Source organism: Globicephala melas, chromosome 11, assembly GCF_963455315.2.
Source record: "Globicephala melas chromosome 11, mGloMel1.2, whole genome shotgun sequence".
In the NCBI taxonomy this organism is placed as follows: domain Eukaryota; kingdom Metazoa; phylum Chordata; class Mammalia; order Artiodactyla; family Delphinidae; genus Globicephala; species Globicephala melas.
The window spans coordinates 88,728,227-88,869,489 of NC_083324.2; the positions used below are offsets into that span (position 1 = coordinate 88,728,227).

Sequence of the window (141,263 nt, forward strand, 5' to 3'; positions counted from 1 at the left end):
AGCTGACCAATATATTGAAAGAATTATTCAAAGACTTTTTAAAACAAAAGCACATAAATTACCCATATTTCTAACCTGTAAACTGAAGTTTCCTGGCAAGATGGGCATCCTGAAGACCCTGAAATCAATGTTTATTTTTTCTTGTCATGAGTGAAAGAAGGAAAAAGTAAATATTTACCATGTACTCAGGCTTTTAAGATATGGCTTATAAAATGTGTAATATTTACCAGGATATTACACATTTTTCTGCAGTTTTCCAGTGGACCTGCCTATGGAATACTGAAAACGTAATTCTATAAAAAATATTCCTAGAGATGTAATCAGTTATTTTAAAAAGAGGCAGTGGGGAGAGGCTTAATTATTCTGACAAGATCCTTCTGCGAGTGGTTGCCAAAATTGAAGCTATTTAAAGTGTGCCATCCACCCAAACATGACTAAGAAAAATAGCCATATTCTATGTCTAAAGTATGAAGACCACACTAGCTCTTCCCAGTTCTCAGTGATACAATAACATGTACTGTTGAAGGAACTGAAAATTTTGCTGTTTTGCCAATGAGTGCACAAATCTAAAATTTTTTTATAAAGGATACCTGAATTTAAATTTCTTCTGAACACCCAATGGGAAGAAGTATGTACAATATAAAATAGGAGTTTCATTTACCTTTGACTGAAGAGTTTGTGCTGTATTCAAAACGGAAAGATTATCTAAATTTTAAGTAAAAGCTCAATATTGGAGCTACATAAAACTCTTAAGGCTCATTGGCAAAGATACTGATAAATTGTCATAGAGGAAAAGTACATGGCTTTTTTTTTTTTAATCCTGCTTGATTGACTTGGTTTCTCAATGTGTGAAAATTGGTCAGCCAAAAAAATGTCAGATTTAAAGGGAATCTCCAACCATGGAAGGATCATATCCAAGGTCTTAATTTAAGGTTATATTCTGCCTTATTCTGAGATCCGGAAGATTTAGTGCTAGTCAGACCTATGGAAAATGCCATTAAATATAAGTGCTTACAGAAGGATTCTTGGGGCTAGTGCTTTCAGAGTGGTAAAATGGGTTTACATTACCATGCCACCTTAGAACATTTCAGTTTTGCTACCCAGAGAGGATTTTTTGTTTGACTTTATCAAAGTGAGGTTTAACATGTTTTTCAGACTCTCCCATTTGGGAGAAGAAAGCTGGGTCCAGATAAATTCTGTTTAAAATGCCGCAATCTTACTTGCTTCTCGAACACCACTCAAATATGCCCCTGTAACAGTTTGTGGAAAATGCCTGTTTGTTGCCTGTAAAAAAAAAAATAATTGTATAATTTGAGATCATGTATAAAGAATTTAGATGAAAATCAAAAGGTAAATACAAACTTACACTTTCTCTGATCCTCCTAAAATAAAGACTGTTGTCGCTCCTGTGTGCTCACATGAACACTCTACTCACCCATCCATAGCACCGTGTTTCACCAAATTTATTCTACGATATAGTCAGTGCTCCCGTGAAATACTGTGTGACATTCATTAAGATATTGTCTATGTGTGCCAGGTGCTGCAGTTAAGGATAATAAGACACAGTCCCCTCCCATCAGACAATCTTAGTTGTTAAAATCAGTGATAAGTAAAACAAGCACAAAAAGTGAATCACAGTTCATCCACGGCTGGAGTTTTGCTAGATGGGTATAACAGAAAGAGTTGGGTTACTCCAAGGTTAGATCAGTTCAACAGGAAGGGAAAAGACAAAAGGTGAGGACTGTCAACAGGAGAACCTCACTTTCAAGGAGGTTACAGTGGGAACAGAATAAGCAAACCAGGAGGACAGGAAACTTGAATTCATGACCGTTAGATATTAAAGACAAGGTCTGGGATGTGGTCATGGGGAAGAGTAGCTGAAATGGGAGTCGAGTAGGTCACAGAAAAGGGAGGATAAGAAACAGATGAAGTTCCACGTGAACTAATTTAGGTTCCATGTCACCTAAACTGATGAATGGAAAACATCCAGGTGCCAAAGACTTTAGTAAATGGGGGAATGACCAGGAGGTCAGTAGGAATACAGCTACGGGGGGAGGGGGGGGAGAGTCACAGTGACAGAAACTTCAAAGAAATGGCTTTTATAAGAAGATGAGGTAACAACTGTATCAAAGCAGCAAAGGAAAGTCAAAAACTTCCAAACCCTGTTCATGACCCTTCGGCACATTAGTCTAATAGGGCCATCTCTTGGAAGCAGTTCACAGCTGTTGCCTGGAATGTAACCATTATGCTCTGTTCCTACAAAGTTGGCTCTTCACAGGCCAAGGAGGAATCAAAGACAGCTGTTTTTAAAATTACATTCTTCTGTAAAAATTCAAAAACCCTGAAGCGAAAAAATTAAAAACACTATTTTAGATGAACCAGGAAGACCTGTATAATCCCAAACTATAATATACGAAGTATGAAGGCAGATCAAAGAGTGCTGAGAATTCATTTATTCTGCTAAACTGGGTGGATGTGTGTGTGGGGGGGTGGGAGATAGCAAAGGGAAACCAATTCACCCTGAAAAATCCTTCATAAATCTCAGCCATTGGTGCCATCATGGAGGCAGAGGCTTGGCAAGGGTGAAAAACTGAGGACTGGTTTAAAAGACTATGAAGAGCGGGACTTCCCTGGTGGCAACACAGGTGCCATCCCCGGTCCGGGAAGATCCCACGTGCTGCTGAGCAACTAAGAAACAACTACTGAGCCACAACTACTGAGCCTGTGCTCTCAAGCCTGTACTCCACAACAAGAGAAGCCACGGCAATGAGAAGCCCACGCACTGCAATGAAGAGTAGCCCCCCGCTAGATGCAACTAGAGAAAGCCCATGCGCAACAATGAAGATGCAACATGGCCAAAACGAATAAAAAATAAAAAGAATTTGAAGAGCAATTTGGTCCCTCATCAGGTTCCCCACTCCCCCTACTGCAACCCCCAGGAGTTCTGAGGTACAGGGCAGGGGTGAGGTGCCAAACAAAATGCAATTAAATATAACTAAGAGTGAGGCTTCGAGTTCCCAGAATGCCAGGAGGTGAGCCTCTATCATGCAAACGAGAAACTAAGAGAAAAGAGCTATAGATAGATCCTGATGTTTGGGCCCCCAACCTCCAGCTGACAAGCTTGCTGGAACCTTCAGTTGGCTTTTTAAAAAGTGCCTCACTCAAATCTGAACAGTCAAGGACTGGACATTCGGACATATGGGAGGCAAAGGCTAAAGTAAACAAAATAGGAACTCAGGAGCCATGTAAGGAACAAGTTACGAAGCAAGAAGAAAATGCTACCAAAAAGGAATAATCTTAGAACAAGAAAGTGCTCATAAAGTAAAGGAGCCAAAGTTTAAAAAATCGACTCAAGGGTTAGAATATAAAAAACAGCAAAGAGTAACAGCAAAGAAGATTAGAATCAATTCAACAGTTCCAATATATGAAATAGAAGATCTAGAAATAAGAGAAAAATTGTAGGAATGAAATGAGCAGAGTAAAAAAAATCTAGAGGATGAAGGACATGAGCTCCAAGATTATAAGGAATGCAAAAAAATGGCACAGAAAGGATTAGGAATTAGAACCGCAAAACATTTCTCAACAGAAGTAAATCAAGAAAGAAGAAAGGCTGACCTCACACGCATTAGGACAGCCATCATAAAAAAATAGAAAATAGTAAGTGTTGCCGAGGATGTGGAGAAACTGGAACCCTTGTGTGCTGTTGGTGGGAAGGTAAAGTGGTGCAGCTGCTGTGGAAAAGAGTGGTGGTTCCTCAAAAAACTAAAAAACAGAACTAATATATGATGCAGCAATTCCACTTCTGGGTATACACCCAAAATAACTGAAAGCAGGTTCTCGAAGAAATATTTGTACACCCAGGTTCACAGCAGCATTATTCACAATAGCCAAAAAAGACAGAAGCAACTCAGGTGTCCATGACAGATGAACAAACTAAATGTGATAGGTGCATATAATGGAATATTACTCAGTCTTAAAAAAGAAGGATATTCTGACACATGCCACAACATGGATGAAACTTGAGGGCATTATGCTAAGCGAAATTAGCCAGTCACGAAAGGACAAATACTCTATTATGATTCCACTTATATGATGAGGGACCTAGAACAAATTCAGAGAGACAGACAGTAAGTTGAATGGTGTTTTCTGGGAGCTGGGGGAGGGGGAGTTGTACACAGTTTTGGTTCTGCAGTATAAAAATGTCCCGGAGATGGATGGTAGCAAGGGTTGTACAACAGTGTGGATGTATTTAACGCCACTTAACTGGACACTTGAAGATAGTTAAGGTGGTAAATTTTGTTATGTGTTGTTTGCCACAATTTTAAAAATAAATATTAAAAAAAAGAAAAAAGAGAGGGATCTAGGAAATAAGAACCCCAAGCCTGGAAAGTGGTAAGGAGGAGTGCTGGGAGGACAGCTCTGCAGGGGTCCCTGGGATCAATCAGTGCAGCCTGGAGTAGAGGGAAGATGCCAGGAAAGGGGGCTTTGAGAAACAGAACCTACAGGCCAGCCAGAGGGATTCAACTGTGAATTAGAGATGACTCAAGAAGGGGGAGGCTTTGGAATTTCCTGGCGGTCCAGTGGTTAAGACTCTGTGCTTCCACTGCAGGGGACACAGGTTCCATCCCTGGTCTGGGAACTAAGAGTCGTGCATACAACGCGGCCAAAAAAAAAAAAAAAAAAAGGAGTGGGGAGGCTTAAGGAGTGGTATAAAAAGAATTAAGCTAGTGAAAGAAGAGGCCATTATGACCGAAGAGAAAACAGCTGTGTAAGAAAGGAATCAGTGAACGCCTTCCTTCCTGGCTCAGCAGTAAGCAGCCACACCATATAAGCACTGACACCAATTTAGTGAAAAGTGTTAAAAACCAGGGTGGGCTAAACCTTTAACCTGATAAGAAGTCGGGAGATATGTCTAACTTCTTAAATCAGAAGACAACAGTATAAAAATCTTAAAGCAGGGCTTCCCTGGTGGCGCAGTGGTTGAGAGTCCGCCTGACGATGCAGGGGACGCGGGTTCGTGCCCCGGTCCGGGAGGATCCCACATGCCGCGGAGCGGCTGGGCCCGTGAGCCATGGCTGCTGAGCCTGCGCGTCCAGAGCCTGTGCTCCTCAGCGGGAGAGGCCACAACAGTGAGAGGCCCGCGTACCGCAAAAATAAAAACCCCAAAAAACAAAAAAACTTAAAGCATGAAGTAAATTCCAGAAGAAACAGGAGAAAGAGTTAAAAATGGCTGCTCGGGGAGTTTGAGGAGGGTGCTGTCAGGGTACCTGGGGCTTGTTGCCGTAAGACTTTTGACGGCATTTGATGTTACTTTTAAACTCTGGACATAGATCACTTTAATTAAAAGCAAGTGATCAAAATGAAAGCAATCGGGGTCGGAGTCCCCGTACACACCTCGCCAGCAAAAAAGATGGTTCCTTGTATTTCCTCAGCAAGGATGTCGTAGGCCTCACCACTGCCCCCTGTCTTCACGAAGCTGTATGCCATCTGGATCCAGGGGTCTGTGCTCCACCGGGTGACGAAATACTTCGTGGGATCTGGGACTTCCTGTGTCAAGTAGAAGGAATTGGAAAACGGGATCAAGAAGGGACTTAGACTTGATGCAACCCAATGTATAAAATTACAGTTCTTCCTCCATCTAGAAAGTAAGTTAATCCCTGTAGCATTCTGAGTCAGCAGTTCTCAGCATGACCCTCCAGCCCGCTTGCTGCTCTGCCCAGGCGCCGTCTCTGTGCATTTTCCTCTTTTGCTGCCCCATCTCTCTGACCTTCCCCAGCACACACACATCTCCTCGCTTTAACACTTTATCCTTCTGCCAGAGATGCTTTCTCCCACCTACCAGGGGCCATCACCAACGGCTAAGAGTCCAGGCATTCCCCTTCCCATCGCCTGAAATGCGCTGGACCAGGGGAGGAAAGGGACGGGCAGGGTCTTAGGACCTCTAACTGGAATTCTCAACAGGCTTCTCCACAAAGCAGCTACACAGGTTAGGTTTCACTCTACGTTTCAAATAATTTTCTAGGCTGACCTCTGCCAAGAGCCACCATGAAATAGATTTCTACGGAGCCTGTGTTAAGTTCCAAATAACTGATTTGAAAACAAATTTTTGAACAAAAGCCCCAAGCTAAGAAGAACTACTGTGAGATAGAATCACATCATGTAAAATACGCAATACCCCGAGGGCCCCCCTCTCTTGAATGTATGTAACATTTGAGGCATTTTCATTTCTTTGTACTTCTCCTCCTTTATTTGAAAAAGTTACATGTCACGCCATTTATACTCTCCAGAGATTGTGAGATTTAGTAAACTGGCAACTAGAAAGTACCTTAAGCTTCTTGGAGAAAAGGGAGAGAAGAGACTCGCTGCAGGGTACAGAAAATTCTGGACAATGTCCCTTTGATTGGAAAACTGTCGTCAAAGCTTGCTAGGGTTTGGGTCAATACAGAATCTGTGGAAAATGCTGAGCCTTTTACCTCCTTAGGAAAGAATGGGGGTGTGCATGATGTGAGACAAAAGGGAGGAAGGCAATCATGTAAAAGGAGGAATGGGGTACTATTATGGGCTGCACTGTGTCCCCCCAAAATTCAGATGATGAAACCCTAACCCCCAGTACCTCAGAACGTGACTGTACTTGAGATGCGGCCTTTGACGAGGTAATTGAGTCAAAATGGGATCATTAGGGTGGACCTTAATCCAGTGTGACAGGTGTCCTTCTAAGAAGAGAGGATTAGAACACAGACGAGACAGAGCCGCGCCCATGTGAGGACACGGGGAAGGCAGCCATCTGGGAGCCAAGGAGCGAGGCCTCAGGAGAAACCAACCCCTTGATCTGGCGACACCTTGATCTTGGACTTCTAGCCTCCAGAATTGTGAGAAAATAAATTCCTGTTGCTTGAACTACCCAGTTTGTGGCATTTCGTTATGGCGGCCTGAGCAAACTAATCCAGGTACTTAAGTGGCAAGTTGGATACTGAAAGAAGTAAGAAGAATGTGGTCCACTGCCTCAAGCCCCTTCATGTCTGGTATTGACGGATTAGCTTTGGGTTCAAACCACTCCAAAGAGTGAAGTTAGCAGCAACGGTGTCTTTCTCTCTCTTTTTTTTTTAACATCTGTATTGGAGTATAATTGCTCTACAATGTTGCATTAGTTTCTGCTGTATAACAAAGTGAATCAGCTGTACGCCTACGTATATCCCCATATTCCCTCCCTCTTGCGTCTCCCTCCCTCCACCTCCCCATCCCACCCCTCTAGGTGGTCACAAAGCACCGAGCTGATCTCCCTGTGCTATGCGGCTAGTCTTTCTCTTTTCAAAGAGGGGTGTCTGACCTGCTCCTTGAAGAGCTCGCGCAGGGTGGCCATGCACTGCTGCAGCACCTGCTTGTCCTCCAGGCTCTTGACGGCCGCCACTGCCTCCCCCGCGATCACCGACATCAACACGCTGTGCTGCTTCTGGACACGTGACGGGAAAAGCACTTTACACTTTGGACTTCGGGCACCAAAGTCTCTAGACGCACAGTTCCAAACAGAGAAGGACCTCATTCTCACATCAAATGTCATCATTTCCTACTGTCCTGTAGCCTCCTTTCCATCACCCAGGCCACACATACTCATTATTCATTTACGCATTTTATTGTTCCCTGCTGGAAAAACTCCGGAAGTCATGTAAATATCAAATTCCGGGTTCTCTTGGCTTTTCCCTTCTAAGAACTTGTTTTAGAATAAGTAGAAAGACATTGAGAAAGGAAGTCTGCCAGTCAAATAATGGGAAAAAACCTTCTCAAACAGTAAGGACATTTTGCCCTTGGCTCCCACGTGGAACCTTTGAAGATAAAGTGTCTTGGAACAAAGAGGCAGGAGGAAAAACAACTGTGATTCTTTGGCAGGACATCACCACAACTGTCACTTGCAAAGCCCCAGGTATGTCCTCTCCTCGTCTTCCTTGCCCCACCAATCACATCTACCGACTCCCAGACCTGCCCTCACCTGCGCCAGGCATATCCCACCCCTAACCAGGGCTCCCTGGCGACTCTTGGGGAGTACATTTCAAGTACCACTCGTTACTGTGCTGACACCAATTCTCCCTAAAAGGAATCCTTCCATCAGCCTGAAATAACACATTTCCACGGCAACAAATTCATTTCCCAGGAGGCAATATTAGTACTTTAAGAAAATATGGCAGATACTGGGGCTCTTTTCCTACAGGAAAATGTCCCATCCAAGTGTCCCCCCAGAATATAAACAGACATCTGGAGTGTCCACAATGTCCATTACCTCCTGGGCTGGACACACGAGTAGTTACCAAACCAAATTCTAAACTGTAATCAGGGAATTCACACCACATTCCACCAACAATTTTACCTGGGGATCCATGTCATAGAACACGGCAAAAAGCCCTCGCTTGCTGGCACTAGGAGGAACGTGACCAAAAAAGTCAGCCCCTTGAACTTTACTGTCCCAAAATCTATAGGGAAATTGCAAGGCAATCTGGAAAGCGAGCAAGAGAAAGGTGGTTAACAGCTTCTTGAAATCAGAAGTACAGCAATCTCTAAGAAGCCACCTATAGCTCTTACATACTTCAATTAAAAAAAAAAAAAGATGTTCAAAAAACTCAAACATTTCTAAATATTCCCTTTCCATTCTCCTAACCTCCTTTGTTCTCTTTGTGACCATCTGGCTTTTTATGCCACTCAGTCCTGTACTCCCACAGATAATGGTGGGAACCACTGACAGCCTCTAGGCTAATCTGAAGATGCAGAGCATCCCTGAGACCTGGTCTCGAACCTTACGTCCATGAGATAAATTCTTACTAATCATAGGTCTGCTGGTATCTACTGTAGCGCTGAGAGATTCTGCTAAAGGAGCTTTTCAAGGCAAAGGAAGTATAAAACACTCTCGTCACTGGGGCTACTTAGTGCAGGGTAGACATGGAAAGCAGAAAAAAAGAAAGAACTGCTTATTTATATACCCAGTTCAAATTCTGAATAACAAGAGTCATTCTCCTACAATCAAAACTTGCAGACCTTAGCCAGCTCTCCTCTTTTTGTTTTGTTAATATCCTTTTATATTCTTCATGAACAATTACTCAAAGGAAAAGGAAATCTTCGAATTTGATTTGGATTCAAAAATTACCTGCTGCTTCCCAATATCAGAAGTTAAGGAACCCCTGTCATCTGATACTCATCTCTCTAGTTCTGAGGCTTAAGTAATTCAGTTACCTTTTCAATGATGCCTGCACCTAAGCTGTTGATAGCCTTCATCTTCTTGTCTGACAACGGTGGATTAAACTGAAGGGAACCTTTCTGCAGTAAGGCCAGGGGCACAGTGACTAACACCTGTGGGAAATAATGAACAGTTAACATACAAACAGCAACAGTGGGTTCATTTCCAGGAAATCTGCCCCCCTGCCTTTTATTGCCAGTCATGAGATTATCAACATCCTATGTTGTTACACTGGTAAGAAGAATAACGGCCATGTACAGTTGTGCAGGCTGTTCACTGCACAAGAGTGGACTGGCTGAGCAGAAGCAACATTCATATGGAGGAATCGGCATTAAGGTTTTGATGCATTAATAACCCTGGGTAAGAAGAGTCAGCAGATCTCAATCCTGAAAAGCAATGCTGTAAGAGGAAATAGCCCTAAATACAGAGTCAGGAGAACCAGATTTTGTGTATCATTCCTGACACTTTCTAATGCGTGGCCAAGGTAATACCTGCCCTACTAACCTTAAAGGATTGGGGATATGCTTAAAACTAAAACTCTTACAATATACATCAGTATGCTTCATAAATGGTAAAGCACATCACAAACATTAGGGATTATTATAATCATGTAAAGCCACATACCTTTTTTTTTTTAAAAGAGGAAACAATTTATTGCAGGTTTTCAACTAGTTTACAGAATCATTTAGAGCCTCCAAGAACAACTCACAAAACCAGACCATCAAAGAGAGCTGCTGTCTCTCCATACAATCAAGAAATTTCTGGTGAACCATCTGCTGAACAATCATCGACAGGAAGACGCTAGAACTCACCAAAAAAGATACCCCACATCCAAAGACAGAGGAGAAGCTGCAGTGAGATGGTAGGAGGGGTGCAATCACAATGAAATCAAATCCCATAGCTGCTGGGTGGGTGACTCACAAACTGGAGAGCACTTATACCACAGAAGTCCACCCACTGGAGTGAAGGTTCTGAGCCCCACGTCAGGTTCCCAACCTGGGGGTCCAGCAACAGGAGGAGGAATTTCTAGAGAATCAGACTTTGAGGGCTAGCAGGATTTGACTGCAGGACTCCAACAGGACTGGGGGAAACAGAGACTCCACTCTTGGAGGGCACACAAAGTAGTGTGCGCATCGGGACCCAGGGAAAGGAGCAGTGACCCCATAGGAGACTGAACCAGACCTACCTGCTAGTGTTGGAGGGTCTCCTGCAGAGGCGGGGGGTGGCTGTGGCTCACCGTGAGGACAAGGACACTGGCAGTGGAAGTTCTGGGAAGTACTCCTTGGCGTTTCAGTCCTCCCAGAGTCCACCATTAGCCCCACCAAAGAGCCGGGTAGGCTCCAGTGCTGGGTTGCCTCAAGCCAAACAACCAACAGGGAGGGAACCCAGCCCCACCCATCAGCAGACAAGAGGATTAAAGTTTTACTGAGCTCTGCTCACCAGAGCAACACCCAGCTCTACCCACCACCAGTCCCTCCCATCAGGAAGCTTGCACAAGCCTCTTAGATAGCCTCATACACCATAGGGCGGACAGCAGAAGCAAGAACTATAATTCTACAGACTGTGGAACAAAAAACACATTCACAGACAGATAGACAAGATGAAAAGGCAGAGGGCTATGTACCAGATGAAGGAAAAAGATAAAACCCCAGAAAAACAACTAAGTGAAGTGGAGATAGGCAACCTTCCAGAAAAAGAATTCAGAATAATGATAGTGAAGATGATCCAGGACCTCAGAAAAAGAATGGAGGCAAAGATCGAGAAGATGAAAGAAATGTTTAACAAAGACCTAGAAGAATTAAAGAACAAACAGAGATGAACAATACAATAATTGAAATGAAAAATACACTAGAAGGAATCAACAGCAGAATAACTGAGGCAGAAGAACGGAGAAGTGACCTGGAAGACAGAATGGTGGAATAAACAGCCGTGGAACAGAATAAAGGAAAAGAATGAAAAGAATTGAGGACAGTATCAGAGACCTCTGGGACAACATTAAATGCACCAACATTTGAATTATAGGGGTCCCAGATGAAGAAGGGAAAAAGGAGGGGACTGAGAAAATATTTGAAGAGATTCTAGTTGAAAATTTCCCTAACATGGGAAAGGAAATAGCCACCCAAGTCCAGGAAGCACAGAGAGTCCCAGGCAGGATAAACTCAAGGAGAAACACGCCGAGACACATAGTAATCAAAGTGACAAAAATTAAAGACACAGAAAAATTACTGAAAGCAACAAGGGAAAAATGACAACATACAAGGGAACTCCCATAAGGTTAACAGCTGATTTCTCAGCAGAAACTACAAGCCAGAAGGGAGTGGCATGATATATTTAAAGTGATGAAAAGGAAGAACCTACAACCAAGATTACTCCACCTGGCAAGGATCTCATTCAGATTTTTTTTTTTTTTTTTTTTTTGCGGTACGCGGACCTCTCACTGTTGTGGCCTCTCCCGTTGCGGAGCACAGGCTCCGGACGCGCAGGCTCAGTGGCCATGGCTCATGGGCCCAGCCTCTCCGCGGCATGTGGGATCTTCCTGGACCGGGGCACGAACCCGTGTCCCCTGCATCGGCAGACGGACTCTCGACCACTGCGCCACCAGGGAAGCCCCTCATTCAGATTTGATGGAGAAATCAAAAGCTTTACAGACAAGCAGAAGCTAAGAGAATTCAGCACCACCAAACCAGCCCTACAACAAATGCTAAAGGAACTTCTCTAAGTGGGAAACACAAGAGAAGGAAAGGACCTACAAAAACAAACCCAAAACAATTAAGAAAATGGTAATAGGAACATACATATCGATAATTACCTTAAATGTGAGAGGATTAAATGCTCCAACCAAAAGACACAAGTTTGCTGAATGGATACAAAAACAAGAACCATAAATATGCTGTCTACAAGAGACCCACTTCAGACCTAGGGACACATACAGACTGAAACTAAGGGGATGGAAAAAGATATTCCATGCAAACGGAAATCAAAAGAAAGCTGGAGTAGCAATTCTCATATCAGACAAAATCGACTTTAAAATAAAGGCTATTACAGGAGACAAAGAAGGACACTACATAATGATCAAGGGAACTATCCAAGAAGAAGATATAACACCTGTAAATATTTATGCACCCACCATAGGAGCACCTCAATACATAAGGCAACTGCTAACAGCTATAAAAGAGGAAATCGACAGTAACACAATAATAGTGGGGGACTTTAACACCTCACTTACACCAATGGACAGATCATCAGGACAGAAAATTAATAAGGAAACACAAGTTTTATTTTATTTTAGTTATTTATTTTTGTGGTACGTGGGCCTCTCACTGGTGTGGCCTCTCCCACAGGCTCCGGACGTGCAGGCTCAGCGGCCATGGCTCACGGACCCAGCCGCTCCACGGCATGTGGGATCTTCCCGGACCGGGGCACGAACCCATGTCCCCTGCATCGGCAGGCGGACTCTCAACCACTGCGCCACCAGGGAAGCCAAGGAAACACAAGTTTTAAATGACACAATAGACCAGATAGATTTAATTGATATTTATAGTACATTCCACCCCAAAACAGCAGATTACACTTTCTTCTCAAGTGCACATGGAACATTCTCCAGGATAGATCATATCCTGGGTCACAAATCAAGCCTCGGTAAATTTAAGAAAATTGAAATCATATCAAGCAACTTTTCCAACCACAACGCCATGAGATTAGAAGTCAATTACAGGGAGAAAAATGTAAAAAACACAACACATGGAGGTTAAACAATATGTTACTAAATAACCAAGAGATCACTGAAGAAATCAAAGAGGAAATCAAAAAATACCTAGAGACAAATGACAACGAAAACACGATGATCCAAAACCTATGGGATGCAGCAAAAGCAGTTCTAAGACGGAAGTTTATAGCAATACAATCCTACCTCAAGAAACAAGAAACATCTCAAATAAACAACCTAACCTTACACCTAAAGGAACTAAAGAACAAAACCCAAAGTTAGTAGAAGGAAAGAAATCATAAAGATCAGATAGAGATAAATGAACTAGAAACGAAGAAAACAATAGCAAAGATCAATAAAACTAAAAGCTAGTTCTTTGAGAAGATAAGCAAAATTGATAAACCTTTAGCCAGACTCATCAAGAAAAAGAGGGAGAGGACTCAAATCAATAAAATTAGAAATGAAAAAGGAGACATTACAACAGACACCACAGAAATACAAAGCATCATAAGAGACTACTACAAGCAACTCTATGCCAATAAAATGGACAACCTGGAAGAAATGGACAAATTCTTAGGAAGGTATAACCTTCCAAGACTGCACCAGAAAGAAACAGAAAATATGAACAGACCAATCACAAGCACTGAAACTGAAACTATGATTAAAAACCTTCAAACAAACAAAAGTCCGGGGCCAGATGGCTTCAAAGGTGAATTCTATCAAACATCTTGAGAAGAGCTAACACCCATCCTTCTCAAACTCTTTCCAAAAGATTGCAGAGGAAGGAACACTTCCAAACTCATTCTATGAGGCCACCATCACCCTGATACCAAAACCAGACAAAGATACTACCAAAAAAGAAAATTACAGACCAATATCACCGATGAATATAGACTGAAAAATCCTCAACAAAATACTAGCAAACAGAATCCAACAACACATTAAAATGATCATACACCATGATCAAGTGGGATTTATCTCAAGGATGCAAGGATTCTTCATTATACGCAAATCAATGAATGTGATATACGATATTAACAAACTGAAGAATAAAAATCATATGATCATCTCCATAGATGCAGAAAAAGCTTCTGACAAAATTCAACACCCATTTATGATAAAAACTCTCCAGAAAGTGGGCATAGAGGGAACATACCTCAACATAATAAAGGCCATATATGACAAACCCACAGCAAACATCATTCTCAATGGTGAAAAACTGAAAGCATTTCCTCTAAGATCAGGAAAAAGACAAGGATGTCCACTCTCATCACTATTATTCAACATAGTTTTGGAAGTCCTAGCCATGGCAATCAGAGAAGAAAAAGAAGTAAAAGGAATACAAATTCGACAAGAAGAAGTAAAACTGTCACTGTCTGCAGATGACATAATCCTATACATAGAGAATCCTAAAGATGCTCCCAGAAAACTACTAGAGCTAATCAATGAATTTGGTAGAGTAGCAGGATACAAAATTAATGCACAGAAATCTCTTGCATTCCTATACACTAATGATGAAAAATCTGAAAGAGAAATTAAGGAAATACTCCCATTTACCATTGCAACAACAAGAATAAAATACCTAGGAATAAACCTACATAAGGTGGTAAAAGACCTATACTCAGAAAACTATACCACTGATGAAAGAAATCAAAGATGACACAAACAGATGGAGAGATATACCATGTTCTTGGATTGGAAGAATCAATATTGTGAAAGTGACTATACTACCCAAAGCGATCTACAGCTTCAACGCAATCCCTATCAAATTACCAGTGGCATTTATTACAGAGCTAGAACAAAAAATCTTAAAATTTGTAGGAGACACAAAAGACTCCGAATAGCCAAAGCAGTCTTGAGGGAAAAAAACACAGCTGGAGGAATCAGACTCCTTGACTTCACACTATACTATAAAGCTACAGTAATCAAGACAATATGGTACTGGCACAAAAACAGAAATATAAATCAATGGAACAGGATAGAAAGCCCAGAGATAAACCCACACACCTATGGTCAACTAATCTATGACAAAGGAGGCAAGGATATACAGTGGAGAAAAGACAGTCTCTTCAATAAGTGGTGCTGGGAAAACTGGACAGCTACATATAAAAGAATGAAATTAGAACACTCCCTAACACCATACACAAAAATAAACTCAAAATGGATTAAAGACCTAAATGTAAGACTGGACACTATAAAACTCTCAGAGGAAAACATAGGAAGAACACTCTTTGACATAAATCACAGCAAGATCTTTTTTGATCCACCTCCTGGAGTAATGGAAATAAAACCAAAAATAAACATATGGGACCTAATGAAACTTAAAAGCTTTTGCACAGCAAAGGAAACTATAAACAAGAAGAAAAGACAACCCTCAAAATGGGAGAAAATATTTGCAAATGAATTAACGGACAAAGGATTAATCTCCAAAATATATAAACAGCTCATACAGCTCAATGTTAAAAAAACAGACAGCCCAATCAGAAAATGGGCAGAAGACCTAAATAGACATTTCTCCAAAGAAGACATACAGATGGCCAAGAAGCACATGAAAAGCTGCTCATCATCATTAATTATTAGAGAAATGCAAATCAAAACTACAGTGAGGTATCACCTCATACCAGTTAGTATGGGCATCATCAGAAAATCTACAAACAACAAATGCTGGAGAGGGTGTGGAGCAAAGGGAACCTTCTTGCACCGTTGGTGGGAATGTAAATTGATACAGCCACTATGGAGAACAGTATGGAGGTTCCTTAAAAAACTAAAAGTAGAATTACCATATGACCCAGCAATCCCACTACTGGGCATATACCCTGAGAAAACCATAATTCAAAAAGAGTCATGTACCACAATGTTCATTGCAGCACTATTTACAATAGCCAGGTCATGGAAGCAACCTAAATGCCCATCGACAGATGAATGGATAAAGAAGATGTGGCACATATATACAATGGAATATTACTCAGCCATAAAAAGGAATGAAATTGGATCATTTGTAGAGACGTGGATGGACCCAGAGACTGTCCTACAGAGTGAAGTAATTCAGAAAGAGAAAAACAAATATTGTATATTAACGCATATATATGGAATCTAGAAAAATGGTACAGATGAACCGGTTTGTAGGGGAGAAATAGAGACAAAGATGTAGAGAGCAAATGTATGGACACCAAGGGGGGAAAGCGGCGGGGGGTGGGGTGGTGGTGGTGGGATGAATTGGGAGATTGGGATTGACATGTATACACTGATGTGTATAAAACAGATAATAAGAAAAAAAAAAAGAAAAAGAAATTTCTGGCTCTAGAACCATGTTACCACTGTCACAGTCAGGAGCCATTACTACGGCTACCAGCTCCAGAAACATGCCACTTATCGAACAAGCTGCACCAGCAAAAAGGATACCTCATGCCCTGGCTCTTGACTTCCAGGTAGTAAATGAGTGGATCCTGGGACCTCTAATGTTCCGGCTGTGGAAGAACCCAACATCTAGACCATTTTGCTTGGCAACATCTAGACCATTTTGCTTGGCAGCAAAGGCAGCAGAAGTGAAGCAAAAGCCATACCACACCTCCCAAGTCTCATGCGAGTACATCTGACTGGCTGGACCCAATTCATATTTAGACCCTCGGCTGCAAGGGAGACTGGGAAATGTGTGTGTGTGTACGTGTGTACTTTCCATCATCTGCAGTACAGGATAACACAGTTGGATGGGAAAGGAGCTGAACACCAAGGACCATATCGACTGCTACCCTCGTCAGAGATGTAGTCTATTGAAACCCCAACTCCAGGATCACTGGAAGTTCAGAGCTCTTCCTGTGATTTTGTCACTATTTTCTGCCACGTGAAAATTTTATAAAATATAAAACATGTTCTCTCTCCTCAATGTGGTTATAGATAATAGCCACCATGCAACAAAAAGAAAAAAAGAAAAAAAGGAACAATTACACTCTTGGGTATATAAGACTATAAGTAAATAAGATCTAGATGTTTTCTTAATGACAAAAAAAAAAAAAAAAAGCTTTCAGAAACACACAAACTCAGGTAAACAAATAGGCAAAAGATATAAACATACCCCGGTAAGGAACTAACGCTAGGTCTCAGTGGAAGCAGCCTAGACTGAATTACAGTTTGTTAAGTGTTTATCGGTGTATGCTGTTGGGTTGGAGATCTTTCACTTATAAGCTGGGGAAGCTTTCAATTGAAACTCTGTGATTTGTGCTGACTACTAAAAATAAACACATTTGCTTTTCGCATTTCAGAGCAGGCTTTGAATCACAGCCTGAAACTATGTTCTAATTATTCTAAAGAGCCAGAATACAAAGAAAGAAAGCAAATATGCCTGGTCAGGGTCAGGCAGAGGGTGACCCAGCAGGGTAAGCACACCTAGCATGTTGTCCTGGATGCAAAGAAGCAAAGTCACAAAATACCAGACGTTGAGCCATCAGCCGACTTCCAATTTTATAAGGTGATATTAAAAAAATTTTTTTACCACCAGGAAGAATGTTAGATATTAGCCTGATTCTCACCTGGGGACTCACAGATAAGAACACTGTTGCCCAGTGGTTCTTAACTCTGGTCGCATGTTGGAATCACTTGGGAAGCTTTAAAAATACGACCAGATCAATTCAGCAAGAATCTCTGCAGGGTGGGGCTTGGCAAGCTTTCTTTTTAAGCACCTCCCAGGTGATTCTAAGGTGCAGCCAGGATTGAGAACTACTGCTGCTCCAAAGCCTATATGACCAATACTCACTATCCAGCTAGTAAATGGCAGGAATAATGTGAGGAAACATCCCCCTGGGCTCATACACTCTACCCCGTCTTTCCCATTTGACAGGCAGTCCTTCATTTCTGTATGAATATCAAGGACTGTGAAATGTTTTTTTAGCTAGCTGAAAAGCATAAAACACAGCTAGTTTAGGAACTTATGATGGTTCATCAATTACACTTTTTGGTAATCACTTCAGACATAACTAAATTTAAATAAATCTATGGGGTTTATTAATCCCCCTCCACCCCCAACACTTTATTTTCCAACACTACAGAAATCTCAGTGTGATTTCATAGATCACATTACAGCACCTTTCACTGTCCGCCTACTAAAGCTGTTTACAAAAAATTCAAATGATATAAAAGTACTTCTGCCACTTTCCAGATAAAAATGCAGAGTGTTCTTGAGCTGATTTAAAAAAAGTTTCCATGGTACAAACACAAAAAACACCACCAACTTGGAAACCACTGAATTACACAAAGTAAAACAGGTTTTTAAAATGCAGGACTTCTCAGAGCCTTTAATGTGCTCTTATTTAACCCTAAACTTAGACTGTAGTATATAATACTTTACAAACTAATTTGGCCAAGTTTTCTTCTCTTGTCAACTCTCAGAACTAATGTACCGTAGAACCCACTCTGAGAAACACTATTCAGAATTCCATCTGCCATGAATCTATATAGTGTTTGAATAATTAAATCTGATTTGCATATCCATACACAACAAGTAGAGATACAGAGCTCTCCAGAAATCGAACAAGGCTCTGGGCAGATTGCCAAAGGCAAACTGCTTGGTGGAAAACACTGGTCTCCCTTACTCCCAAGCCCCTGGCAGCACCTAGTGGAATCACAGCACTTACCTTTTGTGCTGTACACTCTGTCCCATCTGTAGTGGTAACTTGCACTTCATCTCCAGAATAATCAATACTCTTTACCTGCTCAAGAAAAGCAGTTATGAAAAACATAATAAGGGATGGAACCATATGATCCAGGATCCTTTCCAATTCTCTTATTATGGGAGTTTACATTTCCAAGGCCATGGCGAATCACTTCCTGGCATTCAGAGAACTAAACAACAGGTATTGCTACTTCAGGGAACTCTCACTCAGCCCCTTGATTATTAATGAAAATGCATCTCAGCCACTATTGTTTCCAAACAGCAGCAGCTACCTCATCGACAAGGATAATGTGACTGATCATAGTATCAAAAGTATTTGCAGACACTGGCTGAACATCAGAGCAGGCACCTGTCTCCTGTGTAATCCACGTGCCCCAAACTTCACATTCTCCAAACACCACCAAACCAGAGCCTCTCACCACTGTGGACACTCACTGGAGATCTGAGCCGAATGTCCAGTCCCTCTGCCAGTTTTTCCAAGATGACGGAGTATCCGGGAGTGAGGAGGGTGTGGTCACCGGCAAACTGGGCAAAGAATTCATTGTGGTCCCAGGAGCGAGCAGACACCTGGGAAACATCAGGATAGGTTGGGAAACAAGAGGTGGTGTAAACCCTGGAGCCTGCACCTGAGGGACAAAAACAGGAGCCCCAAGGTGGGAAAGACCACCTCAGGCCAGAGGGCAGAGGGCAAAACAGAAAGGTGGGGGGGGTGGGGCATGAATAGATAAACCCAGGTGGATACCGCTGCCAGGGAAAGGAGATCTCTCAATAAGGCACAGGAAAGCTTATTTTGGAACAAAAGGTAGACGTGATTTGGGCATGGGTACCACTCCCTGATAAAAATGAAAGGTGTATTATACATCAACAACCCTGGATAAGGAGAATTCCATGAGAGGAGAATTGCATTCAATCAACTCCATATATAAATATGCCACCTAGATGTCTTCAACATGGAAATTCCACAGACACTGAAATGCAGCATGATTTTGGAAAAGTGTGATTCCAATTGCAAAGAATCACCAAATGGAAACATGAATTGTTGTCCCTGCCCGCCCCACCAAAGAGGATTATTAAGTGAGGGGTCATCCACAGAACCGCTGTTCAATGTACAGCATATCCAAGTATCGAGATCACAGTTGGTGACATGAATTAGGCAAGTTTAAATTTATTTTAGCAAGATGAACAGATCCTAATTGCAAAGATGCTCTATTCTGGTTTCTTAGGAGCAGTGTTTTCAGCCCACAGTTGCACAGAAATGGCTCGAGGGCCCCCAAGGAGGGCAAGGGGAAGGCAAGGACACTGGCTCTTGCCGCCTCCCTGACTCAGCCCAGCAGCCCTCCTGTATTCAGGTTTACGGACTGGGTGTCTTCACAGGTATGATTTGAAGACAGGTTTCTCTTGCTTTAAAAATTTTTTTTTTCAAAACCACTGTGGGTTTCATATACTCTAAAGTCCTGGTGTTTGATCTTTTAAGCAGCAGACCCATTGTTCCCCGTTTATCCAGACCATCCCAGGCTAAATATCTCAATATATAAAACACACACATACACAGAAACAAGCGTCTTCAAAGCCCACCTGATGGAGGCTGCTGCCACAGGCATATTCCAGGTTACTGAGATGGAACTGAAGGACCTCCTCCTCCAGCTCACTGAACTGGATTCCAGACTCGTTAATAAAAGCTTTGTAGATCTCCTCTATCTTTTCTGCAATGGGAATGGAGCAAAGCAGAAAAAAAACTTTAACATTATTCTCGAATTCCTTATCTTTTGCGTTCCACCTCCTTCAACCTGCAAGGCCCCAAACTTTTGAAGACCTTTCCCAGGTAAACTCAGGGGGAAAGAGCATCTGTCTTGATAAGGTTGGTTTCTCTCAGAAAGTAAAAGCTTATCTTAATGGGGAACAAAACTATGCAGGTTCTATGTCTTCAACCATGTTTCATTTCTGCTTAGTGGAGAAACTATTTCTTCTTTTGCTCAAGATAAAGGAAAAGTAACCCTTGCACATATAAAGACAGAGAGAGGATTCCCACTCCCTTTCTGGTCCTATTGCCATCACCTTAAAGTCAAGTTCTTATAACAGCTCACCTCAACTAAGAGACCTATCATAGACTGACTACTGGCTATCTTCTCTCCCAAACATTCCAAATAGTCCATCATGGACTTTCATCATGCCAACCCTCTGGCTCAACACCTTTAATTACTGGTTCTCCATTGCCTATGTAATAAATTCCAAAAACCACAGCCAGACAGTGTTAGCACATTTTTAGCCTTTCCAAAGACAGCAAACACCACCTGTCCACTCACAGGCTCTGCTGCACTGCTGCTCAATCTTTTCCTGGAAATGCCAACCCTGCAAAGTCTGCTACTACCACGCCCCTCCCTGGAATGCCCTCCCCACCCCAGTCCCATCCATCCTTTACAGACCAGCGTCACCTGGTCACTACCAGCCTCAGGAATCGCTCCTTGGTTATCAACCCCCAGCACTTATCTATCCCATTCACCTGGAACTTTCAACTACATATACACCGCCCCGTGACATCGTTCCAATGATTGGCTTAGATTCCTTTTTTGGGGGGGTGGGGGAAGGCTTGCGCCTGACAAAGTATAAGAATCTTAGCACAGGTTACTTCTTTATAACCTTCCTAGTGGTGACAACCACCCAACAGATACATTGCAGTCTCAAAGCTTCTATAAAGTATTGTGCACATGCTTGACTAGAAACAGAACGGAGCATCAGTTAACTTTTCTTTTTTTGACAACTCAAGGTTCTCATTAAAATGTTCCATTCTTATGTTAGACTGTAGTATGGGGATGTCTGTGGCACCTCTGTGCTAGGCTTTTGCCCCTAGACCACTGGGCTTTTTTCCACTTTTAATACATTTTTGTAGCAATCCCATTCCTGCCTCCTGCTATGTGGTTTCTATTTTCCTTTAGGTTTCGTAGAGGTGTGGGAAGAACCAAGACTGCTAGAACAGTATAAACAGACTGACAGAAGCCTCAGTGTGATCTCTACGTAAATAACATTTAAAAGCTTTTAGTATATTTGCTTTGTGAAATTCACTCTAGCTTCTTAGTATTTATATTTTTGTCTTTTCAGCTAAATGCTACTAAGGTGAGAGCTCAGACAGCTTGAGATAGGGCTAGGCAGGTTCTAATTGTAACCTCATGGAGAGATGTGCATACTATTATTAAAGCTTTTCCAAAAATATACTAATGAGATGAAACAACTACTTACACAGTAAGTGTTGCTGATCCTCCCTTAATAACTTGTTTTAAGTAAAGCCAAGACAAAGCAATATTGTTAACTTTTGTATTTGGTGGCCCTGAAAGAATTGTAAAGAAAAACGCCACCCAGCGACTATCACACATGTGCAAAAACACTAACCAGATTCTGACAACATAATGCAAGTACGCCTAGTCGCTGTCTTCATTTCCAGAAAATTCAACAACTCACCACTTGGTCTGGACACCACATTTGGTTAAATGTTCCCTGTCAACCCCAGTTAAGTTTCTAAAAATGTTCTGTTACGGTTTGTCAGTCAACACTTACTAAGGGCGATTAGAATGTGGGTTGGTCTCAGAGGCGAAGAATTGAGGTCGCGGTGGGGAGGGCGGGGGGCGAGGGGGGTTGGCGGCGTGGGGCAGGCGGGGAGAGAGGATAAAAAGAGGAGACAGACAGTCCCTGCTCTTGAGAAATGTACCCCAAACAGAGACAGAGTGTATTCCAGGATGGAGACTTGAGACCCCTTGCACAGAAACACATAGCTGAAGCAAATTAATACCCTGCCAATTGGATTCAAATGCTCGTACTGTAAGAAACCGACATGCTTCCAAGAATTACAAGTGAATACATTCAGGTCATGAAATTGTAGGTTAAACAAATATCAATTTAAGAAGCAATATAGTAAGATCTCAGCGGGCGCCCGCAGGGAAATGAGCTGTTACAGGTTTTCTAAGGGGTGAATATTGTCCATTTAGTACCAAAGCCTAAAAACTTTGAATTAAAGTTCTTAAATCATAATACAGAGTCTTGCATTCTTAAACAAAATATACTGGAAAAAAATCTTAACCTACTGTCCAAAAAAGAAAAGGAATCCTTTCACACAGGAACTCTTATCTAGAAGAGTCATTATGTGGTGGCTTGTTATTCACATAGAGCTTACCACATGCTTCCTTAAAAGTAAGCTCTTCTGGGAAATTGAAAATTAAACATTTAAATAATTTTCTTAAACACTGGCTATTGTGTAAAGAATTATGTGTGCATATGTGCATGCGCGCGCGCACACACACACACACACGCATCTAAAGGTCCCTGAGGCAGTTCTGCTCCCCTCTGTGGAATGGTCAGTTCAAAAGGAACGCTCCTGAGGACTATTCTTGTTGCATCCATCCAGGCTCGTGGATGAATGATGCTACCGCTAATCAAGCTCAGGTTAGAATGAGACTCAGATGGAACAATCAGAACACCATTCTCCCCATACCTCCTAAAGGGACATCTTGGAGCTGAGTCTTATCCTTCCTCCACTCAGAGACCACATCCAAGAGAGCATTAAAATGAAAATCCATGCGCTTGTCAATAGTGGGGTCAGTTATTCTTCCACCTTCCTGAATTAAGTCACATCTTTCTCCAAATTTATGCATGCTGATGCCAAGCTTCAAAATAATAAGAATAAGAAGGTGAAAAGTTTTCCCTGGAAAAAACAGGTACAGGTTCTAAGCTGAAATCAGACAGAGCTCTCATGGAGAAAAGGGTCTAGGACCTCTCAAAAACAAATGCTGATTGGGGAATGGCAGCAAAGTAAGGCAGTGAAAAACCAGCATGGAATCTGCGAATGTAAGCGTGCCAGCAACAGCTCCTATGCCACGCCCTCCACAGCTTTCCAGCCAGTATTTATCAATGTTTCAGACGCTATAGCTGTGCACCGCCTCTCTCTGCTCTGACATCCTATTTCCTCTGTGGAATCTCATGTGAAAGAGCACACAAACACACGAACGCTCACAGAAGTTGAAATTGAATTGACTGTCAATAAATAGCTCAGAAAAATCCTTGGGCCTACCATAGGTCTTCAAAGACACTAGGAGGTTTGCCTGATGAAAGATTTGATTCTCAGATAAACAATGAATACCTTTTTTTTTTTAAGATAAGTATGTCCCACATATTGCATGCAAAATATCCCATGTAATATGTGGGACATACTTATACTAAAAAAATTATTGTTATTTATCTGAAAGTCAAATTTAAGTGGGCATTCTGTAATTTTGTTTGCTTAACCTGGCAACCCTAATCAAGTGGCCTGCGAATAACGCACAAATACAATTAAAGACCTTGGGGCGGGGGGGGGGAATATTTTAAGTCCTCTAGTTCCACCTTCGCAGAAAGGAAGAACTATACTTGTTCTTATTTACTTTTCAGAGGGCGTGAGGGGGCAAGAAATCATTTGGGGGTTGTTACATATTATTTAGAAGCATATTAATACTGCACACAAGCAAACTGAGACCATTTTTTCTTTTCTTTATCTACAATACAAATCTTAAAGAAACCCACTTGTTCACACATTAGTGCTACTGGGTTGTTAATACAGCCGTTGACAATCTGGGCTCCTCGTCCCACTGTGACGCCTGTGAAAGACTTATCATCCCACACTCGGCCTCCAATTCTGTCTTTGGCCTCCAGGACAGTCACCTAAAAAGACAATCGGGGAAGCTGAATAGGATGCAGTATAAATGTACAGTGACATTGTTAAATGAGTTTCATATCCGGTTAATGTATTATTATATTATTAGAGAAACAACTTTACAAAAAGGGCAGTGTGCATATGATCCAGGAATCCCACTCCTGGGCATACATCCAGACAAAACTATAATTCAAAAAGATACATGCGCCTCTATATTCATAGCAGCACTATTCACAATAGGCAAGCTATGAAAACAACCTAAATGTCCAACGACGAATGGATAAAGAAGATGTGGTACATATATACAATGGAATACTACTTAGCCATAAAAAAGAATGAAATAATGCCATTTGCAGCAACATGGATGGACCTAGAGATGATCATACTAACTGAAGTAAGTCAGAAAGAAAGACAACTACCATATGATATCACTTATATGTGGAATCTAAAATATGACACAAATGAACTTATTTACAAAACAGAAACAGACTCACAGACACAGAGAACAGACTTGTGGTTGCCAAGGGGGAGGGATGAATTGGGAGTTTGGGATTAGCAGATGCAAACTATTATATATAGAATGGATAAACAACAAGGTCCTACTGTAGAGCACAGGGAACTATATTCAATATCCTGTGATAAACCATAATGGAAAAGAATATGGAAAAGAATGTATACATACCTATATGTATAACTGAATCACTTTGCTGTACAGCAGAAATTAACACACTGTAAATCAACACTACTTCAATAAAATAAATTTAAAAAAAAAGAGGACAGTGTGAATAGGAGCCCAAGTAGATGTTAAAAACAAACAATGCAGGCTCTAGCAAGGAGTAAGTGAGTGGTCTGCTGGAGAAGCCCCTCAAACTGTTTCCTCTCAAATCCCAAAATGGTAAGACTGGATGAACTAGCATGTGAAATGCATATTGAAAACTTTTATTAAATAGTATTCCATAAATTAAAAGGCACTCTTAAAAACTAACTTAGGGGCTTCCCTGGTGGCACAGTGGTTGGGGATCCGCCTGCCGATGCAGGGGACGCAGGTTCGTGCCCCGGTCCGGGAGGATCCCACATGCCGCAGAGCGGCTAGGCCCATGAGCCATGGCCACTGGGCCTGTGCATCCGGAGCCTGTGCTCCACAACGGGAGAGGCCACAGCAGTGAGAGGCCCGTGTACCGCAAAAAAAAAAACTAAGTTAAAGAGGTGGTTTTGTCCTATGAAATATCTGTGTCTGTAGCAAAATTCCTTTAGCATTGTAAACAGGCCTTAACTTCCCTATGACTATTATTAAAAAAAAAATCATATGTCATTATATCTAAGTATGGCCTCACAGGCTTGGCCAAAGCAGGTTGGTCCCACCACACCCAGACCGTTTTATCTCCTCCAAATTTCTGATGCTGGTGGTGGTGGGAGCTGCTCTCAGGTGGACAGCCCCGTGGCTCAAAGAGCTTCACTGCCCTTGGTTGTGGTAACTGAAAATGTGAATCCTCTTCAGGGCAAAACCAGTCCTTTCATTTCTGGATCCCTAAAAGCACTTCTTCAAATTGCTCCAGGAGGTTCCCCGAGCTAACCATCTCTTAGGTTAGGAGGAGTCTACTTCCTAACCACGAAGGAGCGGGGTGACCTCCCCAGGGTCTCCTTAGAGAAAGGGGAGAATAACAGAGGTCCCCTAAATATGCTTCTTCCTTGGACCTATATTTCTCATTTTCTCCAACTAGAAAGGCTACAGCTTGTGATTCTCCCCTCCCCACCTTCTTTCTCTGACTTCAGATGAACTCAGAACCATCCGTTTCTAGTTTATTTTAGTCTATAAGAGGAAGGCTGAACATTAAAGACAGCACCCCTCCTAGACTTTGGCTAGGACTAACCTTCCTTGTAACATAATCTGTGGGTTTCCCAAGTGAAAAACGAACAAGAAATCTTGGCCCTAATATCTAATGCTGAAATACATAAATGACCAATTAAAACACCTCATAGCTTAATACCACTTAGACAATATTTTGAAATGCAAACAGACTTCTTATACATTCAACTCAGATTCTTCTGTTTTGTCAGCAATATATATAAGAATCCAAGACGTAGGTCTTGCATTCCACCAAAAGGAAAACCTCTTAGGCAGAGCCACTGAAAACTTTCTCATCGCCGAAACTCCTCCAGCAGAGAAAAACGTTGTGAAAAAGAAGTTGTTTCTTTCAGCCAGAGAGAATACAGCGAAAGACTAATTCAATTCTACCAAACTGATTTTCACATTTGGTTTAATGGAAGACCAAAGTCCTTGCAAAACAAGTTTTTAAAAAAGGAGAAATGAGTCAGACATAGCAAGTCCCAGAAATTTGGAAGATTTGAATGAATCTAATGGAAATTAGATACTGAATTGCACAATTTTTGTTTTTTTGTAATCGTCTCTATTTTGGCTAATTTTGAACAATTAGAATAAGGCAACATACTAGATAAAAAGAAATAATATCCTTCTCCTTGGGGAAGAAGGATACCTCAAAAATATACAGTACTTTAAAAGTCACATAATTCTGTCTTAACCCTGGATTAACTAATTCAATCCTGCTTCCAAAAGCAAAGATTGTTTGTTTTCAAAGTGTGATTTGCATAAGAAAATGTAACTGGATAGTTCATTAACTTTTATGCAGGAAATGGTGAATTTCCAAGCTGCTATTTGTTGTCTCAAACTATTGCAGAAACAAGGGCTTTTTCTTCACTGCTGTGTCAATAACGACATGTCAAGAATTTCTGCTTTTTAAATTTTACTTTTTATTTTATTTTTTGGCCACACCACATGGCATGCAGGATCTTAGTTCCCTGACCAGGGATCGAACCTGTGCCCAGTCTTAACCACTGGACCACCAGGGAAGTCCCAAGAATTTCTGCTTTAATATCACCTTAGAGTCTCTTGAGTCTTGCCCATCAGTCTAAAATCCTCTCCAAAGCTGCTGGAGTTTCTATTTCCTCTACCTTTCTTCAATTAAACCAATTGCAAATTTTGTATCTTTTCTAGGATCTATTGTAAAGTTATACAGATATAATGTATTTAGCATTCTTTGCTAAAATCAGGAACTAGTTTCCAAGTCTTAGAACATTCGGACCAAAGGAGCAGTTAACCATCTGTTTCCGCCTCCATGTCCCCCAAATCTTACCTTAATTCCAAAGTTATGCAGTTGCCTAGCAGCTGCTAATCCTGCTGGACCAGCTCCAATAATGATGACTGATTTCTTTACCAAAAAAAAAAAAAAAGAGAAAGAAAAGAAAAAGAAACAAAAATCCAATTAGAGCAATGAAAACAATGTAATAGAAGGTACTAGCTGCTGAGCAACGTTCGTTCATCTGTATTTCCTTGATGTCCTGTCTGTACAAGTTATTTCCCTGAAGAATACATTAGTACTTGTCCTGAGTCAGCCCTTCCTCCTTTCTACCGCCTAGAGGAATAGTGATTGATATTCTCTTCCCTTGGAGAAATGCATATTCTACAAAAGTCTTGCCTTCTAACTTTTATAGTGCTTACGGGAGTTTTACTTATATTATGAACATTAATGTACTAGCATTTATCATGACTGAGGGTGGTGGTATTGCTAAGAGCTACAGTCACCTACGTTGTGGTAATCTTTAGGAAGAAGATGCTGGTCGGTGCCCACGGTGAGAACTCCTGTGTTGATGAGACCTTTCCTCGTCATAAAATAAAGTATCCTCTCCACTTCCTGAACACATCGGATGCGCACGAGACCCCGGACGATGATGTGAGGAATACATTTCTGAGGAGTAAGAGCTTCCTGTGTTTGGAAATAAAACCAAACTGTTAAAACCAACCAACCAACCAAAAACAACTCTTGGTTCCTCAGAAAGTGAAACGTAGCATTACCGTATGACCCGGCAATTCCACTCCTATGTATTTACTGCAAAGAACTAAAAACATAGGTTCAAAAAAAATTCACAGCAGCACTATTCAAATTGCCAGGACAACCAAGTGTCCATCAGTGGATGAAAGGATAAAGGAAAGGTGGTCTATCCATACATGGAATATCATTTGGTCATAAAAAGAAATGAAGTGCTGATGCATGCTACAACAGGAATGAACCTTGAAAACATTATGCTGAGCAAAGAAGCTGGTTACAGAAGGCCACGTATTGTATGATTCCGTTTATATGAAATACCCAGAACAGGCAAATCTTATAGAGACAGAAAGTAGTTGTCAGAAGCTGGAGGAAGGGAGGAATGGGGAGTCTCTGTTTAATGGGTGTGGAGTTTCCTCTTGGGGTAATGAAAAAGTTCTAGAACTACATAGAAGTGATGGTTACACAATACTGTATACGTATTTAATGCCACTGAATTATCCATTTTACAATGGTTAAAAGGGTAAAAATGGTAAATTTTATGTTGTGTGTTTTACTACAATTAAAAAAAAAAAACAAACCTCTCCAGGTAATTGGAATCCATCATTTATCACTAAGATATAGTAAGACCAAAGGAAGGTCTGCCTGGCGAAGGAAAAAAAGGAGAAAGGGACAAAAGAAGCACATAGCAATCTGCATTTTATCACCTAAGTTTCCCCTCGCAGAGAATGACTGACCCGAATGACTGACCCAGGAGTGTGGAGGCAGACCATACCACAAATATATTCCTGATTCAGTAAGTCACACAACAAAGGCCATTACAGAAACCCAGGATGCTGCTTGCACTGGCAGCAGAAAAAGCTGGACACTCATCACTGATAAGACATGGGGGGAATGGACTTAGGAACTTGTTAAAAAAAAAAAAAAAAAGACACTGCCTTTCTCTTTTCACCCCAGCAGCTTTGGCAAGGCCTTGGTCTGTTTCAAAGATTCAAGAGTAATGTGGCCTCTGCCCAGTGTCACGAAGTTAGAACAGGCTTGGGCCATGCTGGCGGTGGCGGAGTGGGGAGAGGGCCCACCCTGGCCTTTCCTCTACTTGTCCCCAAGCCCCAGCTCCAACAGAACCTGAACACAGGAAGATGACTATATACTCAAAATGTGAAAGAAATAACATGTACAACATTGGCTTGGATTGCTGCAGAAGATTAAAACACGTGTTGGTATTCATGACGTTAAAAAAAAAATCACGATGAAAGATCCCGCGCTCCGCAAAGAAAGATCCCGCATGCCACAACTAAGACCTGACGCAGCCATAAAAATAAAATAAATAAAGATTTAAAAAATCATTTCAAAGTCTGACCCCTTTAAAGCAACCATATTTGAGTTTTCCCACTAGAGTATTAAATAGATACAATACTTGCTATCTTATTACAAATTAAAATAGATCCACACTGATAAGTGGAGGATTTGTTTTTTTTATAAGATTCTTCTCCTGTATAAGTCAAATTTCAAAGTCAACTAAAAAGAAATGGGAAGAAAAATGAACCCAAGGCTGTTTCTGAAAAGTGCATCTTCACAACTTATTTACAGGAAATTCTGACCAGTTTTGTTTAGTTCAGCAAATGTTTATTGAATACCTCCCTCAAGCCTGCTGGAGAGGAAATGAATAATTCTACCTTGTCCAATCCACTCACCTGGGTGTAATTCATATAAACTGCATTTATAGCCAAAACTTAATCAAGTCATCTCAGACTGGAGTCTAATCCAGTGAAATACCGGGTTGGAACCGGAATATCTTTCTTCAACCAAGATTTCTTTGCAGTCTTGTAAAATGTTCTGCATTCAGCAGTCACTCAGATAATTGCAGAAGAAATTAATAAATTGGAAAAAGACTAGCATCAGGAAAGCCTCTGCTTTAAAAAGAAAACAAAACTCGTGGTCCCGCCCTGCCCACCCTCTAATTTATCTTCATCCCTTTCAAGGTGGGCACTGTGTGAGGGCCCTAACATTTATTCAGTCCCAGCAAAAAGCGAATCGCTGGTCTCAGATGCTTGAGGATAACCAGGTGAGTCAGAATCCCTGCCCTCGAGGGGTTTATAATCCAATCTTTAATATTTTATTCTTTTTTCTCCTGGTATTGTCACTGGAACTCGTTGAACCAAATTTTGCACCATATAACTAGAGAGTGAAGAATTCTGATGACACATGGTCTAAAGTGGTGGTTCTCAGGAAGGGGAGACTTCGCCCCCATTTGGCAATATCTGGAGACATTTTTGGTTGTCACAACTGGGGGAAGGGGGTGCTATGGCATGTGGGGAGTAGAGGTCAGGGATGCTGCTTAAACATCCTACGATGCAGAGGACAGCCCCGACACAGAGAATATCCACCCAAATGTCAGGAGTCCTGAGGTGGAGACACCCGGATCCAAAGGTTCTGTCCACAGTCAAAGCAACTTCTCTCCTTAACAGAAATCTGTGTCCATGTGCTGCTGGCTAACACACCCTTCACTCACCTTGCAGTTAGTGTACCACAGGGCGAGGATGAGGTTCCTCAGAGCCAGGTACATGGTGGGGTCTCGGGAATATTCTGGGAACTCATAGAGCTCGTCCAGCTCCATCACGTCTGGCCTCACGCACAAGGCTTTGCCGCACTCGTTGGGCTGGTAGAAAGGCTGGAAGTACCGGTTCATGCCTGGAACTGAGAGAAGACACAGAATGGGCAAACCTCACAAGCTGTAAATTCTAAATCTGGCTAAATTGAAGAGCAAAAAGAAACCAGAAAGGAAAGCCTAGACAAGCTCCCCAGTCTGTCCTACATAAATATTTCCACTTCCTCTGTCCAGTTAGACAAAATAGGCGTGAATTAAACAATTTTTTTTTTCCCATTCGTTCTTCAAAAATTCAATTTCTGTGGCATGGAAATTTTTTTTTTTTTTAATTTTTTGGCCACGCCACACAGCATGTGGGATCTAGTTCCCCGACCAGGGATCAAACCTGTGTCCCCTGCATTGGAAGGACGGAGTCTTAACCACTGGACCACAGACCAGGGAAGTCTGGAATTTTTTTTTTTAATTTTTTACTGTGGTTAAAAAAAACACGTGCCATAAAATTTACCATCTTAATCATGTTTGAGTGTTACCATTCAGTAGTGTTCAGTATACTCACATTGTTTTCCAACAGATCTCCAGAACATCTTCATCTTGCAAGACCAAAATTCCAAGCCCAACTGAATGCCAAGTCCTCATGGAAATATATCTTAAAAGCAACTTTCACTGGAATTTTTCTGATTATAAAATTAATAGGTTCATAGAAGTAAATAACAATCACTAACTACTGATAATCCTTGAGCGGTGTTAACATTTAGGAGTATAGTCTAACCTTGGTTCTGTTTCTATGAATAGAGAATATAAATATAACTGATATTTTTTCTTACAAAGTCAGAAAAAAATGCAATAAAAAGGCTGTTTTTCCTACCTGCTTTTCAAGAACAGTGTCCCATGTCATTAAATATGACTTCAATGGACATATAATATTATCCTATTTATTATTTAACCACTGCCCTATTGCTGGGCACTTAAATTTCATCCAATTACTTCACTATTATAAACAATGCCACACAAATCTTTGGACTTACTTTTGATAATCTTTGATAATTTATTTAGGATAGATTCCTACATCCAAAGAACATCTATTTTAAGGTTTTTGATTCATGCTGCCAAATTGTCCTTCATAAATGTATACACTAGTGGTATCTGAGTTGCCTGTTTTATTCCTCCTTCATTAATACTGGGATTTATCACTTCAGCTTTGATTTTGACCACACCTGCATTTTTAGAGGGCCCAGTGTTATTAGTTAAACACCTTAAGATAGGGCTACAATGTCAAAACCTACTTGCACCATCAAAGATGAAGTTTGTTAGTGTGCAGGAGATGACCTACAATTCTTGCTTGTACACCAAGAATTCTGATGGAGAATTTTAAAGATCCCTTTAAAGTAAATGGTTATCAGTCTGCCTGCCTTGACCTGAAGTTTTTCCAAGAGTGGGTTGTTTGGCTGAGATTAGCAATGGCATAATTAGAAGCAGAAAGACTCGGGGAGAAAAAAGAAGGGTGGCTCATAGGGTCAAAACCTTCTTCTGGCATGTCAGAGTGAGTAGGTATTATCATCAAATTATGCAGCTATCCAACTTTCAAAGAAATGCTCGTTGAACTCGTAGGCATGATTCCTGGACCAGTGTTACAGGCTTTCCCACTGACTGAGGGCAAAATTAACTGTCCAATATATACAAATGATACGAGTGATCCACAGTGAAACCAGATCCGTGAAATAATGAGGTGCTTTGTAGCAAGCTGCACACATTAAAAAAAAAAAATCTTTTCCGTTCTGCTCACCCACATATTTCCAGGGCAAGGGCGGAGGGAGGAGGGAAAGCGGGGAGGGCCAGGACCAGCTCTCACCCAGCACACAGGGGACTGCCTTGGAGTGCTCCAGCTTCCCAGGACTGGCATCGCTGGCCGTGCGGTGCGTGCTGGTGCAGGACGGGCTCATGCCAACGCAGTCGGGGTAGTAGGCAGAGAGCAGGGGTGCTGCCACGCTATCTTTCAGCAAAGGAGGTAGGATGAGCATGGAGTACCACCAATGGTTGGAAACTTCCGACACTCTCTGCAAGGGGGCAGAGCAAAACGAAGAGGGACAATGGCAACCAAGAAATGTACATGCAGATGGTTCTCGTCGTGTCATCCATTCTCATTCATCCTTAACCCTTCTACTCTGCCTTCTCCCACTCCATAGTCCTAGACCAGAGTTCTGCACAGGAAGATCAGAAACAAAAAATGCCTGATGAGACCTGGAGAGAATGTTTCCTAGGCCGAGTTTTTTCAGATCTTCAGCAACGGCCTCCCCCTTTCCCTCCCTCAAAAAACCCCACCAACACCAGGTAAGTCTTAAAGCTACCCCCACTGACTCTACCGCAAGCCCAGGTTTGTTTGAGTCTGACATGAGAAACTTATTTCTGTTCCGTAATCATTTATCACCCATCCCTTCCCCCTTTTAACTGAGGATCTAAAGATAACTGAAATTACAAAATTCAGCAGAAAAAACTATTCTCTGGAGTAGCAGTCCAAACAGTACTGCTTTTTGCCAGAGGCTACTAAAAAAACTTCAGAGGGAAAAGTACATGACAATCATCAAAATAAAATGCTCCATGTAGAACTGAATTGAAAAAGCTATTTTCAGTCTTAAAATATGTGATCATATTCCAGAGATGATTTAACATACGGAGCCATTCGATCAAAGCAGCCCCGTGATGACTAACTATTGTGATAAAAATAAAATTTACCTGGCTTCTAAAGCGAAACTGCCACATACCCTATGTTAGGCAGCCTTTGCTACACGTGATCTTGAATGTACGCTCCAGGAACTCTAGGAACCTGGTAGAGGAGAACTCTGGGCTCAGGGACCCTCTGATGCTAGTTATCCAGGCTCCACGCAAATGCCACTTGCCATCAAGCAGGGGTTTGTGATCTCAAGATGCATTTTATTTGCCCTTCAAAGTCCAAATCTGGGGCAAGCATTTTTCAGCTTACTACAAACCCTAACACCCCCCATAAGTTACTCCCAGCTGCTACACACATTTATTTTACTTGCCCGGCCCGTGAAGGCTTTTCAGTTTGCAGTCTTTGTCCTCAAGGCTTGTTTTAGGTTTGGCTACCCTTGAGCAGCCTGTGCTGGACCAAAAAGAAGGAAAGCTTCAGTTCCTTCTCCAACACAGCAGGGCTGCCTCTATGGACCCCCTTCCTGGCTCCGACAGAGTAAAACTGGGTGTTCAGATCCTGACACTCGAAATGGACCAAAGAGGGCAGAATGTAGATGCCTTAAAAAAACAAGAACCCCCCAAAATTAAATAAAGTAAACCAACCAAAAAAAAGGGAGGAAAAAACAAAAACAAACCACATACCCAAGTGCTTCCCATTCTAATCCACTTCCTGGGCCTTGCAGCTGTGTTGGGAAATTAAGTCAGGACCCAAGAGAGACCCTGCCATTGCTAGCTGCCCCAGGCTTTCTTCTCCTTGGAAGCCCACCTGAGGGCGCGCCAACCAGCCTCTGGCTTAGTGTAGGAGAAACTCAATGACTGGTAAACAAACACGTGGTCTTGCTATTCCGAGTGTGTTAGCACACTCACCATTCTGGGACACCTGACTATAATTTTGTCAATATGCCATCAAATGTTCCACTCTCGCTTTTAATACACATACCACTGAAGAAACTGTGCTGGATACAGTCAGTCTATTAGCATATTTAATGAAATGCCCACTACACTCGGTTAAAAAGTTGTCTCCCCAAATTCACGTCTACTCAGAACCTCAGAATGTGACCTTATTTGGAAACAAGGTCTTTGCAGATGTAATTTGTCACACTGTAGTACAGTGAACCCTAAATTCACTCTAATGTGTCCTTATAAGAAGAGAAGAGACACAGGGACCGGGAGACACACAAGAGGAAAAAGGTCATGTGAAGATGGAACAGAGATTGGAGTGATGTGGCTATAAGCCAAGGAATGCCAGGGATTGCTGGCAGTGCCAGAGCTGGAAAAGGCAAGGAAGAATCCTCCCCTAGAGACTTCAGTGGGAACACGGCCCTGCTAACACCCTAATTTCAGACTTACAGCCTCTGGAACTATGAGACAATAACCTTCTGTTGCTTTAAGCCCCCCAGGTGGTGGCAAGTTGTCCCAGCGGCCCTAGGAAACTAAAACAGGCACTCAAAATTTAGAAACTGCTTTAAAGGTAACCCCAGAATCCATATGAATAGAAAAAGGGTAGCAGGTATAGATGACATGGCTATAAACCTGCTCCGGACTCTTTCTTAACCAAAGACAAAAATAAATAACGGGCAGATGAATATCCAGGGACTCTTCCAAGCTTTTTAAAGTTCTTATATCCCAAGAATATGGCCTCTGTCCTAAAGTTCAGACTCCTTGCGCGCAAAATGGGGAAATATTCTTAAGGTATTTGTAAGTGTTATTTAAAGTTATTTTGTCCTTTCTTTCTGTAATGTCATCCTGTGTACCCTAAATCCAGAAATTATTTAGGCCACTGCTTTACTATGGAAATGTTTGACGGTACCACTGTTTTTATTTTTTTAATGGGTCTGTGTGCGCACGCACGCACACACGCGGGCATCTCACACAGCCCTTTATGTAACAGAATAGATATGCTAGGCGTCAATTCTCCCTTTGCCTAAACATCAGTCACAGTCCCTGGGTTTCAGACATCTAGAAAAACTACAAACTATCTTGGATCGCTGTAATGCAGAATAACTCAGAAACTCAGAATTTTAAAAAATCATTTTCTGAAACAGCTATTGGATCTAGCTATGTGGCAAAATTGGCCAGCTCAGGTGGCAAAGTTTCCTAAGACAGATGAAATGTGATGAGGCTCTGCCAGCTGCTTCCCCTTCCACATCTGGGCAGGGATGGGACAAAGCAGTTATGCTGAGGTCAGAATACACAAAAACACTCTCACAGCTGAGTATGGGCCAAGACCATCAAATTATGGGCCTCTTGTTCTCTTCCTGGAACGATTCAAGTGGAGAGAAGGTCACAAAGTCGCCCTTGAAAAACAAGTATAACAAGTCTAGTCCCTGTAGGAAGGCAAGGTGTCCGTTTCTTCCTTTTTGTTTCCTTTTAACATAGAGCAATAACATTTTAGTTTTTTTTTTTTTTAAGTTGGGAGAGGATCACCCACAATACCACTATTGCTAGCATTTTCATCATGTTATCCTGTTAGATAAAAACCCCTTGGATCAGCAACCAAAAAAAAGAGAGATACTCATAAAACTGTTACTGTCATTTACTTATAGCACTTATCACTGAAGGCGTGACGCACTCTAGGCTAGAACATGCAGAAATACTCACGAGATCCTCTGGAAGGGAACAATGATCTGAGGTCTCAGGCTGCAAAAACAATACAAAAAACAAGCATTAATTAGGTTTAATTATAAAATATAGTCTTAAGTGTCAATTACCTTCAAGAAGATACCCCTTTTCACCGATTAGACTGGTTTAAAAAAAAAAAAGTGTGATAAAACACCGCATGAATGAGGGTACGGGGAAGACAGCCCCTCTTGTAAAGATGTCCTGGCTGGAAATCTAAAAGAATGTAACCACTCTGGAGAACAGTTTGACAAAATACGAAACTTTTAAATGCATGATAATTTGGCATTATCTTGTATCTATGCCCAGCAATTCCAGCCTTGCTATACAGACATACCTCAGAGACACTGTGGGTTCAGCTCCAGACCAACCATTGCAATAAAGCAAATATTGCAATAAAAGTGACTCAAACGAATTTTTTGGTTTCTCAGTGCATGTAAAAGTTATGTTTATACTATGCTGTAGTTTACTAAGTGTGCAATAGCAAAAAAAAATTACCATACATACTTTAATTGGAAAATACTTTATTGCTAAAAATGCTAACCGTCAACGCAGGGTTGCCACAAACCTTCAATTTGTAAAAAAAAATGCATATCTGCGAAGCGCAAAAAAGCAAAGCACAATAAAACAGGGCACACCTGTGTTTTCTAGAGAGACCCTCATCCATGTGCACCAAGAGAAAGATTAGAAAATGTTCAAAGGAGCACTGTTTTTAAGAAACAGAAGATACACACAACCCAGAAGTCCATCGAGAGTAGAATGGAGAAACAAACTGTATTATAGTCAAGAGAATAAACTACAGCTACATGTTACAACATGGACGCCCCTCACAAACATAATGGTGAGCGAAAGAAGCCAGACCCCAGAGCATACATACTGTCTGACTCCATGTACATGAAGTTCAAAAGCAAGCAAAACAGCCATAGTGTTGTGAAGTCAGAGGGGTAAGTACAGATCCACAGCCGTACCACCCTGGATGTGCCTAGTCTCTCTGGTCTCAGAAGCTAAGCAGGGGTGGGCCTGGTTAGTACTTGCATGGGGGAGAAGAGTTAGTAGGTAGTTACTCTGGGGAGGCAAGGGATGGACTCTGTGAGTGAAAAGGGGTGCAAGGGGGCTTCTGAGGGGTTGGTAAGTGTTCAGTGTCTTTACTGGGAGCTGGCTAAATGGGGACTCTGAAAATTCACTGAGCTATGCATTTTGACTTGTGCATTTTCTGTTTGTATGTGATATTTCAATGAAAAAAAGTTACCTAAATAAACTGAAGACTGGCATACCATATGGCCTGGGAAATCTGGCCCTTGGAATATATTCCAGAGAAACTCTTGCATGTGTGCATGCACTAGGAGAGACGTGCAAGAATGCTCACAGAGCGCTGTGTGTAGCAGCCGCAAACCAGAAACAACCCTCACACCTATGAACAGGAGAATAGACATGTTGGGGTAGATTCACACAACGCAAAACTACACAGCAGGGAAAATGAATGAACCAGACCTGCAGGCATCAACATGGATGCAGCGGAAAAACCTCAACGTTAAGTAAGAGAACAAAGCTCAGAGGAATACACACCATAGAATACAATTTACAACCAACATAAAAATATGCAAAACTTTACATGTTATTTAGAGTGTCATACGTATTTATCAACTCTGTAACAAAAAGCAGAGGAAAAATGAATACAAAATGCGAAATACTGTTTGCTCTTGTAGGAGAGGCAGAGGAAGAAAACTACTGGGGGGAACCCAGGGAGTTGCAGAAGCACTGGTAACGCTCTGTTTCTAAAACCAGGTTGGGGGGAACACAGTGAGTGTTCACCTTCATCCTTTATTCCTCACACACAAGTTATAAATACTCTACTGGGTCTAAGAATTATTTCATATTAAAAACAACTGGATAGGGACTTCCCTGGTGGTCCAGTGGTAAAGAATCCACCTTTCAATGCAGGGGACACGGCGGGTTCGATCCCTAGTCGGGGAGCCAAGATCCCACATGCTGCGGGGCAGCTGAGCCTGTGCGGGGCAACTACTGAGCCCGCACACCACAACTACAGAGCCCACGTGCTCTGGAGCCCGCACACCACAACTAGAGAGAAGCCCGAGAAGCCCGTACGCCACAAAGAAGAGCCTGCGTGCTGCAATGAAAGATCCCGTTCGCCACAACTAAGACCCAATGCCAAAAATAAATAAATAATATTTTAAAAAACAAACAAACAAACAAAAAACTGGATATACTTTGACACAGCAATTTTATTTCTAGGAACTGATACTACAAATACACTGAAAAATAGCACAGATACAAAGCTATTCATTACAGCACTCTCACTAACGGTAAATGTTTAAAAGTCACCTAAATGCCCTTCAGTCACACCAAATTCATCATGACATATCCATTCAGTGGACTATTTACTACACAGTCTTTAAAGAGAAAGAGGTCTTTACATACTGAAGCATACGTCAAGATCTTTAAGAAGCATCTTTAAGAAATATTAAATGACAAAAAGCTCCAAAACAGTGTGTGTTGTTTGCTACGATTCTTTTTAATGCTGTTCTACAAATAAACCTTTCCAGACTTTGTCCTTGACAGAAGATCAAACTGAAAACCAAAAGGACTCTGGGTCAATAAACACCCTTTAAATAAATATTTCAAAAGTTCAGGCTCTGGGTGGTAATCAATCGCAATGGAGCAGGAGAGTCTCAAAGGAGGATTTCTTGGGCGGGGGTGGGGGAGGAGATTTAAAAGACGTGATACCATCCTTAGAGGCTGGGATCTAAGAAGATCATAAAGTCTTCAACATGAAGATGGATGGAAGAAGAGAAAGGCATTTAAGTTTTTCAAAAACAAGGACTCTGACACCTCAGAGCTCTCCTGGAAAAAAGTACTTGATGTTAAAATACATCCAAGCAGGTGATGAATCAAAATAATGGGATAGAAGGAACTGTAGTAACAGAAATTGTGGGCAGCAGTAATTGCATATAAGTGCAAGAGTAAACAATGAATGGGATATGGTCATAGAAAAAAAGTGATATTCCAACAGAGCAAACTAAACTAACACAAAACAGCAAAACCCTAACAAAAATGGGAGAGAGAAAAAGGGGAGGTGGGCTGAAGTAAGGTGTCATTTACTTTTCCCTCTGTCTTAGCAGGGTGTCAATTGATACAACCTAAAATTGAAACATGCAATTTTGTTAAAAAGCTAGAGCGATTCCAACTTATCCTCATCATGTATTTTCTTAACCTTTTAGGGAGTTTTTAGAAACTACTATTTCTTGAGATGAAGAAATAACTGTCCTATGTCCAGCAATTTCGTATTTCACTTTGGCTTCTTTTACTTACTTTAAATTATGTTGTACTGAACTGAATCATTTTACATAAAACAAGCATATACAGCACTCCTCCTTAATATGAAGTTATCTATCTGCCAGGCTTTCTCCTTGTGTACATGCATGAATTCTCTTGAATGAATCTCATTTAATAATGGTTATTTCATGACGATGACTGCATGAATTTTTTTAATCTTTTTTTCTATATTGCTTGAATTTTTCAATGATAAACAAATATCATTTGTCTGAAAACAAACTCATTCTAAAGAAAACAGACTTTTCAAAAACTACACAGGGGCTTCCCTGGTGGCGCAGTGGTTGAGAGTCCGCCTGCCGATGCAGGGGATGTGGGTTCGTGCCCCGGTCCAGGCCGGGAGGATCCCACATACCGCGGAGTGGCTGGGCCCGTGAGCCATGGCCGCTGAGCCTGCGCGTCTGGAGCCTGTGCTCCGCAATGGGAGAGGCCACAACAGGGAGAGGCCCGTGTACCACAAAAAAAAAAAAAAAAAAACGTAAACTGAAGAAATTGTAAATGACACACCTGAAGAAAAATCAAGTAATCAAAAAAAGCAACATGGATAATCTGAACAATTAGTAGAGATGAAGTCAAAGTTAGATTCAATTATCTGCAAGTGAAAAAGAGGAGAGATTATGGATAACTCTAAACAGTGGTTAAACCAAAGCACAGTACAAAATGATTTGAATGTGAACTTTTAATATAAAAATCACACCTAATATTTAGTAAGGTAACATTAGTATGCAAATATTCCTATATATATATATATATATATATATTTGGAACTGTTCAGAAACTTCACAGAAATAGGTTGAGTGAAAATGACCCAAAGGCTAGCATCTATTAAAACAGTCTGCTATTTTTGACTGCTCCTTGGCTGAACTCTTCTTCAAACGTTACAATAACATGCCACTGAGTCTACTTTTCCCTTGAGAAGTAATCTGGAGCACAGGTGCTGGTTAAGTTCAGTGCAACCATATTGTTCCCGCCAGCTGGACATGCTCCCCTTCACCACACAAGCTCACGGTCCCTTCATCACTCAAACCCCAGTTTCCTTTGGTGTACCCACTCAGTCTGGAAAATCAATTACCCATTCCCTCGGGGTAAGCCCCCTCCCATTTTTTTCTCTTCTATCCCTCAGAGAGGTCTTCTACTCTGGAGGCTGAGCTCAAGAATCAATTTAGGGCTAAACTGAAAGGTTTTAGAACAGGATTTGTTAATTCCGGGACCCTGACCCCTGACCCTGAAAGATCAATGCTTTCCACTCTTCACTCCCAAATCACCAATATCAACAATAAAAGGATTCCACCATAAATACCAGTGGCATTAAAAGGAGAATTAAGAGAACACTGCAAACAGCTTTAAGCTAACAAACTTGACAATGTAGATGAAACAGACAAATTTCTTGAAAAACACCATGTTCTAAAATGGATAGAATAAACCACCTAAGTAGCTATGTATCTGTTATAGAAACTGAATTTGTAATTTCAAAACTTCTCACAAAGAAATTGGTCCAAATGGCTTCACTAGTGAATTGTACCAAACACAAAATAAGAAATAATATTAACCATCCACAAACTTTTCAGTAATAGAGAAGGAAGATATACTTCTCATTTCATTTTATGAAGCCAGTGTAACTCTGACAGAAGAACCTGACAAGAACATTACAAGAAAAGAAAATGACAGAGACTAAACCTCATGAACACAGATACAAAATCCTTAACAAAATATTAGGAAACTGAATCCAACACAATGAAAGGATAATACATTGAGAACAAGTGGAATTTTTTTCCCCCAGGAATGCAAGGTTGCTTCAACATTCAAGAATCAGTGTAATTCACCACATTAACAGATTAAAGGAGAAAAACTGTATGATCATCATAAAAGATACAGAAAAAGTATTTGAAAAAATCTAACATCCTTTCATAATAAAAAGTTCTCAGCAAACTAGGAATACAAAGGAACTTCCTCAATCTGATAAAGGGCATTTGTGAAAAGCCACAGCCAACATTACACATGATGATAAAACACTGAACACATCACTCCTAAGGTCAGGAACAAGGCAAGGAAGTCTGCTCTTCCACTTCTATTCAGCTCTGTACTGGTGGTCCTGACCAATGCAATAAGGTAAGGGAAAAAAATGAGCAAAAGGATAGTTTTTTAAAAAAGCAAAACAGTCTTTATTCACAGTTGATACTGTAGAATTCCTCCCAACAAAAAAATCTACAAAAATATAAATGGAATTTAAAATGAAGTCAACAAAGTCTCTGGGTATAAAGTCAATATGCAAAATTAAACTGTATTTCTATATAACTGCAACAAACAATTTGAAAAGTTAAAAATAAATTCTACTTACAATCACAGAAAAAATAAGTATCTAGAAATAAATTTAACAGAATACATTCTCGGTGAAAACTAGAAAACACTGTTGGGAGAAATTAAAGACCCTGAAAAGATGGAGAGACAGACCACACCCATAGGTCAGAACAGGGGTCGGGAAACCTTTTATTTATTTATTTTTTTGAATTTTATTTTATTTTTTTTATACAGCAGGTTCTTATTAGTTACCTATTTTATACATATTAGTGTATATATGTCAACCCCAATCTCCCAACTCATCCTACCACCACCACTGTCCCCTTGCTCCCCACTTTGTGCCCATACATTTGGGGAAACCTTTTCTTTAAAAGGCCAGATGGGGGCTTCCCTGGTGGCACAGTGGTTGAGAATCCGCCTGCCGATGCAGGGGACACGGGTTCGTGCCCCGGTCCAGGAAGATCCCACATGCCGCGGAGCGGCTGCGCCCGTGAGCTATGGCCGCTGAGCCTGCGCGTCCGGAGCCTGTTGCCCCGCAACGGGAGAGGACACAACAGTGAGAGGCCCGAGTAACGCAAAAAATAAATAAATAAATAAAAGGCCAGATGGCAGATATTTTAGTTTCTGCGGATCACATGGTCTCTGTTGCAACTACTCTGCCATTGTAGTATGAAAGCAGTCATACACAATACATGATGAATGAGTATGGCTGTGTTCCAATAAAACTTTATTTACAAAAACAGGTGGAGGGGGCCAGATTTGACCCATGGGCCATAGTTTGCTGACCCCTGGATTAGAAGACAAAAAAATGTAAAGATGTCAATTCTCCTTCAAATAATTTATAGCTTCAATCCATTCCAATCAAAATTCTAAAAGTTTTTGTAAATACTGACAAGTTGAAAACAAAATTTTTATAGAAATGTAAGGACCTAAAATAGCCTAAACAATCTTGGGAAAAAAAAAGTTGGAGGAATTTATACTACCTGAGTTACTATAAAGATACAATAATCAAGACAGCAGGGTACTGGGTTAAGGATAAACAAAGAGATCAATGGAATAGTGTCCAGAAATTGGCTACAGGTATGGCCAGCTGACTTTTTTATAATGTTGCCAAAATAATTCAATGGGAAAAAAATTGTCTTTTGGACAACTAGATACTTATATGAAAAAAATTTGAATCTTGACCCATATCTTACATCAAAACCAAAAATTAACTTGAGATAGACTAGTGTCCTAAATATAAAGGCTAAAATAATAAACCTCCTCAAAGAAAACATAGGAGGCTGTCCGTGCAAGTTGAGAGTTGCAATGATTTTGCAGAAAAAATACAAAAAGTTCTAAGCATAAAAAAAAAAATGGATACATTAGGCTTCAAAATTTAAAAATTGCTCATCAAAGGGTCTATTAAGAAAACGAAAAGGCAAGGCAAAGACAGGGAAAAATATTCAAGATAACATATCTCATTTCCAGATTACATAAAGAACTCCTACAAGACAAGAGAAACCCAATTTTTAGGAGACTTGGACAAATATTTCTCCAAAGAGGAACTATGAATGGCCAACAAGCACATGAAAAGATGTTCCACATCACTAGTCATCAGGGAATTGCATTTTAAAACCACAATGATAAAACAATACATACCCATTAGAATGGCTGACATTAAAAAAAAAAAAAAAGTACCACCTCCGAATGTTGTAGTCTTGGTACAACAACTGTGCAAAACCATTTGGTAGTTCCTTACACATAAATTTACCATATATGACTCAGCAATTTCCTATGTATTTACCCTTCAGAAATGAAAACGTAAGTCCACAAAAACACTTGCACAGAATGTTCATACAGATTTATTCATAACAGCAAAAAATTTTAAACAACACAAATGCCTTTCAACAGGAGAATAAACAAATTGTGATACATCCATACAATGGAACACTGCTCAGCAATAAAAAGGAAAAAACTACTGATCCATGCAAGAACATGGATGAATCTCAAAAGCTGTTTTACTCGGTGAAAGAAACCAAACGCTAAAAAGTATATACTGACTGATTCCATTTTACAAAGTTCAAGAGCAGGCAAAACTCTGTTTAGGGTATGGCAGTCTAAATAGTGTTTGCCTCTGGAGGGAGGGAAGGAAATGACTGGAATTTTTTAGGGTGGTAGAAACATCGTGTATCTTGACTGGGGTACTGGCTACATAGTGTGGACATTATCCAAAACTCAATGAAATTCAATTAAGATCTGTGCATGTAATTACAATATGTAATTATACCGCAATTTTAAAAACAAGACATAATTTTACATTTATTAAAAATATCACCACTCAGTGTAGGTAAGGTTTTGATAAAATGATCACTCTGAGCTATAGTTCTTTAAACCTTTAAAAAGTTTTAGATATTTGTATCAAGTGCCTTAAAAAAATGTGCCTACCCTGGCGGTCCAGTGGTTAGGGCTCCGTGCCTCCAATGCAGGGGGCACGGGTTCGATTCCTGGTGGGGGAACTAAGATCCCACCTGCCACGTGGCGCGGCCAAAAAAAAGTGCCTACCATAAATACATAATCAAAGCACAAAAAAAGTTCTAGCAGGATAAATGAGTCGTTACGAATGGTTATCTATTAGGGTGGGAAGGAAGAGATGGTTAAGGGGCACTTTCATTTTTTATTTGTAAATTATATGTGTGTGTATATATTTACATATACATACATATATTCAATTTACTTTTTTTAAACCCGAGATTATATTCATGTAATAACTGTGTAAAATTTAAAACAATAAAACACAGAACTCCTAAATGTTCATACCCTTTTTCTCACCATTTCACTTTGCAAAATCTTCCAAATATATTTACAATAATTATGAGTCACTTTAATAATATTTGTATCTTAAATCCCAGGCTTTTAAAAACTTGATCATAAACTTTATAGAGCTTTTCATCATTTCTTTAAAAAGAAAATATTTTGCTCATGATAACCGCATATCTTTGTGAATATACAGCAAACCACTGAATTACATACTTTAAAAGGGTGAATTTTATGCTATGTGAATTAAATCAAAATTTTCAAAAAAGAAAGCCTCTTGCTTCTGAGATTACAATGATTCCTAATATTCTTTAATGTACTGATGGAACTAGAGACATTTTGTAGATGAGTGCTTTAACACATTTAAGCAATTAACACATTTTTAAACGCAAGTAATTATCAAATCCCAAAACAGGCACACTATACCAACTATGGAAGACTGCTAACAGTCCACACATATATATCTTTTTCGCCTTACTAACAAGATCCTAATTTTGATTCTGTTATAAAATATTTTCTTCCAGTTATAAAATATTTTATAAAATATAAAACACGCAACAGTTATAAAATATTTTCTTCCTTGGTCCCTACTGCTGTTCAGAGTAGCTGCATGATACTATTCTGGCCAATGAGCTATAAATAGAAATCTACTGCTGGAACTTCCAGGAAAGCTCCTGGTTTCCCAATAAAAGAGGGAGAGACTTGGCTTGGAATACCCCAGCCTTTCCCATCTTTTCTGCTTTGAAGTTGGAATGATGGCTGACAGTGCAGTAATGATCTTGTGACAGAACTGGAAACTAAAAGGAGACTTCCTTGGATACCTACACCAACTCTGGACTGCCTGTTTCTAAACTGCTTATAGTGAGAGAAAAATAAAAGCCTTATTAATTGGTTAAGCCATTGTAGTTGAGATTCTGTTATACGTAGGACAATATAATCCTGATACAATGATCAACAGAGTTATTGAAAAATATACACCATTATTATTTACTGACAACTAAACTAACACATCAATTAATTCAGAAGGAAAACCAACAGAGATCATACCTTAACAGCAGTATTTGGTTTCATACCACATCGGTACGTCCTTGCTATCTGTGGAGTCAGCTGGATTTCCTTGGTAAGTTGCCTCCATTTCCTACACTCAGGTTTTGTACATTGAACCTAGATGGAAAGTAAGAAGTCAAGATCAACGGGTTGGCACCTCGCGAGCTATAGCATTTCTATCTTCCACCTCTCACTTTGCCATCTTCTTCACATGATTTGGTCAACAACCATTCAGCACTTCCAAGTAAATACCTTTTCTTCCCCTTGCGCCATCGCCACCCATAAAATCCACTTTTACCCCATCAGTCTAATTTCTGATTCAATACTAGCTCAGGCCCCCAGAAGTGCAAAGGGGATCTTAGTACTGTTGTCAGAATGGCTTTCTAGCTCTAACCTAAGGAAACAGAGTTAAATTTAGTTGCAGGTAGTCAAAAAGTCTCACACTAAAAGCAATGTGGTATCCTGGATTGCATCCTGGAACAGTAAAAAGACACTAATGAAAACACTGAAGAAATCCAAATAAGTCTGTAACATACTTATTAGTACTGTACCAATGTTAAGTTCTTAGTTCAAAATATAATCCTGGTGTGTTAGATGATAACAGTAGGAGAAACTGGGTGAAGGATATACAGGAACTCTGTACTACCCTTGCAAATTTTCTATAAATTTAAAATTTTTCCAAAATAAAAAAGCATGCAGATATCCATCTGCAGAAGAATGAAGTTGGGCCCCTACTTAATACACATACAAAACTTAAAATGGATCAAACACCTTAATGTAAAGAGCTAAAATGATCAACTTCTTAGAAGAAAATATGAGTCAGTCTTCATGACCTCAGATTTGGCGTGGATTCTTAGATAGGACACCAGAAGCACAAGCATCAAAAGAAAAAATGGATAAACTGAACTTCATCAAAATTTAAAACTTCTGTGCACTAAAGGACACTATCAAGAAGTGAAAAGACAACCTAAAGAATAGGAGAAAATATTTGCAAATCACTTATCTGATCAGGGCCCAGTATCTAGAATAGATAAAGAACACTCACCATTCGACCACAAAAAGACAAACAACCCAATTTAAAAATGGGCAAAAGACTTGAATAGACATTTCTCCAAAGAAGATATACAAATGCCAGCAAGCACAGAAAAGATGCATTAGTCATTAGGGAAATGCAAATTAAAACCAGGAGATACCACTTCATGCCCACTAACACAGCTATAATTTTTATTATTTATTTATTTATTTATTTTTGCAGTATGCGGGCCTCTCACTGTTGTGGCCTCTCCCGTCACGGAGCACAGGCTCCGGACACGCAGGCTCAGCGGCCATGGCTCATGGGCCCAGCCGCTCCGCGGCATGTGGGATCTTCCCGGACCGGGGCACGAACCCGTGTCCCCTGCATCGGCAGGCGGACTCTCAACCACTGCGCCACCAGGGAAGCCTCAAGACAGCTATAATTTAAAAAAATGGTAAACATGAGTTGGTGAGGATGTGGAGAAATCTGAACTCTCATACATTGCTGGTGGGAATGAGAGAGGGTGCAGCAGTTAGCTATGGAAAAGGGTTATCAGTTCCTCGAAAAGTTAAACATAGATTTACTATGATCCAGCAATTTCATTCCTAGGAATGTACCCAGAAGAACTGAAAACAGATGTTCAAAAATATTTGTATACAAATATTCACAGCAGCACTGTTTGCAGTAACTAAAAGGTAGAGATGACCCAAATGTCCATCAACAGATGAAGGGATAAGTAAAATGTGGCAAATCCATAGAGTGGAATATTATTCCCCCATGAAAAGGAATGAGGTCCTAATACACGCTACCACAAGGATGATTCTCAAGTGCACTACGTTAAGTGAAAGAAGTCAAATATGAAAGGTCACACACTGCATGATTCCTTAATATAAAATATCTAAAATGGTAAATCCATAAAGACAGAAAGCAGATTAGTGGTTGCCAGGGGCTGGAGGCAGGGAGGAATGGGAGGTGACTGCTGAATGGGCACAGGTGTCCTTTGTGGATGTTGAAAATGTTTTGGAATTAGACAGAGGTGGTGGTTGCACAACATTGTGAATGTACTAAATGCCATTGAGGTGTACACTTTAAAATGGTTAATTTTATGTGAATTTTTTGTGAATTGAAAGTTATGTGGGGACTTCCCTGGTGGCTCAGTGGTTAAGAATCTGCCTGCCAAAGCGGAGGACACGGGTTCGAGCCCTGGTCCAGGAAGATCCCACATGCCACGGAGCAACTAAGCCTGTGTGCCACAACTACTGAGCCCAAGTGCCACAACTACTGAGCCTGTGCTCTAGAGCCCGTGCTCCACAACAAGAGAAGCCACCACAGCGAGAAGCACGTGCACTGCAATGAAGAGTAGCCCCCCCTCGCCGCAACTAGAGAAAGCCCACTTGCAGCAATGAAGACCCAATGCAGCCAAAAATAAATAAATAAATAAAATAAAATTTAAAGTTATGTGAATTTCACTTCAATTAAAAATTTTTTAAGTATGCAGAGAGAAGCTCAAATTACCTGTAATGTTAAATAAATTAGCAAATCATTTATTAAATGATGTTATATTTATATTATATATGCAATTGCTAAAATATGTTTTCAAAGAACAGCTAGATAGAAAAATGATATAAAGTTAAATTAATAAAAAAACTCAGTTAGCAAAAACTTACATGCAAAGTATGATTTTAAACCTAATTAGGATTTGTATATAAAGCATAAAATTGTGTTTAAACATACACAGAAAAACATGAATAGAAAAAAAGATGAGAGAGATATGGACCAAACACTGACTATCACCAGTTGGTAATGAGTCTTTAGTTTCTTCTTTACACCATAGGTTGAATTATGTGATTTCTGTACAAAAATCAAAAATGTGATTTGCTTTAACAGTTACAGAAAGAATAAATGTAATAAAAGAAAACTTTCCTAAAAATTGGTATTTTCATCCATTCCTCTTGCATTTAGCTCTACAAATCCTTTACAGAACAGTAAAGCGTTGTTATCTTCTTTACCCAGTAGGGAAGCTGCTGGTCTGCCATGAAAGCCTTGGGGCTAGGTTCAGTTTTTCCATTGCTAGTCCATATTTTTTTCCATGTAGTATATTTGTCATATCCATCCTTATGGCTGAAAAAGAATAAAAATAAATATATCAAGCTATAAGTTATTCAGGTTTTCAAAACAGGTGGCAGAAATCTTACATAAAGGACTTAACCAGCCATATTTTAAGGAGGGGGGTAGTTATCATGGCACCCATAAAACAGGTGGCATTCCTATCAGTTTTAGTACTTAAAACTATCAAGAAGGGATGGTTACCTGTCTGTCCAGCACCCTCTAGTTGTCAGCATCCTCCCCCTAATCTTTGCATTCTGCCCCCATGCATTGGCACAGAAGAAGCAGCTCCTAGATTTTTCAGAATTTGCAAACTAAGGAGAATAACTGTCTCACAGCAGATGCTTTTTGAGCGCTGAGTGTGCACACACATAAGTGTACACACATGCAAACTACAGCATCAAAGTCCTGGCCCACCGGTAGTCAGCACAGGTGTGGCTGAAACAGTGGAATAATTCAGTAAGCCTGGGGGCTCAGTCATAACCATCTGACCCCCTCCACCACCCAAGCCACCATCCCTTCCACCACGGAAACCTCAAACAATTATCAGAACAAACCTTCTATAGTAATGGTCAAAGCATTCATTACAGAAATGCTCCCCACAGGAGAGGTGATACCACCGGGATGTGTAGCCATTTTTGGCACATCTGAAAACAGCAAAAACGGGTAGCTTTGGTAATGAATAAACATTTCTTCTTGTTTTATTTTTTTTTTAACATTTATCAAATCGTTTAAAAAAAAAATTAATCAAGCACCTCCTAGGAGCCCTTTTGCCTTACCTCCAACAGACAGAATTACAACAACCAGAATTATAACAGGGGAATCCTAACAACCAGATTACAACAAGGGAAATGGAAAGGCCAACTGATACATAACAGTGCATGGTGAGGACACAGGGACTTAGATCAGTGGTACCCATCAGAAGGGCCTGGGACTTAGCAGTGTTATCAAGACTCCATGGAGTGATGATAGGGTTTTAGACATGAAAGAAGGGATGCCAGTGGCCTTGCTGCATGTGAGTGAAGGAGCAAAGTGCGGTCTTTAGTAATAACATCTGGCCTGATACTAAACAGTGAACGAATCTGGCCAGCTGGAATGGGACCATCCAGCATGCAATCTAGTAAATACAACCTACCACACAGCTAATCATGTAGTCAAAGAAGGAAATATAATGCCACTATGAACAGTAACACCACCACCTCTTTGTGATTAAAAAAACAAAACAAAAAACCAAAAACAACAACAACAAAAAAACCCAGGATATGTTTTCCAGGTTTTACTGAATGTTAACTGAAGATTTTTCTCTGGAAGTAAAAGGTTATGCTTGGGTCATCCTAATAAGAATGGCAAGAGTACAGTTAGCTACACAGCTTTAATGAGACCTGTGTATATCTGTTGGAGGAGAAGGTATGTTATATGAGGGAGAAAAGCAGCACAGGGAAATAAGCATATACTTGTCTCTCCAGGGAGGTCAAGGTTCTCTCTCCTCTGCCCCCACCTCTTACCCCCATCCCATCCTCAAACTGTCCCCCCTGCCATCCCCTACCACCAGAGGTACAGCCATTGTGGATGGGACTGGAGGACACGGATTGGCAGAGTTGGGCGTGCTGTATACAAAATGGGCAGACAATGTCTCTGTTGTTGGATAACAAGTATCTCTATGTATCTTCAGGAAGACTATCTTTGAGGATGAAGGCTCTCACCCGCAGGAAGGTGAGGCCAAGACCTGCCATCTAAACAGACCTTTCAGAAGCGCTGGCAAAGCACACGGGACATGCGGCTGTACAGCCGGCTTTTTCGCATTTCCTGTACTTCTTCTCTGACCCACCATCTTCATCCTCGTCTGCCGTCTCTGTGGCCTTTTTCTTCACCTGAAAAAGAACCAGCTGAGGTTAAGAGTACACCGGCAGGGCCAAAGGTAAAGGCGGTGGGAGGTTTACTACTGAAATCACTTCCACGTTAGAAGTTCTAAACGTGAAGATCAACAGCATCCTGGCAGTGGGGGAGGGGTTGATGATACAGCCATTTCCCTGAGACTGCACTGTGCAAATAACTCGCTAATTTGCTAGAAATTTAGAACTAGCACTTTAACAACAGCTCTCTGAGTAGAGAACTAAAATGCGTATGAGCTTCTCTCAGGAAAAAGCTGTTTCAACTATACTTCAATAAAAAAGTTAAAAAATTTTTAAAAAGCTGTGCCATCAGAAATAAAAGCCACTCTCAAATCAAGATTTTTTTCTTTACTTAGTTATATCCTCTCAGTATTATAGATTTTAAAAACTAGACAAATTCTAGAAAAAGAATTCCATCATTCAATATTTTACTTTAAAAAAAAAAAAGGTCCTACAAGAGAGATGGCAGCAAGTAACCTGCTAACAGCACCCAACCAACTACAAGCTGAGGTCCAAATTCCTATGAATGACACCAAGCGAAGCATGATCTGGCCCCAGCTCATATCCTGGAGGCAACCCTACAGCTGTGATTCTCTGAACACCCCATGCTGATTCACACTCTGCACCTTTTATCTCCGCAGTTCCCTCTGCCAGACACTTTTTTCCTACATTCTATCACTTTATCACACTGATTGTCCCAAGGTGAATTTCTTCACTAGACTGCAAGCCCCTTGAGGGCTGGAATTATATCAACTCTAATTCTTCAGTCCCAATCACAGTAGCCTGTTGTTCAAAACAGGTGCATTGAATGAATAAATGAGTGATACCTGCCTACCGGAGCTCCTCAAAGGAAGGCTATCTGGAGAATGGTCAAAAGGTGCTTTTTTCTTTGTCCTCCCCCGTGGGGTTGCCATTGTATCAGAAAATCTGAAAAAAAAAAAAACCAAACAAACATTACATATTAGCATCTGCTAATACTTTCAACACTTTGGAGTCAAGTTATTATGTAATTTAGTTGGTAAGAGTGTATGTTCCGCAGTCAGATGGCCTGAGTGTGAAGCTATTGCTTTCAAGTTACTTAAGCTCGCTAAGACTACACCTCAGTGTCCTCATATATAAAATGGGCACAGCCAGAGTGTACCCTAGCATTGGTGTGAAGATTAAGTAAAATAACTAATATAAAGCACCAGGCCTGGTATAAGTACTCAGTAAATGTTATCCATTAGTAGTATGTATATTTACATATAAAAATGTAACCACACGAATGACCAATAAACAACTGACACTGCTGTTTATAAAATTCAATGAGTAAAAATATCTCATTTTTGTTTGTAATATTCCTCTCTATCTCACTGCATCTTCTTAGTTCCTGAATTTTGTTCTCTTATTATACTTTAAAAAGAACACTCATTCATTCCTTCTCAATAAAACCCAACAAATAAATCTCAGCACACTGTCTAGTCACTACTGAATATAGGAATCTGGGTTAGATAGTCACTAATATCTTCCACTGGACAAATTTTATGAGTTCTCCAACTAGTCTAATAACAGCACAGTTAAAGAAACATTAAGAACCAAAAGTCTACAAGAAAAATAATGCATAAAACCATGAATGATTAAGTTATCATATTAGTATTTTTCAATTAAATTCGATAAGGAATGAAAAATGCTTAGCATAAGTACTCAGCAGTGTATGGATCCTACAATTATCACACATCTCCTTCCCTGCTCTATATTTACTACACACACATACACTTACACAAAACGATAGCATGAGAAATAAACAGGACATACCTATGGATAAGAAAATGGAAAGTGGAAAAGTGTTTTTATCTTAAGATACAAATCCCACATATATGATCTTAATCCTGGGGAAAAGCTTTAAAGGGCCTGTAGTCCTATTGTTTCACTATAAAGTGTAATCCTATTGTTTGCACTAACATTCATAAGCACCTTTTTCATGGATTATTAACATCACGTGTGAAGACTTTCAGTCTGCCATCTATAACAACTTTGAGAAATCTTGACACCGATGTTATGGATGGTTTTTCTTTGACTCAGTCTTCACTTTCTCAAAACCATTATGTTAGCTGTGAACAAATATACCTTACGCATATTTTGAAATGCATTACAGTTCTTTAACCATTAAAAAAAAATTGCCATTAGTGCCACAGCACTCATTATACAGTTGGATAAAGAACTAATGATTTTAAAAGTACTACTGTCTACCTATACTTATACCCAGAGGAGGCTTTCTGGATCACATTTTCAAAATTTTGTCCAATCTAACCAATCTTTTTATGTAAAACATATATCCCACATTATTAATAAAATGGACCATGAATAAAGCATGTGTAAACACGTATACAGTATATCTTAAGTATTGCAGCAAAAATATTTGAGTCTAATGTGGGGTTTAGGGACATAAATAAAATCAGGTTCATGCAACATTTGAAAGTGTTACCTGGGCAAGAAAGCACTCTCAAAAGAAAGCTCTCCCAAAAGAAAGCATAGATTCTGGAAATTTCATCAAACATTTTAACCCAACTGTATACTGAAAAACATGTATTTGATTGCAATGAAGAAATACGTAATTCAAGAAATGGTTAACAGGAAATGAAAACATTAGCTATAAAAGCCATAAAGAAATCTGTGTTGTCTGGGAAAAATATGATTGAAGATTTTTAGGGCAGTAATTTTGTCTCAGTTAATTATACAATTAACAGTTATGTACCTTCATCCTTTTTTTGACACTTACTGTAATCTCTGTATTTTCACTGTTGCTGGGTTCTTGGGGCTTAAAATAGAGGAAAAATATTTAAGTTGGAAGGACTACAGTTAATTGTGCTTTTAAATATAGTCTTAGAAATATGATCAAAAGTGTCATTAAAACAAATTAGTTTACTGGAAGTGCTTTCCCACCTGGTTCTTCAAATTAATAAACTCACCTAACGTTAAGTATGATCAATTTGTTTCAGGTTCAATATGACTTTATAGGCATATTTCTTCCTAATTTTAAATTCATAGCTTTGGTTTTCTTTCAATGTGACAAAAGAAAGAAAAAAATGGTTGGGAGGGCATAAATATATAGATGAACATATCAATGTCTAGATTTCTACTTTAATAATTCCCAGGATTTTTTCAGAAGTAGCTTACTCAAAAAGCTTTTTTAAAAGACACAGAATTCATAAAAATATGAATCTAAAGAACTCCAGGTTGGAATAAAAATTTATAGTGGTGTTAGCATAATTTCTCAAAACTGGACAAAATACTAGAAACTTCTTCAGAGACAAAAAGAGCAAAAGTTTCCCTTTGGGCCACCTGAAATTCTACCCACAATAATCAAATTTTCCGAAATATGGATCCAGTTCAATTGCCCGAATGCTTTGTTGACTACTTTCTCTGCGTGGAAGATAATTATTAATGGTCATTTTCTCCTGTACCTCCTGACGAAACCGTCCCTCCCACTCTCTTTCCTTTTACTAAAATAGGTTAAAAAAAAAAAAAAAAACAACCAAAGTGTAAAAGCCTCGAGTTGTGTGTGCACAGGTGGAGTGACGGATCTCCCCAAAGGGAGTGGTCTATGGACGCCCGTACGCTCTCCCGAGGGAGGGCTGGGCCTCCAGCTGGCTAGGTTCCAGATCACGCAACCCCAACTCATTACAGCTGGGCCTGCCCATTCCTTCCTCTTTCACCTGCCGGCTGCTAGGCTGTTGACTAACAGCTACCGTAATCGGGCCGCCCCCTAGGGGTCCCAGGTCCAGGCGGAGTTACCCCAGCAACCTGGCAATGCAGATCGCGTCTCAACGCGTGGTCGCGGCGCCGCAGTCGAACTAATAACACCTGCGAGGCCGTGCCGGCTCCTCGGCGCCACGCTCTTGGCTGGGAAGAACAGCCAGGGAGTTCCTACTCCCGGACTGTAGGTCCCCCGCCTACTCCCCGCAGCAGGTACTCCCCAGGTGACAGGGCACTGACAGCCCCCAGGAGGGAGCCCCAACGTTCCCTGTGCCAGATGCAGCAGCCACGCTTTCTGAAAAGCTTTCTCGTCTCTTCTCCGAAGTCGAAGCAACAGCCTCTCCGGGCTCACCTTTGCTCTGGAGGCGTGCAAGGAGTCGCGGCGAGAAGGCACCGCTGTACAGAAAGGAAATATTGCGGGGAGGGGGGGTTAGGAGAAACCCGCAGCACCGCGATGAACCGGGGAACCCGGTCGCTGCAACACCCCAGCCCGGGAATTCCCCCTTTCTCAGGCTGGGATCCCCACCTCTCACCCCCTACCAATCCGGGGAAGGAGGTATAGCCCCGAGGGCACCGGTCCGCCTCCCACCCGGGCAAGGAGCGCTGCACAGGGGCAGGAGAGCGTGCACCCCGGCCAAGCTGCTTTGTGCAGAGCTGTCACCCGAAATCCACCGCCGCCCTCACGCCCGCCCCCGGAGCCGCGTGCCCCCCACCTCAGAGCGCAGGCGAGACCTCGCGCGCCGCCCAGAGCTGCGGCCGCCTCTCCGAAGCCGCGCGCCGAGCGCACGAGACTGCAGGATCCGCGCAGCGAGCCGCAGCCCCCGCTCGGCCGCCGCCGCCGCTGCTTCCGCCCCTGTCACGACGTGACCCGGGGTGGGAGGAGCCGGCGGGAAGAGGGAGGAGTAGGGTCCCCGCCTTCGCCTTCGCCGCGCTACTCGCCCCGCCCTGGCCATTTCCGCCGCTGAGCAAGCCGGGGAGCGTGGGGAGGGGGGCGGGGTCTGTGCGCCACGGGAGGGGCGGGTCCGGGGGCGGGTCCAATAGCAGGGCTGAGCCTGGGGCTTAGGGACTCAGCCGGTGAGGCCCGCGGCAGCGCCAGAACCAGCAGCAGGCGACGGACAGCGCACAAGGTAGGCTCCGCCGGGTGCAGAGAGGGTGCGATGACCAATGGGACGTTTGCTAGGTGTGAGTGTGTGATCGGATTCCGGAACGGGGCGTCCCAGCCATCCGCGCCCTGAAATGGGCTCAGGGAGCCGAGTGGGAACGGGGAATAACGATCAGGTAGTGAATGATCTTTCTGAGTCCATGGTTAAAGTGACCCCAAAGCATTGTCGGGTATTGTTGATTTTAAGAAAAGAGAAGTACTTGCCGGGACAGTGAGGGGAACTGGGGTGCTGTAAATATTGTCTTGCTCCATGGTAATTGCATAGGTTGTATGCATGTATAAAAATTCACTGAGCCATACTCTTAAAATTTGTGCACTTTAGGGAAGTTATTCTTCAATTTACCAAAATTTTAAAATAAATCTAAAGCAGAAACATGCTTTTTGAAAAGGTGAGGAGGAAACCAGTCTTGGGAGTCCACCCAAGGAGAACTTGGGCGACCAAACTAGCACATCTGCTATTTCTGTGTATGGGTAAGAATGATTGTGAAATTTGCCTTTTCTGATTCTTATAATTTTGCACTTGTATCTTGCTTGTAGAAAGAAACTTTTTATTTCCCCAGAAAAGGATGTGGACAAGTTAAGTACAGGTTGAGAAGCTATGAGAACACCTAAGAAGTGATTAAGTTATATTCATGATGTTAAGTTATATTTCAAGTTTGTGTGAGAGGGGTAGAGTTGAACAATTCCAGGCTGCCCTGGCTTAGTGATAAAATTATGCTTCCCTTTTGTTTTAAGTAGAGAACTGTTTATGAAGGCTCAAGTTCAGGTTCCAAAGTTTCTGGCTGAATGTGGAAATGGGAAAACTGCAACTTTCTTTTGCTTTTCTGTACCCAATACATCAGATACTTCCCTCTGACCTCTCAGAAAACCCTGAGCATCACCTCTTGACATCATCAGGGCCTTGCAAAAGCCATTTGTTAACAAAAGTTTGCTGGGAAGTGAATTTGTGTTCCCAATTCCAAGAGAGGTGCCTTCTCCTTAAATCCTAAGCACACTGAAGCCAAGTTTTGCCATAAAGGGAACTTTTCCTTGAATAACTGCTTTTCCATGAATAATGATTCATGGATGAATCATTAAATTAACTCCACCAAGAATAGCCTGCTAGTGTAATCCAAACTAAATTAGTTTCACTAATGACTCAAAGGATATGTTACAGCTATTGTGTTGTATCGTCCTCACATGACAAATTTCACGTTGAAAGGACAGACATTTTCCTCATACCTTCAGGTAGATTTGCAGTTATGTTCACATGTCCTTTTTCCTCAGTTCCCTTTGTAAAAGGGGGAAAAAAAAGGAACAAAGAATGTTGCTCATCAACCAGTTATACTAAGGGTTAAAACACAACCCCCTGCAGAGGGTGATGTACCCCAGGCGATTTAGGACTTCAGGAGGGAAAATAAGGGTGAGGCATTCTGGGTTTTGTATAAATGGCCCCTAGATAGCATGCCTCAGGGAGAATTTCAATGGCCCCAGATTCTTGCATCTTCTTGTACATAGAAATCACTAAAATCATTCACTTGAGGTATCTGTTCTTTGTGATTAAAAGTAATCTTTTGGGCTTCCCTGGTGGCGTAGTGGTTGAGAGTCCGCCTGCCGATGCAGGGGACACGGGTTCGTGCCCCGGTCCGGAAAGATCCCACATGCCACGGAGCGGTTAGGTCCGTGAGCCATGGCCGCTGAGCCTGCGCGTCCGGAGCCTGTTGCTCCGCAACAGGAGAGGCCACAACAGTGAGAGGCCCGCGTACCGCAAAAAAAACCACAAAAAAACAACAACAAAACAAAGCAAAAAGTAATCTTTTACCAAAATGTATGCTAGACTACATGTTTTTCCTAGTCAAAAAAAAAAAATCTTATACATGTGGAACATATATATTTGGAGCAGTTCCTCAGAGGTATCTGAAAGGCTCTCTCCCAGGCTATCATCCTCAGTAAGGTCCCCGAATAAAATTGAAACTCACAACTCTTATGTTGTGTGTTTTTCTTTAGGTCAACGCCTTTGTGTGCATTTTCCCATACCAAAAAAAAAAGCTATAAGAAAATTATTTGAAAATGTAAACTTGTAGGGTAGAGATGGGATATTGAATCTGTGCATCTACTTTTGCTTCCTCCTGAAACTCCACCAAAACAACAGTAGGATTTTTAAAGACATAAAGGGAAGACAGAAGAAAAGATAAAAGCAATAAAAATTTGAAACTAGAAAGCAGATGGACGAGTGATAAAGGATTTTGCAGACTGAAGAAAGCTAAATTCTAAACCAGCAATGGGGAAAGCCAATGAGCAATCCTATTTGCATTATAGAATCCCCCAATGCTCAGGAATTAGCGGCACCAGGTACCTCAGGGAGATGGAAGGGTATGGTTGAAATTAGGAGGATTGCTTGAAATTCTGGTTCCTAAAAGGCTAAGTCCGCAGATCCCTTTCCCAATTCCCTGCAACCAAGTATCTCTTCTTCACCACACCAGCAGACTTTGGGGGGTTTATTCCCCGGAGAGGGTACAGTCTTTGGACTGGGAAGATACAGTTCACAGTTGGGGGTGGGAGTACCATACTGAAAATATGGGGATTAATTGAACACAGGCAAACTGAATGCTGGGGCCCTTTCCCACTTTTATCCTTTTCTCGTGTGAGTATAGAACCATAGTCCCAAGGACTCAAACTTTCAACGGGAATTGGGAAGTCCATCTATGGAAAGTCTGATGAGTCCAAAGAGAATAAAGATAATGACATCTAAGTTTCCAAATAATATTTATTCATATTATCCTACAGAGAAGCTTACAGACAATAAGCCCCATCCACAAACTTAAACTTATAATCAGCTTTTTGGTATTTACTCTTAAATGTGAGTAGATAATAAGAATTGCTAGGAATTTGAGGACAGTCACTAGTTTGAAAGATAGAAAACAAAACCAACAGAAAAAAATGACTCAGTAACAGACCATGCAGGTAAATAAGAGAAAATATTATATACATTCTATACATGAAGTAACAACAAAATAAAATGAAAAGAGAACATCAGAAACAAAAAGGAGCTCTTGAGAATTAAAGACTTGAGAGCAGAAAAGAAAAACTAAATAGCAAGGTAGAAAGATAAAAATAAGGTGGGCTGTCAGAAAATAGGACAAAACGATGAAGAGTTGGAAAATAGAAAAAAATATGAGAAATTTAGAGCATTGGGTCAAGAGCTTCTACAACCATAAAAAGGGGTCCGAGAAAGAGAAATAGAAAAAAAGGACCAAAATCATCATCTGAATAATTCAAGAATTTTTCCATAATTGAAGGATATGAGCTTCCAGATTAAAAGAAGTCAGCCAGATGGATGAAAGCAGACCCAGGGTAAGGCATAGAATTACGAAATTGCAAAAACTAAGGGGCAAAGAAAAGCTTTGAGAGAGAGAAAAATATTGGCCACATGGAAAATATCAAGATCCAAATGTCTTTGAATTTAAGCAGTAACGCTACAAGCTAGATGACAAGGGAATGATTTCTTCAGAATTGTGAGAGAAAATGTTTTCTAACTAAGAATTCTTACCCAGCAAAACTATACATCGAGGATGGGGAATAAATAGTGTGGAGACATTTTCTACATGCAAAATTGCCAAAAGCCTTTTCTCCCATGCACTCTTTCTCAGAAAGCTGCCAAAGGTTGTATTTTACCAATATAAGGGTGGTAACCAAAGAAAAGGAAAATAGCCAATAGAGGAAACAGGAGATTCATCAAAAGATAAGAAGGAAGGCTCCAGGATGGTGGTAGATAAAGATCGCAGAAGGCTAACTGTGTGCCAGGAGAAGACAGCATCCAGGTCAGAAGGCTATTCTCTGAGATGACATTGATAGGATATCTGATAAGCGAAGAGATTGAGAGTGTATTGACAGGAGATTGGGAGAACTTAGAGTTGAATTAGTAATAAATATATTGTAATTTTATAAATGAAAAAGCCAGATAGTTATTAACTACAGAATAAAAAGTTGTACAGGAAAGGAAAAGTAATCATAGAATTCTATATGGCTTACCTGTGAATAGTATTTACCTAGTCCTAATAATGTGAACTTGAAATGTTTAATCACGAATATGCTATATCTATATGGAAAGGATGGGAAAAATGAGAAGGTGGTGTGTGTGTGTTGGGAAGTTGAAAGAGGACTAAATGCTTATTTTTCTAGATGCTTCCTAGAAATAAAAAATTAAGAAGATATAAAATAAGCATGCTATTTGAGTTATATTTTGAGTTATATTTCAAGATTCAGCTAAAAGAGTTAAAGATGTTTGTCTCATTGGAAATGGGGACTGCTGCTTTCATAGCTCTGTTGAACTCTGAATTGTGTGCATTATAACATTGATTAAAAAAATAAGAAGTAAACATTAAAGGAAATTTTAAAAATTGAAGAGTGAGATTCTAGGAAAGATTCTAAGCTTACAAAAGTTATAATGCCTGTTTTTTTTTTTTTTGCCCTGTCTCTTTTTTTTAAACTTAAATTCTTTTACTCTAAGATGTAATTCAATTTATTTAAAGATCTTTCCTAATGTGTATTATGAGATATGCCTCTACCATCAGATTCACTGAAAAGTAATTTTTTGTATAGCTTTTCCGTGAATATTGAAATATTTTTAAATAAGCCATACTGCTGGGACTTCCCTGGTGGCACAGTGGTTAAGAATCCGCCTGCCAATGCAGGGGACACGGGTTCAAGCCCTGATCTGGAAGATCCCACATGCCGCGGAGCAACTAAGCCCATGTGCCACAACTACTGAGCCTGCGCTCTAGGACCCGCGAGCCACAACTACTGAAGCCCGCGCGCCTAGAGCCCGTGCTCCGCAACAAGAGAAGCCACTGCAGTGAGAAGCCCGTGCACCGCAACGAAGAGTAGCCCCCGCTCGCTGCAACTAGAGAAAGCCCGTGCACAGCAACGAAGAACAAACACAGCCATAAATAAATAAATAAATAAATAAATAAATAAAATAAAAGCCGTACTGCTGAGAATAATAGGTTTTTTCTTCATTCATCAATAGAATTGAAATGCACTTAAGTGACAACCTTGCAAACATTTTCCACTTAGGCATTGGAGACATTTGTTTCTGAGTCAAAGCTATCTACAAAACCATGGCTAATACAAGAGCAGTACTTGATGCTGAAGAGTACCCCAACACTGAGGTACAGAAAAACCGAGTGCTAACTCTGGAAGAATGGCAAGAGAAGTGGGTGAATCACAAAATTGCATTTCACCAAGAACGAGGACATCAGTAAGAAATGTTTACGTTTCTTTATATCAAATGTTGGTCTATAACAGAAATGCTCTATCAGAAACTGACTTTGGAAATAGAAATAATAATATAGATATCCATTATTTGATTTTAAGATGCACATTTTTAGATGTTCACATTGGAGCATCTCTGAAATCAGGATGCATCTGTGGCATGTCATAGGTGAATTGGTAGTGATATTTCTTCTCATGGAGTATAAGTAATGGTGTGACTTACAGTTGATGACATCTTAGATTTATGAAATATGTCTTTTTTTTAATCCCCTATAACATTTATTTGTTGGGCATACATGTTTATACATACGCAGATGCTCAGGTTATATTAATGCTGGCATCTCTTTATGCTGAAAAGTGGTGGTGTTCTGACTTTGCTTTCCAATAGCATGTGTTCAAATGTTAAAGTATTATCTATATGGTAGAAGAAGAGAAGTTGAGAGAAATTAATCAGTGAGCTGAATGCTAAGCAATGTAATAGTAGTAGTAGTAGTGGGCTTTGAAGCAGCAGCAATAAAGATGGGTCAGTGCTGAGTAAAGTGGTCGTGACAGATGTTCCTTCTTCCAGGCAGCCACCCTGACTGCCCAGGGGACATCATTATTATTATTACATTTGCACACTAAGTAATAGTTGGGGTATCATCCTAGAACCATTGTATGAGTTATCTCTGTCATGTAGCTGGCCTTAGAAGACACACACACACACGTATACATTTTCAAAACATATCAAACAAGGAAAAATTAATTTTTTATGTTTAATTACTAATCAAGAAAGCCCCAGGTTTGAGTCACATTAACTGCTTGCCAGTTACCTGACTGAGCAAGTTGCTTAACCTTCCTGTTTCTTCATGTATAAACTGGAGATTTTAATGAATAATGTTACCTACTTCATAAAGTTGTTGGGAAATATTAAGTGAGGTAATACATGAAATGTACTTAGCATTGTAAAATTGTAGTCCTTTCCTCTGTGTCTTGGGCTAATTAAAACAAACAATTTTTTTTTTTCTCCCCAGGCTATTAAAGAAGCATTTGGATACTTTTCTTAAAGGCGCGAAAGAACTGAGGGTATTTTTTCCTCTTTGTGGAAAAGCAGTTGAGATGAAATGGTATGAACAGATAAGCATGAACGTACTTTCTTGTCTTGATGATAAACACTTTGGGTGAATAATAGGATATAAGTTTAAAAAATTCCATTCTCAGGAAATGCACAGGGATTCTATATTTTTAGTAGACTAATACTGATGGGTTCATAGAGGTAATACTCTCAAACAGGAAGACAGTGCAGAAACAGAGGGGAGAACTAGTCTTTCTGTATTGAGTTTCTAAGCAAAAGAATTAGTCTACAACCAAAGTGGTGGGGGAGGCAAAGGATGGGACCAGCCTTCCCTCTTAAATTTCCTTCATCTTTGTGGTGGTTTAGTTTTTGTAGGTGGTTTTGGAATGTAACTAAGTTAATTTTAGGTATTTTAAATAGAGGTGGACAGAAAAGCTCAAAATGAATTACAGCTTTTTGGCAAAACCGTGTATAGTCCACAGTTCAGCTCAATTCTCCCGCCCCTCTACGAGCACATAGGAGGTTTTGTTTTCATGAATCATTGCTAATAAAATCAGTGATAAAGAAAGTATTTCTTGTGAGTAATTCTCTCTTGTGAGAATTCATTTTAATTCACAAGCCACTGTCACTATGGGTTACCCTAAAGTCACAAACCTGGCAATCGTTTCCTATACAGAATTTGTTGTAATGATAATGTACGGAGGCTATCGTACATGCCAAGACATAAGCTTGTATAAGCTTGAACGTTGAGAACTTTGATCGTCAAGCAGGAAAGAAAAATAAAATATATGAAAATGATTAGTAAATGAAAAATATAGTAACTTAAAAATGCTCTCTGCCCTACATAAATACAGGTGGGCAAACTACAGAACATGTGTGCATTGGGAGTGGATTTCTGAGCGGGGATGGTGGCATTTTTGCAGCCAGCCCCCTGCTCCCTCAACTTGTAGCTGAGAGCATTTGTGAGTGGCTGCTGTGGCTTAAGATTCTTGGGTGGCCACGAAATTGAGAACATTATATCCTAACCAACTCACTGAAGCAGAAGAAAGAATTACTTTGCAAACTACCTGCAAGAAAAACATTAACTCTATGAGCAGATTGTCATTTTGCTGTGTCATAAGTGATAACAATCTAGTTCTAGCAGAGGCTTTGATACAAGGTTAGAAAATGGTATTATGAAACAGCCAATTAAATGTGATTGTTGAAGATTTAGGGTCTAAAGTCCTTTGTAATAAAAATGCCAGAACTAAGCTACTGTAATTGTATAAAAGTTATTATATTAGAGGATTTTTCACTTAGGTAACAAATTTGTATATTAAGGTCTATACAGATATCAGATGTGAATAGAAATGTATGAGCTGAAGCCCAAAAGCATTAACATAAAATGTTGAAGACATTTCCTTAGGTTTTGGGTTTCTTTTAGGACAATATATTCCAGTAGAATCCAGCCTATGCCAGTCTATAGTAGGCTATGGTTCATTTTTCCATATATTGAGTAGAAGTAAAAATCCATGCAGCTGGTTTGGGTAACTTTTTTGTTTATATTTTATAACTTCAAAAAATGTATGGAGAATAAAAAAAAAATATTCCATGTATGTTAACTTACAAATTTCCCAGGAAATGTGAAAGACAAGTTATTAATATGTATGTTTTAGAACTATAAACAGTTCATGTTCTGACCACATTTTTGAAAGTGTGTCCTCTTGTGTAGGGAATAGGTACCATCAGTTCTGCTATTATTCAATTGTTTTGAAAATGCTAATTGCATTCTAACTCCACTAATACATTAAGGAACAATTTGAGCATGGTTTGAATTTCACATCTGCTTATATGTAATTTTGTCTGCAAGAAACATGAGGTGAAACACCCAGCTCTACTAAACCGTGTACAAATAGACAAAATGCACCCATGCACAAACCTCAACTATCTCCCCGATACCTCAGTTCACCTCGGTGTGCTGTGAGCCACTTGCTCCCATCCACAGCCAGTGTTGGAACTTTCCACGGCTGCCAATAATCCCCCTTCCGTTACTTTACAATAACTTGAAAGCTGCAGCCCTTCCAACGCCTACAAGTCTACAAGTAAACTTCAGGTCTCTCTCAAGGTAGAGTGCCATGTTGTAGTATTTATATATTTTGTAACCATTTAACATGTAAAACTGTGCCACCATGTCTATTAGGTTCTTGTCTTTTTTCTTTTTAATGTGGCACTAAGTTTTTTCTTCTTAAGTACTATTTAATCCATTTTATTTCTAAAGACTGTTTAATTACATATTACTGAGAAAATCCTGATTCACAGAGATGAGTTATGGCAAATGTGCAGCAGCTTTTTCTTAAAAAAAAAAAAAAAAACCTTTTTAAAAATTAAGGTATAATTGACATACAACGTTATGTTAGTTTTAGGTGTACGGTATGATTTCATATTTGTATATACATATATTGTGAAATGATCACCCTAATAAATCTAGTTAATCAATACATAGTTACAGAACTACATAGTGTTGTGTGTGATAAGAACTTTTAAAATCTACTCTCTTAGCAACTTTCAAATATGCAATACAATGCTACTAACTATAGTTACCGTGTTGTACATTACATCCCCATGACCTATTTATTTTATAACTGAAAATTTGTACCTTTTGACTTCCTTCACCCATTTCACCCATTGCTCACCCCCAGCCTCTGGCAACTGCCAATCTGGTCTCTGTATCTATGAGCCTGTTTCTGGTTTTTGTTTTCTTTTGATTCCACATATAAGTGAGATTAGAAGCTGTTTGTCTGTTTCTGACTCATTTCACTTAGCATAATGCCCTCAGAGTCCATCCATGTTGTCATAAATGGCAAGATTTCAATTGTTTATGGCTGAATATACTCCATTAGGACAAAGCTGTTTAATGTGTACTCCAACCCCCATTTTCCCCATAAGCCTCATGATTTTTACTGCATGATTTTGCATGGTGTGTGATTTTTAAAAATGCATATGTTGGGCTTCCCTGATGGAGCAGTGGTTGAGAGTCCACCTGCCGATGCAGGAGACATGGGTTCGTGCCCCGGTCTGGGAAGATCCCACATGCCGCAGGGCGGCTGGGCCCGTGAGCCATGGCTGCTGAGCCCGCGCGTCTGGAGCCTGTGCTCCGCAATGGGAGACGCCACGGCAGTGAGAGGCCCGCGTACCGCAAAAAAAAAAAAAAGCATATGTTGCATAACTGACTTATGTGTTTATTTAATGTAACATAAAATCAATACTGTACCTGGGTATTTGTGCCACTAGTGCTGTTTTCTTTGAAGTCTAAGATCCCAAGACTGAATTCTGTAATTATAAACCTTACCAGAAAAATACTGGTAAGCTTTTGCGTATGGTAATCAAATAAATTTTTGGATAGGGTTTAGTGTAAGTGGAAATTATAAGATTTTTATAGAAATGGATGATAATGTTCTAGAGCCGAGTGCTCCAGTACGGTATCTACCAGCCCCATGTGGCTGTTTAAACTAAGTCACACGAGCCACGTCTCAGGGCTCAATAGCCTATGTGGTTAGTGGCTGCTGGATTGGACAACACAGGTATAGATTTTTCCATCATCACTGAAAGTTTTAATGGACAGAGCTGATTTAGAGAACTTGAAAAGCATATCTAATTAATAGGATGCTTTTAAATCAGAAACTCTTCCAGTCAAATCCATTTGTAGTAAATCAACATGTTAAGGTATAATTTTCCAAACTGTTAAATTTTTCCTAAGGTCATATAAATCATTTTTTCAGAATTCCACATAGCATAAGGTTTGAGAACATATAGATCCACTTTCTGTGTATCTACATGTTCTGTGAAACGTTGTGAGTCTGAATTCAAATAAATCCCTTAAAATTAAGGAAAATGTATGCTTATTGGTACATATCCTTTTACTTAGTACTGTATTTGAAATAAAAATTTAAGTGTAATTATATGATTTTATGCAGGTTTGCAGACCGAGGACACAGTGTAGTTGGTGTGGAAATCAGTGAACTTGGGATACGGGAATTTTTTACGGAGCAGAATCTTTCTTACTCAGAAGAACAAATTATGGAAATTCCTGGAGCCAAAGTATTCAAGGTGTGTTTTGATTTTGGTAAATAGTTATTTCCATACCCCCAGAAGAAGGTTTTTCTCAGCATGAGTAAGTGAGGATACTATACAAGTGTCAGATGACCCCACTTTATCACCAGATTCACCTGGATATTATACAGTGTAAGGAGCATAAAAAGATAGACAGTAGCTAGGTGTGAACAAATATATATAAATGCCAAGGTCAAAGCTTATTTGTCGTGATTTTGGTTTGGGTTTGTTTGATTTTTAATTTATAAACAGGTGTTTCTGAGAACCTGTCTTGTGCCACACCCTGCATAAGACACTGAAGAGATGAAAACACAGTCCCTGCCCTAAAGAATCGCTTAGCTTAGGACAGAAGAGAAACAGAGGAGGCTGTTTGTCATACATGGAGCGAAATGTAATGACACGGGGTATTAAGGGAACAGAGAGGAATGTTTCCTAACCCAGCCTGGGGGAGCTTCCTGAAGTGTGGTGACAGATAGGGCTAGGACAGGCAGAGAGTCAGGTCATCCAGTCCAGATGTCCTGTAAAGCTGGTACCTGAACGTGACACAGCCAGCTTTTCTTTTGTGACCAACCACCCTTGTGGCCTCAAGGGAAGGGCAGTAGCCTCCTGGCAAAGAGACCAGATAGGAGGTTGTGAGCAGTGGTCCAGGAAAGAGATCCTGAAGGGCTGCACCAGGAGAGCGACGGGGCACTTAGAGGAACAGATAGATTAAAATGATGTTTAAGGTGTCAAACTGGGAGGATTTAGTGATTAATTGAGTGGGAATCCAGGGGGTGGTGAGTTCACATTTCCAGCTCAGATGACTGGTTGGATAGCAGAGAATAAAGGAGAAGCAAGTTGAAGAGCAGAGAAAATGAGTTTTGTTCTGGAGGTGAGTTTAAAAGACCTGTGGCGTGCTGAAGGGATAACTGGCAAACGTCTCTGAAGCATGCGCCAAGCATTTGGGCTGGAAATGATAGATCTGGGAGTTGTCCTCCTCCTGTGACCAGAATGATCCAGTGGAACTGCTTCGCTAGCTTGGGGTAGTAATGTGGAAATAAACAGAGACCACCCAAATGAGAACAAGCAGAGGCTGTCAATTCAGAGGGAGTCGCCAATTGAATTTGTCAGAGGCTCAAAGCCTGGCAGGGGGGTAGGAGAGCTTTCTAGAGAAAAATGCGAAGGCTTCTGGCGCTGTTGGCTAACTAGAAGTGGCATCCCTTGTGATTGGTTTGGGAAGCGTATTTGATTTTGAGCTAGAAGAGAGGCGTAGGGGTGGAGGGGAGGCGTAAAAATCAGGGAGGCTGGCAGTCATTGACCACGTCCTGCAAGGCTGTGGTTAGGCTTCCCTGGCTAGTTGGTGCAGAGGTTATGGGTCCGAGCTCTTACCAGATGTGGTCTGGCCACCATCCGTCTGTACATTCGGTCTCTCGCAAAGCACTCTCTTTTCTAAATATTGAAATTAATTGCTCAGGTCATTAGGAAACTTGAGAGGACTTTATTTTACAGCTTCCTCCCACTCCATTCTGAGATCATCTAAGAATTGCTGTTTGCTCAGTCCGGAGAGGCTAGTCCTCTTCCAGACTCCTTGGAGGAAGTGGTTCTCAGCCCTGGTGGCACATTTGAAATTATCTGTGGATCTTTTAAAATTCCTAGTGCCAAGGCCTTGCCTCCAGCTAATTCAGTCAGAACCTCTAGAGATGGGGCCTGGCATCAGGTCTATTTAAAGCTCCTGGGGGATTCCAGTCTGCAGCCAAGGTTAAGATTCACGGGCTGTTTCCCTGCCTCCAGACCCCTTCCTCTCAGGGCTGACCCCCACTGTGCTTCCAGACTGGTCTTCAAAGACCCGCCCACCTCTGTTGCACCTTATTTCAGAATAAAATCCAACATTTTCACATCCTGAAGTACATCTCCTACCCTGCTCCTCCCCCCACCTCCCAGACTTCTCACCTCCCACACCCGTGATGTCAGCAGATGCATCCAGCCAGTTCTTCCGCCACCTTTTGTTCCGCCTTTCCTGGTGCTCGGGCAGTGAGTTCCCTGCTCTGTCTGCTCTGTTCCCACAGTCCTGGGCACACAACCAGAACAGTACAGCCCATTCTGTACCGTGATGGTTCTTTGTTCCCGCACCTCTCTGCTCCACCAGGCTGTCCTCACGGGGGTCAGAGACTGTCAAATTCACTGCAGTATCTAGAACTTGGGCTAGTCCTGTCTACAAGGTGCTCAGGAAATAAATGCTCATCAGTCAGTGAATGAAAGAGAGGACACTGGGGAGTCAATACAACTGCACTTTTCAGGAGTAACTTTTTTTTTTTTTTTTTTTTTGCGGTACGCGGGCCTCTCACTGTTGTGGCCTCTCCCGTTGCGGAGCACAGGCTCCGGACGCGCAGGCTCAGTGGCCATGGCTCACGGGCCCAGCCGCTCTGCGGCATGTGGGATCTTCCCAGACCGGGGCACGAACCCGTGTCCCCTGCATCGGCAGGCGGACTCTCAACCACTGCGCCACCAGGGAAGCCCTTCATGAGTAACTTTTAAAATGTCTGTCCTTTCTCTCTCAGTCTGCCTGGTAATTGATTGATGTGTATACTTGTCATTAGGGGGTCAAAATATTAGGATTTTGCTAAAGTAAACATTGCTAAAATATAACAAGCCCCAAAATGAGTAACAGTTAACTGATCTTCAGGATTAACCAATCTGATTTTCCTTTTTGGGTTGATCCAAAAGAACCCTATATAGGTTTTTAATTTTAAAAAGTCCCATTAAAAATTATTTTCAGTAAAATTGTGTTTTATTTTCAGTTAAAAAGATATTTGCATAGGTTGCAAGGTGCAGGAAGTGAGGGGGGAAAGATAGAGAGGAATTCACCAAAATGATTAAAATCACTGTGTTCAAAGGGTGGCATGCAGGGTTTTTCTTTATTCTATAAATTCTCTGCAGCATGGTCCATATTTATTTCAAAATTTAAAAAAAAATTTATATTTTTTATAGATTAGTGTTTTTTAAAAATATGTTATTTATTTATTTGGCTGCGTTGGGTCTTAGTTGCGGCATGCAGGATCTTTAGTTGCAGCACATGAACTCTTAGTTGCGGCATGTGGGATCTAGTTCCCTGACCAGGGATTGAACCCAGGCCCCCTGCTCTGGGAGCGCGGAGTCTTAGCCACTGGACCACCAGGGAAGTCCCCCAAAAATAAAAATTTAAAGTAAGATGTCTAAAAAAATTGTTTGCCGTGAAATTATGTTCTTTATGTTTAATTACACATTCTTTCTCTACCACCCGTGTGCTGCTTTGCCCCTCTTTTTTTTCCCTTGACCATTCAAGTACCTCCTAATTAAGTAGAATTTTTTTTTCTTGACTTTTTCATTGCAGAGTTCTTCAGGGAACATCTCATTGTACTGTTGCAGTCTTTTTGATCTTCCCAGGTAGGACTGATGTCTACCTCTGCACTTTTAAAACCTCGAGTGTTTGCTAGGCAATGCTGGGGTGGGCTGAGGGTCTTTTTATCACTCCCATTCCCTTGCGTAGCACCCATGAAGCACTGATTTGAGTCTCTGTTCTGCAGTTATTTTTAACTGCAGCCTGTATGTCTGCACACTTGATATCTTTGCCCTTGGGTAGCTGCTAGGCTCTGGAAAAATTATTAGGACCCTAGGAAGGTAGGGAAAAGGAGGGGAGGGCAAGAAAGTGTCTTCCACTTCACACCTGTGTCTGTAACAGAAATGCATTTCAGGGTGTGGACGGAGGTGAGAGCTCATCTCCTAAAAGTCCCTGATACCTGTTCCAGGGGCTGGGAGGAGAGTTGTCTCAAACTGTCCCTTGTTCCTCCTTTGTGCCCCCAAGTCCAAGCTGCTGCCACCAGCTCCTAGATCTAGGAGGAGATGGACAGCTACATACACACACACACACACACACACACACACACACACACACACACACACACACACACACACACACACACACACACACACACACACACACCAGCATATCCCTAGAGACTCTGAGGAAAAGCAGATGTGAGATCCCAGTTCCTTAACAGCTGGTGAGGTTCTGACATGTGCCATGGGGAACACTATGTTGTTAAAGATTTTATTTTTCTTACATAAATTTTTTTATCTTTTTCTTTCTGGTAGAGCAAATATTGGCAAATTTGACAGAATTTGGGATAGAGGAGCATTAGTCGCTATTAATCCAGGTGATCGCAAACGGTTAGTGATTTGGCTCCTTTAATTATGTTGTTTTTTCCCCCTTTTTTAGCCTCCTTAATTTGCTATATTGTACTTTTTCTGGTTTCCAGAAGATTACTAGACTTCTGCTAGTTTGAAATAGCTTATTGTATTTGGAATTAGAAGACCTATATCCAATAGCATCTTGGTCTAAAAAGTATAGGATTTGGCCACGGGAACATGGGTGCAAGGCTTGTGGCTCTGTCACTTCTAAGCTGTATTGCCCTGGTCAAAGAATTCAACTTCTCTACACTTTAGTTTACTCCTCTGCAAAACTGTAATTTTCCTCCTAATACCACCCTCACCACCTCCACTGAGAGTACCAGGTAATACTTGTTCACTCCTTGCCATGTGTCAGGCTTTCTTAAAATACCTTATGTGAAACAACACAATTTATCCACCAAGCAACCCTGTGAGGTATTATGCTACCATTATTCCCATTTTACAGATGAGGAAACTAAGGTCAAAGAGGTTAAGTTACTTGTCCAAAGTGCGGCAGCAAGTACGTGACAGAATTGAGATTCAAACCCAAGGACTTTGGCTTTAAAGTCACGCCCATGACTAGGCCCCCTCACACGGTTGTTGTGGGAATGGAAAGAAATAACACGTGTAACAAGTGCCGTGTTGACCCTAAATGACTGCTTAAATATTAGCTGCTATTGTATTAGAGCTTTTGGTCTAGATATTTTGGGTGACCATTCTTTTGTACCTGGTCTTATTAGAAAATAAAATTAAAATATGCGAAAGTATACTGAGTAAAATGTGACCCCTCCGGTGTACTTTCCAACCCAAATATCATTCACAGCCTTACTTGGGTGTAACACATAAATACTGAATTACTTCGTAATTCAGTATAGAGGCAGACTCAACATATCAGCAAAAGGAAATTTCTCTTTTTAAAAATGAATTGTTGGGGACTTCCCTGGCAGTCCCAAACTGGTTAAGACTCCGAGCTTCCGTGGCAGGGGGCGCAGGGGGTTCAATACCTGGTTGGGGAACTAGGATCCCGCATGCTGCACGCGGGCCAAAAAAAAAGGATTGTGTGGTGAGTAAGGCTTGTTGCCAAACCTAATCTTATTTTAATTAGACATTGCCACATCCTCTTTTTTTTTTTTAAAAAGATTTAATTTTATTTATTTTTGGCTGCACTGGGTCTTCGTTGCTGCACAAGGGCTTTCTCTAGTTGTGGCGAGCGGGGGCTACTCTTTGTGGTGGTGCGCGGGCTTCTCCTTGCGGTGGCTTCTCTTGTTATGGTGCACGGGCTCTAGAGCTCAGGCTCAGTAGTTGTGGTGCACGGGCTTAGTTGCTCCATGGCATGTGGGATCTTCCCGGACCAGGGCTCGAACCCATGTCCCCTGCATTGGCAGGCGGATTCTTAACCACTGCATCACCAGGGAAGTTCCACATCCTCTTAATATATATTTTCCTCTGGTGATAATTCACACCCCTTTTTCCCTTTTCTTTCTGACACCTTCCTCCTTTCTCTCTTCTCTGGGACCCTCACCTTCCTCACATGCCTAGAAGTCATCATTCCCGGAGGGACCATCCTCAGCACGGCTGTGCTGTCCTCTCTCCTGTACTTGCTCCTTCAAAGATTGCTTCAGTTCTCCTATTACTTTCGTTCTGGTATTCAACAAATACACATTAAGTTCCTACTATGTCTAAATACACATGATGTTGGGGAAATAACTGAACAAGTCGCGCGTGGTATTGGCCCTTTGCTGTTTCTGTATTTCCAGCTCTGTTCTTTCTCCTAAACACCCACATCCCATATCCAGTGTCTGCTCGGCATTTCCCTGTGACATCAGTGTCCGTCATCAACTCAAAAGTACCACCTGTGACTTCTGCGTCTCCATAAAACACCACATTTATACACTAACCTCAGTTCTGCTGAGTCTCTAAGATCGTAGGTGTTCCCCGCTTCCTAAGGTTGTCTACCCTCTTCCTCGAGGTTAGTCTCTCTGCAGGCTTTGGTTGCGTCACTCAGATCCCCAAGGCAGTGGGGAGCAAACCCGAAATCACAAAGCTCACTCTATAGACCGTGCACCTCGTGTTCAGTTATTTCTCCACCATCTGGCTTAATTTTTATAGATAATGATATCATCTGGCATAATAATAAATATAAATATATGTATATAAAATTTTAGCACACAGTAGGAGCTTAATAAATATTTGTTGAGTAAATGAGTGAAAACAAACCTGACTCAAAGCAAGGAAAATATACTGTTTCCCACCAGCCACCACTGCCTCCTCTCTCCTAGAAATAAAGGCCATCTAAGTGGCCTCTGAACTGTTTAGTTCATGGTAAGAAAGAGTCATGAGGCCCCTCCAGAGCTCTTGGAGAATCTAGTTCTAGTTTGGTCACAGACTCTGTCTTCCTGGTCCCCCTCTTCTCTTTCCTCCCCTTCCAGGCATGTGTGTGTGTGTGTGTGTGTGTGTGTGTGTCTGTGTCTGTGTGTGTCTTGTCACAGCCCCAAGAATGCCTTGGCCTTTGTTTCCGGAATAACTGCTTATTTTGAGCCATTAGGAAGATAAATGACTTTATCTTAGCATTTACAGTACTTAGTACTTTTTCCCAGTCCTGCTGAGATTACATATGGGCGAGAACGGATGTGGTTTCTGCTGTGACTCTCAGGTTTCTTGCCTACCATCAATCATACCTCTCATTTTTCTGAATTTTTGAGGCTGGTGGACAGAGAAAGTCCGCATTCCAAGAGGAAGGATGCCTGTGAGTCCTCTGAAACCCTGCCAAACCTGTCTGACCGATCACTTCATGGGGACAGCAAGTCCCTCCTTTCTTAAGAAGAAGAATCTAAAGTTAAAAAGTAAAGGTTTCTGCTCAGAAGTTTGCTTAGGTCTGATTCTTTCACTTGCAAGGAAGAGTGACCAGCCCAAGCCAGCTCAAGTTTTAAGGGAGTTTATGTTGAGGATGCTAACGGAATAAGCTACCGACCCGAGCATTTACCACGTACCAGGCAGTGTTCTAAGCACTTTATGTGTGTGCACTCGTGGAATTCTCACAACCACCTGTGAGTTGGTTACTAGTTTTATCCCCATTTTACAGATGAGAAAACTGAGGCACAGAGAGGTTAAGACTTTGTCAAGCTTACATAGCCCGTAAGTGGAGGGGCTGGACTTTGAGCTCAGGGACCTTGCAGAGTCCGTACTCCTAACCCCCATGCAGGACAGCCTCCCTGATTTCTCCCAGGGCTCCGGACAGGGATGGCAGCACAACCGGGCCCCATGGAAAGAGCCAAGGCTCCTCACTCAGAGCTGTGCAGCTCGTCCACCTCTGTCTGTCTGTCTGTTTCTCATGGCCTCTTACCTCCCTGTGCATGCCTCCTCTGCCCTCCTGCCTCAGCACTCAGCTTCCTCTGCTCCAGCCTCCACCCAGCACAGAAACTCCAGCGTTTGGTCCAATGACCACAGCGAACTAGCAGCTCCTCTTTGGATCTCTTAACTCAGTTTCCCAGTGGAGTCATCTGATTGGTCCAACTTGTCATTCTGTACCAGACCCAGGTCTGGCTCCTGGTCTGTCTGCTGATGGGCCCTGTTAGGGCAGGTCCCCACTCTGAACCCATCAGACATGGCTGGGAAGTGGCATCACCTGCTCCTCAGGACACCTACTCCAAAGGATAGTTGCCGTAGCACTCAGGGTTTATGCCACCCGTGCAGAACTGTAATGTCATAGTACCTTGAATTTTGGCTTGTTTATTAGTCTTATCTCTCTCCAACTAAAGAGAGGAAAGGGACTGTGTTTTGTACCTCTTACCCGCGCCCCCGCTGATGACCCCGTCATCCAGAATATTTGTTAAGCTGCAGCATCCCAGGCCCCACAGCAAACCTACTGACTCAGTCTTGGGATGAATGAAGCTCGAGCATCTCTTCTCCCAGCAGGTGCCCAGGTAATCTTGATACCAGCCTGGTCTAGGAACCACTGCCCCAAAGCTGGCAGTGCTTCGGGAAATATACGTTCAAAGCTGATGGGCCTCCGGGGACCACATCACGTTGGAAGGAGCCTCTGTTCTGCTTAATTTGACATCTTCTGGTCTGATGGGCTCCAGAGCCAGGCCTCCTTTGGATTCCCATCCTTCGCTATTTCCCAGCTTAGGCAGGTAACGTCATTTGCTGAGCCCATTTATAGCTTTTTAGAATGAGAATCTACTTCATGTGATTTTTTAGGAGAGTTAAACTCAGTAATAGAGATGAAAGGAAAAGCTGGCTTCCCTCCCTGCCTCTCGTTCTTTGTAAAGAAATGTAACACATGCCTTTCAATGTTCTTTTCAGCTATGCAGATATAATGTTGTCCCTAACAAGAACTGGGTTTCAGTACCTCTTGTCTGTTTTTTCTTACGATCCAACTAAACATGCAGGTAAAGTTTCTTGTTCTTTTTTCCAGTTGCCTTGTTTCGTGATTTAACTCTATGACTTGGATAGCATTATTTTCTCCTGTGAGGCATACTGCTGATACACACGCAGTCTGTGTCATCCATGGTGGTGGGGATGGGATGTATTGGGCTGACGCCTACAAATACATCCTCATAGGAGGATGGGGTGAGACGTGGACGTGGGGAGGTAGGGGTGTGCAGGAAAATCTCTAAACTATTGCTGTTTTTAATTTCTGGAACTTTATAATTTATTGCATTTAAAATATAACTGTATTTGTTTTGAACGTGTAGAAGGGATGTTTTCTTCTGGATTCATTTAAATGTGTTTGAACATTAAAGCCTGACCTTTTTTCTTTTAACATCTTTATTGGAGTATAATTGCTTTACAATGGCGTGTTAGTTTCTGCTTTATAACAAAGTGAATCAGCTATACCTATACATATATCCCCATATCTCCTCCCTCTTGCGTCTCCCTCCCACCCTCCCTATCTCACCCCTCTAGGTGGTCACAGAGCACTGACCTGATCTCCCTGTGCTATGCGGCTGCTTCCCACTAGCTGTCTATTTTACGTTTGGTACTGTATATGTGTCCATGCCACTCTCTTACCTTGTCCCAGCTTACCTTTCCCCGTCGCTGTGTCCTCAAGTCCATTCTCTATGTCTGCGTCTTTATTCCTGTCCTGCCCCTAGGTTCTTCAGAACCATTTTTTTTTAGATTCCATATATATGTGTTAGCACACGGTATTTGTTTTTCTCTTTCTGACTTACTTCACTCTGTATGACAGTCTCTAGGTCCATCCATCTCACTACAAATAACTCAATTTCGTTCCTTTTTATGGCTGAGTAATATTCCATTGTATATATGTGCCACATCTTCTTTAACCATTCATCTGTCGATGGACACTTAGGTTGCTTCCATGTCCTGGTATTGTAAATAGAGCTGCAGTGGACATTGTGGTACATGACTCTTTTTGAATTATGGTTTTCTCAGGGTATATGCCCAGTAGTAGGATTGCTGGGTCGTATGGTAGTTCTATTTTTAGTTTTATTAGGAACCTCCATACTGTTCTCCATAGTGGCTGTATCAATTTACATTCCCACCAACAGTGCAAGAGGGTTCCCTTTTCTCCACACCCTCTCCAGCATTTATTGTTTGTAGATTTTTTGATGATGGCCATTCATTCTGACTGGTGTGAGATGATATCTCATTGTGGTTTTTTTTTTTTGCTGTACGTGGGCCTCACTATTGTGGCCTGTCCTGTTGCGGAGCACAGGCTCCGGACGCGCAGGCTCAGCGGCCATGGCTCACGGGCACAGCCACTCCGCGGCATGTGGGATCTTCCCGGACTGGGGCACAAACCCGTGTCCCTTACATCGGCAGGCAGACTCTCAACCACTGCGCCACCAGGGAAGCCCCTCATTGTGGTTTTGATTTGCATTTCTCTAATGATTAATGATGTGGAGCATTATTTCATGTGTTCGTTGGCAATCTGTATGTCTTCTTTGGAGAAATGTCTACTTAGGTCTTCTGCCCACTGTTGGATTGGGTTGTTTGTTTTTTTGATATTGAGCTGCCTGAACTGCTTGTAAATTTTGGAGATTAATCCTTTGTCAGTTGCTTCATTTGCAAATATTTTCTCCCATTCTGAGGGTTGTCTTTTCATCTTGTTTATGGTTTCCTTTCCTGTGCAAAAGCTTTTAAGTTTCATTAGGTCCCATTTGTTGATTTTTGTTTTTATTTCCATTTCTCTAGGAGGTGGGTCAAAAAGGATCTTGCTGTGATTTATGTCATAGAGTGTTCTGCCTAGTGTTTTCCTCTAAGAGTTTTATAGTGTTTGGCCTTACATTTAGGTGTTTGGCCTTACATTTAGGTCTTTAATCCATTTTGAGTTTATTCTTGTGTATGGTGTTAGGGAGTGTTCTAATTTCATTCTTTTACATGTAGCTGTCCAGTTTTCCCCGCACCACTTATTGAAGAGGCTATCTTTTCTCCATTGTATATTCTTGCCTCCTTTATCAAAATTAATGTGACCATATGGGCCTGGGTTTATCTCTGGGCTTTCTATCCTGTTCCATTGATCTATATTTCTGTTTTTGTGCCAGTACCATATTGTCTTGATTACTGTAGCTTTGTAGTATAGTCTGAAGTCAGGGAGCCTGATTCCTCCAGCTCCGTTTTTCTTCCTCAAGATTGTTTTGGCTATTTGGGGTCTTTTGTGTTTCCATACAAATTGTGAAATTGTTTGTTCTAGTTCTGTGAAAAATGCCAGCGGTAGTTTGATAGGGATTGCATTGAATCTGTAGATTGCTTTGGGTAGTAGAGTCACTTTCACAATGTTGATTCTTCCGATCAAAGAACATGGTATATCTCTCCATCTATTTGTATCATCTTTAATTTCTTTCATCAGTGTCTTATAGTTTTCTGCATACAGGTCTTTTGTCTCCTTACGTAGGTTTATTCCTAGGTATTTTATTCTTTTTGTTGCAAAGCCTGATCTTTAAGTCATGGCTTTTCAGGAAGAAGTGAAAACGAAGTACATACACTTTTAATTTGTAAAAATACCCTATTTGATTTTTAATTGAGCCTTTTTAAAAAAGTGCTTTGTGTTAGTATTATTTTTTTCTGTTTGAATAAGTCAGATCTTAAAAACTCATTAAAAGATGAGACCTAGTGTCCATAATTAAGTCTGGGACAATCAGATGGAAATAGAAAATAAGTAACAGGATGTCAGCTCTGTGAATGTGATGTAAGTTCCCTTCCTGAACAGTAGGCCTAAGGAAGGGCCTGTAGGAAGAAGATAGAACAGGCCTTGTCTGGGGTGGAGGCTAAGAATTCCCTTCTAGGAAGGGGCAGAAGCTATTTCTTCTAAAGTAAATGGCCCACAGAAAAGTGGGCAGAGTTTGTAGATTGAGGGTAAGTGCAGGAGTGGTAGAAAATCTCTACCCTGGAAGCAGGAAGCCCCAAGGAAATTTGTTCATGAACTCCACTCTGATTTTCCTGTTCCCAAGTTCCAGCTGACTCAGCCATCTCATGTAAGCTGGAGATGGGCAGCTAACATTACCAGTCCCCTCAGTAAGCCAGTCTTTGGTATCAGATGTGCAAAAGAAGCAGCAGAAGAACCTGTCACATCCTCACCTATTTGGATAATTGAGTTATGTATGGAATGTGTATACCAAGGTCACTGGAAATAAGCTGAGAAGTGGGCCCTGAGAATTTATTTTTCTTTACAATTAGATCTATTAGAATTTATTCTTCACCATGTTTCTCTTTTACTTAGGTCCACCATTTTACGTTCCAGATGCTGAAATTAGAACATTGTTTGGTAAGTTACAGACATGTGCTGTAACTTTGGAAATAAAGTCAACAGTTAACTGTTTTGAGCTATTAGCAAACTATTAATATCTAGAAGTATATAAAATTTAAAAGTCAGAAGCCAGTTAATTGGAGACTATTATATCCAAAAAAGGAACCCATCTCTGTAATAGGACTTTTTAGCTAAATGGTATGCTTATGTTAAAGACATCTGAATTCTTCTACAGAGATGGTATGTTTATTTTAGCTCTTAGGAGTTATAAGTGATAATAACAATTCAGAGTGCAGAAAATTTACCCTTAATATTTATTTCCCCATGTTCATTAAAAAGAAAGAAAAGATCTTCAGTACACACTCTTTTAAAAACCATCTGATATGTTTTTAGAACTGGTTGCATTCTTCATAAAGTTTTAACTTGTCACACTTTCTTTTTGTTTCAGGTTCAGTGTGCAATATTCATTGTCTGGAGAAGGTTGATGCTTTTGAAGAAGGACATAAAAGTTGGGGAATTGACTACATTATTGAAAAGTTATATCTATTTATAGAAAAGTAAATGAGACGTAAATAGAAGCAAGTAATATCAACATGTTTTTGAGCAATTGAAAATTGTGCTAAGGCATGAAAATATAATAGGTGACTTTTGGAAAAAAATTCTTCACAAATCACATCACAGATCTTTGCTCAAAAATGCTTATAACTTTTTAGGAAAAAAAACATGTACTTTGGAAAAGAGACTGATTGGGGGGCGAAAGATTATACCTGTGTGTCTTACTTACAGATTGCAAGAATTTTTTACAATCAGCATGTATTACTTGTATAATTAAAGAATAAAAGAAAAATATAATGCATATAACTTAAATATAATAGACAGAAACATTGGCATTCTTTACGAAATTTAGAACCATTGAGTAAATGTAACACTTTAATGGGGTCCAAGGTAAAAGATAATGGTCTAAGACATTACATAAACATTAATTTTTACTGTAAACCCTCATATTGTACTCAATCCTAGCACTCCTTTTCACATTTTTTTCCTTATATAATTTTATATATGGCAGAATGAAGAAATAAACTTTTAAATTAATGAAATTAACCAATCTATATGGAAAAAATATTTTTCCCAAACTGTAAAAAGTATCTTTAAAAGTTGTTTTCTGTGTTTGGCAGTTTTTTGTTTCTCGTAATTTAATCTTGTTTAAATGATAGTCTTATGAAGTGCAGTGTACTTAGGGCTGGATTCATGTCTGTTCATTATGAAAGTTTAGATTCAAAACTTTTCAGTTTTTCATTAAAAATCACATTTTGATAAATCAGACATTCCTTTCTTACTGCACTACCTAATATTTAAATGATTTAGATTGTTTAGCTCATGTTAATGGGATGGTGTGTATTATAAAAATTATTTCATTGTGTGTTTATGAAAATTTCAGAAACTTTGAAATCTCCAGCGTCTCACTTTCAACCATACATCTCCAGCTCATTTTTCTGTGTGTGCTCAAAACCTTCGAGCCTGCACCACTTTCCCCTCCCCACCAAATCCCTCACCCCTGAAGCCAAGCACGTGGGGCATGAGTTGTGAAATTAGATAGGTGGTCAGAGTGGGTGCTGGAAGACCAGGTGCCCTTGGGGGAGAGCAAAGCTGGAGACCAGAACCCAGGTTGGGGCCAAGGAACCACACAGGTGATAGAGATCTGCCTGTTAAGGAGGTGCCCGGAGGCTGCCTGAAACTCAAAGCCCACCAACCCAGGAGGGATTCAGGTTCGTAATGGTAGCAAGCTTTTGCTCCTGTAAGCTCACAAGCCCATGCTAAAGCGCCTACAGTCTGCTCCTTCTCTGTTCAAAGGTTGCACCTCTCCTCCCGGACTGAGATGCTTCTATGTGGCTTGCTCTCTTCCTTTCTCTCGTCATTGTCAGGTACAATCTGAGATGTAACTGTGTTACATCTTTCTCTCATTATTGTCAGGTACAATCTGAGATGTAACTGTGTCATTGGACTCGTTCTGGGATTCCTTCTCAACTGCATGTATGTGGCATGTCTTCCCACACTCGCAAAACCAGCAGTCCATGTGCCTAAGCACTAACTCCCTCCCCCAGACTCCTCAGCCTGTCGCCTTCCGCCCCATCCTCTCTGCTGTAACCACCCTGAGCTGGGTCTCCATTTCCCCCGCTCTGCCGCGTGGTCCTTTGCACAGGAGTCAGCCACTGACCACAAGATGTATTCTTCAAATCCTTTGCCTCCACAGGCCTCAGGGCTTGTTCTAGGTGGAAGGAGGAAGAGATGGTCATGCTATTCCAGGACCCTCTAAGTAAGAAGTATTGGAGGGAAGCACAGAGGAAATCCATGGAGACTTCGCCATGGAGGAGGGATGATTCTTCATAGGAAACTCAGAATGTTAGAGTTAAGACTTAGGGCATCGCTTCTTTTTTTTTTTTTAATTTATTTTTGGCTGCGACGGGTCTTAGTTATGGCACGCGGGATCTTCGTTGTGGTGCGTGGGCTTCTCTCTGGTTGTGGCGTGTGGGTTTTCTCTTCTCTAGTTGTGGCGCGCAGGCTCCAGGGCACGTGGGTTCTCCAGCTGAGGCACACGAGCTCAGTAGTTGTGGCACGTGGGCTTAGTTGCCCTGCGGCATGTGGGATCTTAGTTACCTGACCAGGGATCAAACCCACGTCCCCTGCATTGGAAGGCAGATTCTTTACCACTGGGCCACCAGTGAAGTCCCCAGGGCATTTCTCTTATTAATCAGTGTATATATGCGACGAGGATTGCACTATATAAGGTATTTGAGAAACCTTTCAACATTGACTCTAGAGATAAGCAAGTGCTATTTTCCTAGCAATACTTCCTATAAATACTAGAGAATCATCAAAGGAAAGGTATAACATTGGAGTTTGCTGCCTGTAAGTAGTATCCTTTTAAGTATTCATTAGTTTGTCCATTTAAAAAACATGTATTGACTCCTGCTGTGTACCAGGCATGCGCTAGGTAGGCACTGCGGATATGGTTCCTGCTCTCCTAGAACTTAGTTTCTGTCTTCAGAAAAAGAAAGAAAGGATGAAGATAAAGAGCAATTTTAAGATTGGATAAAAAGAAACTGGACTCTACACTTGGTAAAGTACAAAAAGGACAAGTGAAAAGGGAAGGGACGGTGTGGGTTGGGTTGACAGGAACGCTGGAAGAGAATTTGTGTTTAACTCCATGGAGAGGCAGCAAACAGTGAAGAAAATGATTGCTAACGATGCCCAGCTAGAATGTGGGGATCCTCAGTGTGAAAGACGCAAACCTACTTGTGTTTAGTTCAGAAGCTTTGTGTCACTGAGAAAGCTTTAACTCTGATCAAACGCCACAAAATTACATTTCCATACTTTAAATTTACCAATTAGAGTCTTGACAGCAAATCGTCAGGGTTAATTGTCAGTGTATGTGCCACAATGCTTTCCAGAACCGCTTTGCTAACTACCAAGTGGCAGAGCGATGACTGTGAACATTCTTAAATAAGTTGTATTTATTGCAGATTTGTCTGGTTTACCTCGCTAAATACCGCCAGCCTCTTGGTGCAGTACTACTGGTTGCCGCACGGGGACAGCACAGGATCAAGAAGAAGAAGGCAGGCTACTCACCAAGCAGAGCTCCTCTCTACTGAGAATCACACTCAATGGCAAGACGTCGCTGAGGGGTGGGGTAGAAGCTCCGTCACAGTCAGCAAGGAGTTGGGGGTCTTTGGATTCGTTTTAAAACAATGTTGGAGCAGAGGCAAGTTAGAAGCACCTTCAAGCATCAATGAAATCCGTATGAAAAGCATCTTGAGAAGGTAATTAATCACAGACTTGGTCTAGATCTCTGTTCCCCGCAGTAACCGCCAGCTGCATGTGGTTACTGAATGGAATTAGGATGTGCTGTGGGTTTGAAATACATACTGGACTTTACTTAGTACTAAAAAAAAAAAAAAAAAAGAGTAAAATATCTCTAATAATTTTTACAGTGATTACATGTCATAAGGATATCATTTGGGATATTTTGGATGAAATAAAATATGCAATTAAATTCATTTTATTAGTTTCTTTTTTTCCTTTTTAAAATGTGGCTACTAGAAAATTTAATATTCTATACATGGCTCTCATTATATATCTTTTAGTACTAATTCTAAAAATATTCCATTTTTAGATGGGATTTAGATTTCCTGAATGTTTTTCTTGACTTAAGGATGACTTCAGAAAGTAATTTCTATTTGGAATGAAAATGTATTGTAGTCTGAAATTATAATATTAAGTTGGTTACTGTGTCCCAATACACAGATAATCTTTGAATCTTGTAACACTGCATAAGAAAATGTTCTTTCTTGTCTTACATTAAAGCTTCCTCCAGGGGATTTAATGCGATAAAAATCCCTTGTTTTCTCAGAAGTCTAGCAAATAAGAGGGTGAATGATCACGGTAATTATCTCTAAATGAGGAGAAGTGATCTGATAAGTGGTTTTGCCAAAGACAATGTTCACGTGATCCATTGAGGGGAGACTCCTGAAAATGATTGCTTGTAGTACCACAGCGATTCCTGAGAGAGATTGTGCTATCTCCTGTTTGAGGATCTTTGAACATATTGTAGATTCTCTGTGCTTTCCATATTGATTGAGGTGGAAAGAATTTAACCTGCTGTCATGTGTGGGACTGTCATATCACAGTGATTCTCAAACTTGGCTGCACGTGATAAGCCCCTAGGAAGCTTTAAAAAAATCCCAGCTGCCCAGCCCACACCCTGGACAAATTAATCTTTGGAGGATGAAACCCAGGTATTTACCATGTGCAACCAAGTTTGAAAAGACTGGTATAGTTAAGAGTGTGGGCTCTGCAGTCAAATCCTGGCCACTTCCTAGCCACGTGACCCTGGGTAAGAAACTTAACCTCTACAAACACTATGGTAGAAAATGGGTGATGAAAGTAACACACCTAGTAGGATTGTCATGTGGTTTAAATAAGATAACCTATGGAAACCACTTAAAAGAGGGCAGCCATGGAGTAAGTTTATTATGAACTAATAGCTTTCTTCTTTCATATTAATTTCTCTGGGAGACATTCCCAGCCATAGTCCCCGCCTTGACACAAATTCATCTAGTGGATTGCATGTATTTTCCTATAACATTGCTTCATTCATACATAAATTCATTTTACAAGTAGTCATGAAGCATCTACTGTACTCCGAGAGTGATAGAAGACCCAAAGGAAGTACGTGCACCTGCCTCACCCCCTTGGATTTTAATTTCCCTTGTACGTCTGTGTTTTCCCAGTCAGATCATAAGCATCGTGAGCTCTGAGACCAGGTTTCATGCCTGGCCAGCCCCAGGCCCCAGCACCCAGCGCTGCCGACGGGAAACTGCAGGGCACTCTGCTGGGTACCAGGGAGCAACCCGCTTGTCCTCAATATGTATGTTTCCTCAAGTGTAAATTGGAGATAGTCCATCCATGACTGTTGTGAAGATTACAGGTCTGACCACGCGCTGTGGATACAGCTTGTCAGTGTCCACTGTCAGACCCTCAGGATGCAGTGCCCACCAGGGGGCAGCAGGTCTCGGCCGAGCGGCCGGTCGCCGTCGACGTCAGGACCAGCGCCCCGCCCCGTGACCGTGACCCCGGGCGGCGCGGGGGCAGCGTACAGCTCCGCAGGCTGTCGGGGCGGCGGGAGTCCTTCAGGCCGCGCGATGGGTGCCGAGGCTTCCGGGAGCGGGCCAGCGCTGCGGGAGCTGGTGCGCGAGGCCGAGACCAGCCTGCTCGAGTGCAAGGTGTGCTTTGAGCGGTTCGGCCACCGCCAGCAGCGGCGCCCACGCAACCTGCCCTGCGGCCACGTGGTCTGCCTGGCCTGCGTGGCCGCCCTGGCGCACCCGCGGACGCTGGCCCTCGAGTGCCCCTTCTGCCGGCGAGCCTGCAGGGGCTGCGACACCAGCGACTGCCTGCCGGTGCTGCACCTCCTGGAGCTCCTGGGCTCCGCGCTGCGCCCGGCCCCAGCGGCCCCGCGCGCCGCCCCCTCCGCCCCCGGGGTCCTCACCTGCCACCACGCCTTCGGAGGCTGGGGGACCCTGGTCAACCCCACTGGGCTGGCGCTGTGTCCTAAGACGGGGCGGGTCGTGGTGGTGCACGACGGCAGGAGGCGTGTCAAGATCTTTGACGCGGGGGGAGGATGTGCGCATCAGTTTGGAGAGAAGGGGGACGCTGCTCAGGACATTAGGTATCCACTTGACGTCACCGTCACAAACGACTGCCATGTGGTTGTCACCGACGCCGGCGACCGCTCCATCAAAGTGTTTGACTTTTTTGGCCAGATTAAGCTTGTCATCGGAGGCCAGTTCTCCTTGCCTTGGGGTGTGGAGACCACCCCTCAGAATGGGGTCATGGTAACTGATGCGGAGGCGGGGTCCCTGCACCTCCTGGAAATCGACTTTCCAGAAGGGGTCCTCCGGAGAACTGAACGGTTGCAAACTCACCTGTGCCATCCCCGGGGGGTGGCGGTGTCCTGGCTCACCGGGGCCATTGCGGTCCTAGAGCACCCCCTGGCTGTGGGGACCGGGGCCTGCAGCACCACGGTGAAGGTGTTCAGCGCAAGTATGCAGCTCATCGGCCAGGTGGATGCCTTTGGGCTGAGCCTCTTTTTCCCCTCCAAAATAACCGCCTCCGCTGTGACCTTTGATCACCAGGGGAACGTGATTGTTGCCGATACTTCTAATCTGGCTGTCCTATGCTTAGGAAAACCTGAGGAGTTTCCAGTACTGAAGCCCATCATCACCCACGGTCTTTCCCATCCTGTGGCACTGACCTTTACCAAGGAAAATTCTCTTCTTGTGCTGGACAGTGCAGCCCATTCTATAAAAGTCTATAAGGTTGACTGGGGGTGATGGTGGGAGTCTTGGGGCCTGGCATCAGACGCCCTGGAGCTGCCACTGCTGAATTGTTGAACCCTGGATAAATTACTTAATCTCATCTGTTCAACAGAGATAATTATAAGTGCCTGGTAGACTTACAAAGGTTGGGATAATTATTAAAGGACAATAATTAAATCTACGATTTATGGATTATGTACTCCCTGTGCTAAGAAATTTGCTAATATTAGCTCCTTTAATCCTTACAATTACCCAATTTCTATTATGAATCCCATTTTAGAGATGAGAAAACTGAGACCCAGAGAGCTTAAGTGATTTACCCAAGGTCACATTTACTTACTATGACAGTCACAAATGGAACTCAATTCTGACTCCAAAACCCCTTGCTCTTAAATAAGATAACAGATGTGGAAAAATATATGTGGGTGTATATTGTTGCTATGTGTACTCTATTTACAGGTAGCTATTTAGTTAGATGCACAGAGAAAGGAGACTTTATAGAGTTCAAGAGAAAAAGGATTTTGTGGTGGACATCAGTTTAGTTCAACTTGCAGTTCCTTTGGTGGCTCATTAGATGGAGTTACTGTGGATCCTGAGTTACTTGAATAAGAAAAACTATTGAAATTGCTTATTCAAAAGGTCAACGCGTATCTTAGTACCTGTATCTCCTCCGCTGTAGGTACTCAGGAAATACTACTTGGTTTGTTGAGAAAGGCTTGTGTTGACGTAAGTTCTAAACTCCTGCGGAACGCTCTACCCCTATACTCTGTGTTAGAGGGCTGGATGTTATTTCTGTTCATGTTAATAAAGAGATAAGTCACCACAATCAGTTCATGGCAGAAATGATTTTGCCTGCCTTTTTATGATCAGTGGTAACCTGAAGCACTTTGGTGATGGGGTTTTTCTCTGTCCAGTTTAAATCTGTCCCATGTGTTGCAAACACTGTGTACTCAATAAACAATTCCCTTGATCCTGAGTCAGCATTTAGCCACTGGTAAACAGTTAAATACTTCTTGAATTGAAATATAGCCTTGACCAAGGTAATTCCTGCTTCAACATTGCAATTGATTAAGTGAATAGGTGGAAATTTCGGGTGAAGTGGCCAGTTCTTTGTAAGTTGTGTGTGTTTAGCTAGTGTAAACATTTCAGAGTTGAGGGCTGTTGGAATAGTACCAAATAACTGACACCTCAGAAGCAGCAGAAAAAATTTTTTCTCAGGGAGAAAATATTGGTTCTGAAAGGTGAGAGTTTGTTTTAGGTAATAGCTGATGCTTTATCAGCAATAGGCTTCTATTTTACAAAGCATTTTAATAGATAGAATGTACATTCTAGGAATAGCCCCCAAATTATGAATAAGATTATAGTTTGTCCTGAAAGAGAGAGCTTGGCTCCCGTGCCAGTCCACAGAAGCCCATTTTGCTTCAATGCGCCCATCATGCAGTGCTAATAAGATTTCAGGTACCCTGGACTGATCACCATTTGTAAACGCATTCCAGATAGGGATTCTGGGAACAGCCCCAAGCCCTCACGCTCACCCAACCCTTAGAAATCGCCTTTGGGTCTGTGACATCACAGGTATTCTGGGTTGCGTAACAAGAAAAGTTGTCTCAGGCGGAGATATGGGTTCAGACTTGGTCATTTGTGAGTAGGGCAACCGTGGATTGACCTTAAAAACATTTTCCTCGGGAACAATGACATTTTATTATTATTTTTTATTTATTTATTTTAAATCTTTTATTTTTTATAAATTTATTTTATTTATTTGTTTGGGTGCGTTGGGTCTTCGTTTCTGTGCAAGGGCTTTCTCTGGTTGCGGCGAGCAGGAACCACTCTTCATCGCGGTGCGCGGGCCTCTCACTGTCGCGGCCTCTCCTGTTGCGGAGCACAGACTCCAGATGCGCAGGCTCAGTAGTTGTGGCTCATGGGCCCCGTTGCTCTGCAGCATGTGGGATCTTCCCAGACCAGGGCTCAAACCCGTGTCCCCTGCATTGGCAGGCAGACTCTCAACCACTGCACCACCAGGGAAGCCCCAACAATGACATTTTAATGGCCTCCGGGTCAGTTGAGCCAATCAAGTCACCTTCTCCTATTTGGAATTATCAGTGGCATCGTATTTGCCTATAGAGCTGTGCGTATGTCCTTTTCAGGCCACGTGTGGTCTATGCAGCATGTGTGGAAATATCACTTGTTACCATGTGGATTACCCAACCGGAAGAATGGGGCAATGAGTTCCTAAAATGATGTGGGAGCGAATCAGAGAGGTGATAACAAGTGACCTTGTTAACGGCTGCCTCTACTTGGCACATGAACAGGCTCGGGAGTGGGTGCACATGCTGAAGGAACAGGTTCAGTAACCCGCAAGGCAGATGCTAACTTCACCTTCTGGGCTGTGTTCTTTAAAGCAAGCTGGTTAAAGGGCTCAAACCATGCCCCACTGAACTCCAGGTTGTTAGAGGAATTGGAGAGTCTGAGGTAGGCAGGAGGAAGTAATCACAGCAGAAAGTAAACGGTTCCAAGGTGATGGAGGAGAGTTGGAATGACTCTCCAGAGACCAGAGACCAGGGGTAAATGGAGAAGGAGAAGGAACAGACTTTTCCTGAATGTCCCCCTCAGTCATGTGCCCTTAGGCCAGCACTGCCCACCCCGCGCCACCTGGTGAATCCAGAAAAGCAAGCAACGGCACACTCAGCGGCGCTCACATCACCTTCCATCTGTTCTAGTTCTGCTCAATACCTGATCCTTGGATTGTCTCCTGTTTTTGACCTTGTTCTGCCCTCTGGACTTGCCACCTGGACTTGATTTTCTCAGTCTTTTTCCTTGGCATTTTCTAAGGACTTTGGTTCAGCGTCATAAATCTTCCCTTAGCAAGACACACTCCGGATCCCAGAACCCAAAGCATCACCATTTTGCTTGTGCCTCGTCTAGACCTTTCCTGCTAAGTGGAGTGCAGACCTCATTGAAAGTGAATTATGTGCCTTTTGAGGAAGAAGCAGTATTCCATATACCTCAGAAAAGCGAGGAAGAACCCCTGATGATAGCAATTGAATCATCCTACACCTGCCGCAGAAAGAAGAAATGTAGACTGGTGGCTAGTGCTCTACTAGTAGTGACCACTGTGGTGGCGTGCCATGGTTAATAAGGACATGAACTGTTTTCTTGAAGACTATGTAGAAAATATGATAAGGAGGCTGCCACAACTCACCACAGCTACCGTGCTGAACGATGATGGTGTCTGCTGTGCCCACGACCCCTTCTAAGGAAAACCTCCCCTCCCACAGTCCGCGCTGATGAGCCAGCCCTCGGCCACCATATTTCCTACTACCCGACCCCCTCCAGCAATAGCTGATTGGATTAGGGGTGCGCACCCAACTGAAGAATAGCCTGTTCATTAATGTCCCATCAAATATATTAATTAGACCAGGAAAGCGGCCTACAAATTGGCCTGGGATGAACAGGTTTTTCCAAAAAGGGGCAAGGAGTTCCAATTAGAGTCTTTTTATTGAGGCGGGGGTTGCCTGTTTCTTTTTTAATTGAAGTACAGTTGATTTACACTATTGTGTTTCAAGTGTACAACAAAGTGATTCAGATATACATACATCCTTTTTTAGATTCTTTTCCCTTATAGGTTATTACAAAATATTGAGTATAGTTCCCTGTGCTATATAATCTATTTCCAGTTTCAAACCACTGATGGATAAATCTGGATGGACTGAAATTGGTGATATAGGAGGCCAATTCCATTACATTTTGGAGTTAATTTCCACAAAATTATACAGGCCCGTCTGGTGGACACTAAAATACAAATCTTTTTTTTGTTTTTTAGATAAATTTATTTATTTGTTTGTTTTTGGCTGCGTTGGGTCTTCGTTGCTGTGCACGGGCTTTCTCTAGTTGTAGTGAGCGGGGGCTACTCTTCGTTGAGGTACGCGGGCTTCTCACTGCAGTGGCTTCTATCATTGCGGAGCACGGGCTCTAGAACGCAGGCTCAGTAATTGTAGCGCACGGGCTTAGTTGCTCTGCAGCATGTGGGATCTTCCCGGACCAGGGCTCAAACCTGTGTGCCGTGCATTGGCAGGCGGATTCTTAACCACTGCGCCACCAGGGAAGCCCTAAAATACAAATCTTAAAATTAGTAATTTTTTTTCTCTGACAAATCAGTAAGAAATACTTTATATAAATTTGCTGGAAGCACTATTTGTACATGTCAGACACGTGAGGATAGCCAAATGCATTCTGATCATGGACGAAATTTATCAGTTCATGGAGTTTGTTTTTCTTTTTTGGTGATGTCTTTAGGTTTTAGCATTAAGGTTGTGCTGGCCTCATAAAATGAGTTGGGAAATGTTCCCTCCTCCTTTATTTCCTGAAAGAATTTGTGTGATATTGATGTCATTTCTTCTTAAATGTTTGATAGAGTTCACCAGTGAAATCTAGTGGCCTAGGAGATTTCTTTTGTGTGTGTGTGTGTGTGTGTGTGTGTGTGTGTGTCCAGAGTTTACAGTTGTTTTCTGTAGAAAGACGAGTTGGAGTTTACTCAGCCATACTGGAACAGGAAGTTTATCAATTAAAAAATAACTTTTAAATTTCTTTGATTTTTTTGGCAAGCATTTATTCACTGAATATTTCCTGTGTGCTCATTTTGTGTTGAGCAAGGTGTGAAGCAGTGAGGACATGAAGGTTTCTAGGCACGGATGGTCTGCAGTGGAGATGGCCAAGCTAACCAGAAGAACACGGCACAGAAGTGTAAGTGCTCTGGAAAGCACGTGCTCAAGGCGCTAGGAAAAGTCAGCGCCCCAGATGGCCAGAACAGAGCCAGCATATTGGAAGAGATGATGTCACCCTAGAATTCCAGACTGATTAATGTCATAAATACTGGTCACTTCATCCAAAACAAACTAAACAGTTGTAGTTAAGCCTGTGTTGTTTCTTCATGGTCCCGACATCACGGTCTACTTTTCTGTAGATGTAGCCAGTCGGGATTCTGGGACCATATAAAGAAGACAAAATGACAGCTGTGTTTCTGAGCATCTGGGGGTACTTTCTGATATTTTTACATTTAGCTAAACACCACAGTAGTAAATTTAGTAATATCTGCCCGGGTCAAAAGTGCCCCATTTGAACAAAGCCTATCTATTATTAAATAAAATCCATCCCGCAGTGAAACATTTTATAATCCTCTCCCACGTTTAGTCCCCTTTCCCATCATCCTGGCAGCCACAGATTTTATGGGAGGAGGAGTCAAAGGGACATAACAAATACTTCACTAATTCAGAGACTCTTGTCGTTGGAGGCATCCTCCTGTCTCCTGTGCTCTTGACATCTCTCGATGCTCAGCACCTGCTTGTTGTTAAATCAGGACCTTGCCAGACATCTTGGCATGAGGGTGTTACTCAAGTCCTCCCGTCCTCCAGCTTCAGCAACTCAGGGGGCATCGCTCCCATGCACTAACCACAGGATCAGATAGCGGCAAAATATTGAAAATAAAGACATTGCAAGTTTTCACCTGGAGCTTTTTTTTTTTTTTTGCTGTACGCAGGCCTCTCACTGTTGTGGCCTCTCCTGTTGCAGAGCACAGGCTCCGGACGCGCAGGCTCAGCGGCCATGGCTCACGGGCCCAGCCGCTCTGCGGCATGTGGGATCTTCCCGGACCGGGGCACGAACCCGTGTCCCCTGCATCGGCAGGCGGACTCTCAACCACTGCGCCACCAGGGAAGCCCCACCTGGAGCTATTTTTAATGAATCGGAAACCGTCTGTGAAAAGAGATCAGAAACAGTGACTCATTTCAGAGAACAGTGTTGGAGAAATAGGGAGCCTTAGAATAGTTTCGGCTCCAGGCACCCAGCACTTGGTCAGGATATTAAGAAAAGCTTCTCCAATTCTGATGGAAACCACCCTAAATAATGTATTGATTTGATGGGATATTTCACAACTGAGTTCAGAGATATTTTTTTTCTGCCAGGGCATGTGTTAAGTTGTCTATAAGGTCCTATTTTTGTTGTGAAACTTGCCAAATAATTTATGAATAGTATTTAGCACCATCTCTTCATGTAATCACCGTCAGTGAAAGGCTTCCTGTCAGATTGTGACCTTCACTTGGGTTCCACGCTCTCTCTTCCAGCCAGGTTAACTCATTACCGTCTCCCTCGGGGGAGAACGGGCTCCCACCTGCAGCTGTTCTGCTGGTACACTCTGAAGCTGGCTCCTACCCCATCAGGAGCAGTATTAGAAGCTTCTAGTTAGAGGTTTTCCTGCTGGTGCCTGGGGTCTGCCATCCGGGGTATAGGCCTCGCTGCTGGCTACCATCTAGGCTAAATCAGCGGCCTTGACTTAGCTCTTACCCTCAGCTCTGTCATCCCAACCTGGATACTACATCTTGGTTCCAGCTTTGCCCTCGCTCTGCTCTTTTAGGCTTCCTTCCCTCTGTCTCTAGCTGTGACCTACTGTGACACTTTCTTACCTAATGCTGTTAGCGACCATGGAATGTATGAGGTTGAAGTTTTTTGGACCATTACAAGGAAGGAGGCAGAGGATAAGAAAATAGCAAGTGGAAATGGTACCAAGAATGACTGGCTTCTCACTGGCTGCAGTGGCTCTACTTTGGGTACCATCCTTCAGTTCTTATGTAGCCTTATCTCATTGTCACTATAGCCTAGGAAATAGTTGTTGTTGGCGTTTTTACAGATGAGGAAACTGAGGCACAGAGAGGTTAAGTAAATTGCTGAAGGTCATACAGACAGAGAGTAGATAAACTAATCTCTTTGAGCCTTAGTTTCTTTCTGTAGAACGCAAATTTAATAGTACCAACTTTCTAGAGTTGTGAGACCTACATAAGTTTATACGTGTGCAGCAGAACACAGGGTAAGCATTCAAATAATTCTTAGCATTATTTTGAAGCATTATTTTGAAGCATTATTTTGAAGCATTATTTTGCTTGAACCATTTGGGGGCAAGGCAATACCTCTGTTTTTAAGCATAGAAGTTAATGATTATGAAGCTTAGACCTGCAGGAAGCCATCTGTGCTCCGACATAGGGAGAGCCTGCCTGACAATGAAGCCCATAGAAAAGAAAGCAGAGCTGAGAGACTGAGGAAGATGACATCCATGTAGCATTGTTGAGTCCCCAATTTTTCTGTTCCCAAAGCTGGACGTAACCCTGGATGTCATGGTTATCTGAGCTGACAAACTCCCTGTTCTCCTGAAATAAGTTTGAGCTGGGTGTCTATGACTTTCATCTAAAGGAGCCTCAAGAGAGTCCAAGGTAGAGGCTTCTAGAAAACATCACATATTACGAGGACTTTTCTTTACACCTTATGTCAAGTCAGCACAAAGCTGGTTTTCAGTCTATGCTCAGAGATCCACAATAGAAGAAAATGATTTGGCTCCCTTGAGTTTTGAGTGGGTTGTCAAACTACTAATAAATTGTTTGACTTTTTTGAGAAGTGGGAGGAGAGTCGCCTGATACCAATTGAAAGGATTTTTTTGAATTATCAGAGCTCCTTTGATACATAAGATTTTAAAGTTTGGTAGGATCATAGAAATGTTGATGTCTAAGTCCCTTACTTTCCAAATGAGTAAATTGAAGCCCGGAGAGGTTAAGTAACTTGGACAAGTGATTAATCTTCTTAGGAGAAAAACCAGAATTCTAAACCTTGCTGCTGTTTGAATTCTCTCTGATTTTGGATTTTCAGCAACATAAGCTGCACACAGCATTTTTTTCTACAGAGATATGCAGAATTGGAGAGAGTCAGCAGCTGATGTCAGCTCTCCTGACTCCTAACCTAGTTTGGTTTTCCCATTGTATCTTGCTTCTTCCTATAAGTAAACACTTTTCTCGTAACCACCATTTTTCCTTATCATACTATAACGTATATAAGCATGTGACAAATATGTAGAGTAGAATTCTAGCCCTACAGGATGTTACTAGAATGGGGGTAATATGGAAAAAGAGGTTCTGTATTTAAATGAATTTATGAGTTAAATGGGTTTCTTTATTGCAGTAGATCTCAAAGCCATTAATAAGCTATTTTGTGCTATAAATTGCAAAATATAGGGAATGGTTAGAAACAGGATACAGTGTTTTCCAAACTGATCTGACCCCAGGTCTGCTGTTATGGGTAATGCTGTATTAGAAGCCTGAATTTTCACATTTCTTTTCCAAGGCTGAATATCTGCCTTTTCCCATAATTCCATTCTGCCCTTTTCTTTGGTGTTCTTTCTGGGTCTCCAGTTTTTAATTCTTACCTTCTATTCTAATCCTCCCTCCCAGCCTTCTGTCCCCCCCAAGTTTCTACATTTGGTTGCTTTTCTGGTTTTAATTCTCCTTCTCAGTCTCTTTGTGTGTGGCCTTTATCTGGGGGGGTAAAAAGCTATAATGAGACAATGTCTCTGGCGGGTTTAAGGAAGAATGACCAACTTGGGCTCACTCAGATCAGCCTTGACTTAATTGTATCTCAGTATTCCCACACCCTCAGGTGGGCTTGTGGGAAAGATACCGTCAAGGGCTTGCCCAGAAGTGCCACGAGAGCCACTGTCCCCCTTGTTGAATTCTCCTTATCTTTGCAGGCACAAGGCCAGCAGCGGAACGTCTCTGCAAATTATCCAACCATCCAGACGCTCTCTCCAGACATCAGGTAAAACACCCAGTTACACCTCTGCATTTAGCTTCTTCTCTCCTGATAAGGCACCACTCTGTGCAGGATGGCATTTACGCTTCGACGGGAAGAATCAGCCTCCCTGATTAAGACCTGAAGCAATTATCACTGAGTACGTTGCTGTCTTTTATCTTTCCCAAGTGTTCTTCTGTGTTTTCTACATTTGCCTTGTTGTGTCCACAAAATTCTAGCAGTAATTTTGAGCATGTTTTACACATGGGTATGATTTCTCTTCATTTACAGTTTTTACACTTAAAATCCCCTAATTTTCAACGTTCTTCACAGACCTCACAGCAGAGTTTCAAGTAGTACCGTGCTTCTTCTGTAGGATAAACAGTGTCAGAACCAACATTCACGCTGATCCAATTAAATAAATACCTCGTGATGTTTCTCCTTCTCACACTTTTTCCCCCAGCATTTTCCACATTCATTCTGAAACTGCGATGCATTCTATGCAAATCTCTCTTTTGAGGAGTTTCAGGTCTGTGGCCTCACTGTGGAGACCACAAAGCCAAACAGTCCATTTCCAAGGCCAGGTGTGAATTATTGACAGGTGGCGCTTTGGACAAACTTTATACTCATCAATGTTCATTTCAAATTTTGATACAATCTATAAGAGTAAATCAGAAAATATATTCTGAAATGTTGATGGTAAGTATACTTCTAGTGTTTTCTGCTTTAATGGCTTTCCTAGAGACATACATACCTCTTTTACTCTTTTATCTTGAATCAGACCTTCCTATGGCTGATCCTTGCCACACAGTGCTGTCAGCTAGCAGCTGATCACGTGTCATCTTTAAGCATTGTGGTGTGTGTTGGGATTTGTTTGTAAGGAACGTTAAACTCTGATTGGCACATTGGTAGAGAACTGTGACCAGCCAGCAGAATATCCCGTGTACCCCTCTCCCAGCCTTGCCTCTGGGACTCACCAAATGGTGATACCCACTGCCTACTCATAAGGCACTCTCACAGGTGCAATTGAAGGAAACTATAGCAGAAATGACGCCTGATCTGATAACACCTAGATCCAGGAAAGAAGAAGCTAAAGAAGGTTACTTCTGCTATGTACCTGAGACTCAGGTAACCTGATAAGTACTACGTGGCTGGCCATTAGTTTAAATAAATTACTTGTTTGGTCTCAGGTATCACATCAAGGTGTTAAATTTAATCTCTAAAGACTTATGTGGTTTGGACTCAGAATGTTGGGTAAACACAACTTCTTTCCCTTCTCGTGTTGCATCTAAACTCTATAACTGACCCAGATTTAAGGACTTGGCTGGGACAAGGAAAATTCCACAGGAAAATGTGAGGCAGAGTCTGGATTAAGTTCAGGATGTTTCCAGTTCTGGTCTGGCCCTTGATAGTGTAGCTTGTCCAACTTTCCTGGTTTTCTGTCTCTCTTGGGATCTGAATGAAACCTGAAAACCTTGGACAGTAGAGCGTCGGACTTTGACCATGAGAGTCTGGGGTTGGAGTCTGTTCAAGACAATGTCTCTGTTCCTTTCTTCTAGCATAATAGATAAGGATAGCCTTATGCCTTCCTGAAATTCCCAGCACATAGTAATATAATATTAGGATACCTTCAGCTGCAGGTAACAGAAAACCCAACTCAAAATAGCATAAATAAGGACGTTTATTATCTTGTATCAGAATTCCAGAAGTAGGCTGGCTCTAAGGTGGGTCAAGTCAGCAGCTCAACAACATCATCAGCTACCCATGTTCATTATATCTTCCTGCTCTGACACCTTCAGGCTCGTGGCTCTCACAGTTGCAAGAGGACTGCCCTCATTCTAAGAGTCATACTCAATGGAAGAAGAGGAACCATTCCACCCCAACTCCCATCCTGTGCCATGCTTCATTTTAGGGGAAAATAACTCTTTTCTAGAAGCCATCACGTCACATTGACTAGACCAAGACATACAACCAATCCTAAGCCAATCACTGGCAAGAGAAGGGAGACTACCACTCGTGATAGATTTAGAACCATCGTTTGTACTCTTGGCAGCATTTCTGAATATTTGAGTCTAAGTAGGAAACTTCTAAAAATACCAGTACCCAGGACCACCTTCAGACATTCTGATTTAATTGGTCAGGGGAGGGGAACCAGGCATGGGTATTTTTAAAGTTACCCCCAGTAACTCTAGTGTGCAGCCGGGATTGAGAACCACTGACTTAGATTAGTCAGGACTTATCCCTGAGCCACATCAGGAAGAAATGAAATCAGAGGTCAGCCAGGGGACAAGAGGAAATGGCTGTTGGATAGGCAGATGACAAAAAAATGTTTGTTGAATTTCTCCAGAGAAGATGCACAAATGGCTAGCAAGCAGATGAAAAGAAGCTCAGTATCACTAATCATTAGGAAAATGCGAATCAAAATCACAATGAGATACCACGTCACACCATCAGGATGGCTGTTATCAAAACATCAGAAAATAACAAGTGTTGTTGGAATGGGGAGAACTTGGAACCCTTGTGCACTGCTGGATAGAAGGTAAAATGGTGCAGCCACTGTGAGAAACAGTATGGTAGTTCCTCAAAAAATTAAACAGAATTACCATATCATCCAGCAATTCCACTTCTAGGTAGAGACCCTAAAGAACTGAAAGCAGGATCTGAAGAGATATTTGTCCATCCATGTTCACAGCAGCATTATTCACAATAGCCAAAATGTGGAAGCAGCTTAAGTGTCCACTGATAGACGAATGGATCAACAAAATATGGTCTAAACATACAATGAAATATGATTCAGCCTTAACAAGGAAGGAGATTCTGATACATGCTACAACATGGACAAACCTTGAGAACATTATGCTGCGTGAAATAAGCTAGTCACAAAAGGACAAATACTGTATGACTCAGTCAAATCCACAGAGATGGAAAACAGAATGGGAGTTGCCAGGGGCTGGGGGAAGGGGGTAACAGGGTGTTGTTGTTTAATGTGCACAGAGTTTCAGTTTCACAAGATGAAAAGAGTTCTGGAGATGAATTGCACAACCATGAATATACTTAACGCTTCTGAACTGTGCATTTAAAGATGATGGTAAATTTGATATTGTGTATTTTGCCACAGCTGGAAAAAAAATGTTTGCTGAATAGATGCAGAGCTGAGAAAACCATTTGTCTTCTGTGCCAGTGACTTGGTGGTGGAGGACAAAGTGAAGAAGCTGCACAGGGCAGGGGAACTTGGAAAGCAACATATTGCATTTCTTTAAAGAGCAATGAACTTCCAATTCCAGTGATGTTTAAAAAGAGGGTGGTGGAAAATAAGAATTGAGAAATGCCAGGAGGAGCCTGCACCTAGATAGTTATCAGCCTTCAGGGGAGCCCCTGCCAGGTGTCCTTTGGCAAAATGCCCTACTGAGGACCTGGGAAGATGAGGCAGCCCGTGGCCCCGTGGACCGCAGGCCTCAGTGAGGATTTTGCAAGAGGCAGGTTGAGCAGATGTCTACTCACCCCTCACTTTTCCATTCTAATGAAGCCTCTGGGCAACCCTGAACTACTGGTGATAGCAAAGTCTCTTCAGTTTGGCTTCGGGCTGTGTATGAGGACTGATGTTTAAAGTTTGTTTTTTTGCCTGCGTTGGGTCTTTGTTGCTGCACGCGGGCTTTCTCTAGTTGCGGTGAGCAGGGGCTACTCTTTGTTGCGGTGCGTGGGCTTCTCATTGCGGTGGCTTCTCTTGTTGCGGAGCACGGGCCCTAGGCGCACGGGCTTCAGTAGTTGTGGCTCGCGGACTCTAGAGCACAGGCTCAGTAGTTGTGGCACATGGGCTTAATTGCTCCGCGGCATGTGGGATCTTCCTGGACCAGGGCTTGAACCCGTGTCCCCTGCGTTGGCAGGTGGATTCTTAACCACTGCACCACCAGGGAAGTTCCTGATGTTTAAATTTGAATGGGTCTGATGGAGAGGGAATTTATAGCCCTCAAGGGAAAATCATAAAGCCATACTTCTAAGCTCTGACTTGGTATAAGCTGGAAGCTCTCCAGACCCATCAGTCTCCCCTCTTGCATCTCTAGTCCAACATAAGCCATCTGCTCTGTTTCTCCCTGCTCACCACTCCCCAAGGAGTACGGATGGCAATCTGTAGGCCAGTGAAAACTGCCAGTTTTCCCTACCCTCCGCCCCCATTTCCACACTGCCTCGGCTCACGGTGTTTTTCCCAACACTTACCGGGACGGAGCACCTCATTAAATATTTTGGCTCAACGGGGTTTTTCTTCTGGCTGTTGACAATGAAAGGAAAGTAGTCTTGTGCTAAAACAAAGAAACACTTGGAAATTTTCAAATTGCGTTTCCAGAAGTGTGGGCAGCAATCCACCTGACTCAGAATTACCTGAAATAGGTGTTTAAAATGACACTTCCTGGGCTGTAACCTAGACCAACTGTTCCATGGTCTCTGGAGGTGGTACCCAGAAGCTGCCTTTTAACAAGGATCTCGGGTGCTTCTTAAGCCACTGAGGATTGAAACGCAGTCTTCAAAGGGAGGTGGCCAGAGAGAGGCTGCTGGTGAGTGACCTTGGGCCAAACAAGTACAGCAGCGAAGGAGGAAGCATTGACTGATTATCTCCTTGTAAGTCTTTTGTATATAATTGTCATTTAACGTTATCAATGGGAGCTTGTACAAGGCTGACTTGCCTAAAAAATCCGAGAAACTGGAACTTGAATCCGGTTGGTTTTGTTTGTTTGTTTGTGTTTTTGGCCGCGCCACACGGCTTGCAGGATCTTAGCTCCCCGACCAAGGATTGAAACCGGGCCCTCGGCAGTGAAAGCACCGAGTCCTAACCACTGGACCGCCAGGGAATTCCTTGAATCCAGTTTTAACTGAAAGCCCCTGGGCTATGTCAGCTCCCAGAATGTGTCCACTTTCTCATCTGTCAGGAAAGCCTGGAGGATGATGAACTCGAGTCGCTGCCTCCTGTTTACCTTCAGACCCTGTATTCATTTAAGTCCAATCTACCAAGATACCATTATATCTGTAACGAAAGCCCTTCACCCAATAGGAGGCTCAGGGACCTTCCAGGCATCTACTTCATTCCTCATTAAAAATAGAAGCAAACAACTCCTCCTCATGGGGCAGGTGTGACATCTGACAAAAGGTAGCAACACACCCTCAAATAAGGAAGAACTAGCCAAGTCTAAGGATGTGGTCTGACAGCAAACGTTCCCCTTCAGATCGCACTTAGGCTTTGACCAGCTGCTACTTTCATCCACCGGGAAGAGTTCACTTTCTGATCCCTTTGTGCATTCAATGCCTCTTCCTTTACATCCTCCGCCTTGGAGAGGCTCTGCTGGTCACAGCTCTTGGTAAGGAGATCCCACAGTTCCTCGGGAGGTGATCTTGGGCAGGAGATCAGGCAATAAAGCCAGTCAGATAGTCATTCCATGCAGGTTTAGTAAGAAGCTGCAACTACATGCAAATTACAGATGAATAAGGTATCACACCTGCTCCTAAGGAGCTTACACTCCAGTGGGGGAAGAAAGATACAGGCACGGTGAGTTTGGGGAGCATTGTGGAGCAATGCTTAATTATAGTGGCCCAACCCAGGCCTGGGCAGTGGCAGAAGGCAGGGGAGGCTTCCTGGAGAAAATTACAGCTACAGAGAGGATTAGAGGGTTGAGGGGGAGTGACCACCGTGAGCAAAGACGAGGGAAGAAATAACAGAATATTGAGACTAAGGATATATCTGCATCTACCACAGAGACCCCCAACAACCATTTCCACATGGCTACATCAGCTTGTTGTTTCTCAGCAGATTTTCCCAAAGACATTACTTCCCCAAAGGTCATTTGGCTGTTGCTTTTTGTAATTTTCCTGACCAGCCTTATTAACTCTGAAATTAGCAGAAGTTCATCTGGTCCACCTCTCCCTCCGTGCAGAAATCTCTGTTTTTTCCATTTCAAGTTTAGAGCATGCAGATTCTACTTTCCACCTGCATTCAATAATTCCTTGATATTCAGACATTCTGTTGGGAGGATATTTTTAGTTGGAAAGGCCCAAACTATCTTATTTGATCATCATGGGAGAGAAAGGAGTAAGGCTATCTATCGATGTTATATCTGGAAAGTAGAAAGATTTCTTGAAGAGGTGTAATGACTCTCTGAGGGAGAGGATTCCCTGTCGGTTCAAAACATGGCCCACTTGAGGTGTGAAATGCTTTGGTTTGGCCAACCAGCAAATGAGAAGAGTTCCATCTTTTGGCCAAAGTCTGAATTTTAAGCGACATATTTTGTCATTGAGAGCAGGCCCAGTGCCACAGAAACGCTCTCCCACGTTTCTTTTAATCACTTCCTCATGAGAACAGATTTTTTTATGGATTGAGAGTCTATATTAATACAAATATGATGAGAAACAGAGGACTCTGAGCCAGCTGACTATTCCCACACGAAATGCCTCTACTCATTTAGGAACTGACTGAAAGGTCTGAGGGAAGTGGAAATTTTTGGAAATTTTTCTGCAGGGAAATAAAAGTCTGTGGAATTGCAATAATGATCACAGGCCTGGTGGAGCATTAATGATAACCCATTACAAATATAATAAGCTTTCTTTTGACCTTTAAGGAATAATCACAACCTAAGCTAAGTGATCACCAATGAAAATCATGCAGCACAAAGTCAAGTATAACCCCTGACAAAAGAGTGAAATTCAGTTGTTCTCTAAGTTGTTGATCATGCCTTTGTAATAGAATGATGAATCATAATCCCAGAGGCCAGGAATAATACAGTAGATATTCAGGACACGGATCCTAACTGGAAGGCTAGTCCACTGCCTTAGGTTGGGTTCAAGACTGACTACATAACTTGCAGGGCCCAGTGTGAAATAAAAATATAGGGCTCCTTGTTCAAAATTATTAATAATTTCAAGATGGCAATAGTAGAGCCTTAAACCAGATACAGGCCCTTCACAGGTTGCACACCCATGAAGCTGGCCCTACTTGAGTTCTTCCTTTGCAGACCCTGAGACTATAGTTTATTTGGGAGGTAATTCCAGGAAGCATCAGTAGGAAGAGTGGGGAAGTACCATGATATTAAAAACGTACCATGTCCCTGGAGAAAAAGGAGGAAAAATTGAAAGGTTTTAATATGCCTGTTATTCATGGGATAAGTATTGATTTTAAGCAGAAAAGGAACCTAATAGTTTTATTGTAACTTGGAGAGAAGTGAAGTTTAAAAATTAAAAAGACTCAGTGACTTAACAACATGATCCAAAAATGTCCAGGGTATTTAATTCAATCAGCATTTTTTGAGCTATATGACTTACCGGACACTGTGTTAAGAGCCAAAGGATATACACATTTGAAAAAAGTTCTTTTTCTATCATGAAGTAAATTATTATGTAACGGGAAATCCTGAGAGGTAGATATTTTCATATGTCCCATTTTGCAGGTGACAAAACTGAGGCTCAGAGAGGTCCAGTTACTGGTTCAAGGTCACATAGTTTGTGACAGAGCGAGGATTTCAGCCTAAGATAATTCTGGAGTCATTTGCTTACGCAAGAATCTCTTCTTATACGTGTAAATAACTTGAAAGACAAGGTACAGTTTGATAAGTACTAGGTCAAAGTGTTAACAAAAGTATTGGGGAGGAAAAGACTGTTCCTGACCTGTAAATGTTTTCTGAAAAAAGTGAGATTTACCCCCAATCTCTGTGACCTGGAGCAAGTTACTGAACCTCTTTGAGCCTCAGGATTTGATAAATGGATAAAGAGGAGATGGACATTCCAGGAATAGGGACCAGGCTGAGCAAAGAACAGAGATGGCAAAGACAAGTGCCAGCACAGGGCATGTAAAATAGCAAGAGATGGTTTTGATAGGCATTTGGGGGCCATATCTCGGGGAAGAGCTTGATAATCAGTCTGTATATCTAGTACCTTATTCCATAAGAAATAGGAAGCCATTGAACACATTTGGTGAGGAGTTGACATGCTATGATTGCAGTCTTCTGAAGTTTATGATAACTTCATTGTCTCTAGATTCTGTGGATAAGTGTCAGAGTTAAAATATTTGCCTCTACATGGCTCATCTTGTCTGTAATGATGCTGCTCTATTCTGGGCTGAAGGAGTGGTGTGAAATGATGGAGGAGAAGGCATTCTGGGCCATCTAATGGACAGTAGATTGCTAAATTCAACATTTAATGAAAGTCTGGAGTGGAGAGTCTAGGAGAAAATAAGAGATGAGTTTGGAATGGTAGGTTATGGAGATAACCGTAGGTCTGGAACAATGTCCAGCTCAGAGATGTAGACTTTTCCAGAGGCAGTGGACACCCCCTGAAAAGTTCCAATAAGGCAATGACAACCTAAGTTGTAAGTAGAGAAATCAGATGCAGTCGTCTTAAATTAGTTCTGTTTGTGCCTGCCCACAAGCCACCTCCTTATTCACCCATTTTGTCATTCAAAAAGCAAAGATTGTCCCCATGGCTTTCGAGTGCCCTTTGTAATATAGATGCTGATATACTTTTCATATCCGCTTACTAGATTCTAACTTACCTTCACTTATTTCTTCTCCAAAGCTCTTCATTTCTTTATCTGGACTCGAGGTTCTGACCTATAGCATTTTCCTTCTCTCTGAAGAACATCTTTTAACATTTCTTCCAAGAAGGTCTACTGGCACACATTTCCTCAATTTTTGTTTGTCTGAGAAAATCTTTCTTTCTCCTTCACATTTGAAGGATAATTTCATAGGGTACAGAATTCTAGGTTGGTGTTTTTTTTCTCTTAACACTTGAAATATTTCACTTCACCCTATTCTTGCTTGCACAGCTTCTGAGGAGAAGTCAGATGTAATTTTTATCTTTGCTTCTCCTTAGATAAGCTGTTTTTTTTCTCCCTCTGGCTTCTTTCAGGATTTTTTCTTTATCTTTGATTTTCTGTAGTTTGAAAATGGTATATCTCAATGTAATTTGGGGGGTATTTATCCTGCTTGATGTTCTCTGAGCTTCCTGGATCTATGGTTAGGTGTCTGGCATTAATTCAGGGGAAATTCTTATCATTATTCTTTCAAATATTTCTTCTGTCCCTTTCTCTCCTTCTTCTCCTTCCAGTATTTCCATTTTACACATACATATGTTACACATTTTGTAGCTGTCTCAGTTCTTGGAGATTCTGTTCTGTTTTTCTTTCTTCAGTCTTTTTTTTCTGTTTGCTTTTCGGTATTGGACGTTTTTTTTGAGATACCCTCAAGCTCAGAGATTTTTTTCCTCAGCCACATCCAGTTTACTAATAAGGCTATCAAAGGTATGCTTCATTTCTGTCACAATGGTTTTGTTTGTTTTGGTTTTTTTTTTATCTATAGCATTTCTTTTTGGTTCTTTCTTAGAATTTCCATCTCTCTGTTTACATTACCCACCTGTTCTTGCACGATGTCTATTTCTTCCATTAGACCCATTAGCATATTAATTATACTTAGTTAAAATTCCTGGTCTGATAATTCCAATATCTCTGCCATATCTCAGCCTGGTCTGATGCTTGCTCTGTCTCTTCAGTGTTTTTTGCCTTTTAGTCTGCCTTATAATTTTTTGTTGAATGCTGGATATGATGTACTGAGTTAAAAAAAAAAAAAACTCCTGTAAATAGGCCTTCAGTGATGTGGTGATAAGGGGTGAGGGAAAGGGAAGCATTTTTTTTTTATAGTCCTATGATTAGGACTTGGTCTTTTTTTGTTTTTTTGGCCATACCACACAGCATGTGGGATCTTAATTCCCTGACCAGGGATTGAACCCACACCCCCTGCAGTGGAAGCATGGAGTCTTAACCACTGAACTGCCAGGGAAGTCCCAGGGTTTGGTCATTTAGTGAGCCTATGCCTCTGGACTGTGAACTTCACAATGCTTCTCAGTTATCCCCTACTCTGCAGGTGGGCAGGATGGCTAGAGTGGGCTGGAGTTGGGTATGTCTCTTCTCCCACGAGGAAGACTAGAGGCAGCTGGTTAAGTATTTCCCTCCACCAATCATTAGGCTTTGATAAAACCCCAGGAGATTAGCTCTGGTTAAATAGTTTCTCCTGAGAGCAGAGCTTGTTAAGAACAGAATGCTCAGGTGTGTTTCCAAATGGTTCCGTTTTCCTCCTCCTGCTGGAAGCATGAGGGGATTTTTCTCTGAAATTCACCGTGAGGTTGTGGTAGAGATCCTGGAGGTAAAACTCGCAAGTATGGGTGGCCCCCCAATGGCTGGGCCCCACTGGAGTTTTTATCTCTTAGTCTTGTCCACATGGAACCTCCAGCAATTTGTCAATTACAGCTCAAGTTCCCTACGGCCAGCCCTGGTTCCCGCGAAGGTTTCTGCTCCAGTAAGTTGTGATTCTTTGTATTTGCCTGTCAATCTGTCTAATTCTGGGGGCAGCAGTTTGTCCTGTGACCTTACTTCTCTTACAGATTTAAAAAGAGTTGATTTTCAAGTTTGTTCAGCCTTTTACTTGTTGTTAGGTTAGAGGGGTGACTTCCTGCTTCTTATATGCTGGACCAGAAACCAGAAGTCTTATTAGAGTCTATATTCATTTTTATTTCTTAATAACAGGTTACCACAAATGTAGCTATTTAAAATAATACTGGTTTATTATATCACAGTTCTGTAAGTATGAAAACCAGGCACAACATGGCCAAGTTCTCAGCTCAGGCTCCGACAAGGCTGAAATTATGATGTCAGCTGGGCTTGATTTGAAGATTTGACTGAGAAAGAATCTGCTTTGAAGCTCATTCAAGTTGTTGACATAATTCAGTTCCTTGCAGTTGTAGGACTGAGGTCTCTGTCTGCTTGGTGGTTGTTGACCTCAGGTCCCTCTCAATTCCTAGAAGCCATTTCCCTGTGTCCCTCTCCATCTTCAAAACCAGCAGCAGAGAACCTTCCTGGCATTGAATCCCTCTCATGCTTCCAGTCTGTTCTTCAGGGTGAGCATAGTCCCTTTGAAGGCTCACATGATTCAGTCAGGCTCACCCAGGTAACCTCCCTTTCTTAGTCAGCTGTGCCATGTAACATGACCTAATCAAAGGAGTGATTATCATATCATAGTCACAAGTCTCGGGGATTATACAGGGTGTGTGTACCAGGGGAAGAAATCTTAGAGGCCACCATAGAATTCTATCTACTATGGATTTTAAGTCCCTTGAGGGCAGGGATTGTATAGAAAATGCTTCAGAACCTAGCACAGTGCCTTGACCATAGTAAGAACTCAACAAGTGTTGTTGAGCTAAAGAAGTACATCACTGACCATTCCATTTAAAATAGCCCCTCACAGCCCCATGGGGCCAGGTGCTGAGGGGAGCCTCTCTGCCCCCCACCCATCACTTGCTTTCCCCCTCCCTCGTTGGGGGACCCACGTTGGGCACTGACCCATTCACAAATACCTCGAGGGGGAGGGGGAGGGATGGGATTATAGCTGTTTTGTTTAACGGGAACTGGAAGAGGGATCATGTCCTGCTACGTGCCCTTCCCAGGAAGGGGGGACTGCGATTGCACTCCTGTACTGGCCACCGCCACTGTCAATCATCACACTGAGTTCACTTCCCTCGAGAGTTTGGATAAATTCAGGTCAGAGCTGCGGGTACGCAGCCCTCAAGTGTCATAGTAAAGCAGTTCACCGATCTCTCCATTCAGAAACATGCAGTCATAATGTACAGTGATGCGAAACTGTTATTTCATGATCTTTTCATTAAATAAAATAGCCCTCACTTCTGCCACTCAATGCCCTTTAACCTATATTTTCTTCTTAGCACTTGCCACTACTTGACTTTGTATATGTATTTGTTTATTTATATCTTATTTGTCCATTTTCTGCCCTCCTATCACTTGAGTGAAAGCCCCACTGAGGCACGGACATCTTTTATCTTATTCATTCACTACCGCATCCTCAGTGCTTAAAAGGAACAGTGCCTGGCACCTTGTAGCACCCATTAATAAATGTTTGGTAAATGAATGAATGGCTGAACAATCTCAAGGCGTCCGTAAGTTAAAGAAGGTGCTACTTTGGGGCCATAGAGCTATATGAAGAAATGTTCCAAATTTCAGCTCAGGAATAACTTGCATGTGTTTGGAATACACCAAAACATAAACATTCGTGGAATGCATATTATGCATATATATAATATATATTATAACATAGCAGCAGTGTGCTAAGTATTTTATCCTGTGCAATCAATAGAGCAGTCAGAGACAAAAATACTCAAGACCTAAATCAGATCATGTCCCTCCTCTGCTCAAAAGCCTCCAATGGCTCTCATCCCACTCTGGGAAAAAGTGAGAATCATCCTAATGGCCTATAAGACCCCACGTGATCTTCCCCTTCCGGATTGCCCTCTGCCTCATCTCCTCCCAGTTTCCCTCTGGAGTCTCCCCTCCAGCCTTCATGGCTCTTGGAGGTTTCTCATACCAGGCTCACTCCCAGATCAGGGCATTTGCTCCTTCTACTGGGCCTGCTCATTCCCCCAGGTGCTGGCATGATTTGTTCCCTCACCTCTTTCAGTCTTCACTCACATTCCACGTTCAAAGTGGAGCTTTCCGTGGTCACTCTATTTATTTATTTATTCATAACATCTTTATTGGAGTATAATTGCTTTACAATGGTGTGTTAGTTTCTGCTTTATAACAAAGTGAATCAGCTATACATATACATATATCGCCATATCTCCTCCCTCTTGCGTCTCCCTCCCACCCTTCCTATCCCACCCCTCTAGGTGGTCACAACCATTTGTTTATTTTTGTTTTTATTTCCATTTCTCTAGAAGGTGGGTCAAAAAGGATCTTACTGTGATTTATGTCATAGAGTGTTCTGCCTATGTTTTCCTCTAAGAGTTCTATAGTGTCTGGCCTTACATTTAGGTCTTTAATCCATTTTGAGTTTATTCTTGTGTATGGTGTTAGGGAGTGTTCTAATTTCTTTCTTTTACATGTAGCTGTCCAGTTTTCCCCGCACCACTTATTGAAGAGGCTATCTTTTCTCCATTGTATATTCTTGCCTTCTTTATCAAAAATAAGGTGACCATATGTGCGTGGGTTTATCTCTGGGCTTTCTATACTGTTCCATTGATCTATATTTCTGTTTTTGTGCCAGTACCAGACTGTCTTGATTTCTGTAGCTTTGTAGTATAGTCTGAAGTCAGGGAGCCTGATTCTTCCAGTTCCATTTTTCTTTCTCAAGATTGCTTTGGTTATTCGGGGTCTTTTGTGTTTCCATACAAATTGTGAAATTGTTTGTTCTAGTTCTGTGAAAAATGCCATTGGTAGTTTGATAGGGATTGCATTGAATCTGTAGATTGCTTTGGGTAGTAGAGTCATTTTCACAATGTTGATTCTTCCAATCCAAGAACATGGTATTTCTCTCCATCTATTTGTATCATCTTTAATTTCTTTCATCAGTGTCTTATAGTTTTCTGCATACAGGTCTTTTATCTCCTTAGGTAGGTTTATTCCTATGTATTTTATTTTTTCTTGCAGTGGTAAATGGGAGTGTTTCCTTAATTTCTCTTTCAGATCTTTCATCATTAGTGTATAGGAATGCAAGAGATTTCTGTGCATTAATTTTGTATCCTGCTACTTTACCAAATTCGTTGTTTAGCTCTTGTAGTTCTCTGGTAGCATCTTTAGGATTCTCTATGTATAGTATCACGTCATCTGCAAACAGTGACAGTTTTACTTCTTCTTTTCCAATTTGGATTCCTTTTATTTCTTTTTCTTCTTTTGCTGTGGCTAAAACTTCCAAAACTATGTTGAATAATAGTGGTGAGAGTGGGCAACCTTGTCTTCTTCCTGGTCTTAGAGGAAATGCTTTCAGTTTTTTGCCATTGAGAACTTTGTTGGCTGTGGGTTTGTCATATATGGCCTTTATTATGTTGAGGTAAGTTCCCTCTATGCCTACTTTCTGGAGGGTTTTTATCATAAATGGGTGTTGAATTTTGTCAAAAGCTTTTTCTGCATCTACTGAGATGATCATATGGTTTTTCTCCCTCAGTTTGTTAATATGGTGTATCACATTGATTGATTTGCGTATTTTGAAGAATCCTTGCATTCCTGGGATAAACCCCACTTGATCATGGTGTATGATCCTTTTAATGTGCTGTTGGATTCTGTTTGCTAGTATTTTGTTGAGGATTTTTCCATCTATGTTCGTCAGTGATATTGGCCTGTAGTTTTCTTTCTTTGTGACATCTTTGTCTGGTTTTGGTATCAGGGTGATGGTGGCCTCGTAGAATGGGTTTGGGAGTGTTCCTCCCTCTGCTATATTTTGGAAGAGTTTGAGAAGGATAGGTGTTAGCTCTTCTTGAAATATTTGATAGAATTCACCTGTGAAGCCATCTGGTCCTGGGCTTTTGTTTGTTGGAAAATTTTAAATCACATTCTCAATTTCAGTGCTTGTGATTGGTCTGTTTATATTTTCTATTTCTTCTTGGTTCAGTCTCGGAAGGCTGTGCTTTTCTAAGAATTTGTCCATTTCTTCCAGGTTGTCCATTTTATTGGCTTATAGTTGCTTGTAGTAATCTCTCATGATCCTTTATATTTCTGCAGTGTCTGTTGTTACTTCCCCTTTTTCATTTCTAATTCTATTGATTTGAGTCTTCTCCCTTTTTTTTCTTGTTGAGTCTGGCTAATGGTTTATCAATTTTGGTTATCTTCTCAAAGAACCAGCTTTTAGTTTTATTGATCTTTGCTATCATTTCCTCCATTTATTTTTCATTTATTCCTGATCTGACCTTTATGATTTCTTTCCTTCTGCTAACTTTGGGTTTATTTTGTTCTTCTTTCTCTAATTGCTTTAGGTGTATGGTTAGGTTGTTTATTTGAGCTTTTTCTTGTTTCTTGAGGTAGGATTGTATTGCTATAAACTTCCCTCTTAGAACTGCTTTGGCTGCATCCCATAGGTTTTGGGTCATCGTGTTTTCCTTGTCATTTGTTTCTAGATATTCTTTGATTATTTCTTTGATTTCTTCAGTGATCTCTTGGTTATTTAGTAGTGTATTGTTTAGCTTCCATGTGTTTGTATTTTTTACAGTTTTTTTTTTCCTGTAATTGATATCTAGTCTCATAGCACTGTGGTCGGAAAAGATACTTGATACAGTTTCAGTTTTCTTAAATTTACCAAGGCTTGATTTGTGACCCAAGATATGATCTATCCTGGAGAATGTTCCATGAGCACTAGAAGAATGTGTATTATGTTGTTTTTGGATGGAATGTCCTATAAATATCAATTAAGTCCATCTTGTTTAATGTATCATTTAAAGCTTGTGTTTCCTTATTTATTTTCATTTTGGATGATCTGTCCATTGGTGAAAGTGGGGTGTTAAAGTCCCCTACTATGATTGTGTTACTGTCGATTTCCCCTTTTATGGCTGTTAACATTTGCCTTATGCATTGAGGTACTCCTATGCTGGGTGCATAAATATTTACAATTGTTATATCTTCTTCTTGGGTTGATCCCTTGATCATCATGTAGAGTCCTTCTTTGTCTCTTGTAATAGTCTTTATTTTAAAGTCTATTTTGTCTGATATGAGAATTGCTACTCCAGCTTTCTTTTGATTTCCATTTGCATGGAATATCTTTTTCCATCCCCTCACTTTCAGTCTGTATGTGCCCCTCAGTCTGAAGTGGGTCTCTTGTAGATAGCATATATACGGGTCTTGTTTTTGTATCCATTCAGCCAGTCTGTGTCATTTGGTTGGAGCATTATTCCATTTACATTTAAGGTAGTTATCGATATGTATGTTCCTATTATCATTTTCTTAATTGTTTTGGATTTATTGGCCACTCTATTTAAAATCATAGCCATTGATTATCCCTCCTCACCTAGAACTCTCTGTCCCTCCTGTTTTAGTTTCCTCCTTAGTACCATGTACCACTTATATTTAATTTATTTGTTTCATTTATTGTGTGTCTTCTCCCACCAGAATGAGAGGGAAGCAGGGATCTTCTGTCCATTTTGTTCACTGCTCTATCCTCAGCACCTAGAACAGAGCCTGGCAAATAACAGGTCCTTAATAAATATTTGTTGTATCCTTGAGAGCTGACAAGGATACAGCAACAACTCAAATGAATTCTGATTCAATATTTACCCAGTTAATTTCAGACAATTCAAACTTCCAGGTTCTCAGTCCCTCATCCCAATGAAAAGTACAACCCCATCTCCCACCCTTTGAACAATTTATAAACCTCAGGATAAGAGGTTTTGATGTCTTCTTAGAAACCTGGTCTTATTCTTTTGAATGGCAAAGTGCTTAGCAACTCCTAGTAACATCTGAGCCTTGCATTGCCTTTGTATTTGGCAGGAAGAAGTAGGTTAATGTAACTGAGCTTTTTATCTGAGCCAGTGAAAGCACTTTGAGTCATTATTAGCAATGGATTGGACCTCCTTAGGAGAACTGTTGAGCAAACACACAAAATATGGTGTCTTGGGAATTCAAAGGGAAGATCAACAAAGGCTCCAGGGGAAAGGGGAGTGTAGGAAACTGTGTAGTTACTATGATGCCTGGGCCATCATCCTGAGGGTTTAGGTTTGGACTGTGGAGCTGTATTTAAATCCAGTATTGGCAGCTGGTGATTGGCTCTCATCCTCTGCTCAGCTGCTATTTTCATTTCATTCACTTTACAATCATGCAACCTCACATTTCACACAATTGCAGCTTTTGAACCTCACTCCCAGCATGACTTTATTCTAATGAGCTAGCCACACACAGCAGTTTCTAATGGATTCTAAACAGTGGCTGGACAATGTCTGTAATTTGGGGTTTTCAATGCAGTGAAAGAACCCATAACAGTCCTCGGTCCTTCTGAGTCTCTCTTTGCAGTAGATTTGTCCAATAGAAACTCAGCACATAATCACCAGCCTCAGATACCTGGAAGACACACCCATTGGTGTTTTCTCAAGAAGGAACCCACTCAGAGCTGCTCTGGTTAGCCTGGTTATTGATATCTTCCTCTGACATAAGAATGAGCCAGGATTTTCTTATTTGGTAACTAGTCGATGCTGTAAGAGATGAGGTCATTTGGACAGGCCAGGATGTATGTTGTTGTTTTGGGGGTTTTTTTGGCTTCCACAGAGGATTATTTGGAAGATTTACTGTGCATGAAACAATTTGAAACTCTTATGTAACAAACTCTTTGAAATCTGAAATTCCTCCTTGTAACAAACTATTGCTAAACATGAAGTAAATCTTCATCACCACTACTCTGCACCATTTTCTGAGCAACTTCGACAAGTACAGAGAGTATATGACAGTAATATACTACTATGGGGAAAATCCCCTTGCCTAACAACCACCTTGGGTTCCCTAATTGAAATGGAAATCAACATTGGAAAACATTAAAGTGGGAACCTGTGGATTCTGATTCAGAAAAGTTTGTGCAACATCCAGCAGTCTTCCCTCCTGTGAAGCTGTAGAGAGACCTTTCTTTTCAGCTATTCAAAAGTCCATTGTGCAACTAGTAACCAGAACCTACTATTTAGTAAGAAGAGTAACCCAGGGATGCTTCTCATCATAGCCAAAATGGTGGCTACTTGCATGGCGTGAAAATAGAGATACACCAACATGTCTGAATGCTGCCAACTATCTGCCCATTATTAGAGCCATTTCTTTGCTTTAAGACATTAGGTCTGCCTCTTCCTTATATGGGAGCAGAGGCACTGGAGTCATATTAAAGGTAAAATTCTGTCTTTTCATTACTTTTGCCTAGTGTCATCCCTGTTAGCACTATTGAGGAGCAGTGTTTTTGTTTTCGATTTTGTTTTTGTTTGCGGTACGCGGGCCTCTCACTGTTGTGGCCTCTCCCGCTGCGGAGCACAGGCTCCAGACGCGCAGGTTCAGCGGCCACGGCTTATGGACCCAGCCGCTCCGCGGCATGTGGGATCTTCCCGGACCGGGGCACGAACCCGCGTCCCCTGCATCGGCAAGTGGACTCTCAACCACTGCGCCACCAGGGAAGCCCCAAGGAGCAGTGTTTTATAGCGATAAGGATCGTGAGACTTAGAAGCACATGTCTCTTAATTCAAATCTAGTTCTTCCACTGATTAGTTGTATGACCTTGGACAAGTTACATCAGGTTCCTGAGCTTCAATTACCTGTAAAATTTGGATAAGAATACTTACTTCTAAAGTTATATAGATTATATGAGATAAATGTAAGTGCCTAACATAGTATATGGCTCATAATAAATGGACATTTATTATTATTGTTGTTGCTGCTGCTGTTGTTATTGTTGCTACTACAAATAATAATGGCCCAGCTCTGCGGGGGCATTAACCCATCATGGCCATCACATCCAAAGTGAAGAGAAAATGTATTAAATATTAAGCCAGAAAAAAACAAGATATATTCCCCACTATAAAGATAGGGTGTCATCTATTATTATCCATGATAAAACAGGGCATCACAGTAAATCTCTGGAATAAAGCATTTAGTATCCACTTTTCCAGGAAAAGAGGCCACTAAAAGGCATGACTCTTAAAATGACTCTTCTCCTTCTGTTAAAATGGATCATTTATCACTAATTTATCATAGGACAAAATTCATTACAGTTCATATGATATTGTAAAGGACCCATTTCAAGATTACCAACTAAATGCTCACTTGACTGAATGTTCTTTAAAATGGTCACATCCACTGGGTAATTCCTTTTTTTTTTTTTTTTTTTGCGGTACGCGGGCTTCTGTGGCCTCTCCCGTTGCGGAGGCACAGGCTCCGGACGCGCAGGCTCAGCGACCATGGCTCACGAGCCCAGCCGCTCCGCGGCACGTGGGATCTTCCCGGACCGGGGCACGAACCCGTGTCCCCTGCATCGGCAGGCGGACTCTCAACCACTGCGCCACCAGGGAAGCCCCCCCCCTTTTTTTTAAGATTTTTAGAAATTTCATGTAATATCTGAAACATTTATATTAACATATTTCCATACAAATAACCCAAAGAAAGTTTAGTATTAGTTGTTGTTTTTTGTTTGTTTGTTTGTTTGTTTATACTGCAGGTTCTTATCAGTCATCAGTTTTATACACATCAGTGTATACATGTCAATCCCAATCGCCCAATTCAGCACACCACCATCCCCACCCCACCGTGGTTTTCCCCCCTTGGTGTCCATACATTTATTCTCTACATCTGTGTCTCAGCTTCTGCCCTGCAAACCAGTTCATCTGTACCATTTTTCTAGGTTCCACGTACATGCGTTAATATACGATATTTGTTTTTCTCTTTCTGACTTATGTCACTCTGTATGACAGTCTCTAGATCCATCCATGTCTCTACAAATGACCCAATTTCGTTCCTTTTTATGGCTGAGTAATATTCCATTGTATATATGTACCACAACTTCTTGATCCATTCTTCTGTCGATGGGCACTTAGGTTGCTTCCATGACCTGGCTATTGTAAATAGTGCTGCAATGAACATTGGAGTGCATGTGTCTTTTTGAATTATGATTTTCTCTGGGTGTATGCCCAGTAGTTGGATTGCTGGATCATATGGTAATTCTATTTTTAGTTTTTTCAGGAACCTCCATACTGTTCTCCATAGTGGCTGTATCAATTTACATTCTGACCAACAGTGCAAGAGGGTTCCCTTTTCTCCACACCCTCTCCAGCATTTGTTGTTTGTAGATTTTCTGATGATGCCCATTCTGACTGGTGTGAGGTGATACCTCATTGTAGTTCTGATTTGCATTTCTCTAATGATTAGTGATGTTGAGCAGCTTTTCATTTTGAGTCCTAAGCTGGATGGTTTTTTGTCCTGGGTGAAAGAGAGAGAAAAAGGGAACAGAGAGGCAGATGATGCATTGTTTATAGCTGCATTTTATATAAATATAAGCACCTACTTATATGTCTAAAACATAAAAAAACTATAGAGACAGAGAACAGATCACAGGTTGCCTGGGATAAGGAGGTGAGAGCAAGGATTGACTGCAGATACACAGAAGGGAACTTTTTGGGGTGATGCATGTATTCTAAAACTAGATTGTGATGAGCCTTGCATAACAGTATAAATTTACTGTTTATAAATTCATCAGACTGTCCACTCAAAAAGACTGAATTTTTAAACTTCTATTTACAACAGCATCAGAAAGAATAAAATGCTTAGGAATGAAGTTAACCAAGAAGATGTAAGACTTGTGCTCTGAAAACTGCAAAATATTGCTCAAAGAAATGAAAGAACCCCTAAATAAATGGAAAGACATGCTGTGTTCATGGGTTGGAGGACTTACATTGTTAAGATGTCAATACTTCCCAAATTGACAGAGTCCGTGCAATCCTGATCAAAATGCCAGTGGCTTTTTTTTTTTTGCAGACATTGAAAAGCCAATCCTCAAATTCATATGGAAGTGCAAAGGATCTCAAATAGCCAAAACAATATTGAAAAAGAACGAAGTTAAGGTACTCACACTTCTTGATTTCAAAACTCACTACAAGGCTACAATTTCCAAAGCAATGCAGTACTAGCATAAGGATAGACACATAGACCAGTGGCATAAAATTGAGAGTCCAAAAATAAATATATGCATCTATGGCCAAGTGGTTTTCAACAAGAATGTGAAGGCCATTCAGTGGGAGAAAAATAGGCTCCAACAAATGGATATCCATGTGTGAAAGAGTAGAGCTGGACTCCTATCTCACACCATATAAAAAAATTAACTCTGAATGGATGAATGGCCTAAATGGAAGATCTAAAACTATAAAACTCTTCAAACAAAACATAGGAGTAAATCTCCATTACCTCAGATTTAGCAATGGATTCTTTTATTTTTTTATTGGAGTATAGTTGCTTTACAATGTTATGTTAGTTTCTGCTGTACAGCAAAGTGAATCAGCCACACATATACATATATCCCCTCCTCCTTGGATTTCCTTCCCATTTAGGTCACCACAGAGCATCAAGTAGAGTTCCCTGTGCTATTCAGTTGGTTCTCAGGCAGTAGGTTCTTAGATATCACATCAAATGCACAAACAACAAAAGAAAAAATAGATAAATTGGACTTCATCAAAATTAAAGACATTTATGCATAAAAGGACACTATCAAGAAATTTAAAAGAAAACATACAGAACTGAAGAAAATTTTTACAAGTCATGTATCTGGTAGATGTCTAGTATCCAGAATATAGAATGAACTCTTACTACCCAACAATAAAACAGCCAATTAAAAAATGGGCAAAGGATTTGAATAGATATTTCTCCAAAGAAGCTATATAAGTGGCTAATAAGCACATGAAAATATGTTCAGCATCACCAGCCATTAAGGAAATGCAAATCAAAACCACAATGAGATACTATTTCACACTCACTAGGATGGCAATGACAACAACAGCAACAGAAAATAACAAGCATGGGTGAGGATGTGGAGACATTGGGACCCTTGTACATTGCTGGTAAGAATGTAAAATGGTACAGCTTCTGCGGAAAACAGTTTGATGGTTTCTCAAAAGCTAAACACAGAATTGCCATAAGACCCAGCAATTTCACTTCTAGGCATATACCGTAAAGAATCGAAAGGAGGGAGTCAAACAGACACTTCTATGCCAGTGTTCATTGCAGCATTATTCACAATAGTCGAAAGATGTAAAGAACCCAAATGTCCATCAACAGATGAATGGATAAGCAAAATATGGTATATACATACAATGGAATATTATTCAGTCATAAAAAGAAATGAAGTCCTGATACATGATCCAACATGTATCATAAATGGATGAACCTTGAAAACATTATGCTCAGTGAAATAAGCCAGAAGCTTATATTATAGGATTCCACTTATAGGAAATACTTAGACTAGGCAAATGCATAGAGGCAGAAAGTAGAATGGTGGCTGCCTGGGAAATGGGAAGTTATTGTTTAATGATTACAGAGTTTCTGCTTGGAGTGATGAAAAGTTTTTGGAATAGATGGTGGTGATGATTGGACAACACTGTCAATATAATTAATGCTACTGCATGCTTTAAAATGGTTAAAATGGCAAATTTTATGTTATATATATTTTACCGCAATAAAAAAATAAATAAATAGAAAATAAATTTTAAAATAAATAGAAAATAAATAAAAAATAAATAGGTCACCCTGGTAAAGTTAATTTTTAAATTCTGATTTCAAAAAATAAAAATAACACATTCTGTGTACAAAGACCACATCTGTTTCTTATCACCCTTGAGCAAACCTAGTCCTGTTTCATATGGAATTTGACATCCATGAGCACTCATTAAATTAAATGTTGACTAACCCTTAAAAATGGGATGATAGAAAAACCAGTTATGAGAGGGATAGCTATAATCTATAAAATCATATTAAGATTTATCAGGTAGTATTCATGGAGAGCAATCTTCCAAGCAGTAAAATATGTTTGCTGAGTGAGGGAAGAGATTTCTCTCTATTGTAACAGTTGCTGGTCTGGTACACTGCCAAATGTCCAGAAATGATGTAACGTGGAAGATGTTGGAATTTTCCACAGACATGAATGACAAAAATTATAAATAAAGGGCACCAATTAAAGCATCTTCCCTACTTGTTAAAGCAAAATATGCCCTAAAACACTGCCAAGGATTTTCAGATGTCAGTCAACAAATGACACAATCACCAGGACTCTGCTGGAATTTATTTTTCACTCACATTCTTGCCAACCCAAGCTTTTTAAACTTTGCATCTGCCATATTGGCTGGAGAGGACTGTTCCCATGCTGGTGATGGAATTTAGTGTGAGTCTTAAAGGGATCGGTCTATGGCTTTCCTCACATCAGCCACACTTGAAGTACTCCTGACCCAAGGGGTCATCTGCTCTAGTGTGAGGGGCCACCGATAGGAAAAGTCTTATTTCTTTCTTGTCACATACTGCTTTCCATGTTACAATATCCCTCCTATTTTTTAAAAAATTGGAGTATAGTTGATTTACAATGTTTTACTTTCTGCTATACAGCAAAGTGACTCACTTATACACGTATATACATTCTTTTTTATATTCTTTTCTATTATGGTTCATCCCAGGACATTGAATGTAGTTCTCTGTGCTATATAGTAGGACCTTGTTGTTTATCCCTTCTGTATGTAATAGCTTGCATCTGCTAACCCCGAACTCCCAGTCCATCCCTTCCCAACCCCCCTCCCCCTTGGCAACCACAAGTCTGTTCTCAATGTCTGTGAGTCTGTTTCTGTTTCACAGATAGGTTCATTTGGGTCACATTTTAGATTCCACATATAAGTGATATCATATGGTATTTGTCTTTCTCTTTTTGACTTACTTCACTTAGTATGATAATCTCCACATCCATCCATGTTGCTGCAAATGGCATTATTTCATTCTTTTTTATGGCTGAGTATTCCATTGTATATAAACACCACATCTTCTTTATCCATTCATCTGTTGATGGACATTTAGGTTGTTTCCATGTCTTGACTATTGTGAAGAGTGCTGCTGTGAACGTAGGGGTGTATGTATCTTTTTGAATTATAGTTTTGTCTGGATATAAGCCCAGGAGTGGGATTGCTGGATCATATGGCAACTCTACTGTTAGTTTTTTGAGGAACCTCCATACTGTTCTCCATAGTGGCTGCACCAGTTTACATTCCCACCAACTGTGTAAGAGGGTTCCCTTTTCTCCACACCCTCGCCAGCATTTATTATTTGTAGACTTTTAAATGATGGCCATTCTGACTGGTATGAGGTGGTACTTCATTGTAGTTTTGATTTGCATTTCTCTAATAGTTAGTGATGTTGAGCATCTTTTCATGTGCCTATTGGCCATCTGTATATCTTCTTTGGAGAAGTGTCTATTTAGGTCTTCTGCCCATTTTCCGATTGGGTTGGCAGCAAATACTGCCTTCGAGAAGTCCTGCATCCGCTGGCTCTATCACCCCCACATGCTCAGTCATTGGCTGAAGGAGCCCAGGGGACCTTGCACAGCTGTGGGCTGTCAGCCACCCACACTCCCCACCATGTGTTCTCCCAAAGGGAGACCTGACCAGTGCATCTCCATGGCTGCCACATTGGCTGTCAGACACAGGTCTGTCGCTGGCCTTTCCCTCCCAGAAGATGCCCACCTCTTTCTTGCCTTCCCTTAGCACCTCTGTAAGAGCTCATGAGAAACAGAAAACCAGAGTTGACCAGAAATTACAGGCTAAACCAGGGGAGAAATGCCAACCTACTAAAACAAGGAGTTACTGTAAATAGACATTCCTTTTGGTGGGATGGAGATGTTCTACAATTGGATTGTGGCGATGGTTGTACAACTCTGTAAATTTACTAAAAATCATTGCATTGCACACTGAAAGCAAGTGAATATTATGGTACATAACTTATACTTCAATAAAACTGTTTAAAAATGCAAAATAAATTAATAAGGGCCTATGAGTTAGTCCTGAATAAAACATTGTTAGGAAGGTACAGAGGAAACACTGAAAGGAACAATAACAAACTTTGTTGATGGCTGTTTTGGGTGATGGAAAATATATATTTAAAAATTTTCTTCTTTACCCTTTCTGTTTTTTTCTAAATTTTCTACACCGAGCAAATATTGGAAAGGTATATTATCATTTAAATATTTTCACCTATCATATATCTGGGCAGAAAATAAAACCTAAACATGTTTTTATTCAAATAACTGGTGATCAGAATAATCTGGAGATTTTGTTAACTGAAGGACTTTCAAAATGAAGTTAAACTCGGTTGCATGTATGCATAGCAGACTTACAATTCTGGTTATGACAGAGTAGCTTGGATCCTAATAACCGTGCCAACAAGAAAAAATATAAAAGCTGGATAAAATGCAAACCAGTAATAACAACAACCAAAATGGATAAATAAGCAAACAGACAACAGGTTTTTTAAGGCATCAGAAGCCAACCAAAGCAGGCAGGCATTCAGAGGCCAAGATCCTGCATAGGTGATACCAACATTCAACACTGTGTTTTCCACTGAAAACATAGGCTGATTCATAAACTGTGTGTACTCAGGACAATAGGCAAAACCGCCAAGCGGAAAGTAGCTATTGCGAGGCTATAAGGGTAAACAAAGGATTGGCAGGCTTACAGCCCTGGGGAGACAAAAACTGCAGTTCAAGACCTGCCAGGGAGGAGGAGCCATGGTTAATACTCCAGTTTTCAGTTGAGAATCTTAAGGACTATGCCCCAGGGTAGGGTTTCTTAACCTTGGCACTATTGACTTGTTGGGCTCTCTTTGTGGGGACTGAGGGCTGGGGGAAGGGGAGCTGTCTTGAGCATTTTAGGATGTGTACTGCATACTGTCCTCTTCCTGCTAGCTGTCAGTAGCACCCATCCCTAACTTGTGACAATCAAAAATGTCTCCAGATATTGCCAAATGTCCCCCAGGGCCCCAGATCATCTCTAGTTGAGAACTACTGCCCTAGGGTTAAGGAAAACCAGGACTCGTGAACACCATCTGTGCCATCACTGCCACCCAGAAGACCATGTACGTCCCCTCTGGGCAGCTGTGGTGTGATGGCTGTGGGGCTGCCCTGCTCCTACTGGCACTGCCAAGGCTGTGGGCAAGGTCATCCAGGGGCTGAATGGGAAGTTCACAGGCTGGTCTTCCGTGTCTTCACCCCCAACATGTTGGTCACGGATCAAACCTGCCATCTAGGGAAAGCAGCCCAAAATGACATCAAGAAGTTGGTGAAGCAAACATCAGAGGTCCCCCTAAAGAGCACCCTGGGTTACACTGAGGACCAGTTTGGCCCCTGCAACTTTAACAGTGACACCCACTCTCCCAACTTCAGTGCCGGGGTTGGCATTGCCCTCAATGACTGCTTTGTCAAGCTCATTTCCTGGTATGACAATGAATTTGGCTACAGCAACAGAGGGGTAGGACTTATAGTCCATGGGGCCTCTGAGGAGTAAGAGCCCCCTGGACCACCAGCCCCAGTGAGATCATGAGAGCAAGAGAGAGGCCCTCAGCTGTTGGGGGTTCCTTGCCCCACCTGGATTCCCCAACACACTGAGAATCTCCCGTCCTAAACACAGTTCCCATTCCAGACACCTGAAGACACGGAGGGGCTGAGGAGCCCTACCTTGTCATGTGTCATCCATGCAGTACACTGTACCCACCCCCCTCCCCCAAATTAGAGATGGATAGATGCACAGTTAATTGTTAAACAAGTATGCTAAAATGTTAACAGTAGAATCTAGGGGACAGGTATATAGAGATTAACTGTAAAGTCTTTCAATTTGCCTATACTGTTGAAAAGTTTTCACAATCAAATGTTGGGAGGGGGCTTACTAAAACACTGAGACTCATAATGGAATACAGGTAGCAAGTTAGCAGGAATCATGTTACCACAGTGTTAAAGCAACCTGCAAAGTAATGTGAGAATTAACTACACACACGGACTAAGTCGTCTGTTTATATATTGCCGTCATCTAAAGACTTAATTGAGTGCTTATCCAACATGACCTTTGCTTTAATTTCCGACAGAAAATGATGAGACTGTGCCAACCAAAAAACAGCAATCAACTGCTACTGAGTACAGGTTACATTCTGGGCAGTGAAGACAAAAAAGAGCTTGTACTGCAATTTTTTCCCCCCAAGCCCAGGATAGTGGTCACAGGAAAAAGATTTGGATTATAATTAGAAAGTATTCAATAATCTTAGATTGCAAGTGCTTTCTGTGGTCACTCAATCATTTAATTAATTGGACAACTATTTATTGGAAGTCCACGATGGGTTGGCACTGTTCAAGGTGCTGAGGATTTTTTTTAAAGCAGTGAATAAAAGAGTAAAATAACACTAGCCCTTATGGAGCTTAGATTCCAGTGAAGAGACAAAGACCAAACAAATAAATAAAATATATATTACCTGGTGGTAAGCACGATGGAGAAAAATAAAGATGGGACGGGTTAGTGGGTGCTGGGGTAGAGATGGACTGGGGTGCAATTCCAAGGATGGTTAAGAAAGGGCATTTCCAGAAAGGGAGCTTTTGATCAAAGGCCTGAAGGAGGTCAGGTAGTGAGCCAGGTGGGAATCTGAGAGAGGAAAATTCCAGGCAGAGGTGTCAGCCCATTGTAAAGGCCCTAAAGGGAGGACATGCCCAGTGGGTCAGGGAATAGTCAGGAAGCCAGGAGGCTGGGGTGGAGTGACTGAGAGGAAAGTGAAAGGAGATGAGGACAGAGAAGTGGGAATGCAGGCTGGGGAGACAATGCCAGTCCTTTGAAGACCTCTGGAAGATTCTCAGCAGAAGAGTGACGTGATCTGCCTGACATTAAACATTTGTTGACTACCGGTGCTGTTCTAAAAGGTTTGGACCTTACAGGCATGGGAAACCATCAGACTGTATAAGCATAGAGCTTGGTCATTAGTATAAGGTTAATCTGGGCAGTGAGGTTTCATTTAGGTTTTCCTTTTCTTTTTCTTAAAATAATGTTTTATTTTTAACTGTGTTAAAAACACGTAACATAAATTTTACCGTCTTCATCATTTTTAAGTGTGCAACTCAGCAGTGTTAGGCCTATTCACACTGTTGTTCAACAGATCTCCACAACTTTTTCATTCTGCAAAACTAAAACTTTGTACCCAGTAAACAACAACTCCCCATCGCTCCTTCCTTCCAGTCCTTGTCAACCACCATTCTACTCTCTGTCTCTGTGAATTTGACTGCTCTAGGTACAGTCAAATTCAAGTGGAATCATACAGTACTTGTCTTTTTTCTTATTATTCTTAATAAGCCAGTGAAACTGGCTTATTTCACTTAGCATAATGTCATCAAGGTTCATCAATGTTATAACATGTGACAGGATTTCCTTCCTTTTTAAGGCTGAATAATATTCCATTGTATGTATCTAGCATATATTTTGTTTATCCATTCATCCATCGATGGACACTTAGTTGCTTCTACCTCTTGGCTATTGTGAATAATCCTGCTGTGAACATAGGTGTGCAAACATCTCTTTGAGTTCCTGTTTTCAGTTCTTTGGATATATGCCCAGAAGTGGGATTGCTGGATCATATGGTATTCTATTTTAAAATATTTGAGGAATCATTATACTATTTCCATAGGACTGGCATCATTTTGCATTCCCACCAACAATGCACAATGGTTCCAGATTCTCCACATCCTCTCCAACACTTGTTATTTTCTGGTTTTTTGATAGTAGCCATCCTAATGGGTCTGAGATTTTCTTCTTTGTGGTTTTTTTTTATTTTAAATATTTATTTATTTGGCTGCATCGGGTCTTAGTTGCAGCATATGGGAACCTTAGTTGCAGCACATGGGAACCTTAGTTGCAGCACATGGGATCCATAGTTGCAGCACATGGGATCCTTGTTGTGGCATGTGGGATCCTTCATTGCGGTGTGCGGACTCTTCATTGCAGCTCATGGACTTCTCTTTAGTTGTGGTGCATGGGCTCAGTAGTTGCCCCATGGACTGTGGGATCTTACTTCCCTGACCAGGGATCAAACCTGCGTCCCCTGCATTGGAAGATGGATTCTTAACCACTGGACTACCAGGGAAGTCCCTCGTCTTTGTTTCTAATTGAAGTAATATTTTCCGATTCTCTTCACCACTTCTCATTTTATCTCTTACACCAAGCAAACTTCCACTAACCTCTCTATTTCTACTTTTCTGGAACCAGTCGTAACACACAGGAGTCAAGCTGGAAAAATGAGGAGTGGCTGCAGTCCTTCCTTTCCCCCACTTCACTGCATTCCCTTTTGCTTGCTGGTTCATGTCAGGGGAGTTAAGCATAAACTTTGCTTCTTTGTTAGCTTCTGTGAACAAAATGCCATTTTTAGGACTGTATTTTAGCCAGATTTAACCACAAAACACTTCAGAAATCTGGGAGAGAAGGCATTTGATTTATGGTTCCCTTAAAGCAAAAGTGGAGTCTACTGCCCTCTGGGCACGATGATAGTCACCTGACCGGAATGTGTTTTGGCCTCCGTCATGATCCATACTTAAACTGCATCCCAGTTTTATTGTTTGCCTGTTAAGATTTGTGTCTCCAGTTGATTAGATAAGGAATTCTAAGCAAGGGTGGAGGAGGAAGATGATAACATTACAGACTTTTCTCTTTCAGTTCCTGCTCTCTGAAGCTTGCCTTCACGCTCTGAATTTCCCTCAAGGAGAGCCACTTAGTAACCATGTCCTTGGCTGGTGTTGACTCTTGTTTGAAAGTTTTCTGCTTTGAATAAAAAGTCTTTGGTTCTTTTCCTTCTGCCCTTAAAATAAAAATGCTGTAGTTAAGTGCCCTGGGTCAAATTCTGCCCTTAGTTACTATTTCTATGGCATTTGTATTGTACACATAAGCAAACCCTGAAGTTGATTCCATTACAAAGTTTTAATAACAACTTACGTCTGTGGATCATTTTATATTGTAGAAAATGATTGCATGTACATTTGTTCATCTGATACACACACACACACAACTATGCAGTAGGTAAGGCAGAAATATTTAGTCCTATTTGACAGGCAAAGTAACTGAGATTCAGAGAGGTTAAGTGGCTGATTCAAGGCTACACAGGTATGGATGGGGCTCAAACCCAGACCTCCCAATTCTTAAAACTGTGCTAAGGAGGGTTTTGGTTTGCTCTGGTTTCTGATGATTATGGAATTACAAATACATATACAAAGATAGATTATTATATTATTCCCTTACAGTGCTTCCAAAAGATGTGAAAAGCGAGGAAGAAAACATAATTGAGTGAAAGTAACCAAATTTGTGAAATGCAGGACACAGGTAAGAATCTTGCCAGAACTGTTTGGAAGGAATGTGATAGATTGCACACCACTAAGGAGCAATGACTGAGGCTTATTTATTTTTGCATTTTGGATAATCCCCAACACAGCATCTTGCACCCACTGAGTACTGAATGTATAAAGGAATGAATGAGTACAATTACCTAAAGTCCTGGAGGAAGCTTGCCAAGGAATTGAGGTGGCTGGGAGAACTTATTGGAAGTTTAATGAAAGAAAAGTTTAATAAAGAGTTTAATGAAAATTTCATTAAGTTCTTCAGGAAAAAAAGGCCCAACTAGCTAACTGGAGCTTCTGCTTCTGTGCAGCCAGAGAACAGGAAGAGGGGAAGAAATAGATAAAAAGCTGGCCTTGATTTGCTGTGACTTTCATTCCATCCACCTGAGAATTGTATGGTTGATAATAGATGCGAAATAGAGCGAACAACTTGTGCTGAGAATTTCCTTTTTTTTTTTTTTTGAGAATTTCCAGTTTTTAAAAACCTGTCGTCGTTTTGCTGTATATAGTGACGTTAGTGACCCACCCATTGATCTGAATGTCGGGGTCCATTGGGGCAGCGCCTGGCCCAGAGCAGGTGCTCAGTAAATGTTATTGGCAGAATGAATGAAGGTCAGGTGTTAACCAGACAAAAGCAGCCTGGCAAGCAGGGAGGCCCTGGAGAAGGACCGTCCTAAGCACTCTCTACCCTAATTGCCGCTAAAGAGTGGGACTTCCAGGCTGGAGGAACAACACCCCTTTGTCACTCTCTCCTTCAGACTTAGGAAGGGGAAAACCCCACAAATTACAAGAAGCTCTTTTGGCGAGAGCTGCTTAGGAGGTTGTATGCTGGTCACATCACCAGTGACATCCACTGGTGCTTCTGAGGTCAACTTTTCCAAATATCTTTAGAGGGTTATGATGATTTATTTCACAATTTGATAAGGTAAACTGGAAAATTCTAAATGGATTCATAATTTAAATGTTTAAAGGAAAGCTGTAAAAATTATTAGGTGCAATAAAGAATAGACATACATACTTCAGTAAATTGAAGAATTCTTTTGTATATTTTGCACCTAAACTTACTGGTTTCCTAATTGTTTTTTTCATATTTCCAATTTTGTTTAAAGTCAGGTTACCTATATTTTGTAAATGTCGATTAGGTTCAGTTGATTGACGGAGCTGTTCAGTTCAGCTATGTCCTTACCGATTTTCTGCCTGCTGGGTCTACTAACTACTGATGGGAGGGTGTTGATGCCTCCAGCTATAATAGTGGACTTGTCTATGTCTCTCGGCAGTTTTTGCCTCATGTATTTTGATCCTCTGTTGTCAGGCACATATACAGTAAGGACTGTTATGCCTTCTTAAAGAAGTGACCCCCCCTTATCATTATGTAATACCTCTCTTTATCCATGATAATTTCCCTTATTCTGTAGTCTGAAATTCATATGCTACCCCAGCTTTCTTTTGGTGAGTGTTGGCATGGGTCTGTCTTTCTCCAACCCTTTACTTTTCACCTGTCTCTGTGTTTATACTTAACGTGGGTTTCTTGGATCTTATTTTTTAATTCACTCTGACAGTCTGTATCTTTTAATTGGTGTTATTTAGACCATTCATGTATAAAGTGATTATTGATATAGTTGGATTAATATCTACCATGTTTGTCACTGTTTTCTGTTTGTTGCACTTGTTCTTTTTAAAAATCTTATCCTATTTTTCTGCCTTCTGTAGTTTTTTTGTTTGTTTGTTTTGTTTTGTTTTTTTGCAGTACGCGGGCCTCTCACTGCTGTGGCCTCTCCCGTTACGGAGCACAGGCTCCGGATGCGCAGGCTCAGCGACCATGGCTCACGGGCCCAGCCGCTCCGCGGCATGTGGGATCCTCCCGGACCGGGGCACGAACCCGTGTCCCCTGCATCGGCAGGCAGACTCTCAACCACTGCGCCACCAGGGAAGCCCTCCCCTATATTTAGAAAGACGTCTACTGATCTATTTTCCCCTTCCTTCTGGTAGAGTGTTGAGAACACTAAAGCAGAAAGTTACCAAGGATGGGAGACAAGTGATGGAATTCAAGCTTCATCATTCTTAGTTCCTAACCCTTTATGCTATAAACTGTGTGCTTGTCAGATACACTCCTCCTTCCTCTTGACTGGGTTATGATAGAAGAAAATACTACCAGGAAAAGAGATTTGAACAAGCTCTTCTACTCTGCCAAGGGTTTCATTTAAGCATGCACAAACAAGTCGCGTAAATCCAAGGGCTTCAAAGTCTAGAGGAGGGAGGTGTAGTTGCCTTGTTGAAAGAAAGCCATTCATGGAATATATGTGAGTGGAGACAAGGGAGGGAGAGTCACTTGGCTAGATCTCAAGATCTGACCAAACCCACTTCAGATGGCGAAGTTCCACTGTTTTCAGACAGAAAAAGTAAACTCAGCAATTACCCTGTTGGCCAAGTCAGCCTTGAGCCCAGGACATGGAGCTTGAAGGGGGAAAAACGGGAGAAGAATCTGGAGGGTTTTATCTCTGGAATTCTCACACTTTTCTGTTATCCAGACTGCCTTTTTCTACTTCTTGTGACACAACCCTCTCTTCTGTCTCCCTGAAATATTCAGTACCCAATTTTTGAAAGTCTAACTCTCAGCTAGTGGTCAGCCACAGGAATCTTGACCTTCTTGCTTGCATCGTAGAACATGCAAAGGTATGACCTTCCCAAGGAGTATGCAGATTTTGACAAGGGGTACCTTAGCATGAAGAAACTTCTAAGATAGCAACCCAGGATATAGAGAGTCTATTTTTCAGGCAAAGGATCCTACCTGTACCTCTCATACCATACCCCCTAAATGGTTGTGTGTCCTCTCTTTTCATAAAAATTATTTACCCTGAATCCCTTTTATTAGTGGGCAGAGGAAAAGTTTAATAACCTCTTTAGAAAAAAACGTCATTTTAGGAACACAAGAAAAGTGCCAAAGGAGTGCATCTCTATAAGAGAAAACACTGGAATACAGCCCATTAGTATCATACTTCTCCTTGAAAGGACAGCCAAATGCCATTATTCAGAGCATAAAATTTTCATTTTGAAACTGATGGAGAAGTTTTTCAGAGAAAAGAGAAACTTGTGAAAAAACTATTTAAAATCCAATGTAGAGTAACTTCCTAGTTTTCACCTTTTTCCCTTATTTCATTTTTCAAAGCACTACTCTTCTATATTTTGGGGAAAATATTAGAATCCAGATTACTTTTCTCTATCATGACTTTATTCTTGTCCACCTCCAATATGACTCTGAAGTGGAACTTCTGAATGTCAGTCCTGGACAAAAGCTCATATTGTAAATGAAAAACGAAATCTTCATTTTTAACAAGGGAAAAAATTCCAGGAATTTTTCGTCATTGAGTGGGGAAGAACACCACACATCTACAAGCCAAAACCTGTAATAATGCATTTAATCCTAGGCAATTCTTTTCTAGAAAGATAGATAGAAAACAGAGGGTAATTCAAAGAGGTGTAATGTCTAACACTATTTCAGTGATCGAGTTAAAGGAAAATATTAAAAGACATTTTGGACACCATAGACTTATTTTTAGTTATTTAGTTGCTTTTTAGTTAGTTAGTTGTTATAATGGCATTGTGGTTAAATTTTTAAATGTCCATAAATTCTGAGATGTATCCTAAAGTATATAGGGGTGAAAGGACATGATATTTGGAATTTGCTTTAACACACTTCAGAAGAAAGACAGAGAGCGCAAAAGAAAGGAAGAAAAAGAATAGATAAATCAAACGTGAAAAAATTGTGATTTTGAATCTGCATGATGGGTATATGGGGTGTTCTCATTTCCTGAGGCTGCCTCAAAAAATTAAACTTGGGCGCTTAAAACAACAGAAACTTATTCTGTTACAATTCTGGAGGCTGGAAGTCTGAAATCAAGGTGTCAGCAGGACCACGTTCCTTCTGGAGCCTCTAGGGGAGAATCCTTCCTCGCCTCTTCCAGCTTCTGGTGGCTCCAGGCATTCCTTGGCTTATGGCTGCATCACTCCAATCTCTGTTTCCATGGTCACATGGCCTCTTTCCTGTGTCTGTGTCTTCTCTTCTGTTTCTTATGAGAATACTTGTCATTTGATATAGGGCCTCCTGGATAATCCAGGATGGTCTCTTCTCAAGATCCTTAATTACATCTGCAAAGACCCTTTTTCCAAATAAGGTTGCATTCCTAGATTCCCAGGGTTAGAACATAGACATACCTTTGGGGAAGCGGGGGCACCCCAAATGGAGTCAGGCAGTCATGTTTTCCACCGGCCTCTCCTGAACATGGCTGGTAGGACCAGGAAGGGGTGCCTGACCCAAAGAGGTATGGGCTGTTCCTGGGCTGGCCATGACTTTTAGCCTGAACATGGCCAGGCAGCTGCTCTCTGCCAGCAATTTGAACTAAAAAGCAGCAAGAAAAGGAGTTGGCAGCTGGAAGGACAGAAGCCAAAAAAATGCAGAGACAGATACCCAAGGTAGCTTTGTGGCCATGAGGCCATCCAAAGATAAGAAGGACCGAGTGTCCCCTGAGGGACTACAGGAGGCTCAGGTCCCTGGACCAGCCCCCATTCCTGGCTCCTTTTCAGGTTTAGGGACAGTGCCTATGAATTGCTATAATAGCTCCCATTTTTCTCAAGGTAATTTTACTTTCTTGCATCCAAACTATCTAACCCAGAATACTATAATCTTCCCTCAGCCTCATAGTATGCTGGATTGTGCTTTCTTTTTCCAGCCTAAATTCCTGGCCGATTTCAGTAACATACAGTCTATGTTCACTGGAGAGCATTTGAGACACATTGACTTATACCAGAAACAGGAGGTGTGCATGGCAGCCCACCCTTCTGGGAAATTACTGAGCTTCTCACACTCTACAGAACACCTAACCTCAAATCCTAACGCCTGGAGATCAAGACTGGCAGTGGCAAGCTGTCCAGGGCACCGGTCTGGTAGGTGTGGAGAAGAAGGAACACCTCCACTACCTGCAGCCCCACTTCCTCATATCTTTTGCCATCTTTTCCTTGTTTCCAGCCAGAACTTGCTGTCACTCCCTAGCCCACCTTTTAGATCTTCTCTGATACTCTCCTCCATGCTAAACGTGCAAGTGACACGTTTCACGTTCTCTCCTCTTCAATGTTGTATCAAGATTGAAGTTACTGATAATTCCTTAATTCTTGGTTTTCAAACTGGAGGGAGAGGGAGAACAAACAACGGAAAAGTAAGAGAAATAGCCTCTGTTATGAGGCTGCAGAGGCAGGGGTTGATTGCTATTTGAAAGGCATATTAAATTTGTTTTTTGTTAAAGTGACGTGTCACTTTTTTTAATATAAATTTTAATTTTATTTATTTATTTTTGGCTGCATTGGGTCTTCGTTGCCGTGTGCAGGCTTTCTCTAGTTGCAACAAGCGGGGGCTACTCTTCGTTGCGGTGCATGGGCTTCTCTTGTTGCAGAGCACGGGCTCTAGGCGTGCGGGCTTCAGTAGTTGTAGCACACAGGCTCAGTAGTTGTGGCTCACGGGCTCTAGAGCACGGGCTCAGTAGTTGTGGCTCAGGGGCTTAGTTGCTCTGCGGCATGTGGGATCTTCCCGAACCAGGGCTCAAAGCCGTGTCCCTTGCATTGGCAGGTGGATTCTTAACCACTGCACAGGGAAGCCCGGCATATTAAATATTATAACAAACATTTATACTGGAAAAAATTTTAAGTAATTCAAAGTCCCAGTGGTGAAGTTCAATTAATCTTGGCTGGTGGCAAAGCACTGAGTACGATAAACCTCAGGAGTCTATGTGAGAATCTCAGCTAGTACAGGATGGAGACGGTGAGAAATGGAAGTGGAGTTTTATCTAAGAGAGCAGAGGCTTGAAACGATCGAGAAACCCTGCCTTAACCTAAGTGGTATAACTTAGATGTCACAATGTCAAGTTTCAGTACAGTCCCAGGTCTTTCTGGCCTCTCCAAACACCCTCACGTGGTGGACGCTTACTTCAGTTGCTTCTGTGTGATGCTTTCTCTGCACTTTCTTCTCATCTTATCAATTCTCCGAATCCTGACCCTTATTTTCCCGTATGGATGCCTTTCTCTTTGGCTGATATTGGCGAGCAAAATTAGGGTATCTGCACGATCTTTCTTCTATGTTAATGACATTGATTAGTCCAAGAATGAAATATTTGTCCAAAATTGCTTGCGAAGGTTAATAACAGAAGCTGGTTGTGACACACCCAAAGAGGCAGTAAAAGCCCAGCATCTAGAGAGAACAGATACTTTCAGCTGTCAAAGGAACAAGAACTGCGTCTCTCACCCACTGAACGATGGAGTTGTCCTCTAACTTCTAACATTTAATGACTGGAAATGTCAGAACTCAACAAATGATGATTCTCTTGCTTTCTTTTTTCACATATGAATGCTAAAATCTAATTTATTTTCTTCCACGGTGAAAAGTTCCTCAACTTAGTCAAAATCAGTCTCCAAATGTGTGCACATTCATCTTTTTGCCGTAAAAGCCAAAGATGTACCTCAATTTATTTTTTAAAAAATTGGTTTTATCTTCTGAAAATATCTTCTTTTTTTTAAATTAAAAAAAATTTTTTTATTGAGGTACAGTTGATTTAAAATGTTGTGTTAGTTTCTGGTGTACAGCGAAGCGATTCAGTCATACATACGTATATATCTATTTTTTTTCAAATTCTTTTCCCTTATAGGTTATTACAAAATATTGAGTAAAGTTCCCTGGGCTATACAGTAGGTCCTTGTTGGTTCTCTATTTGATACATAGTAATGTGTAAATATTAATCCCAAACTCCTAATTTATCCCTCCCCTCCCAAATGTTATCTTCTTAAATGCAAATTCCCGATGTTAATGAGAATCTTCAGGTATAGTAAAGAGACTTACTGGCTGTTTGGTTGGGGAAATTTTAAGTTAATAACTTTTGATCCTCAATTTCTTTATGAAATGTTTAGAGTATGACTTAGTCACAGGGCTTTGGTGAGACATAAGTGAATTTTCTTCGGTGGTAAATAGCACTGCTGTCCTTTCAATTGTTCAAGCAAGAAACTTATGAATCATTCCCAATGCCTCCTGCTCTCTCACTCTCCACATTCAATCCAAAAACAAATCTAGTAGGTTCAACCTTCAAAATATATCTCAAGCTTTTCCACTTGTCTCCCTTGCTATAGCTATTATCGTTTTAGACACCTTAGTTTCTTACTGACTATTGCTCTAATCTCCTGACTGGTTTCTCCACTTTTACTCTTATATCCCCATTCTCCTTACCACATAGATGCATAGTTTTTAAAAGCACAAGTTATGCCACTCTCCTGCTTAAACCTTTCTGATGATGGCTTTTCACTGTATTTTATTTATTTATTTTTAATTAATTTTTATTGGAGGTTAGCTGCTTTACAATGTTGTGTTAGTTTCTGCTGTACAGCAAAATGAGTCAGCTATACATATATTTATATCCCCTCTTTTTTGGATTTCCTTCCCATTTAGGTCACCACAGTGCACCAAGCACAGTTCCCTGGGCTATACAGGATGTTCTCATTAGTTATCTATTTTATACATAGTATCAGTAGTGTATATATGTCAATCCCAGTCTCCCAATTCCTCCCACCCCCCCTTTCCCCCTTGGTATCCATACATTTGTTTTCTACGTCTGTGTCTCTATTTCTGCTTTGCAAATAAGATCATCTCTACCATTTTTCTAGATTCCACATATATGCATTAATATATGATATTTGTTTTTCTCTTTCTGACTTACTTCCCTCTGTATGACACTCTCTAGGTCCATCCACGTCTCTACAAACAACCCAATTTCGTTCCTTTTTATGGCTGAGTAATATTCCATTGTATATAGATGCCACATCTTCTCTATCCATTCATCTGTCGAGGGACACTAAGGTTGCCTCCATGACTTGGCTATTGTAAATAGTGCTGCTATGAACACTGGGGTGCACGTGGCTTTTTGAATTATGGTTTTCTCATGGTATATGCTCAGTAGTGGGATTGCTGGGTCATATGGTAGTTATATTTTTAGTTTTTTAAGCAACCTCCATACTGTTCTCTGTAGTGGCTGTATCAATTTACATTCCCACCATTGTATTTTAAAAATGACATCTTTCTTAAGATTTGATTCACATACCATAAAATTCACCCTTTTAAAAGTATACAAATTAGGGCTTCCCTGGTGACGCAGTGGTTGAGAGTCCGCCTGCCGATGCAGGGGACACGGGTTCGTGCCCCGGTCGGGGAAGATCCCACATGCCGTGGAGTGGCTGGGCCCGTGAGCCATGGCCACTGAGCCTGCGCGTCCAGAGCCTGTGCTCCGCAACGGGAGAGGCCACAACAGTGAGAGGCCTGCCTACCGCAAAAAAACAAAACAAAACTGTGGCAGCCAAACAAAATATTTCTTTAGGCTTCTTCTTTGGCCAACAGTCTGAGCCTAAGCAAAGCCAGTAGCAGAGGGAAAGGAGAAGAGTCAGAACCGCGCTGCTGAGCTGGAGTCGGCTAGTACTAGCTCAAGAGGACTGGCTGGGCACATCGCTTCCCAGCTCTGTTCTGTTACTTGGAATCAGTCATGATGGTGAGAGTATTTACACCACGGAAATAGGCAAATGCTGCAAATCAGGACTTTTTCCCAACCCCCTTTGGAATGGGAGAGAAGGGGTGGAGGGGAATCAAAGCTGACTCCCAGGGGTGTCAGTTACTGTCACTCCTGTTAACATCCCTAACTCTTAGAAACATAAATGATAAGAATGGATCAGCTGTAATTCCTTTACTTTTATTAGGCTATTGGTAGCCAACACTGAAAACAGTTACTTAAATGTTAAAAAAAAAACCTAGAAATGTACTCCTTTTGAAGAAAGAGTAATATTTTCACTTAAGTTTTAGAAACTGCTTCCTTCTTCCTTTAAAAATATTGTTATAAGCACAGTGTTCTTTATTTTGTTTGACTTGTGAGTGTATAGCCCATTCTGATTCTAACTCTGGTCCTGTAGACAAGCTATATCTGGACTTTCTTTTAGTTAAAAAAAAAGTTTGGGAGAAGGTGTAAGGAATGTTGAGGGAATTGAGAATAAATAGAATTGGAGAGAACCTCTAGGCTTCAAATGACCCCCAGAATTCAGGACCCCAAATTCCTAAATCCTCTCCAGTTGAGCAGCTGTCCTCCCATGTGAGTTTTTCAAGGGACATATATGCACAGGCTCAGGAACACTTTATGAAAATGACTTTGGGTCCTGAGCGTCAGTATTGTGTTCTACTGAGCTAAACTGGACCTTGTTTGTTGCATTGTCTTATCTTGCTTCTCTGGCTAAGGCTCTTCCCTAGGCCAGAATGAACAAATATCTCTCACATGCATAGCCACTCCCACTTCCGTGGCTGTAGTGGCTACTGTGGTATGCTACCCAGATCTCCCTTTCAGGACCCATGCATGCATTCTGCCAAGTGCTAGGAGTGTTGGCCGCTGATGGCTTACAACTTCATCCTTCTCCAAGAATGGCCTTACCCAAGGTTACAGCCCTCCAGGGTCACTGTTAGGGAGGGTTGGAGAAAGGGAATAGTGTTCAAGCCTGTCACTTTGCCTGATTTGGGACAACCTAGGTCCAGAGATCCCCCCATGAAACTGGCTAAGACCTTTGTTGCCATCGCAACGTCTCACATTGCTTCCCTCATTTCCTTACAAGTGTTGTTCTCAAAGATGCTTCTTGCAAGCAACTCTCTGAATCTCAGAGTTAGTTTTCGTGGAATCCACCTAGAACAGTGGCCATTTCGGAATATGTTACTAATCAATCATGTTGCTTGCTTTTTCTTGCTGAGCAGGGATAAATCTTAAGGGTCCTCAAAATAGACCTCTACGTAACTACAAAAAATGACTGGATGATAAACAAGTTGAAACCCGTTTATCATCCCTGCCCCAAGCCCTCATTTTAATATCAGTTCTCTAAATCTTAGTGTTCTAGTGGCAAGAAGAGACAAGGAGAGACAAGCCTAAGGAAAGTGCATCAATGAAAGAAGAGAGCCACTTGAATCTAAAGCCTTGAGCAAAACCTATCTAAGTTGTTTTCCCCCAATTATCCATTGGGTCCCCCAGGTGGGAGACAGCCTCGAGCCAGTCAGCTATCTAGGGGAAACCGATCCAAATGGGTCAATCCTAGAAAAGGACCTGCCACTTACTTTGAACAGCTCTACTGTCCGTCCCACCAAATTTCCATTCCCTCACACCAGAGCCATAAAATAACCTTGGCCTTGACCATTCATACCAGAATCCAAGAACTCTCCCTTGAGGTCAACATGGACTAAAAATCTGGTGACCTGTGATCTATTCCCAACACTTCCAAGAAAAGCTGCCTATATTAGAATAAGACACTGGGTGCTAGCTTGCTCAATTTTAAAATATCTTGGTTAGACAGTAAGAACCTAAATACTTGCTTCATTATAGGACCTTAGTCAAATCCTTTGGTATCTCTGAACATTGTTTCTGAATCTATGAAATGGACTGTATTTGTCAGAATTTTTTCGTTGTGATGTCAGAAACACAACAGAAAATAACTTATACAGGCACCCCAGGCTCACATCTTTCTAGCTTAACAACTCCAGAGTGAAACAAGCTTCTGTCTCCAGGAGAGACTCTGAGTAGTGAAGCTGGGGTCACAAACCATCCCTGAGACAGTCACTGTGGCTGGATGGAGTCCATATACCCTTAGAGTCAGGGAGGAGGGGACACCACCGCTGGTACTACACAGAGTAGAGTGAGGTGGTTTTCTTCAAGGAAAGATACTGGTAAATAAGAACATGTTTACTATACTACAAAAGCCCAGCATAATAATGAAGATGATGATGAGGGTGATAATAAGGCCCACACTAAGGCACTTAATCATGAATTTTCTGAAAACTGGGGATAAAGGGAGGATTTAGTTAATTCTGGATAATTATCTTCAAATATGCTCCTTGCTGAGGATTGAGATGATTATGGTATGTTTTCTGCAAATGCTCTCTTCTCTTCTTGAAAGCCATTATTATTTCCCTTCCTTTTGCCCTTTGCATTCTGCTCACCATAAAATAATAAGCCAAATCTCTTTTTATTTGCCAGCAGAAAATTGTCAAATATACGGGGGACTCATTCACAGAGCAGAATTCCCAAAGGAAAGGTCTGGAGTTCTGTTGCACATTAGGGTTGAGTAAAGCAGCTAACAGACCTCAGCCACGTGATGCTTTAAATTCATAACTCAATTGGAATAGTTCTTCTTCTTTTTTTTTTTAAAGGCATCTCTCATTTGAAAGGCTATTTTTCAAACCCTCTAATGAAAAAGCTGGGGAATATTGCTATCAATTCTTCCTTTCCTCCCCAAGCAAATAGCATTCCTCTGCCTTGAACAGATGGGGCTCTGTGTGATAAATAACCCAGTGTTTCAGTCCAGCAGCGGATGGCACTGACGTCTTGTCCTCAGTGTTTATAAGCTGGGCTGTCCCTCTGCTTTCATTTCCTCTGACTAGACTGGAGCAGTGTTTAAGAACTCATAAATGGCGGGGGTTAGTTCCAGCCATCCTCGCATGCCAGCCATTCTTTAGGATAATGATGAGAAGGGTGAGTGCCTTCTAGGAAGGATTCTGGAGAGGGTGGGAGGCGCGGAGGAGGAAAGAGAGCAGAGCCTCTCATGCCTGCACTGTCTTAGTGCTCACTATATTAATAGCTCAGGCACTGACTGCTGCAGTTAATTGCTATTCCCAGAGGGTTCAGCTGAGTTTCCATTTACAGAGGCCGCTCTAACAAAGAGGGCACACACATATGTACACCACACACACACACACACTGTACACACTATACACACACACATGCCACTATTCCTACTCCTCCAACTCTCTCCTGATTGGCTTCCTTGGAAGCCCTCAGGCTCCCCATCATTACTATAAAGAATGTCAATCATTACTGAGTGAGAAAATCACCCATCTCTTCAGGAACATCAGACAGAGTGTTTGCTGTTCTAATGATTTCACCTGCACTGGATGGAGCTTAGAATATGATTCATGTGACATCAAAGTCCCCTTTGTCACGCTCTTGCAGATAAGGGCAGCCTGCAGCAGCTACCTTCCAAAGGAGAAGGGATAGACTCTGTAACAGTAAACGATGGAAAGAGAAAATAAATTCTGGAGCAAAGGGATAAGTTTACATTTCCAAACCTGCAATTTGTTTCTATGTTGTTGAATATTCTTCAGAAGTATTGTGGGTTCGTTCAAAACCAATGATGTTTACATATTTCTGCGTATAAATATCTTTGGGTGCAATTTTCCTTTCTGCCTCTGTTTGATACTCATTTTAAAAAAACTCCATGTAATTAGGACCAGTTGCCAAATGCTTAACGTACATGATCTCTAAACAGTCAACCTCAACATATCTTTCTTGATAGGCTCTGAGTGCTGGGTGCAGGGGATTCTCGCCCTCATGGAGCTTCCAGTCTGGTCATTTAACAGCCTCATGAGTGTGGAATCCAAGTTGCTTGGGGTCAGAAATGGGAGGAGTGGCTCTTTAAGAAAGAGAATATAGGGGGAATTCCCTGGCGGTCCAGTGGTTAGGACTTGGCTTGTTCACTGCCAAGGGTGTGGGTTCGATCCCTGGTCAGGGAACTAAGATTCCGCTAGCCGCACTGTGCAGTCAAAAAAAAAAAGGAAAGAAAGAAAGAAAGAAAATATAAATTTACTATGCCAAATATTTATTTAGAATGAATATAGAAATTACAAAAAATTATAAAAGAGGCCTATCTGAGTGAAAAACCCATCTCAAATGTTTCACAGTAAATCCTCTGATGGGGAGGTAGGTAGTGTCTTATCTCAGTTTTACAGATACAAAAAACTGATGTTGCATGAGACAATGTCTGAATTGGGGTCCGTAAGATTAAGCATTCCACTGCTCCTCAATCCAAGGGAGTATAATCAAGGCCTGGAGGGTATGCAGGTGGAAACAGGTTTTCCACAGCCAAGGCGCGGCTCAGATCCTGCTGGCAGGAAAAACAAGATACTGCCCAGACATCTCTGCTTCCATCCAAACAGGGGACAATAAGACCCCTTGAAACATTTATTACGATCTTAGGTCTTGTTTTCCTTGGGGTTCAGGTCCTTGCAGTTTGGACATTTCTGACTTCCTCTGCGGTTGGGCCTGGTTTAAAATTCCATATCTGATGTTCTGTGACTTGCCTGTAGAATAAAGAGGACGAACCAGGTTATCTTTTCCCAAACCTTTCCTCAGAGCATTAGACCCACAGGATGTGTACAAGCATTGTGACAAAGAGGCGCGTGGACACATTAGCTTGGAAATGCTGGATGAATGAAAGTGAAAACTGATTTCTTTAGTACTGGTCTCTTCAGGGGCTTTATTTTGCTAACGTGCGCAGTTGCCCTCCAAGAGGGAAATATAGCATGCAGCTTTTCCCAAACTTACTCTATTTAACAATTATTTATTGAGTGCTTACTATGTGCCAGGCAGTGTTCTAGATGCTGGGGACACAGCAGTGAGTGAATGACATGATACAGAACCTCTTCTCCCCCAGAGGAGCATACAAGACACGGGTTTCATGACTCCACCTTGGGGAAGACTAGGCTGAATATTCTCTGAGTCCCTTCCATTTCTAACATTCTGTGAATAACGATAAGCAGCCATTTGGTCACCCCAACTTTGGACAGAGTGTTTCACCTACAGTCTCAGCCCCACCCAGTTCTTGAGCCTTAATTTAGGAGGTACCTATTTCCTCAAAATAAAGCCCCCATACCCCTTTCGTTTTTGGCCTCCACCCACATTTCCAGTCTCATCTCCTCCTATGTCCTGTGTGTTCCAGCCACACTACTGTTTTTCGTGTTTCCAAACAATCCATGCTTCCTTGTGCCTCTGGGCCTTAGCATATGGTATGAACCTCCTTCACCTTGTTCACTCGGCAAATCTCTGTTCATTTTTTATTGGAGTAAAATTCACATGACATAAAATTAACCATTGAAAACTATACAATTTTTTTTTTTTTTTTTTTTGCATTATGCGGGCCTCTCACTGTTGTGGCCTCTCCCGTTGAGGAGCACAGGCTCCAGACGCACAGGCTCAGCGGCCATGGCTCACGGGCCCAGCCGCTTTGCGGCATGTGGGATCTTCCCGGACCGGGGCACGAACCCGTGTCCCCTGCATCGGCAGGCGGACTCTCAACTGCTGCACCACCAGGGAAACCCGAAAACTATACAATTTGATGGCATTTAGTACATTCACAATGTTGTGAAACCACTACCTCTATCTAGTTCCAGAACTTTTTCATCACCCCAAAAGGAACCCCGTACATAGTAAGCAGCCATTCTACTTTCCCGCCTCCCCTCAGCCCCTAGAACCACTACTCTACTTTCTGTCTCTATTTTGGATATTTCATGTAAATGAAATCATACAATATGTGACATTTTTGACTAGCTTCTATCAATTAGCATAATTTCAGTACTTCGTTCCTTTTATGGCTGAAGAATAGTCCATTGTATGGATAGACCCCATTTTGTTCAGCTGTTCATTAGTTTATAAACATTTGGGTTGTTTTCACTTTCCGGCTATTATGAATAATGCTGCTAGAAACATTCACCTACAAGTTTTTGTGTAGACATCAATTCTCTTTGGTGTATACCTAGGAGTGGAATTTCTGGGTCATATGATAATTCTGTTTAACTTTTTTGAGGACCTGACAAACTGTTTTCTACAATGGCTGCACGATTTTACATTCCTACCAGCAGTGTAAGAGGTTTCTAGTTTCTTTCTGTTCTATTTTTTCTTTTTTAAGACTCAGCTCAAGCTTCATCTCCATTGTAAAGCTCACCATAGCATCTTTTTTTTCTTGTAACAAGATGAGTTTAATAGTTATTTCATATCAAAAAATAGCCAGAGGGCTTCCCCGATGGCGCAGTGGTTGAGAGTCCGCCTGCCGATGCAGGGGACACGGGTTCGTGCCCCGGTCCGGGAGGATCCCACATGCCGCGGAGCGGCTGGGCTCGTGAGCCATGGCCGCTGAGCCTGCGCGTCTGGAGCCTGTGCTCCGCAATGGGAGAGGCCACAGCAGTGAGAGGCCCGCGTACCGCAAAAAAAAAAAAAAAAAAAAAAGCCAGAAAGAGTATACAACACAAATATAGTGAGATCCATAATAAATTTCCCTTACTTTTTAAGTTCACCATAGCATCTTTTGTGTCCTTGCACTGGTCACTCTGTATTTCTATATCGGTCTCACACACCAGAGATCTCCTTAAATGTGATACAATTACTTCCTCGTATTTATGTTCCCAGTACTAAGCCTTCAGTCAAAACTTGTTGAAGAAATGAATGAATGAACTAGCAGATAATGTCTGAAATTAGTTTTTCAATGTTTAACCAGTGTGTTGTGCGGGGCAATGCCTTGGTATCCTCTTGCTTAGGGCCTGCTACCTCTCCCTAATCCCTGTCTTTGTTATCCAGTTTGTAAACCTGGGTATTTTTGCCCTAGCCTCCTAATTAATTCCCCAGTTTCCTCTTGAGACTGAAGTCTGCCTGCGTTTCAGTCGCCTTGTCTGATTCCTGAAAATGTAATGGATTTATCCAGCCACCACGATCCACTCTGGGGAGTGAGCCCTATCACACATGCAGACCTGTCAGTTATTAAAAACCCCTCAAGATTTTTAATAACTGACTCAAGATTATTTAATAACTGGCTCAAGATTATTCTCCCCACATCAGATATAGATATTGCACGACACTAAACTCAAATGGACACAACTTTTAGAACACCCTCTGCAGGGCTATGAGCGGAGGGCTATCACAAAGAACAAACCTCAGAGCCCAGTTCATTGGCTTATCTTCACCCCATTCCAGATCATCGTTCTTCTTCCTTCTCTTCTGCTTCCTCTTCTGCTTCCTCTTCTAGTTTCTCTTCTAGTTCCTCTTCTACTTCCTCCTCTTCCATCTTTTTTATTCCTCCTCTTCCTTCAGTTCCTTCTCTCCTCCTTCTACCTCCCATTCCTTCACCCCCTTCTCTCCTCCTTTTTCTGTCTCATCCTTTTTTTCTTCCTCTTCATCTCCTCATCCTCCACAGCCCTTTGTATGCTTTCTGATCTTATAATCAAAGTTGTGACAAGCTCTAGATTGTTCCATCTTCTACCGCTAACAAGGTTAGACTGTTCTTGATGATGATGATGATGACAGTCATCAGACGTTTCCTCTTCACATATTCCATCTGTCATCCTTACAAAGCTCTCTGTGAGCCTGAGAAAGGATGTGTATCTTGCCCAAGGCCATACAATTAAAAAAATGGATCTGGGATTTCAACCTACGTCTGTCTGGATCTAAAACCCATCCTTGTTACACTCCACTGCTCTAATTCCCCTGATATGAGTTTCCTTGCTACGACTACCACAACCTTCTCCCAATTCCAATCGAACCGTGATCTTTTTCGAAAGGAAACTGCCAACAGCCTGGTTAATACCTCACATGTGACATTCTTACCCTCAGAGCCTCCTCAGTCAAGACACAGCAGCCACCCCCAAGCCTTTTGCCTGTCCTATGTGTTGCTCCTTAAGTCTTGCTAATTTGAACTACTCATTGGCAATTTATTACATTCTGCTTTATACTTGATAGCAACACATATTGATTTATTTTTTTTAATATATGTCATATGCTATTCATACTAATAGACTTGTAAACCTATTGTATTTTTTGGAGGACTGTTTGTCTACCTCTCAAAAGTCATTAAAATATTTACCTTCTTTAATTCACTAGTGCTATTTCTGGGAATTGATCACAAGGGAAATTCGTTATGAAAAAGTGACATATAATGATGTTTATAGTGGCCTTAATAGAATATATATATTTTTTAATGTTTCTTTTTTTAAAAAAACAGGGTATTTATTTATTTATTTTGGCTGTGTTGGGTCTTCGTTGATGTGCACAGGCTTTCTCTAGTTGTGGCGAGCGGGGGCTACTCTTCGCTGAGGTGCGTAGGCTTCTCATTGTGGTGGCTTCTTTCGTTGTGGAGCACAGGCTGTAGGTGCACAGGCCTCAGTAGTTGTGGCTCGCGGGCTCAGTCATTGTGGCACACGGGTTTAGTTGCTCCATGGCATGTGGGATCTTCCCGGCCCAGGGCTTGAACCCGTGTCCCCTGCATTGGCAGGCGGATTCTTAACCACTGCCCCACCAGGGAAGTCCAATAGGATATTTAAAAAATCAAAGACACCCCCCAACCAAAACCCTAGATGTTTAACAGTTCAGAGTGATGGAGTAAATTACATATGAATGATGGGATATTATGTAGCTACTGAAAAGAATAAATGTGATGGTTACGTCTTAACACTGAAACTAGTAAAAGATGTAGGCTACAATTCTGTATACACTATGATCCAACTATTTGAAAGCGACATGCATATATCAGTACAGGTTGGAATGGATTTCATAGTTAGAAAATAGATGCAAAGTTAAAGTGGTGTGAGAATGGGTGGGGATTTTTTTCTCTCTTTTTTTTTATCAGAGTTTCTTCTTTGCAACATTTTAAAATTGGTGAAATGGTGGACTGTTAAAGTTCTGAGACAGTTCTAGATGGTGGGTCTCTTCATTAATACTCAAGTTCATATCTATAGGTGGCAATGGCTCTTCACCCCAGTGAGCAGTGCCAGTCTTGGGCATGACAGCTCTGGCTTCTCAAGAGGTCTCATGTCAAAAGTAACCTGCCAGAGAATTTTTTTTTTTAACATCTTTATTGGAGTAAAATTGCTTTACAATGATGTGTTAGTTTCTGCTTTATAACAAAGTGAATCAGTTATACATATATATATATCCCCATATCTCTTCCCATTTGCATCTCCGTCCCTCCCACCCTCCCTATCCCACCCCTCTAGGTGGTCACAAAGCACCGAGCTGATCTCCCTGTGCTATGCACCTGCCAGAGAGTTTAATTTGGGATGAATACATCCCATTGACATTGGAGTGTGAAGTGCCAGGAAACAAAAAAATGGGATTGATTTGCACATCATTTCAGCCTGAGTACCAAACTGGGATGGTCTATAAACAGATAGGAACCTTTGAGGCAAACTTAGTAAAAATTAGCAAAGTAGCCTAGTAAAAATTCAGGCTCTCCCCCCAAATTGGAGATTGTTTAATCTTATCCTCCCTAAGTTCTTTCTCAGATTAACCCCACCCATATGTTGCTTAGATACGTTCTTCTCTGCACAGTGAAAGAGGCAGGAATTTTAATGGTGATAAATTAAATGTCTATAACCAACACACTAGGATCCAAATAGTAAATGTTAATCAGAGCTGTTAAGTAAACCATTAAAAAATTCTTTTTCATACCAACACTTCATCAGCAATGCAATGGACATGACCAATCTAGCCCCAAAGACACTCAGAGGGA

General features: G+C 41.4%; 3 protein-coding genes and 1 pseudogene across 6 annotated transcripts; 3 read left to right on the forward strand and 1 right to left on the reverse strand.

Moving 5' to 3' along the window:
- Positions 1-791: 791 nt before the first annotated feature.
- On the reverse strand, positions 792-55,126 carry KDM1B (lysine demethylase 1B). Of its 4 annotated transcripts, XM_030881314.2 has the most exons (23): positions 54,994-55,126; positions 54,633-54,676; positions 53,304-53,342; positions 51,373-51,472; positions 50,397-50,524; positions 49,211-49,300; positions 48,557-48,668; positions 45,533-45,649; positions 36,023-36,061; positions 32,565-32,769; positions 30,620-30,804; positions 27,871-28,047; positions 27,418-27,492; positions 24,136-24,273; positions 23,072-23,243; positions 20,167-20,294; positions 19,027-19,158; positions 18,554-18,628; positions 9,217-9,333; positions 8,360-8,485; positions 7,328-7,450; positions 5,395-5,547; positions 792-1,284 (listed from the first exon to the last, which is right to left on the reverse strand). In XM_030881314.2, exons 4-23 carry the CDS (start codon positions 51,457-51,459, stop codon positions 1,201-1,203), a joined length of 2,463 nt encoding a protein of 820 aa, XP_030737174.1. In that variant the 5' UTR covers positions 51,460-51,472; positions 53,304-53,342; positions 54,633-54,676; positions 54,994-55,126; the 3' UTR covers positions 792-1,200. The 4 variants fall into 4 exon arrangements, with proteins under 4 accessions (XP_030737174.1, XP_030737178.1, XP_060163380.1 ...); XM_030881318.2 differs by lacking the exon at positions 53,304-53,342; XM_060307397.1 differs by lacking the exons at positions 53,304-53,342; positions 54,633-54,676; positions 54,994-55,126 and adding an exon at positions 54,329-54,555.
- Positions 55,127-55,307: 181 nt separating this feature from the next.
- On the forward strand, positions 55,308-81,632 carry TPMT (thiopurine S-methyltransferase). Its single transcript, XM_030881323.2, has 9 exons — positions 55,308-55,407; positions 60,498-60,681; positions 61,709-61,801; positions 65,703-65,835; positions 69,188-69,240; positions 69,949-70,023; positions 74,329-74,414; positions 77,708-77,752; positions 78,183-81,632. Exons 2-9 carry the CDS (start codon positions 60,542-60,544, stop codon positions 78,293-78,295), a joined length of 738 nt encoding a protein of 245 aa, XP_030737183.1. The 5' UTR covers positions 55,308-55,407; positions 60,498-60,541; the 3' UTR covers positions 78,296-81,632.
- Positions 81,633-83,386: 1,754 nt separating this feature from the next.
- NHLRC1 (NHL repeat containing E3 ubiquitin protein ligase 1) lies at positions 83,387-85,536 on the forward strand. The gene has a single exon (XM_030881325.2). It carries the CDS (start codon positions 83,434-83,436, stop codon positions 84,619-84,621), a length of 1,188 nt encoding a protein of 395 aa, XP_030737185.1. The 5' UTR covers positions 83,387-83,433; the 3' UTR covers positions 84,622-85,536.
- Positions 85,537-114,533: 28,997 nt separating this feature from the next.
- On the forward strand, positions 114,534-119,046 carry LOC115866002 (glyceraldehyde-3-phosphate dehydrogenase-like; annotated as a pseudogene).
- The last annotated feature ends 22,217 nt before the right edge of the window (positions 119,047-141,263 follow it).

What these genes read in the sequence shown, in the direction of transcription:
- KDM1B (XM_030881318.2), bottom strand. Translation starts at nt 51,459, where the DNA reads ATGGCAACCCCACGGGGGAGGACAAAGAAAAAAGCACCTTTTGACCAT. An exon ending in TTTGACCATTACTATAGAAG is followed by an intron (nt 48,669 to 49,210) that starts GTTTGTTCTGAT and finishes ATTCTTTTTCAG; the next exon opens with CCATAAGGATGGATATGACA. An exon ending in TAGCACTAATGTGTGAACAA is followed by an intron (nt 23,244 to 24,135) that starts GTGGGTTTCTTT and finishes ATTATTTTGAAG; the next exon opens with CTTGGCATCAGCATGCATAA.
- TPMT (XM_030881323.2), top strand. Translation starts at nt 60,542, where the DNA reads ATGGCTAATACAAGAGCAGTACTTGATGCTGAAGAGTACCCCAACACT. An exon ending in CTGGAGCCAAAGTATTCAAG is followed by an intron (nt 65,836 to 69,187) that starts GTGTGTTTTGAT and finishes TTTTCATTGCAG; the next exon opens with AGTTCTTCAGGGAACATCTC. An exon ending in AGTCTTTTTGATCTTCCCAG is followed by an intron (nt 69,241 to 69,948) that starts GTAGGACTGATG and finishes TCTTTCTGGTAG; the next exon opens with AGCAAATATTGGCAAATTTG.
- NHLRC1 (XM_030881325.2), top strand. Translation starts at nt 83,434, where the DNA reads ATGGGTGCCGAGGCTTCCGGGAGCGGGCCAGCGCTGCGGGAGCTGGTG.